Source organism: Aplidium turbinatum, chromosome 7 (genome assembly GCF_918807975.1).
Source record: "Aplidium turbinatum chromosome 7, kaAplTurb1.1, whole genome shotgun sequence".
NCBI lineage: Eukaryota > Metazoa > Chordata > Ascidiacea > Aplousobranchia > Polyclinidae > Aplidium > Aplidium turbinatum.
The window spans coordinates 29,828,746-29,972,924 of NC_137478.1; the positions used below are offsets into that span (position 1 = coordinate 29,828,746).

At 38.5% G+C, this 144,179-nt stretch overlaps 3 protein-coding genes and 1 pseudogene across 4 annotated transcripts; 2 read left to right on the plus strand and 2 right to left on the minus strand.

Moving 5' to 3' along the window:
* Nucleotides 1-835: 835 nt before the first annotated feature.
* On the plus strand, nt 836-1,418 carry LOC145774152 (small ribosomal subunit protein eS17 pseudogene; annotated as a pseudogene).
* Nucleotides 1,419-8,445: 7,027 nt separating this feature from the next.
* LOC145774340 (cilia- and flagella-associated protein 54-like) lies at nt 8,446-52,894 on the minus strand. The gene is made up of 55 exons (XM_082585567.1): nt 52,677-52,894; nt 51,731-51,998; nt 51,102-51,317; nt 50,689-50,832; nt 49,734-49,835; nt 49,379-49,492; nt 48,350-48,545; nt 47,840-47,938; nt 47,162-47,274; nt 46,233-46,412; nt 45,297-45,421; nt 44,855-44,978; nt 44,296-44,431; nt 43,517-43,713; nt 42,800-42,957; nt 41,272-41,448; nt 40,678-40,822; nt 39,648-39,726; nt 38,992-39,191; nt 38,482-38,767; nt 33,956-34,116; nt 33,054-33,176; nt 32,293-32,426; nt 31,642-31,888; nt 30,996-31,234; nt 29,753-29,909; nt 29,263-29,412; nt 28,756-28,915; nt 28,296-28,456; nt 27,669-27,829; nt 26,552-26,794; nt 25,806-26,003; nt 25,243-25,395; nt 24,714-24,845; nt 23,435-23,596; nt 22,739-22,871; nt 22,182-22,314; nt 21,418-21,595; nt 20,518-20,718; nt 19,782-19,995; nt 18,772-18,962; nt 18,164-18,345; nt 17,384-17,526; nt 16,676-16,855; nt 16,372-16,476; nt 15,857-15,985; nt 15,112-15,279; nt 14,606-14,794; nt 13,985-14,119; nt 13,063-13,227; nt 11,636-11,872; nt 11,163-11,365; nt 10,660-10,751; nt 9,620-9,903; nt 8,446-8,912 (listed from the first exon to the last, which is right to left on the minus strand). The coding sequence occupies exons 1-55, from the start codon at nt 52,859-52,861 to the stop codon at nt 8,616-8,618; spliced, it is 9,384 nt and encodes a 3,127-aa protein (XP_082441693.1). The 5' UTR covers nt 52,862-52,894; the 3' UTR covers nt 8,446-8,615.
* Nucleotides 52,895-57,075: 4,181 nt separating this feature from the next.
* Nucleotides 57,076-79,701, minus strand: LOC145774331 (IQ motif and SEC7 domain-containing protein 1-like). The gene is made up of 15 exons (XM_082585556.1): nt 79,498-79,701; nt 77,095-77,204; nt 76,357-76,508; nt 72,885-73,453; nt 71,962-72,198; nt 68,246-68,416; nt 67,381-67,542; nt 65,413-65,527; nt 65,003-65,177; nt 64,090-64,199; nt 63,568-63,723; nt 62,990-63,089; nt 61,771-61,923; nt 60,840-60,950; nt 57,076-60,293 (listed from the first exon to the last, which is right to left on the minus strand). Exons 1-15 carry the CDS (start codon nt 79,680-79,682, stop codon nt 59,980-59,982), a joined length of 2,820 nt encoding a protein of 939 aa, XP_082441682.1. The 5' UTR covers nt 79,683-79,701; the 3' UTR covers nt 57,076-59,979.
* A 29,732-nt stretch (nt 79,702-109,433) lies between these two features.
* LOC145774827 (uncharacterized) lies at nt 109,434-125,916 on the plus strand. Of its 2 annotated transcripts, XM_082586150.1 has the most exons (12): nt 109,434-109,558; nt 114,242-114,327; nt 116,041-116,133; nt 116,571-116,624; nt 117,786-117,903; nt 118,571-118,810; nt 120,268-120,360; nt 121,868-122,038; nt 123,090-123,201; nt 123,743-123,894; nt 124,563-124,732; nt 125,461-125,916. In XM_082586150.1, exons 1-12 carry the CDS (start codon nt 109,504-109,506, stop codon nt 125,695-125,697), a joined length of 1,581 nt encoding a protein of 526 aa, XP_082442276.1. In that variant the 5' UTR covers nt 109,434-109,503; the 3' UTR covers nt 125,698-125,916. The 2 variants fall into 2 exon arrangements, with proteins under 2 accessions (XP_082442276.1, XP_082442277.1); XM_082586151.1 differs by lacking the exon at nt 116,571-116,624.
* Nucleotides 125,917-144,179: the final 18,263 nt, after the last annotated feature.

Below are 144,179 nucleotides of genomic sequence, written 5' to 3' on the forward strand. Positions count from 1 at the left end.
TCTACCTAGTGATCGATTTCGAGTAATGGGTAGTACCAAATTTAAGTCATAAGTAGAGTACACAACCGGAAGCAGACATTGCAGTCGGCTGCAGCGTGGGTCAGGTGTACCTCGGAAGGCGTACACCGATGCATAGCGCTCAAGTCCACTTTCCCGCAATGCAGGATAAAAATAATAAAACAAACAAAACAAACAATGGCGCACTGTATCCAACCCTCAATTCGAGGAAGGAACATAATGATGATGATGAACATATAGGCTACCATGTTTTGACTTACAAATTCCAATTGTGAGAAAATTTGGCCGAACCCTATGAGAAATGCTTTGCAGTTGTGCAAATTCAAAAATCTAAACTCTGCTCTCATGGAATTTAAGTTACGCTTCATGTTAACAAATGTCACTCTCACGTGAAATGCCATGCAAGTTGCAACTGTACCAATTCATAACTTAAATTCTGCTCTCACAGAATTTAGGTCACCACACTGTTTATTTTTGTATATAACTTATCCTGTATATATACTGAAAGTATATCCGTTTTTAAAAACATACTTTCAAAACAGAAAAAAACGACTTCTCGAACAAAAGGCAAACCTCACGATGGGTGCAGATTGCAGAATCTCGCTTTTCTGACACTTTCGATATACGAGACTTGTTTAAATTGTAGGAAATCATACCCTAAATTAATCTTAACTAGAGACTCAAAGTATTTTAACGAGCTAATGCCTACAGCTTCGTCAGTCCGAGGATAAAGATTCAAAACAAAAACAAAACTACCCTTCTTTTATAAGAAATACTTTTTGTTGAAAAATCTTACTTGCCGACAGGTGACGCTGTTTATATCTTTTTCTTATTGGCGAGTTGAAAGTTAGACTTCACTACTTTTTATCAGCATCATGGGTCGAGTGAGAACGAAAACTGTCAAGAAGGCTGCTCGAGTAATAATAGAAAAGTATTATATGAAACTTACTCTTGACTTTCATACCAACAAGAGAGTATGTGAAGAAATTGCAATCATTCCCAGCAAAAAACTGAGAAATCAAATTGCTGGATTTGTCACCCACTTGATGAAGCGTATTCGTGTAGGCCCAGTTCGGGGTATCTCAATTAAACTGCAAGAAGAAGAACGTGAAAGAAGAGACAACTACGTTCCCGATGTATCTGCTTTAGATCAAGATATCATTGAAGTTGATGCAAGCACAAAAGAGATGCTGAAAGTACTGGACTTTGGTAACATTCCTGGCTTACAATTGATGCAGTCAGGAAATAACTTCAGCAACCAGCAGAGAACAGTTGGATATGCCGGCCAACGATAAAAATGCTACATTTGCATTTACTGACAAATAAGCAAACATTGATGATGGACCTTTTTTGTCGCAAGATTGCGTTGACAAATATCAATAAATGTTGACCCAAACCTATAAATGTTGCTTTGTTGTTACCGTAGATCAAGAAGGTTAGAAAGTTGCTTTGAAAGAACTCAAGTAAGCAAAAATAATTTTCAGAGGATGTGATATGAATATCAGGAAATATGTAAGTTGATTAAAATGTTTTTGAAGATAACGATGTGAGCTATACTCTTCCATGGTTTATAGAGAGCACCTAATTATAATGTAACGGTATACAATGTTCTCTCTGAGTACGGTACCGGTAGCTATAAACAGAAAAATGCTTTTTTACATAAATTACAACAAAATTATAAATGATCAATAACTTCAATCATTATAATGTTGAAGATAATTAAAAATAAGTTTTTTATAGCCGCTTCTTTGGCTATTCTCCATAAATGAGCTGGTAGCTGCATTATATACAAACTATACGGTACTTCACAGTTTAATACTGTTGTGACAGAACAATGGGCTTAAGAGTGTGGAGTGCCATCATTAAGTAAAAGTTAAATTGTTTAATGGATTGTTGACAAGGTAGCTCGGTGGTTACGCTCCCAGCTAAAGATCACGCGGCACTGGTTCGGCTCTCGTTTGCGCTTGAGCAACGCATTTCAGGGCTGCTTTCAATTTAGCGGCACCTAGTGAATGGAATAATTCCGTGGCAACAATCGGAAAACTTCACTCTGCCAATCTTGATAACCGACCCTGCGTCAAGAGCCTCTACAAATATGCAAAACTACCAGAAATAACCTAAATCCTTTTAATCTTTTACTGCTGGTGCTCAAAATTTTTTGCATGGATTTAGGTTTATTTCATCTCTGCTATAGCGGTCATAACAGTTCAGCTGTTCGTTCTAAAGACTGAAATTAACATTATCTTAAACAGAAAACTAAAATACAAATACAGGGCCTATAATACATGTCTCCATAAATTGCTGGATTTGTCACCCACTTGATGAAGCGTATTCGTGTAGGCCCAGTTGTAGTTGTATTCGTGTAGGTTCAAGGTACGAACTAGGTTGCACCCGGCCCAGTTCGGGGTATCTCAATTAAACTGCAAGAATTTTCGGCTCTCGTTTGTTGTTCTTGTCTCCATAAATATGTTCATATCTCCATTTGGTCAAAAGTCAACATTCTAAATTTGAGAGGTTTTGAGCTCTCTGATTTTAAATGGTGTCTGAGGTATTTTAAAAGTAAATTTTTATGTGATATAGAAACTTTAAATATTGTACTTGGAGAGGGTTGGAGTGCTATTGGTAAGCTGGTAAAGATAGCTCATCAGTTTGTTAAACAAGATTTTATGATGAGTTTTTAATGCCAATATCCTTACGGTATATTAAACATAGAAGTTAAGTTACTTATGTCATATGGAAAATGCTAAATTGTATCATATCTTAACAAACGGTCACTTGAGATAAAAAGCATGATTGGGCTGCTGCAGTATGGGTGTGTTCCATGTGATAAGATTCCAAACCCAACAGTGAGTGACCATTAAATTGCATAGTACAAGCAAAGTTCTCTCCACAAAGTGAGAGGCGTTAAACCAGTGGTTCCCAACCTTTTTTACATCATGGCCCCCTTTGAAAAATTAATGGCCCCCCTATTTTTTCAACCTTTTGAAAAAATTAGGAAACGTCATTTTAATTAAAAAACTTGTTAATACAGTAACCGGTAAAGACCATTTCATAAAGATTTGGGCAAAATGTAGGCTACTAGTATTTTCATTAAATTTTAATTTATTTCTTTTGTTATAATAGTGTTGGAGTGGACTTAGAAATGAGAAATTAAAAAAAATTATTACTGTATTTTACAAATTTTTCCATGGCCCCCAGGTTGGGAACTCCTGCATTAAACTATACGACAGTTCTAACCAGGCAATTAAGAGGATAATTTGGGCCCTGTACCAACGAGATTCTAGGGCCCTATTGTAAATCAAGACACTTAAGAAAAGTGCGATATATTCAAAGCATATGAAGATAAGCAAAAAAAGTACGGTCACGAACTCATTCAACTAAAGTACGGTAACCTTAGCCAATTTAACATAAGTTTCTCGGCAGCCGATTTGTAGCAAGAATTGACAGCGATAGACACCGTGTTTCGCCCATGAGGCTGGGCTCGTCAGTATCGCACCACTAGTGTTAAACTGTTTTATTTGCATCAACAGCGCACGGGTACAAATAATTGACACGGCGAGAGAGCACAAACAAACATAGCCAGGTCGAAGACTTTAGAAAACCGGCCTGCCACACCCCGCGGCGGCGGGGAGCGGCGTGATTTAGGGGTGACGATGCACCCGGAGGGGTAAGTCCACCAGCTTAGGCCGCGGGGGCCAGGCTGGGGAGTCGAGGTACCTGTGGAGGGAGAGTGTGGATCGAAAACGTTACATGACCCGTCCGCAAATTTAGAATGGCGGAGCGGGCCAGGGAGACAGGCTCTTTCTGCATTGCCCAGAAAGATGGCCTGCGACGGGCCGGGCGACCCGTCGCGTGTGGACGCTGGAACCGGCAGTAATTGACCGCCGGGCGGCGCCCACGTCTCCCTCACGCGACCTCGGCGCAGGTACTTGACTCTTGTACCCGGTCTGCCAGTAGGCAGAGCGGATAAAATTGGGGTCTACCACGAGGAAGAGAGTCAACTATTTAAGGATAATTTGGTTCTCGTGGCAAACAAAATTCAAATAAAAATGTGGAGCAGAGGCTTGATTAATCAATAGAAACAAAAAATATAGGTGGGATTGTAATACATACTCACTGGAGAAGAGTAAGCTTTGATTCGGCGAGCACGGATGTGCACTGGCCAGACGTTGACGCAGGTTCGCCCAGCTGGGTCGGGGAGGCTAACGATTGAAACTAGAGGCACTGATAGGCTACATTACCAGGAAAAAGTAGAAAATTGGGGTGGAAATTTTGAGGCTGCATCGAGTTGATCAGGGGATCGTGTTGATCAATGCGTTGAAAGCTGAGCGAGGTTGATCCGAGCGGGCAAGAACAGCGTTACAAGGCGAAGGCAGCGTAAGATAATTCGAAACAATTGATTGATTAATACATAGAGATATAGTGATGATTGAAGTTACTTAATTGCTGTTAAACCATGTACATTAGACATTTTATTCCTTTCCTTTGTTCATTTTTGAATGCTTGGGTTTGATGAGACTGGGGCGTTATAAAAAAAGATGACACTGGTTTATAGACATAAGTTGATGATATAAGGTGATGAATTTTAAGACAATTGATATAAGGTTATGACGTCTAAACGGTTTGCTGTCTTGCGCGCTCGGATACTTACTGCAACGTTTCTGTTATTGGGGAATAAGTTTCTGATCGCTGAAGTCGTCTTTTCTATGACGTAGCCCCTCCACAAGTGAGCCCGGCGTTCCAAGCTTTCCAGACGCGGAAGGATCCTTTGATTGAGAGGGAAGCCACTTTTCTAGCCACCTCTGCTACCCCACGAGAAGGAACGCCCAAGGCCGTCAGAGCTCGTCGGGGCATAGCTCCCGAGGGAGCCTACGACGAACGGAAGTGACAGGACGTCCCTGCAAGGGCGCTTCCTGTCTTCCTTTATGTTGACACATAACTCGCCGTACTTGTCGTGTTTCCTGTCGGCGGCTTTTCGAAGAGAATCCGCGCCGTTGTCGAACGGACATGTGACGTCACATACGACCGTGACACCGTCAGGGCGTTGCAAGACGATGTCAGGACGCAGATCGGCACCGCCCGCTTCCACGTGCTGTGGAACCGTACTATCTATGGAAAGCCCGGGTTGCCATTCGGCAGGCACGTGCCCCACGATCTCCCTCAATACTGAATTGTGTCGTTCCGTGACGACAGTCATCACGGTAGGGCAGTGATTCAATATGTGGGGGAGAGTCTCTTCCGCTTTCCCACAAGCACGACACATGGCAGGTAGGTAACGGCGGCCATGGCTTGGTTTTGATTTAAGTGGCATTAGATTCAATCTAGCTTTGTACGCAAATACTCGGTCCGCGTGATCCAGGAGCTACGGGCGCCGGGTCCAGGAATTTGAGAAACCGGACAGGCAGTGGGCACTGACCGTCTTGCCTTGGTCAGGTTTGGATTCCCACTGTCTCCTCCACCACAAGTCATTGTGTTGATGGAGGGTCGGCACCACTTTTTTCCTTAAGGGAGGGGTGATTGTGGAGCTCCCCGCGGCCAACTCAAGGCCGCCATCCGGGCGGACCAGCGTACGTTCAGACGACGGGTGGCCGCCGGGACACGGCCCCACAGGCTCTCGCCTGTAGGGCACGGTCTAGAGCGGGCGCCGTCGGGAGGGAGTTCACTGTTTAGATAACTGGCCAGGTGACCAGGCGTGGGATCCGGAGTGCCGAGCCTCAGACAGGCATGACGCCTAAGCTGCCCGAGAGCGACGGCAGAGACAATGTTGTCAGGTGACGTCAGCATCTTGAAAGCATGAGCTACCGAAAGCGTGTCACTTTCGCGACACAAGTTCAGGATGCCCAAACCTCCTAATGCAGGCTTACAGTAGAAGAACGCGCTGCACGCCCACTTGGGAAGACGCCACGCCACCTTCAAACACCGCAATACCAGTCGGTCTGCCACAATGATATTCGACCACCGCTTTACCAGTCAGTTTAACTCTTATCTTTGTGGAAACAAAGAAAGAGCCAATGTAGTCTACCGGTCACATATAAAACAAAATATCTAACATAATGACTCAACGTTTTCCAGGATCCACGTCTTTTAGGCGCCGATCCGATAGGTGCGCACACTGTGGCGTCTGGATATTTAGGTGCGGAGCACTGTGGCGCCCGTTCATTTGGGTGCTATTCCTAGTAAAGTCTGCAGATTGTATCAGCTTGGCAGGTAGGGCAATGCTTTTCACACAAAATGTTATATTGATTCAGAAAAATATGTTGTTTTGTTAATGCGCGTGTGGAGATGAGATGCGAGACAACGCTCTACTACTCTTGATATTAGCACATCTCCACAGGACATTTGCTATGCATCCTGAACACAGGTTGCAGCCAGATGGAACCTTACTTAAATACTTAATCTGTTTTTTTTTCGCAATTACTTCTACTCGGGATGGATTGGTCGTGTGGCGAGTTCGTATGAGACAACGCTCTACTACATGAATACATTTTTATAGGGCATATGAACCCTGGCTACAAGTTGCGAGCATAATGGTGCGACTTTGCTCGTTATTAAACCTAGTCGAGGTTTTGACGGAAAACTAAGTTACTCTTCACTCAAGCCTTCCACCCGCTTGAATATAGACTACGGTATATTTTTTACTGATGTTTAGTGTAGTTATTATTTGACTCACTAAAAGTGAACTCAGTCATGTTCGGAAACTTGAATAATTTATTGATAAAGCTTTCGCCAACGCAAACATGGACTAACAACAAATAAATGCCGAACACGCGCATTAAAATACAATATATTTTTTTGTTCAATGTAACAAGTTTTGCGTGAAAAGCATTGCCGGTTTAAGCAGCTTCACTCACAGAAGCCATGACATATTTTTCTGTTCAATACAACATTTTGTGTGAAAAGCATTGCCCCACCTGCCAAGCTGATACAATCTACCGACTTTACTAGGAATTGCACCTAAATGAACAGGCGCCACAGTGCTCCGCACCTAAATATCCTGACGCCACAGTGTGCGCGCCTAAAAGACTTGCTCCCGTTTTCGACACGTACGTGTGTCCTCATCAGGAATTAAATCTGCAATATACCGTACATAAAATGAAAAATCGTACTAGGCCTACAGCCTAACTATAACGACACTCTGGGCTGAAAAGCACAAACTTTTGTTACAATATTGTCATGTCGTACTATGCTGATTGGTGGAAGCCTGAACCCCATATGGAATCGGAAAGGCGTCATGGAATTTTGAACAAGCTACATTTGAACACAGCTCAGTGGTTACACGTCTGGTTTAAGATCACGCGGCGCTGGTTCGACTCTCAGGGTGTGCGCTTGAGCAACGCGTTTCAGGAGTGCTCTCCATTCAGCGACACCTAGTGAATGTCAGTCAGAAATTTGAGATAGATAACATCCACAAGAAAGAAAAATTGAACTTTTTGGTCCGAAAATGCAAGCACATTCTAAATTCTAGGCCTACTGCTAGACAAAGATAATTAATTAGGCCTCGGCTATAGTTGACAGATCGGTAGGAAACACCAAATTAGTGGCAAACTTTCTTTTCAATGGTTTTCGTTTGTAGGCTATAATGTTTTTAAAACTGCTCTTTTTAAACTCCAGCAATAGTCTGCCGTCATGTGGCAGTCCCATCGCCCTTGGTAGCTCTCGTTCATTGATGAAACCTTGCCCGTTCCCCTTAAAACTCTTACACTGTTATACCACCCACAGGGAAAACAAATACAGTAGAACTCGGTTAATCCGGATTCGATTTGACCGGCGATTCCATCCGGATTAGGCGAAGATCCGGATTAACCGATGACGGTTCTATCAAACCTGACTCATTTGTACTTCCAGCTTCATCCGGATTAGGCGAAGATCCGGATTAACCGAGTTCTACTGTAGCTGCAAACTATTTTTGGTTTGTGCGAATGAAACTTTCGTAAAATAAGAAAGTGCTTACAAAGTTGTTTTAAAAGCACTGGTCTAGCCTATCAGATTACTTTCCCAAATTCATTCCATCTATGCCACATATCAATAATTCAGCGTCGATTGATAAAGTCTATATGGCATGACGCAGTACCCAACCCACGTCCACTACCAACCCAGAGAGCGAGGAACGCTTTATGTGGAGACAGTCCACCCCGTTAGCTCAGTGGTTATGCGCCCGGCTCAAGATCATGTGGCTCTGGTTCGACTCTCGGGGTGTGCGCTTGAACAACGCATTTCAGGACTGCTTTCCATTCAGCGGCACCTAGTGAATGGTATAATTCCCCGGCAACAACACTTCAACAATCGGAAAACTTCACTCTGCCAATCTCGGTAACCGGCCCTGCGTCAAGAGCCTCTACAAGCATGCGAAACTACCAGGAATAACCTATCCAGGCTTTGTCAGTCCGAGAATAAAGATTCAAAAACAAACAAACACTCAGATAATGAAGCAAAACTTTATTCAAAATCACAACATTGTAACCAGGATATAAAACGTCCAACTATTTCAAAACGTGAACCAAAAACACAGTGACGATAGATGATAACTTCAATTAGGCTAAGGTTTACTAAACTTTAAAATACAAATGTTGAAAACGTTAAAGTTGGTGAGATGCAACTTAAGGCTGGCATAGTAGATTAGTTATCCAGTTGTACAAGGCATGAGATTTATCAAAACAACATCCAACTGTAAAGATGTCAACAACGTGTTTGGATGTTGTAAGAGTGATCTCGAAAGGAAGCTGGGTGAGAAGATCATCTTGGGAAGAGATGAGGTTATTGATCTGAGTGATGACATGCTTCCAATCTTCCTCTAGCTGGGTATCAATCGAAAAGATCTTCGTCTTTGTCTTCCTCCTTTGTGTCTGTGACATGTCCTGGTAGTTCTCGGAACGACCGAAGTATTCATCGGTGCGCTGAAAGTGAAACGATCCCGCATCAAGAAGGTTACAAGCTACGAAGACAATCTATCGACAGCATTTCGTGTACATCATACAAATAAAACCAGGTCGAGCCACCCCCCGACTCTTCAGTTCGTTCGGTAAACTAAGGTCAAAGGTCATTTTCGATCAATTGCCGCTCAGGTTTAATACAACTTTTCCATTAAATAGCCTGGTTAATAGTTATAAGCTTATACTGAGTATTGAATAAGCTTGTAACGGCGTTTCAAAACGGTTTGATGATTGGTGGTGGTGGTGTCTAGACTAGAGGAATGTGCAAAGAAACCAAATAAGCATGATTGTGAGATATCTAAAAATGCGGCATAATTTGGCGCAGTTTTGCTGGCGTTCTAATCCCCATATTTTGTTCCTACCCCTCCCTGCATGTGAGACGGCGGGTTATATAACCTTCTCAGGAGGAAGTGAAAAGTTGGAGAAATTTGATTTTCAGAAGATTTCAGACGCTTGCTAACAACCGTACGACTGAAATCTTCTAAAACCAAATCTTCTCATCTATCTTTGCTTCTCCAAGCGACATTAAGCTGTTCCAACATTACCAAGTACTGACAGGTGGTCAAATGTGACTTTAAAAAAAAATTTGGTAAGAAATTAAGGTCACATCTCTAGGGAGCCATGGTCCTGTTAATGATTACAACAGGCCGTGATTATTACATTGGACTAACCTTTTTCAGGTCGATCACTTGCTGAGAAACGTTGTCCAGATCCTGCGAGTTCACCATGACCTTCCCACAGTCCACTGTACCATCCAGCTTTGATAAGGCCCAGAGCAACTGCACAGTAGTGGTCCTATACCATTGCGCGGTGATGTAGGATTTAATTTTAGGTGCTGGAGGACTGGCACAAGTTGCCGCATATGCAGTGTGCCTCTTTAAGTACACATGCAGAGCAGACATGCGCAGATGAAGATCACGACTCTTCAAAGGTGTCCAGACGCAACTTGCTCTAGCTGCAATATAAAGATGATGATTGTTGATGATGGATGCAATTTGAAATCAGGTATCACAGCATAGGTGATGATTGCAACAACAGTTTTACCAGATAAAATTTGAAAAATTATACTGGCCAACACAATCCTTGGTGCAACAAAGATAAGAAGGGTTTTGGGGGTTTTTGAGGGTAGACGAAAATAAAGTCCGTTTTTGCGTATCAAATCTGGATTTTTCACTGCAGCCATCACACTTTAAAGCCAGATTTGATCGGTGAAAACAGGCTTCATTTAAAAACTCAACGACCCAAATTTGTCTTAAAAACAGTAATTTTGTTTATGCACCAGAAAGTTGGTTTCAAATTATTGCCCAGAGTTATCAATGAGCGTGTCTCATAATAATTAATAACTTCAATTCATTGTTCAGGCTCAACATTATGTCCACTGTTGCTGAAGTTGTCATCTTTACAGTTTTACAAAATCCATCGCATCACAAACTGATTCGGTAAAGCAACGCACTCGTAAATATCAAATCTTACAGTCCAGACCATTAAAACAGTCACCGATGCTGCCATAACGACTAACCATAAAAGAGACCAGAGACGTGTCGTGAAAAATGAAAACATCAGTCTGGGAGATTATAGAAGTTGCTATAATATCATAATGACAAAGCAAACTTTTCCTTCCCCGACCACCATTAGTGCAAGTGCTCTGCACGCCAAGCTTAGCATTCCTAGTAAGGAAATTTTTCAAAAAAAAGAAAGTGACGTAACCAACCTTGCGTCACCGATTCGTCGCTCTCACTGACGCTCCTGGGAGGCTCCTCATCGGAAGTTTCATTGGAGATAGAGGTGGATAAACGAGATTTCCTGAATATAGGCTAGTTTGATGAGTCACTATGCTTCTGTCATTGATATATTGTTTGTAATAAGTCTTTTTTGTGCCCGAAAGTGACGTGGTATTGTAAAGCGCATCTACAAAAGTTTATTCCTAACTTTGGAAAACATGGATTCCTTCCACAGTTTTGAAAAGTCGAGTGGAATGCGTTATGTTTGTGGTTCAAGGAAGTTTCAGCAGTTCGATATTACAACCCCTATGTTGTAGTACGCGGGAGGCAGAGTTTACGATACGATGGTTGTGAAAACTAGGCAAGTAGGAGTTGTAAAACAACATCCTGCATCAAAAAATCTTTAACGTAATTGAAAATGCGATCCAGTCAGCATCTTTTCCTGCTTCAGGAGTTAAAAGATGCGGAGAGAATCAGCTTCGTTGGTGCTTACCTTAGGAGGAGCACGTTGTACATTAGCACGTGAATCCAACTGAGACCTGCGGAACTTGCTCTCACCGCTCCCAAGATGTTGTCTTGAGCGAAGTCGTCCGAAGAGGACGCAGAAGGAAGATTAGCGTGGTCGGAGGACAAATCCAATAAAACAAAGTCAGGAAGAGCAATTTTATCATCCGGAGAAAACACGAGTGTGGTTACCTAAAAAACAGAAGCGTTTTCATTTCATTGAAGTGTCCAAGACAAAAAAGTTCCAGTAAAACTACGAGATGCACCAATGCATGCAAATCACCATCCGTCAATCCCATCTCCGGGTCCAGACGTTTGTCTCCACAAGCAGAGATCCGCCAAATTTTGCAGCTTTTTGTCATTGTGCTTGCATTTGAGATTGAGCAAACACAGCGCAATAAAACTCACAAACAAACAAGGAGTTGTGTTTAGTCCAACCTAAGCCTCGAGGCCTAAACCCACCTGCGCGTTGCCAGGTAACAGAGCCCGGTGTTGAAGACCACACGCAGCGTGGTATGCAGAATACAAGGACTGGACCACTCTGTTCTTTCCTTGAGTCAGCTCCAGAGGCTGGGATACAATTCCAACATCCATGGACATGCTCCTTCCTCCAGCGTCATGGAAAGAAAGAGCACCACTTAGGGATGGGGAGGACGCGGAGCGATCAGGATCAAGAGAAAAAATACTGTGTTCAGAGAACTGAAACAGAGAATGTAATTTCAGGAATGTTGCTAAAAATTGAAAGACAAGGTTCACCAGGCATTTCATTCAATAACATAAGTTCTGATCTTCTGGTGTAACTCAGCTAAACTATCACAAAGTGTTTAGATAATAATCCACTGATATTATGACGATGTGTCAATAAAGACAATCAACAATCGGAAACTTCACGTCAAGACTTCACTTCAAGACTTCAACAATCGGAAACTTCACTCTGTAAATCTCGGTGACCGGCCTGCGTCAGTGATTCAAAGCCTCTACAAGTATCATGCGAATCTGCCAGGATTAAGCTCTGCAAGAAGCTTTCCCAGTCCGAAGATAAAGATTCAATCAATCAATCAAAACACGACTGATATCTTGGAGAGGCTAGACTAGGTAATAACTACCAGCCTAAAATACCGAATACCACTTATTTTCACCAGCTATATCTGCACTCTGCAGCCTTGCACCAATGTAAAGCAAATGACAAACTATAAACAGACATGACTGAGCAACAACACAACATTATAACAAACAAAAACACAATAGCAAACGTTGTCTGTTTATATTGTTAAATCTTGTGTTGTCGCTCAGATATGTACGTTTATGGTTAAAAAAGTAACCTCTCTAGTCTCTACCCAAATGATATTATAAATGACTAATTTACGCGCAATCAGTTAAGTTTTCGATATCACCAACCACCAGCTCAACTCGATAGTGGTTAAAGTGTTTGCCTCATAGTCGGTAGGCAATAGGCATGGGTTCGATGCCCTGTCGGGTCATACCAAAGACCTTACAAAAATAGCACTAAATCTTAGGGTTTACGGTATGCTCTCGGCTGTGGTCCTTATGGCTACGCCGATAACAACAGACGTCAGAGAACTCACTTGTAAGATGACTCTCACCTATGATCTGACCTACAGACGGCCTGATTGTTCACACTTCTCCGACTTTTGCTGGCAGTCTGATTGAAACGTTCGAAAAGTGATATTTTCTCACCATCCACGTTTTCACAATCAATGCAACATAAGTGTAAAGGTGAGCCCCATACTTGATCCAAGCATCGGGGGATGAGAAGATAAGGTTTTCATTAAACTAAGCCTTCGGCACTAAGTGTAATTATCAAATTGTGAATGTAAGAAAACACATATTGACGTAAAATTGTAAATGTATCGTCGTAGTAGCGTTACCTTTCGTTCAATGTTGACCAAGTCCACCATGGCCGTCTCTAAGTATGCGTGTCTGGCCATAGAGAGACTGCTCACTTCATGCAGAGACAGGTTGATCGCCTCTTGTAAGCATGACAAGATGGGCTTGATCTGGCCGATCCCAGCAGAGAAGAGAAGTCTTTGAATCTGAGAAAGGAGCAAGGACATCACAAACCTATTCCTCGTTCCTGGAGACTGACCAGTTAGCAAAGTGGCAATTTTTGTATCGTTTCAACGTCGCCAGATGTGGAAACGATGTGAAATGGAAACGTTTGCTAGCTGTGTAGGCAGATACCCAGACAGCAAATATATAGCCTACCCAGACGTTAACATTGATTCAACGTCTGCAGACGTTGCAATGTAAAAAGCGGTTGACTTGATGTCTGGGTATGACTTGCCGTATTGTTTTATCTTCAGCCAATCGTAATACTTGCATGTTTGAACTATGACGGCCTTTATACATAGGCCATGACAACGTAGGCCTACAGCTTAAAATTTGACTGAAGGCCGATCTGTTAGTAGCTGAAGTCGCTCGTATACGTTGATAGTTTGAGTATTATTAGATAAATATAGTCTGTGTACATCTTTTGTGATTTTGAGTTACTTTTGGATTATTGTTACCATTCAAATAACGGAGCACTCAGTACTTGGTTCCGTCGTATAAGACACGCACACCATTTGGTGGACGACACTTCAACGGCCTGTATCAGACGACAAAATCTTCCTCATTTTTTCAAATCACAAGCAAGTACAATATTTGGGATCAATTCTGAAGTATCAACATCACTGATGAGGAGAAAAGTGATAGGAATCCCATAATTACGAAGAAACGTTAATGAAAGGAAGACTCTCAGATGAGGCAAGTGATACTATTGAAACCATGATAGATGAGGAAGAGACAGACCTTTCCGTACTCCAGATGGATCTCTGCCAGCAGTTGTGTGTCAGCGACAGCGCAGGAGGAACTGAGCTTCTGAGCCTGCGAGAGAAGTCTCGCAACAGTTCCATGCTCGGTACCTACACGGTCAAGCGCAAGTTCCTGCAAAACAGACGGAACCTTTTGAAGACATTTGAAACCGTTCTTTATTTTCTTTCGTTTTAAATTTGGTAGCGCACACGAGACAGTGTCATTAATATAATAACAGTTCATTTCACACCAGTTCGGTCCAAAATAACGGCAATGAAAAGTCTCCATGTGCTCTGTAAGGGATCGAAGGCTTCGCATGAATGTGTGTTCTGGTCTTCCTTGATTTCGTTTGCCTTTGATCAGGTTTGAAAATAGGAGATTTTCATTATACACTAAGTTTATTAGATGTTGTATTCTATGTCCCAACCAGAGAAGTTAACGTTTGCTGATTTTTTGAAACAATATATGATCCTAGGAGAAAATCTCACTCTTCCTCAACTGCAGGTCTAGAATTTATTTCACATGCAAAACTTCAAGCATAAAGATCAGAAGAAGCTTTCTCAATTCAATAATAAAGATTCCTACAATGAATCATAACATGGACCATTTGGACCTCACCTGAAACATAATGTGAGCAATGCGCAGCTTGATATGAGCCAGAAGCTGGAGATTTGGGGTGTAGAGATTCAAGAGTTGTTCACCAAGACAGGATAGTTCTGATCCAGCTTGGGAGTGCTCTATGATCTCTCCCTCTTGCATTATCTTGAGGAGAAGCACAGAGTGCGCACTCTTGTACATCTGCATGCTCTGTCAAACAAAAGCGGTTATCCTACAAAATATAAGACTTATACGGCTCAATCGGATTACTTGTGTAGTCGCGGATCTTATTCTTTATAGATGATTGTAGAAACGGAATGAAGTCCACAAATTATGGAAAGAGTTCCCAACATTTTTTCCTTAACTTGCAACTAATATATTCAAAGTTACTTGTCAAATTTGCAACATAATTGTTCTCACAGCTATTATCGCCTGATTCAATGCCATAAGGAAAAGTAAACATCCTGCTATGCAAGGCAAGCTTATGCGACGAAAAGACAGATCGAGCTACGTAAGTTCTTCCTTACTTCAGAAGCTGATTCTCCAGCAAGACATATGTCCGCCATCATGGTTGTGCTTTCCACCAATCCAATGATCGCTCTGCAGGATAGCTCCTCCTGTTCATCCAAAGAAGATGCTGCATCTTCCAGCATGTGCTTGCTTTCACCGCTCGATATCCCATCCAGAATGGCTCCCTGAAGAAGTGAAATAGATGATGACTGATGAAAATATTTTCCGACGCTAAAAAAGAAGTCGGTTCGACAAATGTCAAAACACGTGGCTGTGTCTCAAAAGACAGTGGTTCTCAATCTGGGGATAAATTACCTCCGGGGTTAATATGCAATTCTTTGGGGGGTAACGCGGTACCACAACTACGCTAAAAATATATGTTGTTCTGCATTGTCAGCAATATTGAGGTTATATGCCATAATCGATACGTTTATTCGGGTAACGGCTCGAAAAGGTTGGGAAACACTGCAATAAAACATTTAACTGCGCGCTTAAAAGTGGTCACGTGGCTTGGTTCTCTTGCCAGATATTCACTCCGAGCGACGAGAGGGCCTGTACTTCCATTAAAAGGGAGCCACTGCGACACGTGTCGCAAACATGAAGCAGGCTATCTTGGCAAGACAATTAATGGCGTGCTTAAAGGTGGTACCTTCTTGTTAACTTAATCTAAATCTTAAACAGAGTGATGTTACATAGAAATTTTTCATTCAGGTGCATGAAGTGCTGAGGCAACAAAGTAGCTAACAATTGGTTTAATATTACCTGAATGAGAAACAAGGCTTGCATTTCCACATCATTGCAAGCTTCGGCTTCTGCCAGACCTTCAGCGCAGTAAAGCTGGGCTTGAGAGTGATCAAGGAGCCCAGCCTTGTCAGACAAGCCACTTTCGATCTGGTGAAGAGGATAATTAAAAACATCGCAATAGGCGCTGTAGATTAACATCATTAACTGAGTTTGTGAGCTGTTGTTGCGATCATTTAAATTCATCTTCTATGTAACTTTAACAATTATTTTGGTTAGTTTTTTTTCAGCACACATTTGGGACAACGACTGAAGTTCTCCAGCAATAAGCTTTATACCACACCACGTCAATTAACGGGAAAAATGGTGACAAAACCTTATCTGGTTTAAGACGTGCCTGCATAGTTGTTCGTGTAGTGTTGCATATGTCTGTAGCTAGTGCTGTCTCAAAACGCAATTTATTCCTATTCAAATAAATTAAAGTCAAGAAAATATCATATAACTAAAATGTGTTTCAAAGTCAATTTGCCGATTACCTTTCCCAATCCTTTGACTTGGGTGGCCAGTGCTTGGCATAAGCGCAGCCGGCAATCCAGCCAGAGGCGAGAGTTGAGCCGGGTTCGGTACATTTGCTCGAGGACCTGGGTAGAGAAGTGGTCGGTGAATTGTCAGACAGACACCTTTGATATTGTCACACATACATGATAATTATTTTAGTTATAATGTTACAACGTATTAAAGTGATTCTGATACCGACAGTCGATGAACAACCAGCAGAACTGGGCATTGCCGACAACCGATCACAAACCAAATTACAAAAACATCGAAAGCAAATCTTACCGGGTACGGTTCTGGGAGGGTTTCGAACGTGACAGATCCATCTGTGTCTCGGTGCGCACGCTTTATCCGAAGAGCGGACCTCAGTTTCCTTGACTTGTTCTTGACCTCTTCCTTAAATACGTTCGAGTCTCTCAGAACTTTAAGGGCGGTCATAGCTTTCGAAGCACTGATTGTAGAGAGCTGAAGAGTACGCGTTATAACGAAACTTAAGTGAAGATAGGCCGTACCCAGAGAGTCAATCAATCGTTTTTTACATTGATTCAACGTCTGTAGACGAAATCAATTTTTTTCACACAACAGGTCTACCCAAAACAAAAAAGGGTCAGCCAAACTTTGATCAGAGATAATGTTATTTAAGTACAGAATATTACAAAAACAACGTATGAATTTCTTTGGAAACAACTATCCTCAACTTTCAATAGAAAAAAAATTAAAAATATACAAAACACAAAATGTGAATGATCTTGCGACAAGATGGAATGTACATTCCACATGCAGGATAAGAACAAAAAAATGTGTGAGATAAACATGAACAAACGAACAAGCAAAATTACAAAATAGCAACGTTATTTTAAACTAAATACTGAAAAGTTTGGGTGTTCATCAGGACAATCGTTTCTAGCACTAGTTGCAACGTTCATCTGATGAACGTTGCAACTAGTGTTAGAAACGTTATTTTACTTATTTGTGATGCAACAAAGTCCTCACCTGGCGTTGTTGGTTGATTTCCGAGAGCAGGTACAAACAATTAACGTAGATCCAGACTTCGGACGAGCCCAAGGGTTCGTTTGGCGTCTCAAACGCTCTCGCCATGTTCGATGAAAGGTTCTCAGCTACCGCCAGAAGCATCCCTGCAACCGAGAGGATCTTGACATCAAACTTTCATTGATTTATGCTTTTTAAACGTTGGTACGTGAGCCATCTCGTTGGAAGATGCCAAGGCATTGTTGCATAGTTTAGTTTATTTAATTTTGTAAGCAAAATGCAAGAATCACAACCAACAGGTGGAATAACAACACGAAACAGCAAAGATATAATACAGGAGCAAAAAGATAAGTAGTATCAGGACTGGTGATTATAAGAATTCATGAAAAGCACTTCTATTTAAATTTGGAAATACTATGACACGTTTTTTTGTCTCCTTTTTTATATATGATGCCATATTCTTATTTTATCAAAACATGACGTCATATGGAGCGATGGACTTCTCTTGCAACCCTCTGGGGGAAAATAGAGCCTTTACCCAGATTAAACAGCAAATAGAATGCTAATAGTGCAATGAAAAAATGGGACTCTGGAATGAAAACAGTGATAAAGGTATCATAAGTTAGCCGAACGTCGTCTGTCGCTGTAGGTGATTTTCTCCTCTCCAACACATGTTGCAAAGCAGTGGAACCAGCTTATTGACACAACTGAGGATCATGAAGTGAATTTCAAGAAAAAAGACACAAACTGGAACTAATCTGCCCTATGTTCCTAACAACCTACCTTTTAGCAGCTGAAGCCCCATTGGTCGGTCCCGCTTAGTGAACAACTTGTTGATGTTCTTGGTTGCAGTGGAGGTTGTGGAAAATGTACTGAAAGTTGATCTGGCATCGTCAGCCGCCACGGATGACTGCCTCCGCTTTTTGGAACCAGCAGACTGGTATGGCTGAGGCGTGGACGATTTTCTGCAGAGATGTGAAACAATTGAAACATTAAAAGTGCGAGAAAAAATAGTTTGCTTATTTTTAGCATAATTTATTACATGTTGAGGCAGTTATTCTCAAATTGGCCTGGTTCTACTTGGATATGCTGAATAAAACATAGTTATTATAGTAGTTAAGCTTAATCTTTACTTACGACTTATATAAATAGATTAGATCGTTCACAAAAATGCAGACTTTAGAAATCTAATTTCTAACTGTCATTTTCACTTCAACCTCAGTTGATTTTTTGATAGCAAGGACAGTGCTTACTGCTAAGTTACATACTTTTAGTTTTTTTAAGTACGGTACACAAAAGTATTAAATTGTGTGTTGTTACTTAGATTGATACGGTTTTGGTTTAACACTCATCGTGAGGAAATCGCGGCTCAATAATCATAATATCTTCACCTGTGCGCGAAATGATCTGGGGAGACGAACTGAAGGTCTTGCGTAGTCGGCTTCTGCGGTATGCAACTTATGCAGCCAGCCAATTGTGAGAGCAGGTTGGCTTGACACAGAGTAACCTCACAGGTCAGGTGAGGACCGTAAAGAAACGAAAGTGACCCCGAAAGCCTCTTGCTCGCAAGAACTTCCAGCACCTGGTCAATGAAGTATGATGACGTCAGAGATTTGATAATTTTCATGCAATGTGGATCAGTTCGAAATAGGTTTTGGCGTTATTTCCACGTCAGGGCCAACAGCGTGTTACAAAGCATAAAATAATGCAACAGACATTAATGCCATTTAAATTAATAAAAATCCAACCAAAACGTATACAAAAGGACATATTTTTTACTTTAAATCCTCATGGTCCGATACTGGGACGGATCAGGTGATCGCCAACCCACGAAATAAAAGTCTTGTTTAGATATTGAACCAGATCAGTGGCGTTCAAGTGTGACTTAGGCTACTGTTACAGCACAAACACAAATAAATCTAAAACGCAGGGCAATTAAAATACACACTACACGGCACCGGGAAAAAAATTCTAAGTAGTCGCAATATAAGCGGTGGGATGGCGCAGCGGATAAGGCGTTGGCTTTCCAAACATGCAAACCTGGTTCGACTCCCGGCTAAAGCTGGTTGTTGACAAACGCCGCTCACTTCTACTCAGGGTGTAATAAATTGGGTGGGCGTAGTTGCTGAAGGAAAGGCGGCCGAGAGAAAGAAACTAGCCACCCTACTCTCGTTAGTGCCGAAGGCTTAGTATAATGAGAACCTTATCTTCTCATCCCCCGATACGGAACTAACCATTACCTGGTCGTAATATGGTAAGAATTACGACCAGGTAATGGTTAGTCCCAAACATGACAACTTTAATCTGACTATATCGTCAAGAGTAGAGTTCGAGTTGTTCAGTTTGAACTGTTGGGTAAAGAATAACCGTAAATAAATGTCGATTGATCGTCGTAATATACCTTCAAGTTATCAATATCTTCCATAGACTTTTTTGTATCGAATAGCACGTGGATGGGAAGCGCATCACTTGGACTATACGCAACATCCGATGGATGAGGGAGCTTCATGCCGTACAGCAGATTCAAAGCCTCATCCGAAGCTTCCTTGAACATCCGGAGCTCAGTGAGAGCGGAGAGCTTGAGACATCGGCACTGGACGGATCGTTGTGTGTCTCTGGAGAAAAGAAGTGTCGTTGATTGATTGATTGATTGTTGTGGAACGAAAGAGTTAAACTCATCCCGACGTTGGCCATGACCATCGAACCGTTGTAGAAAGCAAGTACTGTATCAGTAGAAGTGATACATCGTGTTTGAATCGCGTTTTTGTCGGATGCGTGGCCCGAATGGTGAGAATGTCGAAAGGACATCGGTTCGACACCGCTTCAAAGCACTTCAATACTGGGAGCAACTGATTCAAAGACTAATATGTCCCTTCGCTACCTCCTGCTGTGTGTTCTGTTGCATCTGTGATCGCAGTGTTGGCTTTCTGTATGGTGTGGCAGTGGGCGCAAAATAAAATATTATTTTAATTATTAGATCTATTGAAAAAAAGGAAGTTACTGCAACTTAAAATATAAAATACTACACTGTCAATTTAAAAGTAAACAATTTCTTTTCAAAAGGTTATAAAGAGGATCTTCCTCTTCCGGAAATTGTCAGTCTACTCAAGTTCCAAGTATCCACCATCCAACCTTACCTGCATACGAAGGTAGCCAGGTACTGGTAGAAGGTCAAGCATGGGAGGGCCTGCAGACAAAACCTGCAGCTAACCAGGTACTCGCAAAGCCAGTGAAGGGAGGCCACCAAGGTGTGCAAGTCACATCGAAAGCGATCTGAGAAGAGGTCGATCCCGTTCAGGAGGGAGTTGGAATGAATGCTGCCTGGTAAGGAGGGACTCCTGTGAAAGGTAAAATGACGCTTCATCAAGAAATCCTGGCATCTGATGGCTCGGATTCAAAGGTTAGAGTTGTGTTGTTCCACTTATTGTTCCACTTTATTGTTTACACTTTATTGTTTACAGCCGCAGATAGTTTGCACACGACTGGAGTGCTACAAATAGCACGATAAACCAAAATTAAACTAACTTGTTGTGATATTTTCTAAAAATGAAGGAAACTACTTTTTATGCTTTTAGGTTATAATGTTATAACGATAGAGTGTCCCCTATGAGTCGATAGACGTGGGCTCGGCACCCTGTGCGGTCACACCAAAGATCGTGGAAAACGGCACTGAATCTTGTTCCTGCTTGGCACTTAGCATTGAAGTAATAAACTGAGAATAATCACGTGCTCGACTGCACTGAAACTGTCTACTTCGTGACGCCCTTAGAGCAAAGCATATCTGCGATGAGTCATCACCATCATGTTCCTTCCTCTTATTGAGGTTGGATCATCATCATCATAATCCATCGTCGGTTTGTTTCCCACTACAATGTTCATATTGTTCTCGATCATAAGCTGTTCGTACTGCACTTTTCTAATTTAATTTCGTCGTTAGAGATGTTTGTTGTTCAAATCAATCTTGGTCTAGCTTTGTTTCATTTACCGTTTATCTACGATGGATAAAGCGCTATATTGAACCACAATTGCTATCGCACCTTGACTTGATCTGAGCAAGTGACGTCAGCTGTACGGTAGTTGGAACTATCTCATACGTGGCGTAGTCGCAGTCCGCAGTAGGATGCGGCATGGAAGAGCGGAAGATGGCGCGGACCAGAGACACGGCAAGAAGAGCGCAGTCAGTTTTCGTCTCTATGCTAGAAGTGGTGAATTCACCTACATGAAGCAGAACATGTCAAAAACTAAGTCGCATTTTAATGCTTTCCCACGCACTGCTTGCAACACCGTAAATCACGACACAGACAACAAAATCCGTCATTTTTACATTGATTAAACGTCAAGAGACGAGTAAAAATGACGGATTTTGTTGTCTAGGATAAATAAATACTTAATTTGTAAGTTTCTTGCTGCTCGTGAAACATGTCTGTATGCAAAGTGGTTGGAATCTTACAGTAGAATTATTGTAGAATTTTAATGATGTTTATGAATGTAGTTGACGTTCTGCCGTGTGGTGAGAGTCCTGGAATGACAATCGAAAGAGCACAGGTTCGACACAGCTCAAAGGTATGTAGCTGTGCCGTGGCAGGGCATTTAAAAGCGTCAGAAGGTGGACACGAAGATTGACTTCCTTGCCTTTCCGTCCGCTTAGTCTAAATCTTCAACCACCGGGCGCAAGTCTAGATATGGCAAGAATTGCATGTGCTTAAGAATGCGCCGAGTCTGAGTGCTTTCAAGTTTAGGAGTGCGTGCCTAAAAGCAATCCTAAAAAGCAATCCTAATCCAAGTTCGTCATCTCAGATACCTATCTTGCAAGCCAAGGACAATGAGAGTAGAGATCCCCATATTCCTCCAATGGATAGAAGTTCTCCTGGAATGTTATCCTCATCTTTAATCAGGTTCTTCCAATTAGAAAGGCTATCTTTAGTCTTGAATATCTGCATAACAAATGCAACATCACGGATAACATTTCAATGTAACTGTAAACTATGCATATTGTTTATTTGAAGGTAAACTAATTTCAAATACTACCCTGAGACATTATGCACACAAACCAATCTTAGTGCTAACAAATGTGCTTTCTAAATTAGAGACTCCTAGTTCACGCAAACTTGCAATAGAAAAATCCCACGCCAGGGAAAGTTGGCGCTTCATTGCCTCCAACTCTAGACGAGAAAACTGAATGATGATGAGTTTAGGAAAGCTCGGTTACAGAGACTGCTTCCTTTTATATTGTAACCCAACATCCTGGAAGATAGAAAGAGCTCCCCGTAAAGCAAATCAATTTTTTTTTACATTGATTAAACGTCTTCAGACGTTGGATCAATGTATAAAAGATTGATTTATTACTTAGCTCCCAACCTGATCCATTGCGTACATCCACCATTTATGAGCGGTCCTGATGTTGCCCTGGTGGAAGTGGAGGTTGGCTATCTCGTTGGAAGCCTGGCTCACTAGATCGTGCTCTCCGTGAGACATCAGCAGCTCCAAAGTCCTGGAGGATGAAGATTTTGAGAAAACGTCTATGATTTGATAAATTTTTTAGCCGTCATGGATGACATTCAGGGATCTTTATGCATGTATGAAATCTTTTAAAGGAGAAAGGGATCTTGTGAGTTTAATCCTCACAGTTTTGCAACAGTCAATGGCTTGCATTTTATAAATTTTTTGGTTCTGATCGATAAAATGTGAAGGTTCGTCTTGGGACTGAGAAAGCTTCTTAGTGAGCTTGATCCTGGCGGTTTTGCGTACGTGTAGTGGCTTTGAACTACCGACGCTGGCCCGGTCACCTAAATTAAGTTTGACAATCCTTGTGAAGATGTTGAATAGTTTTGTTGCTTATAAACCTTATCGTCGCTGGGTACCGCTGAATGAAAAGCTGTTTTCGAAACTGAAGAACGCACCCTGAAGAACCGATGTTGAGGAGGGGAATGTCTCCTCCAACGTGGCAACATTCGGAGCATCCAGATAAAAACATCCACATCATCACTCGTCTTCCTCAAGTTTTCAACATTACAATTCATGTATTTTATCTAGAAAATATAGTATTTCCTCAACCTGTTGTAAGCCTCCAATACTGTTGAGATTTGCGGAGATGCAAGAATTTCCACAACATCCGTGGAAGTAAAATCGAGTTCAGTGATGTCTGGAGGAGCGGTGGGATGCGGCTCATCTGCTTTGATGGAGAATTCCACGCAGGAACTAGCATTTGATTCAGTCCTTCAAGGAATAAATTACTACGTTATAAGCTATTCCTTGGAGACACTCAATGAAATCACAAAATCAATTCATTTTAGTGGAAACGACTGTTTATGGATGATGTTAATCTTGATGAAAATTCAATTAATCTCGCTTTGAAATAATAACACAACGCTGTGTTTCAAAACTTCACTCAACAAGCAAATATACATTAGGCCTAGCTAAAGAGCTGAAGTAACTTTCTATTTTTCCATTTTTCAAAAACAGTTTGTTTCTCCAACCACAATATTCGTTTACAAGGATGTTTATCAAGATCATTCATTGTGTTCGTATCTCTGAAGGTATACATTGCCACAATGAGCGATACGTCAGTGAAGCACAACAAGTCACAAATATTCTTGCTACTTTTATAATATTTATCCAGCAGTCGATGTGTGGCGGAGTGGTGAAAGTGCTCGAAAGGACCTAGGTTCAACTTCCACCCAGAGCATGCGGCTGTGTCTTGAAAGACACTTAATCACATCCTTGAAAGTGGTCATCAATATTGACTTCCTTACCTTCCCGTCCATTTAATTCAAACAGGTATAAACAGGCCCCTCGAGAGGCTGTTTGGGGGCCCGGTACCTATGACAATCCCTGGCCTTCAAAACAAAAGACCACCAAAAAATTCACAATAATAAATAAATATACTATATATGCGACGTTTTTAACTTCCCAGGTCTCTTGGAAAAGCGTTTGGGCTCATGAAATCATTACTGGTCCAGGTTCAAAGTACCCCCTGGACACATCATGTCAATTCTACTGGGCGTAAGCTCTAACCAACAACCCCTGGCACAGTCCATCAGATATCCGCCTGGATATGACATAGCACAACAAAACAGTTCACTATAACTTCCGATAAACATCAGAACATGACTATTGATTTAATAAAGAAAAAGAAGAATAAGCTATCGGAAAAAATAGAGTGTGGTCAAAGACGAGAACATAAAATGAGAATAACAATTTAGAAAGAGATGAATAAGCAGCAAGGAAAAAAACGTGTACACTTTTTTCTTATAGCTCAGTCATACTTATTTTTGTCTTCTTTGTTAAATCAATGGTCATGTGCTAATGTTTACCATAACTTCCATCAGCTTACTTGGCGCTTGGTTGCCGGGGTCGATTGATGTTGTGCTGGGATGCGAGGTAGACTACAAGCAGTCGTCTTGCGTGTTGCAGGGCACGAGACATATACTGAGACTGTGAGAAGGCGATTCGAAGCCGGTTCATGCTGGGGGGAGTTGCAGTTTTAATAGAAGTGTAGAGAGGTTTTAAAAGCAATTTTGTCCGCTAAAGGATTTTGGAAAACGGTAGAAAACTTTACGAAATTATAATGTACAGCACAAAGCACACAACGGCATAGTGTATTACCATAATGGAATAAAGCAGCATTAATGATGAGTTGTATAATAATAGCAGGAAAACAGGACAACTACAAAACGTAACCAGTCGAATATAACATTTATTTAAAAAGACAAATTGTTTGCCAACAATAGTGAAGGCATTCTTACAGCACAGCGTATCTATCTACGCTTTATTGATGACGAAAGCAAATGCTGCAGTGTCTAGATAAGTTTCCAACCGGAGAACTGAGTTCGATTCTTTGTCTATCACAATCTCTTTCTCACCTGCTCTCGGGATCAAACGGGACACAAGAAAGAGCAAATGCTCTTCTTCCTCCTTCATAAACATCATGGGACTCGGGATCAATAAACCCTCCAACTCCAATCACAGAAGAATCTCCTCTGCTAGACATCTTCATATCATACCGAAGATAATCCCTGAAAATAAAAACATTGATTTCACTGAAATTAACGCCTTTTAAACAAGGTTTTCAATTAAACCTAATATTTTATCAACAAGTTACTTTCATTTATTGAACTTCTTTTAAAAAATAGAAAAAGATTTGTTGTCGTAAAAAAGAAACTTCAGGATAAAGAGAAGAGAGCCAAAAATGTCGGGTTCAAATTCATCATTCTCCAAATAAAAACATTCGAAAAGTCAATTGTTTTCATCTTCAACGCTGATACTGAGTCCTGGTTTTAGTGCTTGCACCTTGGACTCTCCTCTTTTGCGTTGATCAACCAGGTACATCATTCGTTCTTGATTCTAGCAATATTACAAAACTACTTCGCAAAATACAATTTCACAAACAGAATAACAGGTTGACAGAAACTTTAAAGCAATCAACCTGATTTCAATTTTGGTACGACCAAGCTTGTGGGCAGCCTCCACTAGGTGGTGTTGTGGGTGGGCCTCTCCTTCAACACTCTTGACCCTGTCCCTGATCTTGGCCTGGGCATGAGTTACCAGGGGTGCGATGACCTCACAATAGCGGTCGTGGGTCAGCTCGGAGAATCGAAGACAAATATCGACCAGTTTCTCATACCTGCGGGAAGAGGTGAACGGTTATTTCTCATCACAAGAAGACAATCCAAGCCTCTCGCTCAAGAATGACCAGTGGTTAGTGGTCAAAAGGTCGCTGGTTCAACACTCCACCCTTGAAATTTTTTCTTTTCACAAGTTACCATCACAAGTATTCTGAGACTTACCTCTTATTGGAAATAATGTGTAAGCAGCCGAGAAGAGGTGACAAAGAGTTACAAACCATGCGGAGCGGTTCACAACAATTGAGTTACAAGAGGTGTAACATTGGAAGATAGAATGAGGATTAAGATGACAATAAAATGAAAAAACTGTTGTTAATAACTTTGGTAAATATTTTACTACAGAAAATAACACTCAGCAACGACACGGCATTTAAAATAACTGTTTCTTGCTGAATTTCGTCTGCTTATGGTTGAAAAAAGTAACTTCTCTACCTAAATTGTATCCAAAAACAAACTTCAATAAATTAATCTGATTTCAATAAAATTCAATCACGTTATAGCTCTGCTGTTACAACAAAAATAAAATTCACAAAAATCTCCAAACTACCTCTCTTCAAAGTGGAGGATCTGGATGCATTGGAAGATGACCCTCTTGATGAGGAGGATGTTGACAGTCCCAGCATCATCTATGGGATCCTCAAACTTAAGTGAGTGACCGCCTTTTTCATCCTTAATCTCCCCCATGAAGCTCTTGTACAACCAATCACCATCCGGACTCCCATCCTGCATCCGCACAACCATGTCCAGGAGGAGATCGGCTGCCACGGTAATCGGCATCCGAACCAATTCTCTGCACAAATCCAACGGAAATTAACGTTAAAATAATTCATGTCTTAACTCCGTGTATATGGGGTCTATATGGATCACCACCACTGTTTTGCAGTTTTCTTTAAAAACTGAGTCATTTCCTAATTTGTTAAGACAGACGTAAATTGGTAATGCGACAGGGGTGTCATGAATGAGGGTTAAACAAAGACAGGTAACTGTGTTACGAAAGCTAGTGCAAACCGGCAACCGCTACCACCAACTCGCAACATCAGGCTAAAACAGGTCGTTAAATATCTACATTGTGAAGCAACGATCAGTCGATTATGCTGCTAAAAGCAAAACTCAACCCATTGCAAAGACAGGTAAGTTGACTGCAATATAATAGGTGTTGAAGATATAAGGTCGGAATTCCCTCATTTCATTCCAAGGAGCTTTACAAAAGTGACACCAAATGTACTTTTATCCTTGAAAAGATAATAATGACCAGGTTTCCGAGTAAGTGCAACTGATAACTGATAGCAGATATTATTCATGGTGTTAATAAACAAGCTCACAAGTTAATAAACATCCCAGGCATCAAAATTCGTCATGCCGAATATTGCTGCCTGGGTTAATACATGAAAGAGATTGTGAAAGAATTAGACTGCATGTAATTGACCCCATTTAATCAGACCAACCGAGTGTTTAAGCGATATCGACAAGCATGGTTTAAAAAAGTATGTGTTCAAAATAAATGCTGGATAAAATGCAAACGGTATCAAATCATCATTTGTAGATCGCGATTTCGGATATTAAATGCTCGCCAGTGCAATTATAGAACAGTTTAGGGTAAAAAAGGCTAAAAGTGTTATGCGGTTGTAAAAAGTATAACCAATCTAAGTACAAAATTTTCCCACCTTAGTAGCTTCAAGTTGAATGCGGCTTCAGAGCTATCGCAAGCCATCTGCTTGGCAACCATCACACTGGAGTAGAGAGCGCCAGCGATGTTCTGCAGCGTGGTCCAGTACCCCCCTCGGAAGGCCAAGACCATGGCACGGCGGAAGCACAAGAGTGATACCTGACGGGAGAAAAAACTATCAGAAAAAAATAAGAATATCTTCAAATAAGTTCCTAACTCACAACTGCAGTCAGACACATATTATGTAGCGTTGCAATGCAAGACAACCTATTTTCACTTAAGGCAGTCCAATCAATGCTCTAGCGTTGGCTGCGTGGGAAAGTGGTGAGAGCAAACATCTTTCGATCAAAGGACATCAGTTCAACGCTCATCAAAAGCATTGTGATGAAAATGTTAAAAAAGCAGAACAAATCCATCTGTCGGGTCAAGATTTAGTAGCCAATTATAAATTAATGCTGGAGCTATAATTTATTTATATGTCCCAGGTTAATAAAAAATTGAGTTTACATGAAAATAACGTGCTTGACTGCGTGCGCCTTTATGCAACTGCACTGAAACTGTCAGCAGTGAAGAGTAGTCGAATCGAGTCCACCACTTTTAACGGATGACATTACGCTGCACCTACTTTTAAGGGGTGGAGAAATGTTTCGGCGTGAGGGAGAGCTGCCGCGTCACCATCTTGGGAGTGCGACAATGTTGACGCCGTCCTCAATGTCCTGGGGCTCTCGCTTCTCTCCTCAAGCAGGGGCGACCGGGATTTGGTCTCCGCAAGTGTTGATGACGTCACTGTCAATATCAATTATGTTACAATCTTATGTAGTTTTGCAACAGTTGGGTAGTTCTAATTCTAGCATTGATCACGACAGCGTTTTTAGTTGATTTCACTAGTTAATTTTTACGCTTTTTAAGATACTAAAAAGACGTCTTTACGGTGGCAAAGATTTATCAATAAATTATAAGTCAACCGAACTCAGCTGATTTCATTTGCTTGATATCTCTACTTAAGTTTTTATAAAGGCCTATTGTTACAGCCCAGGCGTATTGTTACAAGTCTATTGTTACATAATGTTATTTTTACAGCTCACCCAGCGATGAGGATATTGCAAGGAAAGCTGCCTTATCCAGGGCTTGTTTGTGCGAGTCGTGGTGTTCGACTCGGGATTCGGGTTTATGTTCCGGGACGGGGGAGGATCCGTCGTCCCACCCCACCACCACAGCTCCACTCACCTCATACGACCACCAATCCTGAAAAAGATCGCAAAATTAATGCAACAACAATTAATTGTAACGTCATGCAGACGTAACAATGGTAAGCTGACGACGAAAACAGAGAGGTTTGGCAAAGCTTTGAGATAATTCAGACAAACGCTACAGCTTTGAAAAGATAGCTAAGAGCTGTGTTGTACTTACGCTTGCATAACTATATTTTCATGAGCAAGTCACAAAATATTGATATTCTTATAGCAACCAAGAACCCCACTTCGACATAGACAAATATCTTGAATGTCTTTCACCTTACATCTAACAAAAAGACAACACAAGTAACTAAGCATCGTAACGCTAAAACTTGAGGAAGTCATCAACCATCTCACTTGGTCTAGAAACTCGTAGGTCCCGGACAAAGGAGTCCTGATGCCTCGGAAATGATGTCTATCTCTGATCTTCTCCAGGAAGACTTGATAATGCAGGAGTCCATTGAGGAGGTTGAACTCTGACCTCCACACTATCTCATCCGCTACGATCTGAAATCATGAGAACTATTGTGTCGGTTCAAAAAGTCTCTGTGGTCGGCGGCAGACTGCTTTGTGCTGATGACCTGTTTCTACAACAAATAACTTATGCAGGAGGTTTGGCAAAAAGTTGGCTTTGCTTGACCACAAAAATGTAATAACACAGATGTTTAACTTCATTGTAACGCGATGAAAGTTTACACAAATGCTTTCGGATAAACAAATACAGATTCATAAATTTCTTTTCGTCAAACGTACTCCTACGGCGCTCATGAAAACTGGCAGTATAAAGTGAAAGAGAACATAGATTTGATCCGTGGGTTAATGGTGGTGGTTTTGTACAATGACCTACCTTCCGCATCTTCCTCCTCTTCATGTAATCCTTGTAGCATCTAAGAAGATGAACAGAAAACGTTTGCATCGCTTTTCTTTCAGCTTCCTCCTGCTCTTCATTAAGTCCGACCTCTCCCGTCTTCCTCTTCATCAATGTTAACTTCCTTTGTTTCTCTCTGCACCACATCAGATAGTTGATACAACGTTCGTTTTCATTACAGAAATGAAGCAGCAGTAGGAGCAAAATGGTTGAAGCACCGGGTCAATCTAATCAAAAAATAAAGAGCCAAAAATGTAGATGCTACACTCATGTTCAGCAAACGATTCAAAAACTAAATTGTTTTCGAAACGTTTGCTGAACATGAGTTTGGTATCTACATTTTGAGCTCTTTATTTTTCGATAAGAAGCAATTCATGTCGTAACCAGGAGAGATATAACCATTACCCAGTACCCACAAGCAGAAGCTGCGGATGGTTTTGAGACCGGTTGCGTCATCCCACCTAATGGAGTGGAAGGTCTGCGTGTTATGGATGATGAAATCAAAGACTGGCTGCTCTTTAGCAGCTTTCCAGCTTAGTCCGAGAACATCGTGAATCTGGGGGGTAAAAGGATAAACCCTCGGCCCCCGAAGCTCAAAGGACGAAGAATATCCCATGACGCGCAAGTAACAGCAGAAGAGCGATGATAACCATTAATAATGTTAAGAGGAAACGTTGATGATAAGAAGGAACGTGGTCGTTCAAAAAGAAGATGGAAATACCAGGAGAAAGATGAGGAAGATGAAGCCGGACTGAAGGAAGAAGATACGATGGATAAAATGTGAAAAGTAAAAATAATCACTGCAATGAACGAATTCTCTACCAATTGGTAAAATCATGGCCCAAAACACTTCATGATTACTATGACGCCATGGCAAACGATGAGTGGTTTATGTGACATGGAGTGCTTTAGCTCATGTATACAAGGACAGTGGCTTTTAAACTGTGGTGCGCAGCAAATGTGCGCACAACTATTCCATCCATGCCATTAGAACTATTCGATGTGTTTTTTTGTAATTCTTAATTAGTGTTTCAATCTTGTGCTTAGTTGAACTTTCTTGCCTTTTATTGTATATTTTTGTGTTGTTGAAATTTTCTAGAATGGGTGGTACGCGAAAACTGTACGGAACTTCCGAATGGTACGCGGATAGAACAAATTCGAAAACCACTGGTCTAGAAGAACAATTTAAATCATCAGCTATCTTACGTCACTACCCAAGCACCTTTTCTTGGAGCGGATCGCGTCATGCCTATGTTTCTTCGGTTCGTGAGCGTACTCGGCAATGGCCGCCGCGTACTTCCTCGCTTCCTCCCCCTGCACTGCCACTCCTCCAGGATGCTTAGAGACTACCGCTCGGTTGACAGCAAGCGTATCGTTGCGACGATGAAGGGAGGCTAGCACATCTTGCGACCACTCTATGGCTACTTCAATGTTTTGGAATTTCAGCGCCTTTCGAAGAACCTAAACGCACCAGAATGGAATGCACTGAGTTGCTTAGACCTGATTTAAAATGCGGAATTGTGGATATTAGAAATCAGTTTCGAGCTTCGATCAAGGATCGCTTTGCAAGTTAGTGGCAAACTGTGTAATTTGTCAGTTCGTGCTTGATTTATTAATAAGAATAATTAAACTTTAGAAACAAAATAAAATGTATTAGAAAAATATTAAAAATGATAAAAATAAATTAATAAAATATAGTATCATATAAAAATTATTTTAAAATATATAACATGTACATTGTACATTATACAATAATACAATTTAAACAATAAATGAATCAGAAAAATTAAATTAGAGTTTTCATGTTCGACTATTTTGTTTTTTCTTTTATCCTTTCGATTATAAACGTGGGATCACGAACAACTCACAATGACGAAGAACTCCAGAAATCGTGTCCGGCGCCGGAACTTGGTCAGTTCCCGGAACGCCACTAAAGGCCTCATCTTGGAAAGCCGAGCAACGACCACATTCGGCTCTTCTACTCCTGTTAGCTCTTCATTCGTCTTCATCTCCTTATTGAGGTCCGAGATCCTCTCCTCCAAAGCAGTGAGCTCCTGGTTGCAAGCCGCAATCCGATCCGGATGAATATCATGGTGGTGGCCTATCTTCCGCGATCTTGGAGCAAAAATATATGGTCAGTGACAAATGAGGGGCTCGCCAGGGGAACCACCTAACATGAGCCTAGTAGAGCATTGGTTCAATGCAAAGGTTGTGGACGCAATGTATAAGCAAGGAGAACCAATTTTCCGTGACCTTGATAGAAAAATGTGTGATCAGTGGCAAAACAGCCGGCATTGAGCTTCAGGATCTGCAAGAGGGGTTCGCCAGGAGGAAACCACCCTAAAATGGGCCCGGCAGGGCATGCCCCGTCCACTTTTAACATTTCGTTAGATGAAAATCATTGTGACATGTTTTACGCGGCCTTGCTGGTACAACAATACTTGCAAAGGCTTTGTAGCCAAGCATGTAAAACTTTCTCCTTACAGTCAATATATCTGTTCAACGTTATTACAACGTACTTGCGTTTGGAAGAACTGCTGGAATGATCCATTGACACCTTTCTGCTTATCGTTGGGGGTTCCCCGCGTATCAGCACTTTTCCCGCTTCAATTGCTGCGAGCGCCACATGCGGTTTACCACGAATCTTCGCAAACTGAAAAACAAGAAGAGATATTTTTAGCAAAATATTAAACATGAAAAAGTCCCAATGCCAAAGAAGCCGCCTATCGCTGGAAATTCTTGTGCTACACTCGACTGCTAAACATATTCAAAATTGTTATAGGCAATTGCGTTGTGTTTCTCGGCAGTCGAGTGTAGCAGGAACTCAGCGATAGACACGTGTTTCGCCCATGAGGCTGGGCTCATCAGTATCGCACCACTAGTTCTAAGCCGCTGCTTTTTGCGCCAGGAAAATCGCTCCTTCTCAACTGGCAATTGCATTATTGTTTATTAGATTGTCAATAGGTGGACGTATACGACAGTGTATGTTGTAGAGCGGTCATCTTATCGTTCGCTAGGAAATCTTAAATAATGCCTGATTTCTGTTTAATCACATCACAATGATGTTATTAGAAACTTATGTATAATGATATGAATACTTTGTCGCCTGCCAACATACAAAAGCTTATGATTTTGACACAATTCGACAAATTGTCAGAGCTTGTTTTTCATTTAGAACAAGACCTTTCCTCAGGCCTACAGGGCTTTTCGCCCTGCTTTCGTCTCCAGATAATCAGGAGAGTTAGCCACCGTTCGTCCAATGCGCATTGCCCAAACTTACCATGGATATGTAGTTGGTGAGCACTGCTATCATGTGGTTGAGAGAATCTGTGGCTGCATTTGAACGCTTCATTTTCAAGACGTTCTTTACCTCTTGGAGAGCGGAGTGACACCTGGTAGCCACCTTGGAGGGAAGAAATAACAAAAGTAAACACAAGACACCGTTGCGGACAGATTTCAAACTGTAACCACGAAAAGGGGAACGACAGAAAAAAACAAAAAATACTTTTAACTGTTCTTGAGTGCTGTGAACTAATCCCGTGATATGAATAAATCTATTAAAATTACGGTAAAGATTAATGTCAGGAGCTAAAGTTATAACATTTGAAATGTCAAACGGTTAGACTGCACTTAAAGTAGATATGTTGCACACCAGCGTACATGTATAAATTCATACGTGTTGCTGCATAATGCTCAAACTAAAATTTCAACAGAAAGTTTTTGAGCATCCTTGTTGTTTTCGTTCACGGTACCCAACTCAACAAGAACATAATAACTTATGATGCCATGTTCCATTAAAGCAGGGATTTACAGAAGTACGTTGAATGACGCACATTTCGTTTGGTAGGTAGTCGGACATCCTTACTTTTATGAAGCCCTGCACTGCAGTGACTACTAAAATACTAAAGTGGTCGTTCCATGATAAAACGATTGGAACGCCTGGTCAATCTAACAGAGAAATAAACGTCTCAAAATGTAGATACTAAGCTAATGTTCAGCAAACGTTTCGAAAACTATACTGTCTTCATCTTCAGCGCAATGAATAATCATCATTCAATAGCACTGAAGATGAAGACAGTATATTTTCAAAACGTTTGCTGAATATGAGTTAGTATATACATTTTGAGACCTTTATTTTCTGATTAGATTGACCGTTCTATGCTGCTGGAGGTCTGGTCGTACCTGCATCACTGGGAGAGAGGTTACTTCGGCCTGAATGATGGGGCATATTAACCCATATGTCTGTACCACGGCCTGAAGCACTGATGACGGATCGTTCAGCCAGCCCGCTATCTCCATGGCAACAAGCATGCGTTCGCATTCTTTCAATCGAGCGGTTTGGCCTGAGGAAGTACATCAAGGTATAATCCAGCGATTCGCATTGTTTAACCTAGGTTCTTGTTGGTAAGAGGTAACACCAAATGAACCTGTTCACCAGATATTCCATTCAAAGTAGGGACGTTTTTTTTTCATACAGATACTCAGCATACATGCCTATTAGGATGTTTCATTTTTTCACGATTTTTGAAATCAAAAATGCTTGGGGTCTAATCAGATCGGATTTTGGCCACAAACAACCGATCCAAAATATTTTTTCGATCGGACGACTTTTAGAGGGTGCGCGGCCCCCCCAAAGTTTGAAAATTTGAAGCATGGGAAAATTTGCAGGAAATATGCGATATCTCGATAACGGAAAGTGATAGGAAGACGTGTAAGGTGTCAACTTGTGCGGAATGGCCAACTTCCTATCTGCGTTTAATACATTTTGCTACCCTATCTGCAACGAAAAAAAAGTTAATTGCAAAAAACTGTTTTTTTCATATTTTCGATGTTTCGTTCTACAGAAGCAAAACCCTTGGAACCAGTAACCAGGCGCGGATTTATGGGGGGGGCCCAGGGGGCCCGGGCCCCCCCCCCCCGAAATGTTGTGAGGAATTATTGTTGAAATTCTATGTATCTGCATCAAATCGTTTGATGTACGTCTAAACAGCTGATATTAGTCCCACGGCGGACTTAACTTATCTGGGGGGGAGGTAATTTTTTGTTTGTTACGGTATAATTATGGTTAAAATCATCCATCGATCAGACTCCTTTATTCCGTTATACAACTGTAAATGCATTTTAATAGCAACATTTGTTGGAGCTGACTCAGCTGAAACCAATGCTGAACCAAATGACGTCAGTTGAAACAATCTGAAACCTTGAATGGCTGTTTTATAGTTTTTAGCCTTCATTATAATTTCAATCAATTGCCGTCTATGCTTGCAAACATACAAACATCCAATTGGTCATGGACACTGCATACAGGATTTTAAACCAGATTTCAAGTTTACTTTGCATGCTTAGCAATTATTTTTATTCAAACAAAATGTATTTTTTCAAACATTCACAATTGATGAAATGGCTGTTTCTTTTAATGTCTATTTTATTTTATGGCATATCGTATATGTCGTAGTATAGTGGCGTAGCCAAGGGGAGGGGGGTTACAACCCCCCTTTGGCACGCGTGTGACATCACGATATTGAGAATGGTGCTTTCAGTCTCTATGTCTCTAAAACAAAGTTTTCCTAATTTTAAACGAAACTGCATTAAAAGAGCGAGTTTTGCCAATACTAAACATTCAAATATTTCAGCCAAGAATTAGCAACAAGAAAACATAAAGACTTAGGTTTATTACCGAAAAATCCGAAGAAAACATGATCTTATCCTTTTGCTATGCCACCAGACAGCACCATTTTACAGGAATATTTATACCCACATTTTTGTTGAAAATGCTCTCAGAATGCACCAAACTCAAAGTAATTTTTCAAAAATTTCTGGGGGCTGCCCCCCAGACCCCCCCTCCGCTAGGTGTCGTCTTTGGCGAAGACGCCGACGGGCTTCGCCCGCCGGCCATCAAAACCCCCCTTTTCAAAATTCCTGGCTACGCTACAGTCGTAGTATCATTTTTCACATCTGTTTTATCTTTTTCTTTCTGTTTAATTGATTTTCAAATTTTCTGGCCCCCCCCCGAAAAAAACTCCTAGATCCGCGCCTGCCAGTAACTACAGTGATTACAAGTTATAGAGAGCAACAAACATGTGCTATGGCATAGGGTACAAGTGTGCATCGAATGTTACACAACAATGGACTTCCTTTCACGATTGGCTTAGAATACCGTCATCTCCTATCGCACAGTGTCTCTCACATGTAAACGTTTCAGCATAAGCTACCAACACAGAGTAATTAAACAAAACAGTTGACATTGACGTGGCTGTGCAAATCAAGAGTCATACACCATATTGTGAACGCGAAGAAAATCATAAATTCAACAGTATGTACAATACTTGCGGACTAGAGGTACTCAAACGCAGGAACAGGGAATCAGGGATCCCCCAGTCATGACCAGTGAAAGCAAAACAAATAAGCAACATCATGTAGAACGAAAATTCGGGCATGTTACCCAAGAATAAAAATTACTGCCGGCATGTAACACTTAATGATTATTCTTCAGCATTGCTTAAATGCACCACATGCACCAATAATCGCATTAAAGACAGCTTCACTATTATCAGAAATTTCCTTGAGAAAAGACCTTACTCCGATAACTCTTTCCATAGTTTTGTTCTTTGCTCGATCATGCGTTTGAACCAAAAACACATAACGATCCATACCATTCACATTTCGATCATCATAATGAAGCTGCAGGAAATCAGAAGCAGAGATGTCATCATCACATTTTTCTAAACACAGCTTTCTTGTTATCTCCCTACATCTATACATGGTAGTCGGTGAGGCAGCGATATCGTCACCAGCACATGCAAGCAACTGGTCAGATTGTTGGCGAGTAGAAGTGTTTCGCCGGTCAGCTAACATACAGCTTAAAGAACTTACGGCAATTTTTCGTTTTTTTGTGTACATCTTGCCACCTGTTACTGTTGTCTTGGCGAAATCAGGATCAAGAATTAAGCCTCGTGTCTCATCTTCCGAAGACTCACTGCTGGAAACGGTTATATCAGGTGTAATCATATCTGCAGGTCTTCGCCTTAGCCTCTCCTGTGCTACCAGGCTGGAAGTTTCTGAGCTGGTTGAATAAGAGCAAGATGGTTCATCTTCACTTGGTAACTTTTGCTGGTAAGAACTCTGATGACTCAATCTATTTTTTTACCCTTAAAGTAAAAGATCTGTCGCGAGATGCAGCAATAAACATCTTTCTAGCAGAACTTTGATCTTGCAAAAACTCAACCTCCTCTTCTGGGATACGGTGCATCCATTGACAACTACAAGAAAGTCTGCCGTTGTAAAACTTCACCTGTGATGGAATGGCACATTTACACTTGCAGATATCAAACAGCTCATGGAATATACCTTCTGTCGCTCCCGTCTGTGGCTGTTTTCTTTTCTTGATTGCCTTAAATTTGTTTATGAGCAGTTTTAACCTGGTCTCAACTCGAATGATGCTTATCACCGGAAGGCTGGCACTAACCCAAACATGAACTATATCATTTATCAACTGTCCCTTGACATCAGCAAAACATGGAGGCTTCTTAAAGAACTTGGGATTCGTTTCACTGCATTGCTTGCATAAAAAAATGTAGTGGTGAAGAACGCTTATGTTTGTGGGTAGTACATTCCCTGGCAGCTTTTCAAATTTCTGCAATGTCTCACTGGCGTCAAGTCTTGTTTCTGGCATAATAGCAATTGAACTAACTACTTCTGGGTACAAATAGCCAATACTTAAATCTTAACACCTGCAATGACAATCCATGGTAAATTATACCAGCAGATGGCGAATGACATCGACTCAATCTGCAACGGGAGCTTCTCAAAACAACCCTATACATTATAACTAACAAATCTTCTTACTAACTAACAAACTCGAACAAGAATGTAGTTCTGAAAACTTAAAAAGCACAGTATAATATTCTACAAGTCGTCCACCTGCATTGTTAGATCAAAGTGCATTTAACAAAACTTTTTGTTCGTAAAAATGTCATTTGTCATCACTGCAGTTACTGGAAGGGTTTTGCTTCTGTAGAACTGGGAAGAAAACATCGAAAATATGAAAAAAACAGTTTTTCGCAATTAACTTTTTTTCCGTTGCAGATAGGGTAGTAAAATGTATTAAGCGCAGATAGGAAGTTGGCCATTCCGAACAAGTTGACACCTTGCCCGTCTTCCTATCTCCTTCCGTTACCGAGATATCGCATACTTCCTGCAAATTTTCCCACGCTTCAAATTTTCAAACTTTGGGGGGGTCGCGCACCCTCTAAAAGTCGTCCGATCAAAAAAATATTTTGGATCGGCTGTATGTGGCCAAAATCCGATCTGATTAGACCCCAAGCATTTTCAATTTCAAAACTCGTGAAAAAATGAAACATCCTAATGCCTATTGCCTATATGCCCATTGATTGGTGCGCAATGGACACAAAAAGAAACAGACTTCTATCAAAAAAATAAAAATGCCAACACATAACTGTAACATAACGCAACTAACATAACCGACTTGGCTATGCAGCCGACAAAATGTACCTCAAAGCCATACAAAATACCTATATTTATTAATTACCAGCCTACTCAAACCATTAACTTAAGCTAGCGATTTTGGCTACTAGACGATCAATCTCCAGTCGAACTTGAAGGATACACATTGGCATGGCCTGTGTACAGTATGTATTGTAGGTGGCCATGCTTTCAACAAAACACACAAACAGATTTAGACCACTCACTCTCCAGTAAAGGTCCTTTTTCAGATATCTTGTCACAAAATATTTCCTTGTCATAAACTGCTGTCTCCACGGCAACAAACACCGACGTCAGAGCATGACGCAGCAAAACGGGCGAGCTCTCTCGCGCCACATCGTGATTCAAGTAATACAGAGTGAGAGAAAAATCCTTTCTCGCTGTGCTGGTCCAAGTGTCCACAGGGGGGTCACTAGGTGCCGCTACAAACCGGTCCCAAAGCACGGAACAGGCCCGTTTGGAAACTTTTAAATTTTCCAACTTGTAGCTGACCTATAAATGAAATATTAAACTTTAAAGGCGTGATTAGTAGCCACATTGCCATAACTGACAAAACTGAAACACTTAAGAGTTTATATTTACAAAATTTACATACGACAAACCAATACGAAGAAAGTTAATTTGAAATAAAATTTACCTTTCTCATACAACCATGCTAATCCGTTCATTTGACTTCGGATTTTACTGCAATATTTAGTCAGATGTAGAAAAATCACCTGAGCTAGATGGCCCCAGACAGCCATGATGGAGAGGGGGTGGCTGGCCACTATGGAATGACTTGTCTTTCCAACTGAACCCCCGATCAGCTTCCCGTTGCTAGTGTAGGCGGCCACAGCAAATACGTATCGCTGATTGGGTGAGAGGCCGTCCACACGGAAGATGCAGTCACTCCCTGATGGTACCTCATCTCCAGTGCCTGGAAGGCGACAAGTTTGTAAAAACAACATTAGATGATAAAATAACAACCGAAAAACACATTCTTGTACTGAAAAGTGCTTGCGGAAAAACAAATAAAACACGGGGAAAATATTGTGTTGTAACAAAACTATAAACTCCATCACATTTTATCGATTTTCTGTTGCGTTTTTTAAAAGTGACGTGTTTTGTTCTGAAGTGTAAACTATACACCACCAGTGTGCAAAAAGACTAAGATCACAGGCAGCAAATTCCATCATTTTTACATTGATTCAACGTCTGCAGGCTATATTTGATATCATTATTACGTAATAGAGCGTCACTGTGACGACAACGGCGCACCCGGTGACAGTAAAGACTTTGCGGAACAGCCCTTAACAACCATCGTCGTACTTATTCGTGCACCATACGCAAAATAATGTTTAAAGTCAAACAAAAACAAGACCAGCAAACAAACCTGGTAGGTAATAGTCGTTGAGTCGAACTTTGACGTTAGGCCCTGCCGCCAACCTTCCAAACAACCGATACCAGGCCACCTGAGGAAGAAGTGAAGCTATTTTAATGAGATAAGACTCAACAAGTCCATTATATGGCACTGTGTGACTTACATCCAGTACCGTTGATAGGGGGGTACTAGAGGTACTTTGTACCCGGCCTCCGGGATGATATTAGAGACCCGTTACCTTTTCCAAGGGGCCAGAAAACTTCAAGAAACCGCAACATATGTTTGGATAGTGCGTTTTTCTTGGAAGTGAATGCTTTGGGGCTAGAGGATCCCATTGGTAGAGGGCCCAAATTACCCACTCAATCATGGCCTGCTTGCACCTGCCAGTAGGTTGTTAGGCTCCATGTGGTTAATAAAATGTTGGTCAACTGCGGTGACTGGTGGTGTGGGCGAATGGGCGAGTTGTTCCACCCCCACATTATGTGATTAAGTTTTTGAAGGAAGATAAGCTGCAAAGGTTTCCAAATCACTACATTAGGGCACTTTATTCACCCCTGAACCAAATGTAATACATCTCTTAAAGTTCTGCTCTTTATCTGATGTTGCTATTTGCACACGTGCATTCACACTGCATCACGTGCGATGCAAACAGTTACAGCGCAATGAAAACCTTCCCAAGTTTGGATTGTTTTTCGGCACTTTCCATTCAGTTGGAATTTACAGGAAAACAAACATATTAAGAAAATCCAAGACAAATGTACGACAAGTTCAAATTCGAAATCGCGATACACAACAAGCAAACTTGACATCAATTGGACTTGTCGTACATTTTTCTTGAGTTTATAATTATTAGGCAGTGCATCCTATGGATCCGTAATTGGGCCTCTCTCTTGCATCAGCTTGCTGGGCGCGCAGTTGTTCTCTTGCGTTATATTGCCTTTTTTATTATTTTTGCATATTAAGAAAAACCTGGTAAATATTGCATAAGGAAGAAACTCATTACAAAATGACAATAACATTATACAAATGTGCAACCACTTGCCTTAGCTGAGTCAGGGTTAAAAGGCGCAGGTTTGAAAGTCATGTGGGTATCGGATCTTGAAAGCAATATAGGCGGAAATGGGACGCCAGAATCCCCGTCATTGTTGTAAGGATTATGCGATCTCAACCAACTTTCTTCCAGAAGTCTAAACCAAGAATCGCAATGTAAAAGCACCACTTTTGCACTAATCGCGTGGAAGCTACATCATTATGGTTAGCGAATCGCAACTGCTCGCTATACTAGTGAGTCTTGTGCTGATAGCCGGGAAGAACGCTCCTTTCTTCACATAAAACGACAGATATTGCTTTCTGAGTTTGCATCATTTAAGGTTTTTAAGCGATTATCAAGATATCAATTGAAAATAACAATTTCAGCTTAAAACATCAACTGTGTTTTGTTTCAACGTAAAAACGAAAACCCAAGATCGCCATAAAATAAATCTTTTTTGGTTTTACATTGATTCAACGTCTGCGAAAGTTAAATCAATGAAATAATAATGAGCAATCATGTAGATCACCAATGTAGCCAGATCACCAATGTAGCCAGATCACCAATGTAGCCAGATCACCAATGTAGCCAGATCACCGATCGAACCTTTTTTCTTCATTCTGAGCGTGTTCAATTGACGTCACTGCCTTGTCGAGCAATTTTTCCGCCTTTGGATCTCTGGGTTCCAGAAGATCCGCTTTCTCCATGAGGTATATCGCCCGGGACAAGTGTGTTCCTCCCGCCTTCTCCTTGGCCTTGTCTTTGTTTGAAACAACAGGACCACTAGAAAAGAGTTAAGTCATTAATAAGTTGAGGCATGGTTGAGGCAATGCAAAAGCAACAGAGGGCTGAGATACTGACCTCGTGGTGAGAAGCATTCATAGGAAAAATAAATGATAAAAGAAAGACAAACCAAGCATGACTTGGACCACAAAGATCTCTGAATGGACAAAATTAGATTATGAAAGTGCGACATGAACAGCTTATGATCGTGATCAATGGCGCATTGCATCCAATCCTCAATACGAGGAAGGAACATGATGAATGATGATGATGAAGATTGTTTTTGTTGTTTCATTTTCTGATCCAAGACCATCCCTTGTTGCCTTCCAGACACAAGCCAAATTACTAAAGTTTTCAAAAAAAAATATCAGGACCAAGATCATGGCGGTGCTTCACTGAGAAAAGAAGTAAATCTTTACGTAATCAAACTCATGATCATATGAAAGCCTACATGAAACTATGAGGCGTTTCACAATTTCGAGGTATGGAGTGCGGTTGACATGGCAGGTTTAGCATGGATAGATGGTCAATTATTTTTGTTTGGATGCGAAACGTACATCAAACAAAAACGTACAGTGTGCAACTGTGCATCCAATGAGAGAGTGCGAAAGACCGTAGCCCTAAAAAGGCGTAGGAAGTCGTCGAGGCTGCACTCTCTCATTCAAACAGTTATACGAAAGCAAGTATTGCATTTTCAACTAACAGATTGGCACAATAAAGACGAAGAAGAAGGAAGGATAAACAAAAAAAAATACAAATACGTACGCAAGAAATGCAAAAAAAATGATAATATTATTGTAGATAGTCTGGTAGTGGATGTCGCTTCCATAGCAGTTGATTCTTGAAGTGTTTTTGCAAGTTTTATTTTGCATCCATTGAATATTTAAGAGACCACTTACTCCTAGAAACAACCACTTTCCACACACTCAACAATCTGTTAAGCTAAGCAATATACTGCAGATGAAAACTAATGCATGGCGACAGCAACTTAGGCACCTAGCTGCGGGGGGGGGGGAGCAATTGTACCCTCAAAAATTTATCTTACCCCACAAAAAAATATGTTTTTAATACTATTACAATGTTCAAATGAAATTGTATTACATGTTGAATGACGTTTCATAAATATTTAGCTGCATTCAATAGCTACATTTTTAAACAAACTCTTTATTTCAAACATTAAAATACTTGCCCCCCAAACAGTTGCTTTGGCTCTCCTAACATTTTCTTTCTGGCTACGTCACTGCAACATGCTACGTCACTTTTTCAGATACGTCACTTTTTCATGCACCAAACCGACCCAAACAACACGCTGCAGGTAAAAACTCTTAGTTAGATGACGACAGCAACTTACTGTGACGAATAACCACGTGACATGGTTTGGCTATGGTTCGATGGTTTAGTTGTGTTGCTCTCCATGAGTCGGAGCGACAGTCGATTTTGCACCACCAGCAACTCCACGTGGAGGTCACGCACGAATGCGTCCGATGACGACACATTGATTTCTGATGTCTGAATATTTTCAATTGTTAACATTGTTTTGATGATAGTTAAAATAAAAGGACCTTCTGATGATCCCCCTTTTAGAGTGAAACAGGCTGTAGAGGTTTTACATAGTAGTAACTATATTTGATGTAATTCGCTCTGCTTTGCTTTTTACTTGACATTGAACACTTTTTGTAGTATTAATAGTATTTATTGTTGTGTACGTGTGTTTATATAAGGCTGTAATAATCGAAGTTATGGGTTGCTATCAATCCTTTATGAGGGAGACAGTATAAGAGCAGCGGTTTGAAGGCGCAGCTGCGTACATAATTACTCTGAATCCATTCTCTCAATGCTAAGAGCTAAACGGGAACAAATTTAGTGGCCATTGTATGTATTCTTTACTGTGATCCATGACAGAATTGAAGCCACGTCTACTGACTTAATCAACTGTTTCGTGAAAGATGAAATTGCTATACAGCCAATGTTTGTAGCTTGGATGCCACTGGACAAGTATTGTAGAAAAAAGAAAAAATCTTGATAAAAAACGAGTTTATAAAGTGTTTCACATCCCTCTAGCGGTCACCTTCTCGTTCTTGGCCATCCACGAGATGTCAGCCACGTGCTGACCGTCATTCAGTGTCATGTTTGACCGGCCAATGGATATCGACTGCATCCCATCTTTGAGGACTTGAAGGGCGTATGACAGCTGGTGGCTGGGAGATACTTGAGTCGTTGAATAGACGGAAAGTCTTGACCCCTCCCTCATGTCTTCGAAAGAACCTTTGAAAAATAAGGATTGAAAAAGTTAAACAAAGGTAGCTTGTAAGGACGGTGCTGATAGTATCCAGGTACGATGCTAATAGTGTAAAGAGATTATGGGGATGCTTGATATCATTAACCTAATTAAACCAACAAACCGACAAAACCAATACCAACATACTCCTAATATACACAGCAAAAGACCGACAATCTTGGGAACTTTTCATACAAGAGGCAGCCAATGCTTGGCATCAAATACGGCAATGAAAGAAGAAGGTGATTGATGTCATGGAAGGAAAACATTGCCTTCCCTAAACAATCTATCGAACCTCATTGCAATATTTATGATTTATTTTAAGTTATGATTTGACTAGTACAGGTCATCGCTAGCATAGCGTTTAAGCTCTTTGCTATGACCCAACCTGGAATCGAACTCAGAACCAGCAACACAGGAAGAGCTTTCGTTTTGGATTTTTTTCTTGTACAGAATATCGTTTTGTTTTGACCACATCCAATGGTCAGTACCACAAGGGTCAATTCAAATTAAGCTTCGACTCTGAGTGTAACCTAAATCTAAACGGTCAGTGTCAAAAATATTCTCACCAAAGTTTTCGGACAATGCAGCCGCTTCCAAGGACATGGCGAGCCTTAGGGTGACCTCAATCATGAGAACCGGGTCCACTGCTCCGATGCCGCACCAGACTAGTGCGGAATGGACAACGGTGAGAATGTGCAGCCACTAGAAGATTGAAAAAGTTTTTAAACTTGTAACATATTTTTCTCCGAATGTCAGCTGTTGACAAACGGACATACACCTACAGACGCTTCGTTTATCAGCAAGCAAAGAAAGCACCTTTTGAAATATCACATCCAATTAAAAAAACAGCAATATTTTTGTCGTATCCAGGCTAACGCCAGGTAGTTGACGATTTAGATTAATTGGATGGGAAAGCAAGGAAGCCAATCTTCGTGTCCACCTTCAAGCAAGCTATTATATGTCTTACAAAAGACACAGTTACATGCTCTTAAGAAAGCTCTGACCAGTAGGCTATGCAGCCGACTAAAAATAACACTGAGCCAACGTAATAACCACACAAGTTATCCACACACAATGTAGGCAAACTGTGATGGTCAAACCTTTCGACTCCCAACAAGTTATTACCTTTCCTGGCTCTCCAGACTTTTGCAAAGTGCTGGATATCTCTTTCCTGGCGCCACATGGGAGCCTGCCAAACATGGCTTTGCATCTTTGCCACAACAATAAGCTCGCATCCAAGATCATATCCCTATCAAGTGCACATAAGTAATTAAGTTGTTAAAACTAAAATACTATAATATCTTGTGTACCACCCACAGAGCAAAATTTTCCTTTATACATCGATTCAACGTCTACAAAAGAGGACGGGTTTAGACAGACGGACCACCTAGAAAGTAAGATTCGTTATTTTTACATTGATTCAACAACTGCAGATTCAACATTTGCTCACTGGGAAACTATTCAAGACGTCTTAAAAGAGATTAGGAAAAAATACATAAACTTAAATCCAAAAATCGTGCTGAAAATAGTTTACAAAATTAGCTGAAATCCAGCCATTGGAGCTCACTTGTCAATGAGGACGTCCCCATCCAGAGCTTGAGGAGCGAACAGGGAGGGCTCATTGATGCAATAAAGCACAGTCTCGGCAAGGTTCACCAAGTCGTCGTTGATTAGAACGGAATGAGCGGAAGCCTGGGAGATATACAGATGCATGTTGACAATATTTATTCATCATCATCATTAAGTTCCTTCCTCTCGTCGAGGGTTGGAGGCAATGAAGCGTCAAGTTTCTCTGTTGTGGGATTTTTCTATTTCAGTATTTAAACAACATAACATACAATAAATGTCACTAACTCTTTCAGAAGAGTGCCTACTGCTAAGTCAAAAACCAAACAGGGTAAAGCAAAGCAAGTATAACTGCCTCTCTCTTAAACATCTTAACTCTTTCGTACCCATTTTTCCAAAGCTTTATTTTAAAAAATAAAAAATAAAACAGGCGCTTTTTGGGCAGCTGGTAAGTACATTTGCTTTACATATAACACGGAAGATAATTGAGAACCAAAGATTTCTTGACCTTGTGTTAGCCACACTCAAGACAAAAATACTTCTGTCTTAAAACACACTATCTCACTCTTTGCACCATATTGCAACTTTCAACTTCAAGATTTATAAAATATTTGAAGGCCTGGTCAGCTTGATTCTCGTATCCATACATGGATACTTTATGTTATGCTCAAACCACAAACAACGCTGCATTAAAGAGAATGAAATCGATACCACTTGTTCATTATATTTTAAAACGTTCAGAAATCATTCTGAAAATCACCGTTTCGCAATAAAAAAAATCAAAATTCAGCTTTTCGATCATGCAACCTACTTCAAATCACATGAGGCGGTCTTTGATTAAGAAATAATATAGTCTTGATGAATATCAACAAAATGCAATTTTACGCGAACAAAATATCTTGATAGTTAAGAAAATAGAAATTCCATCCCATCTTACTTGTGTATGAGGGGGGTCATCTTCACCACCAGATGGCATCACAGAGACACTGGTAGCATGGTTGATTTTCTTGAAGGTCTGATTGTGAGCAACCCTCTCCATAACAAGCAGAAGAGCGAGACACAACTCCGTTCCGCTGTGTTCCGTCGTTCCTTCTTTACCTGATCCGTCTCCGGATTTCTGTAAAGATCATTTTTTTCACTTTACAATACTTTATCGCCCACAAACACGTGCCAGTAATGCACAGAGTAAATGATTCATCTACTTCGCCTGGTGACCTACTCGGAAAAGATGGTTGGGAAAGAAAAAGCAAGTAAAAAAATACTACGTCAAATTATGAAGTCTTTAGCATACTTCAAAAAAGGGTTAAATCCACATTAATGTATGGCGCTTGGAAGAATAATGAAGAGAAGCCGATGAATAAGTAATAAGGTTCTAGTCTGGAGTTGATAAGTAATCAGCAAAAAATATTGAAGAACAACGTTCTTTAGTAAAACACTGTTTCAAAAAATTCTAGAACTCCACTATGTTGTGTCTACGAAGATTGTCAAGTATTTCTTTAAACGTGGTGATTGTCTGGAGAAGCAGGACAATTTCAATTCCACTGGGCTAATATTCGTAGTAGCCTCAGTGCTTCTACGTGTATTCAGCTATCCGCCCTCAGCAAAGGAATGTCTGCAGGATCTTAGCCTGGCGTGTACAAGTGGGAGGCTTAACATCAACGGTGGATGTCACACATGGATTTGGCAGTTTTTATGCCATTTTGGTTTTTACCAGCGAATTGTAGCGTGCTTCCCATACACGTCAGAAGACGTTGAATCAATGTAAAAAAGATCTTTTTTGCTTGAAGAACAAACGTGCATTGCAGGGAGGCTACTTTCACCAGAGAAAAGACTGCCAACGTTACAGTATTAACATGCAAAACTTACCTTAATATAGATTAGTGCGCAGTCAAGCAGGGTGTTGAACACTGTCCAATTGTCGTAGCAGAATGCCAGCTTGATGAACCTGACCACACTGCTGATGGTGACGCCATCCATGCCTGGAATGCAGGGCTCGTTTCAAACAAAGATATTTCCACATGGAAATCGTTTGTCTTCAGTTTGTTATTCATGCGATTTCAAATTGCAGTGCATCGAAACGTAAACGAAATGTACGAGAATCTAAGATTAGCCAAAAGCAGGGTAAAAGACAAGTCGTGGGGCTTTGCGCTGTTTTTCACATTGTTTAAAATAAAAACATTTCGAAACAACATCCCGCTTCAACTCAACGCAAAAGTCAGTTATTTTGGTTTGTTTTCGAAGTGCGTGTTTCAGTGAAGGATTTAATGTTGTCCACATATTATGTCGAACACAACTAGGCCTACTAAAATAAACGCCCCCAAAGTCCGTACAGGGATTGCTTATGTGAAAACAGGCCATGTCTTACTCTGGTAAGAAGGCCTTCGTTCTGCGGTGGGTTATCACAGGCTGGCTATAATGATGATATAATCAAACAAAAAAAATATGGCAAACGGCAACAAACAAAATACAGAAGCGTACTGATGAAACCAGCTTGCTAATTTCAATAGATGCATTACTATACCATGCATCTTTTTCTAATCCTACCTTCCGCTGCCATTTCCATGAGGGAGTATTTATGCTGGACACCGGCAAGCACCGAATGGTCAGCCCCACTCGCTATGAAACCCTTAGTCCCACCACCACCTGAATATGCAGGTTACGTTAGGCAATGTTGCAGATTCTATAAACATTGATAGTAGCTGAGCGATTTTAGAAACAAGCAACTTGCTTTGAACAAAGAAAGGCACACAAAAAACTTGTTTTTGTGCAATTTTATACATTACCAATGGAGAAAAAGGTTAAACATGGAGCTTATAGGTACGAAATTACTAACATTGATAAGTTATTGGCATGTATAAGCTACATATAGTGTCTTTTATAATTTTTACTCTTAAGCCTCATCTAATTACAACTAAACAGCATGGAAATCAACTATTTTGTCAAGTCTTTTTGTCATTTCTGCATAAGCATACCTAACAAGCCAATTTATTTGTTCGACAGTAGGTTATCACATGCAATGTAAAAATAAAATTCAAATCAAAAAAGACAACCAGCCTGCAATGATCTCCTTTCCAGCAAAGAAGAGCTCAGTATTGACTTCCATCATGTCCGCATCAGTGGATGCTGGTCCATTATGGAGAGTCCTCCTATGAGATGAAGACAGCGCCTCCAATATCCCAAGGAACTGGGCGGCGCTACCTTCAAACATGTCACTTAAAAGCTTCTCTGTCACGGTGCGCGGCCACGTCACCTGAAAAAGGAATAGCTTAGTTAAAATAATGCCGATTTACCTCGATTCAAAGTATTCCTAATAAACAACGATTAAAAGTGATGCAGACCAAACTAAGCAAGTGTTAATTAGGTGAAAAACAACGTTTTGTTTTATGTTTATGTCAAAGTTTTATAGATGCATGGGCCGTACCATTTTATATGTTAAATAAGTTCCCTTGCATTAATTAACAGCGATTCGGAAACAAAGGCCCAACCCATTCAAAGTATGGCTACCTTAACCAACAAAAACAAGATGAAAAGAAATACTTCAAAAACCAAATTCTCGTCTCAAAAAAATATAAACTCCCTTTTCTAGCAGGAAAACGTCACGATATCAAACAACAAATGAACAAAATCAATTTCAATTCAAATTTGCTTTTTATTGTTGGGGCGAACATGCAGAGAACGACACAGTACACACGAGCTTGATGACAACAAAAAAAAGATGGCAAAATAAAAGATTCGGAAAATGAATGGAAAACGAAATCGGGGCAGACCACCATGGATTTGGACTAATGATATTAAGGACTGGTCAGCACTTAATTACAAAACTGCATCAGAAAAATCTCTTAAAAAAAACATGGCACTTCATTGCCTCCAACCCTCGACGAGAGGAAGGAACGTAATGATGAAGATGATGATAAAGGGTGGAGAAGAGATAGCTTTCAGCTTTGTGTTAGAAAATTAGTTATTCTACAAACACAAGCAAAACCCTTCGGCGTACGCACTGGTGCCCAAACTGTGCTCTCAACTCGGATCAAAGTGTCGTATTTTTGTAATTAACAGTGGACAATAACAATAAAATGAAACCACCTGGCCAGGGTCCTTTAGGTTGTTGCGAACTTTCGGTCTCAGGTAACCTTTTGGTTTTCTCCTTGTTTCATAAACGCTTCTTTTGAAAATCATTGAAGCCATTTTGGTGGTTGCCTGCAATTTGTTGCGTGCGTTATAGCGAGAAAAATCATCCACTCGATACAAATGATCTTTTTATAATAATCAAATACAACTGCATTTTACTTTGGTAACAACTTTAATATTTACGAACATTTTGAAAACATGTCACACCTCTTTGAAAATTCAATTGGCAAACTTTTTTTAACATTAGAAATAGTCCAACGCTATTCAAATGTGATATTACATAATTTTGGCAATATAAGTAAATTTTCACTTGGCGGAATATCTTTGGCGTCTCGGTGTTCGTGGTGCTGCTGCTCAATCGCTCCAATTCACTCAGTTCTTGCAACTTGCTTAATCCTCTTCGTGCAAAGGCCTACATCACGTAAACATGATAACACTGTCTGTCTGATAAATGAGTAATAAAGTGGTTCTGATGAGTAATACAATGGTTCTGATGACTCTTAAACTTGCGTTCAGGCTTCTCGTTGTTGGGAGAATTGTTTAAGGATGCACACAAACGAATAATATCGGTAAATAAAACAAGCAGGTTTGGCAACTAAATAAAATTTATTAGTGGAGCTTTCGCTGTCATAAATACGGCTTCATCGGTACTCTTATTCAAATAGAATATTTCCATTTGTATGATATATAGAATCTTTATATACTTCTTTTCTAATGTTTCTATTTGAATAAGAGTAGCCTACTGACGAAGCTACCTTTACGGCGGCGAAAACTCTACTAATAAATTTAATTTAGTTGCCAAACCTGCTTGTTTTGTTTACTGTTTGATAAAACACTGACTGCCTTGTGAAACGGTAAGAGCAATGCATACCTCCAATGAATATAACACCATTCAAAATACTTTATTATTAAAATTGACAACTAACTCCACGTTTGAAAATCTTCAAAAATCTTTCAACATGGACAAACCAAGATTTTGAAAACTTAATGGACAATCGATCGTTGTGGAGACTCACAGTAGCCGACGCCTTATTCAGGCATGGCCGATGATGATGATGAACTCCAATTAAGATTTCACACTTCAACAATCGCAAACTTCACTTTGCCGATTTCGGTAACCGAGCCTGAGTCAGTGGTTCAAATCCTTTACAAGTGTGTGAAACTAATAGAATGAAGCTTTCATAGAAGCTTTCTCAGTCCGAGGGTAAATATTCCCTCAATCAATGAATAATGCTTTACTTTTACATTCTCTATGCGGTAAATACCTCAGCGTGGTGGCCTGCCTTGCAATCATAATAAGCCAAGCAAACAGCCGAGTACAAAGTCACTCTCCAACCGAGGTATCTCACACCAAGCAGTGGAATCATAGTCTCCATGCACATAGCAGCCCACAACAGAAATTCCACAATCTGAACAAATGAAAAAAAACAAATAATGCACTTACTACACCCACTACACCCAGTGATGTGATGTAGATTCACTGACAATTTATTAGCAGAATATTCACACAGTTATTCATTCCAGGGATTTAATTTTGGAGCATTTCGATTCCACGATTTGGGACTGATCTTGGAGTATTTAATATTAAAATAAATATCTCTACAAATGTAAAATGCACCAATATGTTTTCAAATTATCTGACAAGCTAAAAAGCTGGATGATGGCTCAGTACACTCACCTTGATGGAGTTTCCTCCCACCATAAACACCCTGCATATTTGATAAATAAGTATGGTGCAGTTGTACACCATCCAACATAAGGGTTCGTGCGCCATCAAACATTGCATGAAAGTGCGCATCTCCTTCATTATGGCGAGACACTGCGGTGCAGACTCACTGGCAAGCAGGTTATGGTCATGCTTGAAAATGCAGTTGTATTCACATATATACATTCCCTGAAAACAAATGATTAACTTTAAGATTGCTACAAAAGATAGTACTTTTAGAAAGTGATTTTAAAACTAGGCTACTTCTGTGGCTACCCTACCTCTAGATTACATAAGCTGCAATTTGAGCGAATTTGGGACCTAATGGAAAGGGTAAATTTTTTAATTTTACAGATCAATCGAAGTGTTACAACATATTTATATAAGAGCTCGGCATGCCTTCACAGTTGTTCAAGACCAAAACATATTCAATTTTGTTTTATTATTATCAACCACGATTTTATAATACTTATATATATACTGTACCGTACTAAAATCCTGATAGTAGCAAAATAACAGTACAGTTGCAGCGTATTCATAAACCATAATATTATTTTTACAACATGGAGGAAACGTAACACACTATATTTAAAATGAAATACCAGTATTGCTTTGGACGTGAGAATGTGATCATCCATACTTAGTTGATCATCAAAATATAATTTTCTGAATGAGTGTGCATTCTCTGAGTGCACTGTGGGTAATTCTCCATATCGTGTTATCAAGTATCTCCGATAACACAGACGGCTGGCAACTTCATACACGCCAAGTTCTCTTAAGCACTCTCCAACTTCTACTAGCTTGGTGTAGAATAGATTGACAGGCAAACGGGGTTCGTATTTATTCCAAACATCAAACAGCCAATTAGACCTGAAGAATAAATAAATTTCAAATATTGTAAATAATTCCCAATTGACCTCCAACTGAGAAGGCTTGGACACATTGAGCATAGAACCAGGTGGATCAGTCAAGTCAGGTGCATCAACATCGCAGTACAGCAGGGTTAAGGTAGACCAAAACTTTATTGGGATAAACTCATAATGCGTGACCTTGTAGCCATAAACATGGACCACAAACCCAACGGTCCGTAAGGTGTGGAAAGGAAGATTTCACTCTCAAACAACACCGACAGGCCACACCCTCAACATCAAAATTAATTTATGGTCTGTATAATCAAAATTGGTTGATGATGATGATGTCTCAATACAAAAATAATTATATTTCGTCAAACAATTCATTTACTTTCAAACTTGCACACAAATAAACATTGAAAGAAAAAGACAACTCAAGCAGTCTTGACTTTTGTTGGCTTAAGTTTTCTGTTTCTGATTTACAATGTACAGTGAAATAAACATAAAAAAAACTTCTGGATGTAGTTTGTCCAGTGCAAATAAATTTTTTCTGTCACAATTTTCAAACTTGTATATTGTTATGTGAAAATGCAAAAATGGCACAAACACCAAAATCTTTACATCACTAGCTGACACATTTTCCCTTATCACAAGATAGGCAACTATGCCGGTTTGAGGTAAGCAATAGGCTACTCACCCCCGGGAGCAAGCTTCATCACTCTTAACAGCACCAGAAGCCTTTTTACTAAAATAAGCGATGATTTCTTTGATCTCTTTGCTTGCAGCGATCACTACTGGGTTGCTATCATTGATTTCACCATAATATGAAGCATGTGGGGGACGTATGCTTGTCAGAGCAACGTTAATTAAAGCTGACGCCATATGAATACACTTCGCCTAGTGAAACATTACTGAAAAATTATTTGGCCTAAAAACTTGTAAAGATATGTCAGTCTATTAAGACTTAAATGACCAGCGCTTTCTTGGACTTACCTAACCCATTCCAAATGACCAGTAGGCTAAATTATTTTAGTAAACATGCTCATCTGCATAACATTCCAGTAAACAAATATGGCTTGGAGATAAACTTGATTAATTGTTAATCAGCTGAATTGTAAGAACGTGTAAGTAAACATGAATGTTTGAACAGGATGAAGAGTGCAAGATAAAATATAGACTAGGTTGAAATGTTCTAATTTTGTTTTCAAATATATTTGTAAGATTAAATTTGATGCCAACTTGATGTCAATGCTATAATGGGCTACTCTTTAAATTCCACTTTCTTACTTCAATCAATCAATCATTTTATTTTTTGCCATTAACGTGTCCGAGACGAAAAAGATACTAGGCTACTAACTACAAAAGTCGATGCAGACCTACCAACACTACTTTGAATCACCATGAAATTGTGGCATTTTATGAATTCTGAGTCTTGCAGGTTGAAAGTCACTTTGTTCTGAAACACCTTTCTTTTTTTTAAATAATTGTTGTAAATGTACATTGAGTCATTCCGTACATATGACAGAAAGCTTGAAGCTGCTAGATTATGCAATTGTTCCAGGTACATTTCAATGGAGAGTTTGTAGTCAACAAATTCAAATATGTGATTGTGTCATAATTAAACAACTGGGCAGTAAAAAAACTAAGAATTTTTAGTCAACAAATATAATTGTTTCCTGATATTGTAATAAAACTAGGCGACATTTAAATCAAAAATATTGCATCTAGCAAAATGGAAGTGCAATAACAACATGTTGCTTACAACAATAAAATTTGGCAACACTTTAGTTTACATCATTGAGAAAACATCCCACATATGATTACACAACCCTGAGGCGTAATTGACATTTGTTGAAAAAGAAAAAACAGGTGTTTTAAAGCATGGCCTCTTTAAAGACACAGAATTCCTGATCTAAAAGTTTGATCCAGATCATGCAGTCATGCAGTGGGTATGCATAGGCTATGATTATTGACATCAAATTCTCGCACAATCTAATTTAAAAGCAAATTCATAATAATCTATCCGAATTTCTGTCATATAGCAGAAAACTTAGGTCGAATTGACAAAAATGCAAGAAAGCATGTCATGATGTGAACAAAAATTAGTGTCTTGTTTTGACAGTAATGACAAGAGGCTAATTTTTGGTGAGAAGATTTGTACAATGCTGGAAAAGCCATTCCAAAATACCGTGTGGAGTTGTGTTAGCAAGAAATACACTGATATATTGTACCGTAGCATATTAAATGGAAACTACTGAATCAATGACCTGACATGTCATTTTGCTACTTCCAGCTGTCTGTTGTGTTGCACTAGTAATTTTCAATCCACTGTATAGTTTTACAATAGGAACAAAATAAAATTACTTCTATTATAGACCAAAGTGGTAAACATACATCCTTTGAGCATTTGGAAAATATTCTCATTAATTGACCACGTATTCATTGAGTGAAATTGCTCTACTGAAAAAAGAACACATGGAATTTTGCAGTTATTTGAGTAAAAAAATATAAGCTGGCTTAATCTTTGAAGTGTCGATTATTTTTTATTTGTTTTTTAATTATGGTAGCTTTTCTTCCTGTTGTAAACTACCGGTACACCCATTGGTGGTGCTGGTTCTTTGTCAATTTTAGCTGGGCTATGCTTTCTTCTTAGAATAATTTCATACCGTTTTTATCAAATATAATCCCGCAAACTACGCTGATAATACTCTCTTTCGCACTTCATTTTTTTGTCACAAAATTTCTGTGTACCTAAAAAAACAACAACTAAAACAGCAGGTCCAGGATAAGCTGAAATCAACGACATCTCCACGGTTACCTGCGCTGCTATCCCAGACGTGTGGCTGCACTCTTGTGGCGAGTTTCTTATGTATTTGTCGGGAGAGATTTCAGTTGGTATTTTTAACCAAAAGTTTATCCAAAACAATTTTTTTTTTAATGTTTATTTAAGCTGATTGACCTACAACATTGGAACCATCATATGATCAATGTTTTACGATATAAATTTGCGGCTAAACATTTCAATTTTTTTAAAAGTGCCATATGATGAATGCAACTGCACATTTTAAAGTAAAAATACAAACAAAAAAACGTTGACCCTTTTTTTTAAATAAAGCAAGCTCCAAGTGTTTCTCACTATTCTTTTGCAGCTTTTGTCTCATAACCTAGTAGTATATTGTTGCTTTTGTAAGTAAAGAGAGAAATTTTCTCGCATGTCATCTACTAAAATAGACAATTTGCATTCGTTGTCGAATAAAATAGAGAACTTCTGCAATTTTTTTGGTATGAAAGCTTTAATTTCACATCATTTCTGGGTTCAAGCTTTTGGTTGGCTAGTTAAACAAAATAAAACATTATAAGTATTTTTTAAAACCTTTAATCACTTCCCTATACAAAATAGCCTGAATGATTGCTAAACTGATAGGCCTCGCCCGCAGGTCTAAATTGACTGAGGCCTTCCCAAGAAAAACATCGAAGAAAAATGCCTCCATCTAACTCCACCACTGGCCTCAGCAACAACGAGATTTGGCAATCGCTGACTACGTCCAAGCTAGTAGGCCTAGGCTAATGGTTGCCCTTTTTACATCTTATTCTTTTCAATGTCTATTGACAATATGAAAAAAATCTGTTAGCTGTGTTTTTTCAATGAACATTTCAGAATATGATTTCCAAATTTAAAAACTTTTTAGATTAATCATCTTTGCAGAAAATGGACGAAAACGATGGTAGGCCTATTGATCAGATTTGTCAGTAGAATTTCAAGTTCGGGAAAATTTGACAAAAAAATCCGAAATTCTGAAGCCTACATCTTTGTAAAAGTCAACTTGCCCTTGCCACTTTTTCATCTTGGTCAAGTTGTTCAGCAGGCAATAGCATTTCCCTGAGAGGATTTTAAAAGCTCGAAACTTTTCTGGAGGCCCAAGTAGGCTACAAAGAAACTATCACCTATTTTGGAATTATGGAGGCAGTGCCTGATTAAGGAACACGGAGGCCAAAGGCACAGTTAAGTTTAGGGGGCCCTATTGGCAATCGCTTTCGATGCAGAGCAGCAGTGCTCAACTGAAGCCTAGCAAGAAACTTTCCCATTAGCAAACTTGCTCAACACCATGCAAGCATTAATGATGATGGCGTATGAGCGATCTTTCCAGGCTAGATTGGAGGGCAGGAAACCTTCGGCCACTCAGCAGTCTTGTCGTCCAGGACCCTCAGACCATGCGCACCGTGTGGAGGCCGGTGGTGGATGACATGGTCTGCGGTCTGTTCCGTGGCACCACACTCGCATTCTGATGAAGGAGCCAGGCCCCACTTGTGCATGTACGAACGAAAGCGGCCGACGCCAGTTAAGCCTGACCTGCGCAAGCCTTGCGAGGGACATCCCTGGTGGACGGGGATCGGCGTCGGGTATGAAGTCACGGAGCATGGAGGTGTGACTTTGCCACTCCGTGTTCCACATGTGGTTCGTTCAGTGTGCCGCACTTAAACCAAGTTCTTCTGCGTTCTTAAGTAGTTGTTGTGCGGCAGGCACAAAGGGGCGTCTTGATTTCAGCCGCTGCTTTATAGGTGGTGGTCGCTTGAATGCTGCATGGAGGAGATGGTCGGGGTCCAAAGCGCGGCGAGCGAGATAAATCGTGGCTCCTTTACGGCGTAGCTCAGTGGGCTGTATATAATATTATTTGGTTGGTTTTGAATCATTATCTTCCGACTGACAAAGCCTTGATTGGTTATTCCTGGTAGTTTCGCATACTTGTAAAGGCTCTTGACACAGGGCCGGTCACCGAGATTGGCAGAGTGAAGTTTCCGATTGTTGGAAGTATTGTTGCTGGGGAATTATTCCATTCACTAGGTGCCGCTGAATGAAGAGCAGTCCTGAAATGCGATGCTCAAGCGCACACCCGGAGAGTCGAACCAGCGCCGCATGGTCTTGAGCCTGGCGCATAACCACTGAGCTAACGGGGCGGACATTTCAACACCATCATGAAAAAAAACTTGGTAACAATACAATTAAATCTATTCTACACAAATAAATCGTTACGGTACACAATTTGAAATAGTCACACAAAAATAACAACTTTCACTACCTACGCCTACGGTACCAATGTAACAAATATTGGGGTCCCAAAAACCAGGGGGCCTGAGGCTTGTGCTTCATAGTTAATCGGGCCTTGATCGGAGGTCTCATTGGTAAGCCTAAAATATTTTTTCAACGGCCTTGAGTATAGTCAGTTTAATCAAATAATCATTGAAGAATTTAGCCTAAAAAAACAAATGTAGGCTATGCCATTATGTGGGCAAGTCAGTCCTACTTTGGCTGTAATGCAGATATGAAACAGGCACGAGTGACCAAATATACAATCAGTAACTTAATCTTGCAATTAGCAAAAATCAATCTAAGCGGGGTATTCTTACTTGGGAAGTTTAGTTGGATTAGGGTTTTTCCTACATTGTCTTCTCTTGGTACAGCTTTAACATTTCATATTGCGTTAAATCATAGAGGTTTACCACTTTCAAGTACATTAATAATTATCACATAAATTGAGTCAACACTGTTCTTTTATTACCATCAGCAGTCGCTTGACAATAACAACAAAAACAATTCATCTTAACAATCTGTAACTGAAAAACGATGTTGATGGGAGGCTGAACGCAGGTGATGATATGCCCAGAAAGAAAAATCCGCCATTTCACGTAGATTCAACGTCTGCAGACATTAAATCAATGTAATAATGACGGCTTTAACTTTCCGGGTGATGAGATAATAAAGGTGAGAAATTGGAAACAAAGACAAGTTGCATTCGCTTAAGTGGAATGACCACTAAGAGCCGATACTAAGAGAAATATACCCAACGTCTTTATGTCTGGAGTGCATTGACGTCTTTATGTCTGGAGTGCATTGATAACTTTCTTCGGTGGAGCAATTGTTAAAAACAAACGGAAAGCAGCAATGTTGTAAGCAGTGGGAACACTGGAGTACAACAATGTCATGACATGCCATGACTTTAAACAGCCCTTTCAACATACCCCTGAATAATAATCCAATTGTGATTGTGAACAAAGAGGAGATGAGCTTTCTTAGCAATTCTTCATAACCCCCGTACTGTACTGCTTTCTTTCTTCCGGTGTGACAAAGTTGGTAAAAGATTCTAAGACTTCATCAAGTGGTAAATTAAAAAGTTAGGACTAAAATTGAGGGCCACAACATATTAAGCTAAAGACATTGTTACCGACCAAACGTCATGGAAGTGTATTGATGAATGGCTGCCCTATTCCGGAAGTGACGTCAGCGAACATTAGGCGAAAACAAAGCAAAAAGAGGGCGAAAGACTAGTTGAATATGATGACTCTAGCAAATCGCCTCCCAGACAGCAAAGCAGCCCGTTTTTTACATTGATGTAATGTATCAATGTAATCTATTTGAATTAATGTAAAAAATGGTTGAATAGCTGTCTGGGCTATAGCACAAAAACCGTGGTAGCTTACGTTTAAGCAACATCAATGGTATATCGACGGGGAATGGGTGTAACTTGGAAAGTAACTACAACGTGTTCAGAAACAAAAGCTTTGTAATCAAAAGATAGCTATTCGAAGAAAATCAGTAATTGCAAAAGGACCATGTCATAATTGTCACGGTCCAGTGATTGCACTTGAATAAAAATGGCAAAACACACAAAAATGAATAGATATTTGTATATAGGAACAATAAGAACCGGCCTGACAGCACAGAATGTCTTTGTTCTAAACGTAGTTCGAAACAAACTGATCTATATCACGTTAAACAACAAAAAATCAATGCATTTGATGCGTTGGCTAAGTCGATAATTAACAGAAACAAACAAAGGAAGCCAACACAACAAAAATTTTGAGAGGCAAAAAATCGCGTCGTTAATGACGTAATAATTACATTGAGGGCAAGAACGCCTAGACGAAAACGTAATGACGGAAACGTCATGACGGAAACGTCATGACGCAAAATCCTAAATGACGCGAGAACGTCACGCTAAAAACGACACAAAGAATTCTTCGGCCCAAAAATCTTTAGTCCATGAGATTTCTATGGAAAATACAGTAGTTTGATGGACTGAAATATATGAACAACCCAAATCTCAATTTAGCGAAAATCGAATGTACACATAGCAATTGTCTTTGTTGGCAAAGTCTTCACAACACTTTCGAATTCGGCAACTCACTGTTGTGTAATTGTGATACGGCTACAACTTCAGTCTGCATGCAAGCCGTATAATTAACGCTTTACTAACACCGTGTGGTATTCCAACACTTGTACACCTTTGCACTGACCGAATGTTATATGTGGCCATCTTGGGCATCATACCAACCAAAAAGTAAAAGTTGGCGTTTTTGCATCGTTTCAACGACGTTGAAACGATGTAAAAACGACAAGTTTTGTTGGCCGGCTATGACGTAGCGACCGGAAACAGTAGCTATGACGTCATTCCTTTTCCGTTCCAGAATGAGTCAGTGCGAGCTCTGTGGCTTGGATTATTATTGTTTCTTGGGATTGTGGGAATTTTGAACAAGGAGTCTGGTACTTGGGTCGGTCTCATTAACATTGAGTAATGAGCCTGAGAAAATAGTACGTAAAAAAGAAATTCCATTTCAAAAACTATTTTAGCAAGTTACCCAGACAGTAAATCAGTCATTTTGTACATTGATTCAACGTCTACAAACAATGTAAAAAGCGATTGGTTTACTGTCTGGATAGCAACAATTGTAAGATCCAACGCGGGAAATTCCGCTTTCGTAAAAGCGGATACAATTAGCCCTAGACTTGTCGTCGCTCACAAATCAAGACATTCTAGACGTGCTTCTGATTTGAGGGTTTCTAGTATCACCGCCATGGAGCATCATGGAGTATCAAGAAGCGGAAAATTGCAAGTTCACACCCACTGCTTGAGATGTTGGTGGCTTGAAGAACTATAGGAAATGGTAATTAGCCAAATCCGCAGTTGAGACAACCGTTGAAGAAACATTTAAAATGGCGGATATCACACTTCGTGGGAGGTTACCACGGCAGGTGTTGATCCGTTTTGCACTTGGCCCGGAAGCCGAGTTCCGGGTAATTTTATTGCGCGTTTGAGCACGTTCCGCTTTCCCGAGTTCCCGAAGAATGTTCCGATCACAGGAATCCGCGGAGCGTTCCGGGCTGGTGATTTCAAAGGGTCACCGTTACGCGTGGGTGATTTTTCCGGGTCACTGGTAATTTGACTGACGTCAAAATTGTTATTATTAGTTTCATTGACAACGCTGAGATTGTACATCGACGTCGGTCTCTGGTCGTGCACCATCACACGAGAAAAGCCTACAACAACAACAATAGAAAGAATTAACAAATCCTACCTCGTGCCGTTGCGAGTTCAGAGGAAGAAGTTGAAAATCAATGCGTTCAGCGAGAAATGCAAGTAAGTGGTGTGGTTAAACGATTATACGAAATGATAGCAGTTGCCTGGGGGACCGGTATCAGCAGATTGGTACCAGCACATATTGCTACCGGTATCAATACAATTGCTACCGGCACCAGAAGATATTGCCACCGGTACTAATACAGAATGCTACCGGTACCAACACAGATTGCTACCGGCACCAGCACAGGTTACTACTGGCACCAACACAGATTGCTACCGGTACCAACACAGATTTGTACCAGCACATATTGCTACCGGTAACAATACAGATTGCTACCGGCACCAGCAAATATTGATACCGGTACCAATACAGAATGTTACCGGTACCAACACAGATTGCTACCGGTACCAACACAGATTGCTACCGGTACCAGTACAGGTTACTAGTGGCACCAACACAGATTGCTACCGGTACCAACACAGATTTCTGGTTTAAAACTTACTTGAGTCATTGAGGTTCTGCATCGACGTTGACATTTTCTTCGCATCAATGTTTAAAAAGTTGTTTGTTCTCACTTCGGTTGGCGATGTAGCTTGGGCTTTTTCTAATTCAGCTGAATGAACACGACATGGGTAAGAGTGAGCAACAAAATGAAATCATAGGTACCTGAACTTGTTGTTTCTCTTGTGGCGAACAGAAGCGAAATCGTTTATGATTGATTGGGGGAATATGATGCTAACATTAAGAAAGCTTCTTTCAGAGCCTGGTAGCTTCACATGCTTGTTCAGTTCAGTAGGCCGTAGCCCTAAGAAGGGCCCTGGGCATTTCTTTCTGGAGCTGCGTACCATGCATGAGAGAAATCAAAGGATATAGTCGAAGGGGCGCCACTCCGCAATCGACGGCATGCTTTTAAGTGTCTTGTTAAAGACACAGTCACATGCTCTTGAGCGGTGTCGAAGCGGCGCCCTAACGAACGTCGAACCATGGCTCTCACCACTCGGTTGTGCGACCGGCTATCACAGACTTGTAGAGGCTTTGAACCACTGACATAGGCCCAGTTACCGACATTGACGGAGGGAAATTTCAAGAAAATTAAACTCTTTCATTCACCTATGACTAGTGGTATACAGTAAGCCCTCGACAATCCGACCTACTTTGGTCAATCAACTAATGTCAGTTTAACAAGGCACGTCCATTAGGAATAAAAAAAAGTGGAAATGTATGTGAATAGATCGAGTGAAGTCCTAAATTTTTCCCAGCTGATGCGCATTGATCTATTGCGCAAAACATCAGTGATGAATGAAAACCCTTTATAATTTATATCTGTATCCCCTTACAAGCATTGCGAGAAAAAGTTCAATACAAATTGGAACGAAGTGGTCTACTGTGTTGAGTTGTTTTATTGCAAAACATAAATCAAAAACGCAACCAACCTTCAATGCGCAGGCTCTCCATCTGGTTCACCTCTGCTATGCTTTCCTTGATATCGTTTACAAACTTAACTCTATCGTGCTCATTCGGTGCGTTGAAGGTTATCAAAACTTTGTTATCCATAGCGTTGATCAGACGAATTCCAAACGGATAATCTGGAATGCGATCACATATATGTTGGTTTAACCTCTTTTGACAAGAAACTAATTTAAAACGACGTCTCTGTAGCGGCATAAAAAGTTATGACAAAGAATTCTTGAAGTGCAAAACTTGTTGATGACGTCACGGTCACGCCTGACCGATTTCTGTTTCCGATTTGTTTGTTAAACCGGAAATAAGAGCAGGCAACTGGAGAGGACAAACTTGTGGTGAAATCAATCTAATGTTTCTATGCTTGCATGTCCACAGATGTACATTTATGCACATTTAAATGTACGTACATGTGATAGTTTCTAATGTATATCACTAATTTTCCGCCATCACATTAAACTGTGTTTGGACATGAAGAAATAATTAGCTCACGAAAAAGCAATTATAAATTAAGATAAATATAGCACACAATGAAATATGGCGCTTGTCGTGCATAGCACGGTGAAGTGTGAGACTCCCAAGTGGGAAATTAGATTTTTGATATTGGTTCAACTTTTCTAAACGTTGAATCAATGCAAAAAAATGGCCTGTTGGGCACGCGTCAATAAGCGAAGTGCGTAACAGAGCAAACTATTAAAGGAAAGCAACAAGTTATCGTAAAAATCTTCTTATTTGCACAACATCTGCTGCAAGCAAATTTGATTTCATTCATCGCTTTCAAGTAATTTAACGATCATACTACTGCACTGCAAAAATGTTGGGCATAAGTTGTTCCAGCTATCTGAATAGTTGCAGCTTAACGTGCATTAACCCAGCCAACAAATCAATCCCTTTTTACATTAATTCAACGTGTACAGACGTTAAATCAATGTAAAAAGTAATTAATTCACTGGCTGGGAATACAACGGTGTCGACCACACAGTTTCAGGAACAAAAAGTAACTGTGACTTGTTGCTACTATGCAAACAGCAAAATCCGTCATTTTTACATTGAGCCAACGTCTGCAGACGTTGAGGCTGTTTGCAGACGTTGAATGAATGTAAAAATGACGGATTTTGCTATCTGGCAATGCTTTCTTTACAACACACGGAAACGTAAGATATTTGAACTTGACAATGGTGGGCAACTTACAGGTAGTTTCAAAGGCAAGATATGTCATTCCGTGTAGGGAAAAGGACTGTTTGAAGGTGTATGAGTTACCGGTCTTCTTCTTTTGAAGAATCTTCGTGATCTGCAACGAAACATTAATTAAAATCAGAATATTAGGCAGCAATATGAAAAAAACATGTTGCAAAAGTGCCAGAAAGCGTCACAATCATTGCCACGCACCCAGACAACAAACCAACCACTTTATTATGTTTCACGACGTTGAATCAATGTAAAAATGGTTATTTGTTGTCTGGGTATCTGTGAAGATTTTCTGCATACTTTCTGAAGAAAAACAACCGTAGCTATAACAGCACAACTAGAAGTCGTGGAATCGCTGTAAACCATTCTACACTGCAGAGTATGCGCTTAACTGCACCACCACAATAACATAATATCGCTTTGCAAAGTCCTATAGTGGTCTTGATTGGACATATCAACAAAATGAACTAGATTGGTCTGTGTTTATTATATATCTCTATTGCGCTGACCAAGCTTCGGGCGTGACGAGATACCGAAGATTTCCGGAAAATAACGAAGATTTACAAACAATGCAGGCTCACCAGGACCATGTCGTTGAACAGGAAGACTTCCCGCTGATGCAGTCCCAACTTTTGAGGCTTGGTTGGATCGCTGACTTGGTACAAACGACAGTAACATACCAACCGGCGGTGAGGGACGGACAAAACCGGTTTCTTCCCGACTATACTGCCTTCAACCTGTTTTGGACAAACAATAGTCGATTTCACTTCAATGTGCATAGGTACTACTGCTACCCATTGGGTAGTAGACTGTATGGAAAGCAACATACAATTGTTTTCGCCTCATCAATACCGATTATAATAGCAGCACGTCGTCGACCAGCTGTCACAATCAATTGGTTTCTTTCGTCGAGGAAGCAATAGAAAGTTTCCTTAAAAAAAATGCTCAAGATGCAAGCAGCACGAAGTATGTTACATGAGAAAGAAAAACATTGATGCCGTCCATGAAGTTTGAATCGGTGGCTTAATTTCAAATTAAAATGCTACCAAACCAAAGAAACACACGGATAAACATCAACCAAGACCATCCATCCATGCAATCACCTGCACAACTTGCGTCATGTGGTCACCCATGGTTACAAGTTCCCTTTCCTTGATTCGGTTGTAGATGTTCTTCAGCAGTACCTCGCTCAGGTCCTCACCATTGTCCACACCTGTGGAGGGAGAAACATCCATCGCGTTATTAGTTGGATATATATTGAGCTGGTGTTGTTGAAATACCACTCCAATATGATACATGACCTTAAAATACTTGTGTCAAATAGTTACATAGTATAGGGAGTTTGGGGCTACCCTAATAAATGGAAAAAACAAAAGTTCTGTTACTTTTACATGGACAAGTGGATGGCACTAAACTGTGGAAGAGGAAAGTTTACCCCGTTGCAAGCATGACAGCGCTACCTACCTACACAGACAGAAAATCAACCGTTTGTTTAGACTGATTCAACGTCTGCAAACGTTAAATCAATCTAAAAAAACGGTTGATTTGCAGCCTGGGTAGTTAGTCTAGCAGTGGTGGGTGATAAAGGAGTATGAGACACACAGTGATTGAAGATTGCTTTGTGATATTTTCGTTTTTAAACAGCAATGTTTCCCAATGATTTTTCAGCTCAGAAAACTTTTCTATCACAACAATACACACCACATCAGCAACCCACGAAGCAAAAATGTCACAAAAATCTATTACAATCATACACGAAAGATTTCTTCAATTGAGTATCCGATTAACTTGGAATGCAAGTGAAATGATAATGGGTGATATAATGCAAAGACACAAAACATTGGTTGTTCGGTGCTAGCTCTAATGAACAACAATAAATAAATATCAACAAAATAATATGAATCAACTATGTATCATAACAAGCTTGATACAAGAGGTTGGAAAAACGTAAGTCCTCCCCCTCCTCTCAGAGGAAAACAAACAATACAAAACGGCGTACATCATCAGCAAACCAACCTCTCAAATTTTTAACAAAATCTTCTTCGCTCATCCGTTTCTCATGCTTCATGTTGGGGGAATGGAGGTCAGTGTTGAGCATTATGATGGCGAACGCCAAAACGAAGATGGAATCGGGGTTTTGCAAATTCTCAATCAGCTTGGGGTTGCACGTGCAATATCTTTGAGAAAATGACTGCAAATGTAGCATTGGAATATTATTGAATGGAATTGATCCACACCGTTGGTTGGTGCAATAGTGGCCTTTGCTATGATTAGACTAGACAATTTAAGCTTATAGCCAGATACATTAATATTTTATCATGAGAAACAGTTTGAAAACAAAAACGTTCCCACACAATAAACATGGTTAAAATAAAGCAGAGCTTGCAGTAAAGTATGCCGATTTATCGTCTTAGCATTCAAAGTACCTCAACAAGTCGTTCAACCTTCTGGGCTTCTCCTTGGACTTTTATCTGAGCTTGGAACGACCTGAGAGCCTCGTCTAGTTCTAAGCTGCTGAAGTCCATCAATTCGCATACAGAGCTGGAAATCAATATATAGAGCTGGAAATCAACATAAGCCGGTTGCCATCGATTGGAGTTATCCCTCAGCGACTGGCATTGAGTTCTTAGTAAAGCAAACCGGTCGTTTACCGCGATATTGCAACTCCGGGTCTTAGCGGATGCTAATAATAACACTACTGTTTTAAAGTTAGACACAACAATGCAACGGTAGTTCCGGACCAGGCTGAATTAAGTTCTTCTTATTATTGTAGGTAACCCATTTTTCAATCAAACCACTCATTAAACTCGAAATCACCTATTTTTAGAAATAGAAACCAATGTGACGAACTAAACAAAGTGACAACAAATCAATGGTTACAAACTAAACAATCTGTCGTGAGCGGCTGGTTTTCGGAATAAACTGAAATTGGATAAAATTGCAATAGCAGCAAATGTCTCAATGTTTCATGATGTAGCAGTGAGACCATTATAGTAATTTTAAGGGAAACGTGATGACTGAATATTACGACGTTCGTCATTGATGATATTTTGGACATAATTTAAAAATACCTATACAATACAAAAACAAAGCATTGATCAGCTAAGCTATGCAATTAATACAGCTTCTATAGCTAACTTTAAATAATAATTTTCTCCAGCAACATACGTTATGCGAATAAGAGCACGCATAGGTGGCCAGCCGTGAATCATTGGGCTTCAAAACCGTGCCACAAGAACGTGGTGACGTTCATACAGTTTTATTGACTTAACTAACATCAATCCTATAAATACTTATTACCCATCCATCAAAATCAGCCTTTGTACATTGATTCAACGTCTACAGACGTTGAATCAATGTAAAAAAGGCTGACTTGATGGCTGGATATAAGCGTTGTTGTCAAGCTGCAGGAGTAGGTTAACATTCTGGTTTTAGAACAAAACGCCAACACAATACAAGGAATAAAAAGTTTGGAAGCCGGTAACCACAGGCCAAGCAAAAGCAAACATCATAATTGAGCTGTTTGCAAACAAACATCCAGTTTATCAACAAGCTGGTCTGCTCTTGGTTGATTCAATCATTTGTAACGTCAGAAAACGCAAATCAAAAATTCCCGGAAAATATCATGTGATGTCGAGCAAGTTTAAAATTTGTTTCAATGTAGCATTGTAGATTCTTGTTTTTGTTTTTCTGTAAATGTTATCATTATAAACTTAAATACGTTAAATCTGATTGCGTTACTCGGCTGCGTATCGATGCCTATGGTTCAACAAAACTAAAAAAGAAAATCAATACAAGAAAAAACCGAATAAAACGAGCCAGATTCAAAAACTTATATAATTTATTGATAAAACTTTCACCACCGTTATTCCGTTAAGGCAGCTTCTTCAGGATTTTACCCAAATGCAAGAAAAGCTGACTGAAACCAGCTGTTGAATATAATGAATGAAAAAGAAACTAGTGAAGTAAGACTCCTGCCTTAGTTCAAGGAAGTTGGAGCCGACTGTTTCGTTTGTTAAGATGGTAAAATGGACAATTACGTTTTTGAAATGGCCATAAGTTTCCTTGGATTCAATGGCAGCCTTACCACGCTGTGTATGAAATACCACCTATGCCGTGTCTATGAGCAATATCGAGCGTTGTCAGTAGAAAGAAGTCTTAAAAACTGATAATCTGAACGCCCACAAGCAGCTTGAAAAAGCTTAACACAGTTGATAAGCATTGCCCAGATAGCAAAATTCGTCATTTTTACATTCATTCAACCTCTGCAAACAGTCTTAACGTCTGCAGACGTTGAATCAATGTAAAAGTAACGGGTTTTGTTGTCTGGTTACAAACCAGGCTGGTGATCGAATTGTAAAATTTGGTTTTGGAAGCTGGAAAACAAAACTCACTCTAAAACTTCCTGGTTGAAAACTTTTTGAGTGTTTCCCAAGTATTCTCCAACCATTTGTCGGCTCAGTCCTTTCCGGTTGAGCAGGAAGGCGGCCACAGCAGGCGGAGAGTTCGCAACGAACATGTTGTCAATTAAAAAGCTAAGACCTTTGCTCGGCTTTCTGTAAAAAAAAAATCATATTTCGTGTTTTAGTTCGTTCTATTTCACTGTTCTGTTGGTGATGGCTGACAAAAAGTACTTGCTAATTTTCTAGGGTTGTAAAGCGGGTTAATGCAATGAGAAAATAAAAAAAACGTAAAAAGCTTTAAAAAAATTTCGAAGCGTTTCACTCCCACAATACAACCGCACCAGCTGCCATGAGCATCAGCTTGTGACCAAGATGATTTAACAACCTGTCGTCGTCGCTTGCAAAATCAACTGCAAACGAAGCAAACTAACGTTAGTATTGGTCAGAAAAACGTAACCAAGTACTTTCACAAAGAGCTGATAAAGCACTTATAAAAGTTTATCTGATAATTTAATGCATCAAATGCTTTGGCGTGAGACAAAAAGTAAAGTATAGAATGGCAATGGTGCAGACAGAGAAAGTCAAAAGCACTCAGTCATGCATTGTTTGTGATATGTTGTAAAAATGAGGTTTGACCAGGCAAGGCTGAAGCACCATCACTGACAAGCATCATCCCCACCAACTGCAATAATGGTTGAAGCTGTGAGTGATACGTGACGTGTTGGCACCTCTACTGAAGTACCGATGCAATATTTTAAATGAACAGACAGTCATCACAGAGGCTGCATGTCACATAGTAACATCACGAAATTCCCCAGAAAAGTGAGTCAAAACAACTAAACAACAACAGACTCACTTGTTGAAGAGATTCAGACCGATTCTGTATAGTCGCTTCCGAATGACGTCATTGTTGACGTCATTATTCCAACTACTGCGAACACTGAGAGTACTTTTTCGTTGGTAGCCGCTGTGAGATGGGTCGGCGAGGTTCGATGACATTTCGCTGGTGATGCTCGCCGTGTCCGAGCTGTGGATAATGAATTGATGATACTGAAGAAACGTTTGTCCAAAAACAAGACCACAACGGCCGCACCAGACAATCTCTACATGATGGACATTGATGCAAGGAAATCAGTTTTTTACGTTCGATCAATGGTGGCTGGCCGAGATCGTTTTGGTTTAATTGCTCGGCTTTGAGCTGTCAATCAGAGCGGTGGAAAAGTCTCATTAGATCAGGAATGACAAAGAACTTAGGTCAAGTTGTTGGGGACATCTAATAATCTCAACCTATCCACAACAAATGCATAACAAGAACACAGAGATTTTCGTAACTAGCAGAAATGTAAAAGAATGCATTAGGAATATGTGATGGGATTGAACTTGAAACCAGGGTCTATATGTGAGAAATGGTTAAGGGTAAAACAGAGGGTATTTGTGAAATATCGACTGCGATTGTGGGTACAAACGTTACACTTTTTGCAATCAAACATGACGCACCGTTTGCTTGGCCAAGAATTGCACAAGGGAAGCCCAGGCAGCAAAATGTTCAGTTTCGCTATCTGGGAGGTAACACATGAGGTGATTGCCAATAGCTGTATATTATTCACGCCCAGGCTACACTACAAACCATATCGTCGACTACGCTATTTGAAAGTGTTGCCGCAAATCAAACAATCAATAGTGACCCCAGCCTAATAGAATTTTTTAATTTTATTGAAAATACAACATGTCAATAAACGTGCAACTGAAGTACAATAAGGCGTAATTGGATAAGTCAAATTACTAATGAACGTTGATAGCAAATGCGTGAGTGACATATGGTGCCAAAGCAGGTTACCCAAAGGTCAGTTTACTGAGAACCCATGCTGTAAGCGGTCATGTCATCAAGTGTGCAAAGTTACAAGTGGAGCAAAGTTTCAAATCGATGCCATTTCCGGTAGTGGTTTCTAGTCAGCTTTCTAGTATGTTTTCCTTGGCTTGTTGCACACTGTGCAATGTACATTGACAGTGGAACTGGGTTACCAAAGTAAAAAATTTTCCAATGAAACCCAGTCGGCCTGGGTTTTTGTAGAAAAAAATTGTTTTGTTTTTTTATTGGTATTAAAGCCAATATAAATTAGTTTTATCACGTGCAACTAGTATTACACGTACAATTACATTACAAAGATTACCAATCGTTGTGTTTTTTTTTTTATTGGTTTGAAAGCAAATTGATCATTATTCATGGAGTGTGCATTCATGTAAAAAATCGTGCTGCTAACCAGCTAGTTGCCAAGCCTGTTAAAAGCAGCAAGAACGTTATTAAATGTTGAAAATTATAAAAGTTATAAGAATCTCGAGTAGAATTTGTTGCTCTACTTACACACCACAGTGGCCAATGATGTTACAGTATGTGTAGGTCACTTCACAAAGCATAGCGGAGTGGTGAGAACTTCTGCGCGACGTTCGAAAGGACGTGGGTTCGACACCGCTCAAGAGCACGCGGCTGTGTCTCGGCAAAGACACTTAATGGCAAGCCAAAATAAAGAGAGCAGCTGACTCGAAGACTATATGTCACTTCGCTGCTTCCTGTAGTCTGTTGTATCGCATCTGTGATCGCAGTGTACTGTATATGTTATCGCAATGGGCGCAAATAAAAAAAAAAAAACACTTCGCCTGCGGCAGCGTTTCTCAACCTGGGGGTCGCGACCCTCAAGGGGGTCTCGAAGGTCCTGTCATGGGGGTCGCAAAGAATTCCGGAAAAAAATTTGCAGCAATCACTTTATATACAGTAATGTCATAGCAAGGGACTAATTAGTTGCACTGTTACGAAAGAAAACGCGTAGCTCGGTTGTAGGCCAATTTATCATCGTTTGTTCAAATAGAAGTCAGCCTGTTTAACAGTCTCAAAACGTTAGTTGTCGAAAAACCTTGGTCGGCGAACTGAAGAAAATTGCGGTAAAAGTGAAGAACAAAGTTGTTAAAAAACATTTGTCTAAATCAGATTATAATTATTGTGCAGTTGCGTTTAGTGAGTCAGGAGTAAAAGTATTTCAGTGTTTATAAATATTTCAGACTTTCAGTTCTAAAGCCTACTTACCACGGACAAGAAACGAACATATTTTGAAGAGTATTTAATGTTTGGCATTACTTCGATAGTTAGCACCAGCATTGAGAAGCCACAGTGTGTTTTGTGCAATGTAGTTCTCAGTGCTGAATTTATGAAGCCATCAAAGTTAAAACGGCATTTAGAAACAAAGCATTCCAATCACATCAGCAAGCATTTAGAATTTTTTCAACGCGATGAGGCCGGTTTGAAACGCCAAACATTAAAAGTTGTGACATTCAGCAGTTCTTTGAAATTAAACGCTATTGAAATGTGTTTTTGTGCTAATTTTTATAGCTTATCTATTATATAGAAAAGAGAGCAGGAAGGGGTCGCAGGCTGTATTAAACACCTAAAAGGGGTCGTGAACCACAATAGGTTGAGAAACACTGGCCTACGGTGTAAGTAGGTCCAATCAAGAAGGGTATGTTCAGTTTGATACCATGTTCTTTGTATGAGCCGGTGAACCAATGTGATTTAATGCAAGAACAATAAATTTGACGAACACAACAAAGATGAAGGATTAACCGAAACAAATTGACCTTTAAAAATGCATTTTTTGTTTTTCCGAATTTCCTTGACAGTTGATAACTTTATCATTTAACGACTGATGTGAAAATTTTCGGAATCAATTGTGGATCCCCGAAATGAACTGAAGTGCAAAATAATTGTTAGTTGAATTCGATGCCATTGATTCGCGACCGACTCCATTCGCGACAGACAGAAATCAGGCCAATGCGCTCAAAAAGCAATCATTGGATAGCTAAGAGAAGTAGTAGAAAAAACGAAATACTCAGCCGTATTAAAGAGCTTGCAATAAGCTCTGGATTATGGTGTCCCAATTTTGGCAAAGGCCTAACATGGTGCAATTGGTGCATTGAAAGTTAGAATGTGATCAGTTGTGGTTGTCTTAACCATTGGGTGGAAATGTCTAGCCTATTACCACCCATTGTTGGCGATGGCACCCAGCCTACACAAAAAGGCTACTGCAAAGCAATCGCTGTGAGGTCTTATTAAACACGGATTTTCTTGTACATTTGGTGGACGGAGTATGGTGCATTCGTTGATGGTACGATCGGGTTTTTATCTCAGCGCCACATTCCCAAGAGAATAAGAGCATCCTTGTATCATTTATAACAAATACACTATGTCTGAAAGTGTTCACGAAAATTGGCTTCCTTGCTTTCCCGTCCACTTAATCTACATCTTGTCGGCTACATAGCCGAGTGGTGAGAGCACTGGAACGACGTTCGAAAGGGCGCCAGATCGACACCGCTCAGGAGCACGCGGTTGTGTCTTTGGCAGGACACTTAAAGGCATGCCTGAAGGTGGACATGAAGATTGGCTTCATTGCTTTCCCGTCTACTTAATCTAAATCTTCAACCACCAGGTGTAAGCCTGGATACGACAAAAAAATCTAAATTTTTAATCACCGGGCGTAAGCCTGGATACAACAAACAAAAAATTACACGATTTATTACTTTTACCTTCTCATGCTTTCCATATCAGCTTCGTTGTCAAAACTGGTGAGGCTTAATTCCGACCCCGTCCTGTGCCAGACAGGAGACCGTCGGTTGGTAACGTCGCTGTCGCTATTTCGGGACTGGGCCGAAAACCTTGTGGTGTTTGGCCTCCTTCTCAGTCGAACGGACGGCGTCTCTGCGGGGGTGGCAGTATGCTCGGGGGTCGCGGGAAGCTGGGAGGGGAGTACCACCGTTTCATACCTGAGAAAAATATATGAGTTCTGATTTCTTTTGAACACATTTACTTGTTTACATGCAACTACCAAGGATGCAACTACCAAGGATGCAACTACCATACCACACAAACTAGCAAAACAAATAGGCCTGGCCTTGAAGCGAAACCAAGGCTCCTAAAAGCAATTCATCACGGTACTGACGTCCGAAGACATGCGCAAGCAATAATCGTTGACGTCATGAATCAAGTTTCGGTTAAAACTGTGAGTAACCGAAAAAACTAACCACAGAAAACTTGAACTCCATTTATGTAGTAATGTTTAGGATTGAAATACCATGTTCTTTGTATGTTAATTCACGTAAAGACTACTTCCATACATTGGGATAGCAACTACCGAATTGCTATATAGGCCTATTTTTTTTGTACAGTCACCGCACAATGCCAACGTAGAATGCCGGCTGTTCTACATTTGTTTGCTCTGAGGGATGTAATAACATCCACCCTTTAACATGATTACAATTCCAATGTGCTAGTCAATTGTCAACTCGGTGATGCGGCGTTTGGAATGAAGGATCACATTACCATTTAAAAACACAATGTAAAAAAAAAATTTCTTATGATTAAAGCGTACATTTCATATCACTACCACCACAAAAATATCAACAACCATTTTAAAAATCTTACACCGGTATTTCTTTATATTCATTCTTACCCGTGTCGTTTCTTTCTTGAGGGGGCATATTGTAAAGATGGTGGCGGGGTTCCAGTTAAAATGGAAGCTACCAGCTCTTCTTGGGATGGTGGAGACGGCCCATTGTTTACTAAGCCTTCCGTTGGCGATGCCACAACTTTTGGAGTCACAGTGTCTTCGTCTTGCACTTTATCAGAATCATCACTTATATTCACATCCCCATCTTCAGGAACATCTTTGGTAGAGTTGGTCAGTTGTAAGGATTGAACGGTAGGCATGCTGCCTTCGCTTGTAATTTCATGAGCGGCATCAAATCTCTTTTGATTGCTTTCCTCAAACGAGTGTTCTAGCTCAAGCTCGACAACTTCAACATCGTTCTTTTCAGAATTTTTGTTGCGTTTTATAGTCCCGGTAGGCCCACTCCCTGTGGGGGACGAAGGAAAGGAGAAGTTAGGAATATTGTCAATTGTCAAGCGACGGGTTTTGGAATGTCTGATCTTTTGAAAATTGACTCGCATCCGATAGTTGCGGTATGCTTCCTGGATCACTCGGGCTGCGTGTTCACAGTTTGCAGCTCCCCCATACAATTTCTGATTAAAAAAAAGTAAAATATGTTATATATGTATAACTAAAGTAATGTGATTTAGTGCTTATACATACTAGCATGATGTATAATCGCAGATAACTAGCCTACTTTCTTTTGCTAAGTGCCAAGCAATAATAAGGTTCAGTATCATATCACTTTTGAAAAGTCTTTGGAATGGCCTGACAGGGTATCGAACCCATGTCTACCGATTCAGAAGCAGACATTCTAACGTCTAACTAAGGCACGGGTCGGCAACCTTTAGCATTGAAAGAGCCATTTGATCTCGTCTCCATTAAACTAAAACCTGCTCTGAGCCGCACCACCTTACTGACTGCTTACAGCAAAAACCTAACGCTTACAGGAAAGCCTTTTGTTCGAGTTATTCGGTCGCACTCTGTATAACTGATTTGTAGTTACCATTCCAACAGCTGTCAACTTTTAACACGACTGGGAAACTCAACTAATCGGTTCATAGTCAGATATAAACACACACATATTCTTTTAATAATTTATTTCACGCAGTTAATACGATTTAATGGATTTATGCTCCTGAACTTCATTGTAGAGCGCATCCGCGTGAGACTGAGCGCAGAGATAAAAAAGCCGCATGCGGCTCCGGAGCCGCAGGTTGCCGACTGCTGAACTAAGGTATCAAGACGAAGTACCAACAATGAAGGCAACCAATGCCAGAGTCCAATACTGAAAGAGGTGGTGCGTCAAACGTTTGAGAGACATTAGAAGTGAAAAGCTAGACCGCACGCAGGATACTGGAGGTTATTTCAACTACTGTACTCAACATACACTCGGCTAACCAATATAACTAAAGGAAGTCCATCAGCATGTCATACATCGCGTGCAGCAACCAACCAAAGCAACGATGATTAAACAGCATTGCCCAGTCACATTTTACATGATGCATCATATGAAAAGTGATTGTTACTTTTAAAGTATGCACTTCCACGTTTGTCTTGTATTGACTTCGGTGTAGTTGGTAGCTTCCTCAGTGATTCTCAAATAGACTACCTAAGTACACACTCTACTTACAATTTGAACCTATCAATTTGAAAAAAAATGATGTTAAATTTCTTGACACGATTATACAATCTGATTGAAAGGAATCTAAGCTCACGAGACTTCATATTCATCTCTAAGCAGAAGTAAACCTTGTAACTGTCATGCAAAACAACCGCTTTGCAAACTGTCACATATGCAGCCCTCATTTCAAACCTGACAAAATAGCCCGAAGAAAAAAATGCCAACCTGTACAATTATGTCATTAATCTAGATTTGAAGGCAGTTTTACAACTTAGTCTTTACTGTGTTACTGTTAGCCAGTTTTGCTTTTTAACAACTCGCGTTTCCTTGTATCCACTCACAACAGCTACAAACCACAATGCCGGCTGACAAAAACCAGTCATTTTTACTATTGATTCAACGTCTGCAGTTCCTATAAAATAGCTGGTTTGTTAGGTGTACATAAAAACCACTCTTTGCTTACAAATTAAATTGTACACAGCTAATTCTCCAAGCAACTTTAACAACAAAATTATTTTCATCAGCCCCAGTAGTAAGACTTGCAAAACGCATGTTAAGTGAAACGATTTTACTACTACAGCAGTACAGCAGCTCTGTGCAAAGTTACAAACCGCCTCTTCAAAAGGTGCACCTCTGAAGTAGATCATAACTGACTTATCTACAAAAGAAGCCACTTTTATTTACATAAAAGTGTTACTAAGCACAATAAAACGTATCGCTAGATAGTAAATCAACAACATCATCCTATCCACGTAATCAAGATTAACCGCGTTTCGATAAGTGGAGTGCCAGTGGAGCCCTCCAACCAATACATTCGTTTCTTGCTAATGGGATCTGATTTCTCAAACAAGCCTCTTTGTTATCATTTGCATATGCAAATCAATCTTTTAAAAGAATGCAGCGCCAAGTAAAAGAACTATGGAGCAGGACAGACCGTTCTAATCCTATCCATTGGCGGATTGAAATTCCTTGCAATAAAGCGGTGACTCTTCGGCGAACAATGATCTTAAGTAAATCTGTCAGCGACATTAAATTTAGCACGGAACAAAGCAAAGCCTTTCTAACTAGACCGCACAACGGGTTTTTCGCAAGTGAAACGAAACAAACTATGCATGCTCAATGACGTCACATCTCCAACGCTGCTGTTCATCTAACTAAAACAACAGCAAGGTTTCAAATTTTCTCAGAATTTTTAGTGCAATTAAGTAACGTTAGAATTAGAATAGCGTATAATGGATAAAATGAGGCATCAGCGCACAATCTTACAGTACATTGCTACTTGCTTAAAAATCACTCTCCATGTCACTTTCACACGTAATAACACTCCACTTGCTCACAACTCTACATAGCAAATGAAATCATGTCGCTTGCAAATTACCGCAACCACAAACAAGATGGTCAGCATTAGTTCTATTTTACGATGATTCACTGCCGTTTGTCATTGCAAGAGACGTTGATTGGTACAACAAAACTTGTCAAAATGACGTTGACCTTAAACACGAACAGACCCAGACAGTAAAATCCCTCATTTTTACATTGACTCAACGTCTGCAGACAGGCGCGGATTTATGGGGGGACCCAGGGGGCCCGGGCCCCCCCGAAATTTTGTGAAAAATTGTATGTTTCCGCATCAAATGATTTGATATGCTTCTAAACAGCTGATATTAGTCCCTCGGCATCACAATTGATGAAAATGGTTGTTTTAATGTCTATTTTCTAGCATATCGTATATGTCGTACAGTCGTAGTATCATTGTTCATATCTGTTTAGCTTTTTCTTTCTTTTTAATTGATTTTCAAATTTTCTGGCCCCCCCCCGAAAAAACTCTTAGATTCGCGCCTGTCTGCAGACGTACAATGCTTAGTTGCTTACCCTTATAACTTCAACTTGACGGTCGCGGATATCCGAGCTGAGCTCGTAGTCGTTGCCATGACTGAGCCGGGCGTCTTGCTCCTCCAAGTGCTTGCGGTGAAAGCTGCTCGATCTTTCAACGCTGACAGAGCTCCTTCGATCACGATCTTCGGCTTCCATGCTGTCTACTGGTTAAAACACAAAACAAACGCTTTCACAGGAAGTTTGCAAAGCTAATCTGAAGCCAGCGAGGAAGATGAAGTTGACTGGCAACTCAGCGGAAGCAATGACAGGCAACAAAATGCATTTAAACTGTCATTGAAAAAGAGCTACCGGTGTGTTTACGTGAAGCCTGCTACAACTCAGCTAAGGACGTTAACCAAAGCGTAAAAATTCAGACAGATTAACTGGATAATGTTTCGAACAACGAGAAGATCAGATACGAATTCAAAAACGTAGGTTGCATGGGAATATTGCAAAGCATGGTACTATTTAACATTTGTAAAGGCTCATGGCAATGTGTAATTGTGTGTGCACTGTGCAGCATGCACTTAATTCCTTATATTTTGCAAGTTGCTCCTCTTTTGTGCTTTGCAGCATATGCATATAATTATTAGAACGTAAAAAATACGACATACCTTGCTCTAATTCTAAAAATGCATCCACGAATTTGTTCCGAGTAAACATATAAAATATGTGCAGGTAATAAAACCAGTTCTTAGTACGTTGAATAAACGTCAGCACACTTTAGGTTCTTACCTCTGCCATTGGTGACTTGATGATTACTCAAACCATTCTTCTCCTTGTTTTTTCCCGAAGAACTGCTCTTCTTCCGATGATGCTTTTTGGTGTTAGAACGAACGTCAGATCTGATAAAAAGACAAATTAAATTTCTACAAGCAATTGAATCAATGAAGCAAATTGTTTTTGTAATATTGCTACTTTAAAAGTAGAGCTATATTATACCGTAGTATTAATATGGTTACGAACTTGTTTCTACTGCATATACATTTTGTATCATAATCAACAAAAAAGTAAAATGATCAATGCTGAAAAACCAGCTGCTTAACTTTGCTAGTTAACATCGTAAACTGAAACTAAAAAAGAATATTTGTCATAAATTAAAAACACTTTGGATAGTGAAAGCTGTTCATAAATTTTTATTATTTATTAATACTAGAAGCATTGTTTGAGTATAGAGCTAATGGTCACAAACTTCATGCAATGTTTGCTCATTGCTCAAAGCATAGCAACCTTTGACACATTAATATTGCAAAAAGTAAACAGTTTGTATGACGGACAAATTGAGAGGAAAACATAGAAACTGCACAAAAAACTCAATTCTGATTTGCGTTTTTTGTGTAAATGAAAAAAAAACATGAAAATTAAAGAGAAAAAACCTGCTCCAAAAATCAAAATGAAGCAGATTAAGTTAAAATGCTCATGTGAAACTTCGATTTATGCATCAATTGTGCAAAAACAGTTTTTGAGCAAGTATTATAATTGTGCGTAACTAAATGGTAGCAACAATACCGGTTGAAAAACTTGTTGGACAAAGTCTAGCCCCCCACGGATAATCCAATGCCACCTACTGCTCCACCATCAAGCTAATAGATAGTTATATATATTAGACCTAAACGGTTTAGCTTAATAAATATTTACATACTCCTCAGCATATTTGAAGGCTATGCATTGTGCACAAAGGAAATTACGTCATTTCCACATACAGTATTATACTATTTTCACGATGATATGCGTAAGCTTTTGATGATACAGTGTCACCATGCATGAAGATACATTTAAAATAAATACGATAAACTATTCATACTGCCATCTAATAAAGGTGTAGCTTAACATTTTCCAAGGAAGTGTGGAAATAAATTTACCTATGTAAATATTCACAATTGAGCTACTATTAAACAATTACATAAAGAACTCATAAAGATTTCTTAATTTTTATTTGGTACTTGTAGTGCAATCAGCTAATCCATCTAGCGCCAATGAAAAAGTTGTTAGTTATATAATGTCATATGGGAGACATACCAGTAATAGATGAGATCTAAAAGCATAACTCCAAAATACTGCCTCCACTCATTTAGTTTAATGAGATTGTTTTGCACATTCTGAATTGTTTGCGATACCACGCATCTTTTCAGCCTCTCTTGAGCATGCCACATTTTTTACACCAGACAAAATAACGGTTATGCCGCACATAAAGATTGCTTAACATAAAGAATGTGTTGAAGCGTATGATAGTTAGCTACATATATTGTGAGCTCAATTCAAACATGAAAAATCTACAAAATTGTTTGAGGATGATGATGCCTACGCAACTACTTTTATTAAGAATGGCAAGTATTTCATCTAGAAGCCAAAAGCAACATATTAATGAATATATATTATATTATACATAAGATACAGTAATGATAATACCAAGGTTACCGTACAAAAAAGATTATAATAATTATAACTTTAACAGGTTTGTTTGTAAAAAGGTTGACAGCTAGCAGACAAGAGAAAACTAAATTGCAAAGTGCATAAACTATCCATCACTTAATTTACTCCAAATTAAAACTTCCAAGTCAGCGGTTTTAAATCTTTTCTGCCTTGACCCAGCACAAATTCAAATAAAGGAAATAGACTATATTATACCTCACCAAATGCACTTTTATTTAGTGGTACTTTGTATAGTTATTAGTTATCAACTTTAACTAATTGTTTATTTCTTTGTCAAACCTTTTACATAAAATCTTCTTGCTACAACAAGTATGGCAGTGAAAAAAACTAAACAACAAATGATCTACAAAAACAAAAGATATGATATACAGTATTATATATGGTACATTATACAATGACACAGGCCAAAACAAAACTTTAGAGTCTAAGTGAATCTCTGTGTAGTTGGAGCAAATGCACTACAATCTGGCAATGTGGAGGGGTAACTGGCCCCATTGGTGTGATCAACAATGATCGAACAATTGCTTTGTAACCTTTCTCGACCATCGATCAAAAGACATCTCATTCTTTTTATATTCCTATCAAATTGATATTTGACTTAAAAAAACATACATAAAGTCACCAACTCACCAACCTACCACACATAACTAAGATGTGAATTCAAACTACAGTAAAAGCAAAGAAATAGATTTTGTATGCACTTACACATGATTTTCCAGTTGTTCTACTTTCTCTAATAACAAGTTTTGAGATTTTGTCAATTTTTCTACTTCTTCCTTTAAGTCAGATATTTGTGAAGCTTGCTTCAAAATAGTTGTTTCTTGTTCTTCAATGACACCTTTGAGCTGAGTGAGAAGACTTTGAGCTCGTTTTCTTCCCGTTAATTCCATAGCTAGTTGCAAAGTTACTTTATGCTTGTAAAAAAATCATCATAACCAAGTCTTATAATTTGAACTAATCAGGCTTTTCCTAGCCATGACAAGTGCCTGACACAATAACACATACCTCGCAGGGTTTCAGAAAATCTAATAACAAAATCTCATATTACAACAAAACTTTGAATTGTGTCCTCTGCTGAGAGAAAGAGCCAAGACAATTGATGAAAAGTTCAATATCATTGACCGTTAATTAATAATAAAATTAATACATAGGAGTTGCAACAATTTAAATGAACCACAAGTAAAGCATGTTGCTCCAATGCTCCATAAAACATAGGCTTAACAGTAACTATTATAAACAATGAAAACTAAAAACAACTAATGATCAAACTATTGTATGAAACCGGAATGGCCCGTTTCGGTGAGTCCGATCCCTTAACGGGGGATTTTTTCAATTTTTTTTTTTTAATTATTGGGTACCGTAGCCTAATTATCCGGAATGGCTTGTTACAGTGAGTCCAATTCGGTGAGTCCGATCCCTTAACAGGGGATTTTTTCAATTTTTTTTTAAATTATCGGGTACCGTAGCCTAATTATCATTGCCGTTTTAGGGTTAGGGGTTTGGGGTTAGGAACTCACAGAATCGGACTCACTGAATAGTAGCAGACCCTTATCATTGCCATTTTAGGGTTAGGGGTTAGGAACTCACCGAATCGGACTCACCGAATAGTAGCAGACCCGTATGAAACAACTACAAATACATGTTACTTCACAATCGTATGTTAGTAAGTATATACATAATGAAACCATGTACCAGGCATCATATTGTAAAATTCCTTGTGTTATATTGGTAAATATCAGATTGAAAAGAAAGGAATTTTTATTATATATATATATATATATATATATATATCATAAAGTAGTTATATAACTGGTAACTGGTAAACCTGTGCTAACGGAGCGGACTCCTGGGACAAATGCCCGGTCTAATCTATTGAAGAAGGAACAAATAGATGATGAAACTGGTAAAGGTGGTTCCTTACTTGATATATACTAGTACCGGTACAAAACAACTGTATCTAGGAAGAAATTTCCAAGTTGACATTTGCAACAGTGCTAGCTACAAGCATGTACAAATTACCCAAACAGCTATTAGTATTCACCCATGTTTAAACCATTTAAGGTTTTGTGCGCTGAGACCAGTTATTACACAAGAAGAAAACTAGACAGGGCAGCCAAAGTTTACGCAACTGGTGTTTGTGACGATGTGATGGGGTTATTTGTGCTGCAACACCACACTGACATAAGGCACAGGCCCTGACGCGAATGACTAAATAATGTCAAGAAAGTTGTTAAAACAGTCAACTGATGTTTTTAGACAACTAAGTTTCACCCACTCCTGTCACAGAAGTTCAAAATCAACTTCTTGAGAGTAAAAGTATAAGATATATTTTGGCAACGATATAATTCATGATCATAGGACTTAAAACAATCAATCATCCTGATCTTCAGTGACATTACCCTACTAAGATTACCTGAAACCTCTAAAACATTACACAGGTCATCAAGTTCAACCATCGTATTATAGTACTGGTAGGCTACATTGATTTGTTTAAACATTGTAAATTTGCAAAAAGTTAATGTATTCAAGTTATTTTCATAAGCCACATGTAATATATATTATACAATATTACCTTATAAAAAGAAGAATACTTAACTAACAACAACCGCCTCATGACAAGAGAAAAGTTGTTGAGATCTTTTCAACAAATAAAAGATTCATAACTCATCTCCGAAAAAAAACTGATAAAAAAAATTGCAGAAACTCCAATCAGCGACTTCAGTGCTGCCCAAATCTTTACTCTTCCGGACAAAAATGAAACATTTTACTGAAAACTCCATTCAACGACTTAGATGGCGCTTTACTTTTTATCTCAACCTTTTCAGGAGACAAATTCGAGGACAAGATGTTCATGATATGAATTAGTTCACACCCCACAGCCACTATGTGATCCAATGATAATAATAATATGACTCAATTAGACTCAACATAGATTGATTGTCTTGCCTAGATAAAATGTTGTTACTGTTATTACCATTGTATCATCATCATTAAGTTCCTTCCTCTCGTCGAGGGTTGGAGGCAATGAGACGCCAAGTTTCTCTGTTGTAAGATTCTTCTACTGCAGTTTTGTAGTTGAGTCCTGACCAGTCTTCAATATCATTAGTCCAAATTACCATTGTATATTTCCATGTTATTGCCACCATTCATTATTGTCATTTTAAGGTGGTTTTCCCTGGGTTGGCCTCGGGCTTCTCACGACAATCTTGTTTTTATCAGTAAACGGGACGGACCAGTGCGATCTCGTGCGGACCAGTGCGATCTTGTGCGGACCAGTGCAAATGATGAGTCACTGTTCCGGTTGGGCAGTGCGAAAAAAAGTTAAGGTCAAACCCTGGAATGGATTGTTTTGTTACCTGCTTAAGTGTTTATAAATTGCGTGATATTTTCAGCATGAACATTGAACACTGTAAAAGTATAAATGTTGAGAACAGTGAAGCGCACATATTTTTGTTTGTGACAACGGACATTTTAACATCTTTTTTTTATCAGTTTTTGATTTGAACTCTCATGTATAATATAATCAGTAACTTTACATATCTTGTTGCCGTGACAAAAATATCATGAAGAGTTGTTTGATAATCTTGGCAATTGCCGATTCCGACAGCAAGTGATAAGAAGTCATGCAAAGGAACCAAAATGAAGACAAATTTTGTCTCATGTACCGTATTGTATCTATTATACATATAGGTCAACCTCTACCTTTAGATGCGAAAATCACTTGCGAAAGTTCTTGACCTATATCATCCTTGTGCATATATGGTAAGCCCTAAAAAATAATCAACCCTTACATAAATAATAAACTTTTACAGGCTACAGTACAAACAAAACTATTGTTGGTTGTTTGATTTCAGATGGAAAGGAAATGATGTTTAGTTGTTTACAAAATGACAAGGAAGCAACAAAGAAATAAATTTAAAAGTCACAAGTCTAACCATCACGCATGAAGCATCTCTGCAAATTGATATGAATAGGCTACTATCATAGGATAAAATCCTGACTTTTGCACAAACATACTAGTCAGTAGTTACAAACAATATGTCAAACATTACACCATTGAAAATCTGTTTTAAAAAAGCTTATGAAGTATAGTTAACCTTACGAGAATGAAAAGGAAGCGAAATACAGATTATGAGTTAAATTAGGCTAATTATAAGATGATGAAACTAGAGGTATGATACTTGAGTGAAGTCCATTACACTGGACTACAAAAAAAATTGACGCCACTTATGGTGCTTATGGGTAATTCGACGCAACTTATGGGACTTATGGGTAATTCGACGCAACTTATGGTGCTTATGGGTAATTTGTGGGACCCAAAAAAAATGGTAACTCACTTTAGCTACACACAGAACATAGTAAAAAAAACTTTAAGTATTTGAAATGTGCATGAACAGTTGTTTGGGTGATAAAGTGCATGTTTGTAGTTAGAGTGCCTTATATTTGCTGAAATAACACTGGTTTACACGATTTTTACTGTATGAACTTTGAAAACTGATTTAAGGTAATTTTGGGGTGCTGAATCCGAATCTGAACTCATATTTTCACTATCACATTAGATTTTTCAGATATGATAACAAAAATGCTTTATTTTGCCAAAAGTGGAAGATTTAGCATTGTGTTTACCACCAGCATTCAGCATATGCAGTGCTATAACGAAAGGTTAGTGCTAGACAGGCCAAAACAGCTTAAATATAATAAGGTTACTGGACAAGCATCATCAATTCATCATAGACCTGCTTAAATCTTTGTGGTTTTATGCAAAACATTGACGAGGGAGGGGTCAGTTATACTTTTAGCCTCCCTTTTAGCTTGTTCACTGCCTTGTTAATAATGTTGCTTAGAACACAAATTGATATCAAAATTATGGTTTGTGGATGTATTTCAGCTATTTCTGCACCACATGGCCTGGATTTCTGGATATAGCACAATGTGTGATAAACACAATGTCAAATTTTCCACTTTTGACAAAATAACAATTTGTTGTTATCATATATCACAAACCTGGCGTGATAGAAAAATTTTGAGGTCAGATTCGGATTCAACCAAAATTACTCTAAATCAGTTTTCAAAGTTCATACAGTAAAAATCGTGTAGACCAGTGTTATTTCAGCAAATATAAGGCACTCTAACTACAAACATGCACTTTATCACCCAAACAACTGTTCATGCACATTTCAAATACTTAAAGTTTTTTTTACTATGTTCTGTGTGTAGCTAAAGTGAGTTACCATTTTTTTTGGGTCCCACAAATTACCCATAAGCACCATAAGTACCCATAAGCACCATAAGTTGCGTCGAATTACCCATAAGTCCCATAAGTTGCGTCGAATTACCCATAAGCACCATAAGTGGCGTCAAATTACCCATGCCCCATAAGTCGCGTCGAATTACCCATAAGCCCCATAAGTCGCATCAAATTACCCATAAGCACCATAAGTCGCGTCGAATTACCCATAAGCACCATAATTACCTAGAAGTAACGTCGAATTACCCATAAGCCCGTAGAGTGTAGTCTATAGCCGTCTAGTAAGCTAGTCTGCAGCATAGCCGAGTGGTGAGGAGCACTGGCTTGGCGTTCCAAAATATACAGTAGTCCGACACCGCTCAAGAGCAGGACACTTGAAGGCATGCTTAAAGGTGGACACGAAGATTGGCTTCCTTGCCTTCCCGTCCGCTTATGTGTAATCTGCAGTTTGCTGCAGCAGATGGAGTGTTTTGTCCGATAAAACACTTTAACATAGGACAATTTTCCCTAGTATGAACCAGGTGACTGCAGCATAGTAATCGTTCTCGCACTCAGCCATAGACTTAATTCTTGCTTTGAACTTAATAATTAAAGAGAAAAAGAATAATGGCAAGGGTGGGAATCAAACCAGTGTCACCAAAGTCAATAGCCCTTTGGCTAAACCACTCCGCCACGCAAGCGCTCATGAAATCTTCGCTTAATTTGGTTTATATCAGTAATGTTTTGAGAACGTTCACAATATTATCAGTTTAGTTTGTTTTTATTTCTGACTATCACAACAAAAAACAATATACGACAAACATAGCAGAGGTGTATAAAAGGTAGAAGCGACAAAATGCGGACGTTATAACGTGCACGATACCAAAGCAGGACAATCAGTTTAAAATATGACAATGTCGCAGCACCTTATTTTATGTCTGCTCCGTCTACTGCAGCAACCTGCAGATGACATATACGCTGACATAAAGACGTAAATAATTCCACGTTGCTTATGGGTAATTCGACGTGACTTATGGTGCTTATGTGTAATTCGACGCGACTTACCGTCAACCGGGGCTACTTTGATACCCGGGTAACTTTGATCACTTGGGGCTACTGTACATGATACAACCCTTTGAAATAATGCATCTAAACAGAAATAGCGTAGACCTTTACAGAGAAAATGTAGACCAGTTACAACCTTTGGTTAGACAACACCATGGCTCTTTATCTTTATTTGTTCTAGTAACCAATCGCTGAACAAAAATTTATGATAGCGAATTATTGCAGTGCTATGCCAGTCTAATTTTTGAACTTATCCTTTTTAGAAGTCATAAAAATTTACACCAAACTGAATCCGTGTAAAGCAAATATGCCTGTTCTGTGAGGTCTGTGCATTGTTTGATCAGGCTATTCTAATTCTATTCTTAGCTTGTTTCAGCTTCTGGGGTAAATTAATTGATCGACCAAGCAAATACCCTCCCTGAAGCAAGGAATTTTTTCAGAGTTGCCGCAAACAAAACTTCGGTTCAGTCTATTTTTATTTCTGACCATCACAACGAAAAACAATGCTGCATATGCCAAGCATAGCAGAGGTGTACAAAGAGCTAAAATAACATTTCCTACATCAAAGTACTGCAAAATACCTGCCACACACGAAAGTTCAGTTGAGTTGGGTTAATTTGATTTTATTGGGGGAAATACAATCATCGCATTCACAGTTCGTTCAGTTTTTCTTTCCTTCTGACCATTACAAAACACGGGAAGCAGCTGACTCGATGACTAATATAGTCTTTCGCTGCTTCCTGTCTGTTGTTGAATACATTTGTACCGGTTTTATTTGTACCGTATGATATTTTTCGCAGCAGACAAAATCAAAGGTTCCTCTCTCTCTCTCTCTCATTACACCAAAAACAACATTTATTATGTCAAACATAGCAGTAATCAAAAAAGATGAAAACAATCACAAAAATGTCAGCAAAACATCCAAAAGGTCAAAAAAGTCAGGTGCAGCCCAAGGGTTCTAATTAATAACACTGAAAAATAGGTAGGCTACAATATCGATATTCAAACATAAATAAAAGCAAATGTAAAATCGTAAAATAACAAAACAAAAAGAAGAAACAAAAAGTGAGCAGTTTCAAGATAGGTTATCATAAAAATTCTTTAAAAAACGCTGATATTTAAATTAAAAAATATTATAAGAATTTTTTTATTGTTTTTCTGTTTAATAAATGCGTTGTTTTTCCAATGTGCGCGTAGCCTATAGGCTACGTAGCATAGGCTACAGTAGGCCTATAGTTGCGATTCTTCGATTAGACCAGGCGTCTTTTGCATTGCAGATGAGAGCTGGAAATTTTGACGTCGGGCTTTTTCAGTCGTTCAATGGCTGTTTCTAATTCATTCTTATTTTTGCTCAGATCCAAGACGATCGTGTCATTTTCATTTTTGGTTTAGTTGCTGGTCAAGTCAAGTCAATTTATTTTGTTTTAACAGCGCCATATATTAATAAACAATCAGAGTAAATGTTATTGTCAAAACAATGCATTGTAGGCTACAATAATGCATTGTACAACTGTCTTGTTCATGTCTTGTCATATCATTATTGTCATCGAGCATTTTATTGAAATGAAAGTTCAAAAAATATGAAGATGAAAATTAGCAAAGTAACACAACATCACTGAAACGAGTCGTTGCGGAATATGATATTGCTTGAAGCATTTAACATGCAGACCGACATCACATTTTTTGCATCTTGTAAGTTAGTAGTTTTTGCATGACAATAGGCGGATCGAGTTGCGTGGTAAAATTATGCTAAATACAGCATAACCTTTCTCATTTACTGTAGCCTACCTATGCGACACAGCCTACCTCAATCAAATATTTTTATTCCCCCTAATACAGTGCCTACGTTGTAATTCTTATCTCAACAACTCAGCGTTCTGCCATTGCTTTAATGATGGTGTTCACAAAGAAAACAAAAGAAAATTATCTGAAATTATCAGTAAATTACGATAAATATGTTATTGTTCTTAAACAAACACGTCTAATTTGTCAAGCTTGATGGATTTCACAGTATGCACATTTTTACTACCAATAACGCTTCTTCTCTCGTATTGTCGTTATATGTCAGGGCATCCGTTGGTTAGTCACTGCCTGGTGTCGTCATCGATGGAAATTAGGCCTTCCATACCATGGGGTGGTCTATATAGCCGGCAATCCTTGATAATGTGGGCTGCCGTCTGCATTTCGCCACACTCACAAGCAGCACTCTCTGCCAAGCCCCAACGCAACATGTCTGCACCATAGCGTCCAACACCAGTGAGCAAACGGTTACGACTTGATGAGGCAAGTCTAGAGAGGCCATGTCCCAGCTGGTTTTCGGACGGGGTCTGAATACTTGGCGAAGTGGGGACGTGCTGCTTGACCATTGTTCACACCATGCCGCGTGGCACCACTGTTTGCTAGGGCTTCCACCAAAGGCTGCCAGAAGGTCTTGTGCAGCACGTACAAATGGCTTTCTTGATTTTAGCCGCTGCTTTGGTGGATATCTCAGCGTGGTTGTGTGTAGCGGATGGCCAGGGTTTAGGGCTTTACGGCTCAGGGAAAGAACAGCACGTTAGCGCCGTAGTGCAGCTGGCTCAATGTTTGCAAGGACAGGAAAACAGTCAGTTGGAGTTGGGCGGAGGCAACCTGTGACAGTTCGGAGGCAGTTGTTGATTGGTACATCGACAAGGTCAGTATGGGCACTTCTGCACCAAGTAGCAGCACAGTATTCAGCAGGGGCGTAGACTAAGGCTAAACCACTTGTTCTCAGCACTAAGGGTCTAGCACCCCACCTTGTACCAGCAAGACGTTTCATGAGAGCAGTACGAGCTGTCACTTTTCCGCTTAAGTGTTCTAGGTGTTTGCGATATGTAAAGGACCGATCAAGTCGAACTCCAAGGTATGTGGGTGTGGCTTCGAAAGGAAGTGTTCGGCCGTTATTTTGGATGTTAATTTTCCTGTTTGAGTCTCTATTACGTAGGTGGAAAACAGAAGTCACCGTCTTCGCTTCACTCAACTTGAGGCGCCATTGGTGCAGATAGGAAGATAGAATGTCCATATCCTTAGTCAAGGTGTTCTGCACTGTTTCCCATTTGCGGTGAGAATAAAGAATAGCCAGGTCATCTGCGTATGTGTATTTATTAGAGGAAGTATTTGGAAGGTCATAAATGTAGATGTTGAACAACATTGGGGAGAGAACAGATCCCTGCGGAACTCCATTTCTTAAACGTCTCTGTCGGCTTTTCTTTCCGTCGCTGGTTTTAAGGATGAAGCTGCGGTTGGAGATGAGTTCTACAATAAACTTAACCATGTGTCTATCTGGGATTATCTGCAGCAGTTTGTAAGTAAGACCCCTGTGCCAAACAGTAGTATATGCCGCAGTAAGGTCGAGGAAGACCGCTCCCGACTTCAAGTTGGCCTCAAACCCACCTTCGATGTTTTGTGTCAGCAAGGTTACTTGGTCGACTGTTGATCTTCCTCTCCTAAACCCCGCCTGTTTTTGTGGGAGTTTGGGGTCAATAACGGGTTCCATTCGTCGATGTAAGACGCGCTCCAGTAGTTTGAATGGCACGCACAATAGAGAGATGGGGCGATAGCTCTTTGGGTCAGTTACCGGTTTGTTTGGTTTTGGGACTGCAACAATCAATGCTTTCCGCCAGAGTTTAGGGATCTTTAGGGTTCGCATGCAATGAGAATAAAAATTTCGTAGCCAATTAATCATTTCCTTTCCTAAGTTTTGTATGAATTCGGGGTGAATCAGGTCTGGTCCTGGGGCCTTCCCTGCTTTCAGTAACTTTATGGCTTCATTCATTTCTTCGGTCGAAAAGTCTTCAGTTAGTTCGTTGTTACGCGTGTCATCCTTCCACATTTCTGATGAGGCTTGAGAGTCTGCGTTGAAATTTGCGGTCTATTTGTCGGTGTCGTCCATTTTCCACAACCTGCGATGCAATGGCATTAGGACTGTCTCAATCCATCGCTCCTGACGTTTGGTGTTGAGGTGCTGCATCAGGCTTTCAGACCTTTCTTGGAAGTCTTCAGATGTTTCGTAGTCATTCAGGTCTTCGTACATACTTTGACACCTTTCGTCCCAGCATGGTATGTATTCCTTGCGTTGGCCAAGGGGAATTGCCTGTTTTGCTGCATGGCGAAGCAGATCTGTGAAGGCTGTGTAGGAGGTATTGACATCTGCATTATTGGGTGGGGGTAGGGTATGCTTATGATTAACTGATACCAATAACGCTTATGATTACTGATAAATTTTCAAGCATTTTGCGTTTTTGGGAATTTTTTCAATTATTGCTAACTTTGCTGTAAACAGCCCTTTAAGCAGAAAGCAAAATATAAAGTTTGGAATTTTTTATGGTATTTTGTCCCTTTACAGTATATTATGTTCGATTTTTCGTCATGTTGATGAAAACAGTTTGTGCTGCATGGGATGGGGCAGCGCTAATCAAGAAAAAAAAAATTATTGTTATCGGACATTATCGGCGATAATTTATCGTTTATTGTTATCGCTTAACTTTTTTTGATTTATTGTTTATCGTTATCGCTTTAGGCATTTTTCGTTTATCGATTATTATCGTTATCGCTTAACTGAAAAATGAGTTATCGCGCCCAACACTGCATACACACTATAGTGTGCAGAGGCAGGCACACTACGGTACTTCATTGAATAAAAAGGGTTCGCCACTGACATTGAAAAACAACTGCTGTTGGTTTGAATCTCCATTCTCAGACTGAGTAAGCCGAGGATGAAGATTCAAACCAGCTACCAAGAATTAACCAACGACCAATAAGTGATTGTGTGCTATAGCCTAATAGGCTACAGCTACAGCAAGTTTTCCTGAAATAACGGGAAAAAAACGTAATGATGTGTCTGAGACAAAGAAAACGCTACGTGGTCGGTAGCGTTTTCTTTGTAACCAGTTCTGACCGTATGCTTTGCTTTATCGGGAATAAAAGTTTCACCGTCAATGATTGGATAAGGGCTTTTGGGTGCAAATGAAAGTCTCATAGTCTGATCACTCCTTAGGCCTTAGCCTACCACAACAGCCTAGGCCCCAGAGGTGTCGTCGTTTTACTGGACGGCCCTGATATGAGCGGGTAGCTTAAGCTTTATAGCGTCCGCTACACAGAGCTTCCTTTTGCGAAAAGTTGTAAATGGCAAAAATAGATCAGATTATTTATGGTGATAGCATGGGTACCATAAGTAAACTTTATTCACAAATGTAAAACCACAGCCACCAAAGCTGGTTGGTTCTTCTTTATCTTCGGTCTGAGAACGCCACTAATAGGTTATTCCTGGCATTTTTGCATAGCCTATTTGTAGAAGCTTTGATTCACTTACGCAAAGTTGTTACTAAGACTAGCAGCGAAGTTTCTTATGCGGTACTTAAAATGTTGTTGTCTGTGAATTATTCCATCCACTAGGTGCCACCGAATGCAAAGGAGTCTTAAAAATGCCGCGTTGCGCAAGCGCACACCCCGAGAGTCGTATCAGCGCCACTTGATCTTAAAGTTACTTGAGTTGAGCGGCTGAGGTAGAGCAAAGGTCTTTGGCAGCTCCATATGTAAAAATTTACACATAAACTTTTCATTTTCTTGTTTAATAAGATTTTCATTTCTGATTAGGCTACCTAGCCTAAGTTTACATTAAATTTGTGTTAAAAAATAGTTGTAGCCTACTTGTTGATCTTGGCAAAACAAACAAAATCAAATAAATTTATTCTGATAGACTGCAGTTGAATTGACACACAAGCGTTAAAGTTGAAGTTAAGAAGTCAACCTGGGTCACCAAATGAACGTGTAATTATGTGAAATATTATAAATTTAAATTTCTTTAAACACAATAATAAAATATGGCTTACAAACATTTTGTCAGTGATGTACGCGCATACAAAAAATATTGACGCCGTCAGCGTAAACGCAAACGTTCGAAAAACCATACGCCGTATGCGTCAACGTAACTTGTAAAAAAATTGGCGGCGTCAGCGTCAGCGCATACACTAGCGTAAACTAATTTTGTTTGCTAGGTGCCAAACATTCACACGGTATAAACAACTCGAAACAAACAAGTTTTATTTTGAATTTCCACGAAGAAACACAAGCATCTGAAAGTGTTCATCTGACATTTTGCTGTGTTTTGGTTCCAATAGGTCTTTGCCCATTGAAAACATTCTTTCAACTGCAGCGCTGGAAGGTGTTGGCGTGTTGTAGCGAAAAAAGTACATTAAAAAGTATGCGTTGACGCTATGCGCTAAAAAACCGCGAAAACTTTACGGCGTAGCCTCAAGCGCAAACTATCCAAAAAAATATGGCCGCAAGCGTTAACGTAAACAAAAAGTCTACGCCGCAAGTCTGCGGCGTAGAATTTGCGACGTATACGTACATCTCTGCATTTTGTGGAATACAAAAACTTTTACGTCAATCTCGGGACCTTGGCAAGACATGTTTGTGATTTAGAGCAGGGGTGTGCAACGTACGGCCCGCGGGCCAAATGTGGCCAGCGAAGAAAAATTGTGTGGCCCGCGAAGATGTGGCAATTTTGAATTGTGTGCGGCCCGCGAAACGTGTTTATAATTTAGTTTAGTCTGGTACGTGCGAACAATTCATTATAGAGTGGATTATTGTACATTTTGCACCTTCTGTTAACTATTTTAGAAATCTCCCACCAGCCACCGCTAATCCGATTGTATTTAATTATTTGGAACGTCAGTAGATCAGAGGCACAGAATTGCACAGGAAACAGCTCAAACTATGACACCGTATTCTGACGGCAAGTTTGTGAAGCAGTGTCTTATCGATGTCGCAGAAGAAATGTGCTCTAAAATGAAGAGTGCGTTCGAGAAAATGGTGGACGATAGCGAGGCGTAGGCTATCGATGATCTTGCTTGTGATATTAGTGACACTCTCACTCTCAATAAGGATAAGGTGAAGAACTTTGTTTCATGGAGCTTTGCGATCGATGAAAGTAGGCTACGGACCAGAAGGACACAGCACAGTTGGCCATATTTGAAAAGGAGTGGACAAAGACTTGAACGAAACGGAAGAGCTTCTGTCATTACAGTCAATGAAGGGTACGACAGCTTACTGGTGCTGACATTTTTACTGAATTGATGCTTTTGACAACTTCGAACTGGACTTGTCCAGCTTATGCAGAATCGCAACTGATGGTGCTCGATCCATGTCCGGAACTGGCATTGGATTCATAGGTCTCTTGAAGTCTACCTTGAGGAAGAGAAAAATCGATGATGACATAGCAATTTTTCATTGTATCATTCACCAGCAAAACCTGTGCGCAAAATCCTTGAAGTTCAAACACGTCTTAAGTCCGGTTGTTAAGGCAGTAATTTCATTCGAGCACGAGGGCTCAACCATCGTCAGTTTCAAAAGTTTCTGGATAATCTCAACACGACACATAAAGATCTACTTTACTTTTCCGAGGTGCGTTGGTTAAGCAAGGGCTGCATGTTGCAACGATTTTACGAACTGCGGAAAGAAGTCGTAAATTTTTTGATTTTACCGAAAACATCTCAACCAAGATGACTTTCCACATTTGAAAAAAACATTACTTCAAAAATGGCTCTTTTTGGCTAAACGTATTTGTGCGAACAGATTTTTTCTAAAATGGGCGTCATAAAATATCCCCATCGATCCGTTCTGACAGGCGAACACCTGGAAAATGGACTTCGAATTGCGAGCACTTCCATTAAAGTAAATTTGGAAAAAGTCGTCCGGAAAAGAAACCAGCTGCAAATTTCTCACTGAACTCGTAGTCGGTGTGACAATAAATTTGAATAGCAGTTTTCTTTAGAAATTTATGTGTCTTAACTTATTATTTCTGCAAGGAGATAACCTCTAATAATGCCATAAGATTAACATGAATAACAAAAAAACTACTTTTTTGTGCCTGCAACTACTAGAAAACATATGTTAAATAAACGTGTGGCCCGCGGTTTCACCCAGATAATTATATATGGCCCTCCTGTAATAAAGGTTGCACACCCCTGATTTAGAGCTTTGTTATAACAGATATTCTCAACTGGGGCGTTGTGATAATGGAAGTCTATTCTCCCATTGATGAAGCTTCTTTGAGAGCTTAATTCAGAGCAGTTTTCGTTTGTTTATATGTGCTTTGAACCACTGACTCAGGCCCAATGGTGGATACAAGAAGAGATAGAGCGATTGGGGAGATTTGTGCAATGGTGCGCGCCTTAGACAGAACATTGGTTGAGGGTCTACTTTGATTGGTAAACAGTAAAAATGGTACAGAAAAAATGGCACTGAAATAATGACACAGGAAAAAAGGGCACAAATTGTAAAAAAAGAAAAAATAGCACAATGATATTTCCTTGCTGAATTTTCAATTTAAGGAGATACTTAGGCCTATCACGTAGCCTACTTTAGACTAGGCATCTCCAAAGCGAATAGGCCACTGTGATCGGCACTAGACATGGATTGTGTCATTGTCTTGCGTCCCGCAATGTAGTCTTCACAGAGGTTCTTTATGCGTTGCTGTTGTTCAATGTAGACCTTCTTTTTTTCACAAAATTGCTTTGACCTATCCAGGCGTTCCACGAAAGTGTCTTTGGTTACCAATTGGTAAACGTGGTGCAAGGTTAATTTTTTGTCTGATTAGCCTACTGTAGCCTATAGTAGGCTAATCAGATGCGGCCAAGTCTGCTTCACGTGAGGCTGTAATTCGTTTTCGATTTTATTTTTTAATGCAGGGGTTCCCAACCTTTTTTAAACCTTGGTCCCCTTTGAAAATTTTGAAAAACCAATGGCCCCCCTGTTTTTTTCAACTCTTTGAAAAAATTAGGAAACGTCATTTTAATTAAAAAACTTGTTTATACAGTAACCGGTAGCTATATTACAGTATTAAAGGTATTTTTATTAAATTTTAATTTATTTCTTTTAGTTATATAGTGTTGGAGTGGACTTAGAGATAATAAATTAAAAAAATTATTATTTTTCAAATTTTTCTATGGCTTTCTTGAAAAAGGCTCATGACCCACTAGGGGGCCATAGCCCCCAGATTGGGAACCCCTGTTTTAATGTAATCGAAATATTAAATTTTGTAATATTTTGTTCTGTTTATAAGCCTACGCAAAACTCCTTCTCACGAATTCGTTTCGACTAAAACATTTTTGAGGAGAATTTTGTTTCGACAACAAAAAGTTGGTTTGAAAACGTCCGACCTCAACCATCGACGCCAAAGCCACGTAAATATTATGCGGTAGCCATTATAGTCAGGTAACAAGACTTAGGCTTCAGGCTCCCTGGTCTGTAGCAGCACTTTGGTATTTGCATTGAAACAAAACGTTTTTCGTGATTACCTTCAAGAGGGCCCGATGACGTCACATTGACGTCATGACGCGACTGTTGTCAGTTCCAATTTCTGGGAAATATGCTATAACCTTTGGCAGCCCTTACCAAAAACCTGCTTTTTTGTTACTATTGTTCTGTGGGCGGTAGTGAAATAGAAAACAAGCAATTGAAAAATCATTATAGGTGATGTTTATTTTTGTAAAATGCTATATTTTAATTAATCACCTTTGAGAAATAAGAAATGGCAATTTGAATGATTTTTTCTTAGCAACTGGATACGTTCAGAACTTTCTCTTCAATATCGTTTTTATCAGTAATAATCAATTTTTTTTCTTATGAGATGTCGGTTAATGATTTTTTCGTGTCAGTATCGTCTGGCGGTCAATCCTAGAAATCACAGCTAGCAAACCCGTTTTTTACATTGATTTACTGTCTGCAGACGTTGAACTAACGTAAAAAGAACTGTTATTTTTTGCGGGGATATTGATTAATTTATGTCATATTTAAATGACAACTATGAATCTAACTGCTGGTTACATTAATGGGAAATCTTTTGTTGAATCGTATGTTTAATTGCAACCTATTCCGGAACCTTTAACCTTGCCAAGAGTGAGTTCAAATGAAGAACAAAAGTTGCAAAAAGTGTCTGCTTGTCTTCAAATCAGCTGACAACTTCCGACTGCCAGTAACCAACTATAGGTGGACTGCAAAATCCGTCGTTTTTACATTGATTTAACGACCACAGACGTTAAATCAATGTAAAAATAACGGATTTTGCTGTCTGTGATAAACCGCAGACTAACACTGATCTACAAAAAAAAATTTCTGCTGTTTGGACTTTGACAACTGATTTCAGGTAATTATGGGGTGCTGAATGCGAATCTGAACTCATATTTTTACTATCACATCAATTTTTTGAGATATGATGACAACAATATTTTATTTTGTCAAAAGTGGAAGATTTGGCGTTGCGTTTGCCACCCACATATGCAGTGCTATAACGAAAGGTTAGTGTTAGACAGGCCAAAACAGCCTAAATAAGGATACTGAACAAGCATTGCCATAGGCCTGTTTAAATCTTTGTGGTTTCATGCAAACATTAACGGGGGGAGGGGTCAGTTATACTTTTAGCTTGTTTTTACTACCTTGTTTATGTTGCTTGGAAAACAAATTGATATTAAAATTGTAGTTTGTGGGTGTATATCAGCTACTTATGCACCACATGGCCTGGATTTCTGAATATAGCACAATGTTTATGTGTGATAAATGCATCGTCAATTTTTCCACTTTTGACAAAAGTAACAATCTGTTGATATCACATATCATAAACCTGACGTGATAGGGAAAATCTGAGATTTGGATTCAGCACCCCAAAATTAATCTAAATCAGTTTTCAAAGTTCATGCCGCTAAAATCGTGTAGACCAGAGAATCAAAACTGTGGAAAATAATGCACCATTTTGCTATCATTTTTTTTTTTTGATTCTACGTTGAATCAACATTCTGTAGACGTTAATTCAATGTGAAAAAAGCAGATTTTACCAGCTGGGAGTAGTGAGTTCTTTTCTTATGCTTATGGTTAGTTTCAGATGACACCAAATTATGATAACGAGTTTTTGTCAAAACAGAGCAAAATCTTTCGAGACTTAGAATTACTTATGAAACAGTTTTGTGCTGCATTGTCGGAAACTTCAATATTTGAAAAAATTACTTACTCCTTTTTCTGGAAATTACAAAAATACGATTAGTTTCTTTTGAATCAAACAGACAAAAAGACAGAATTTTGCATTGAAACAAGAACAAGTTATTACAAAAGTTTAACATGTTTTTGTTTTGGGCATCAGTAAAGAACGTTTTAGATTGATTGTCACCTCCGGGTCGTTTGACAATTGTTTTTTAAGTCATCGTTACATTCAGATTCATCTTCACTGTTTTCAAAAGCACAATATTCTGCGAATATGATCCAGAAACTTGAAGGCTAAAATTAAAAGTGGCTTTAAATTTCAACATAACTTTTTAAAAAACTTCTATTCATTTTGTGTTATTTGGAAGCAAATCTTCTCTCATGAGTGCTTTGTTTTTGCCACTTTAGTAGACAAAAAAAATGTTTTTCAAGCAAGATCCATTTTCCCTTGATTGTATTGTCGTGTTAAACATGTTAAAGCTAGGCCTACTGTTTATTGTGCACTACATGTAACCAACGGTCTAAGACGGACCTGAAAGTGTTTGCTTTAATTGACAAATAAAGATATTTAAACGAATAAAAATTATTTGAATATTATATCAGCCGCTAATTTCCCACTATGGTGTACATCTTTATTAAAAATAAGCAGCCTAGTCTACGGTTTCTCAGTCCAACCTTTATTTTTCAAAGAAGAAATATCAACAAAATAACAAGGCATAGGCCTATCGAAATGTTATTATAATAATATATACAAATCATAAGTAAACGGCTAATTTTCAAGATATATTAGGTTGCACTTAGACTAAATTTCAGACTATATCTTAATAAGTTGGACCGGACACGTTTCAATTAAAATAGTATCTGCAATATAATAATAAGAAGAATCTTGAAGGCTTGTCTGCGAAGCGGTCATTTTGGCAAAGACGAAACAATATAATTTATATACTGTTTGATTATAGACAACTATTCCGATCAAGGGAGAAAATATAACGTACAATTGTTAATACCGATTTGCAATATTTTAATTGTTTTCTAATTGTAAAGCCAAGAAGGTGAAAAGACTTTTCAATGGGTAGACTCCTATTCTCCATTCAATGTTCCGTGTAACTCTGCCACGAAAGAATGCACCGATCTGTAGAATTATTCCATCGCGGTTTTTGCTGAAAAGGTGCCATTCTTCAGTCAACTGCAGTAAGGAAGAATATTAAACCTATGATTTTAACATTGCATGACTATATACTATTTTGCTACAGATTTGTTAAAGATAAAATTTCGCTTCAAACTGATTTCTATGAAAATATGATCAAACTGAATTGTCTGATAATAAATTGATTTATGCAATTTGTGGCCTATAATAAATATTTAGAAGCTTTGAAAACAAGATTTAGAAAGAAAATTTCTAATAAACTTATGAATTACAATGTTCATATTTTAGATTCTTTTTGTAAAGATAATTCAAGCACAGACCCTTTTACAACTCTCCGTAGTTCTCCAAGTGAATAGACAGTGTCGGCAGCAGTGGCCGAGTGGTTAGCGCGTTGGGCTCGCAGTAGAAAGCCTGCATGTTCGGCTCCAGCCACCCGCACTTGCTGTTGTTTTTCTGGGCAGGAAACTTTACGATAATTGCTTCTACCCAGTGATCGATTTCGAGTAATGGGTACTAAATTTAAGTCATAAGTAGAGTAGACAACCGGAAACAGACATTGCAGTCGGCTGCAGCGTGGGTCAGGTGTACGTCGGAAGGCGTACAGGATAAAGCAGGCAGGATAAAGATATGAAAAACAAAACAAAAAGACATCATGTTGGGAACGACTTCTGCATCAGACAGTTTTAGAACCTGGTTAGACTTCTGTTGTATGGTAACGACAAGAATATTGCAATAAAGCAACAGAATATTGCAGAGCGGTTTCTGAATGCTCTCATTGAACAAATGAATCAAAGATAAGTTTATTTTGTTGAGTAATGTTTACTTGTTATTGCATTTCTACGTTTTTTGTGCTTCAAACAATACAACCGCGAAAGACCAATCGATTATTAAAGTCAGAATGTGGATATGCTATGTTTCCAACCGCAAAGTCAAAACAAAACGGCTGGTCTTAGCAGACAAAAAAAAAAATAGAGCGGAGACCAATCATTTGAAACTGCGCATTTGTTGGAATGAGGATAGGAATTCCACGAATCATACAACACGATATATGTTGTTAGGTGACGTATGTATGTGATTGAAGCATTTTACGTTCTAAAAGTTACACATTTTAAACATATACCGAAACTCCGAACTGACCTAACCGTCTTTTTGAAAGAAACCCTTATATGAGGTTTGTAATGCCATGCAGCTGAATATCTTAGTCAGCAAGTTTGTGAAAGGTTAAAATAGTAATAGGCGGATGGAGACGAAGAACCGCTCAAGCCGTTATTTGATTGTGGCCATTTTAGGTCACATGCAATTTGACTTCCGTTTACTTGGGGATGAAAACGTTCTTACCTTTTCCATTGTTTGATTGTTCTGATGAGGGATGCACATGCAACTAGACTTCCGTTTACTTCGTGATGAAAACGTTTTTACCTTTCCCATTGTTCGATTGTTTTGATGAGGGATGCACATGCAACTAGACTTCCGTTTACTTCGTGATGAAAACGTTCTTACCTTTTCCATTGTTCGATTGTTGTGATGAGGAATTTTATCCCTCAAATTACTTCATATTTTTGTAAGAAAAGAAAAGGGTGTACCCGAAGTGTACCCACAAAACATGTGTCAGATTGCCCCATGATACCAGAGAAAGATCCACAAAGGATATGATACAAACTCATTGATGTAGATAGATTAGGGACAGTACATTACGAGACGCGCAACTCCGTTGTTCCGCCAACATTAGAAGGGTCAATTGCCAATTTGACATTTTTTTACGCTTTGCTGCTGGCTTGCTTTCAACTAAAATCCTTAAATTACTTTAAAACAAACTTCACTCTTCTTATATAACCCATAAAAAGTACATTATGTTGTAAATTACAAAAAAACGTAACCCTTTTAGTGTCGCGGATAAGCCAAAAGCGGATCTAGTTTTGCATCCCTCTGATCTACAATCCCTAAGGTAGATGCTGTTCTCCATGGTCAATCCGGGGTCAATCCCTTTCTTTAGCTGCTTTTTCTTGCCGCAACAAGGTTGATATGACTCACTACAGTCTTAGAAGAGACGAACAGTGTTTTCAACATCCACTTTATCTGGGTATCGAACCAGCTTCGTTTGTGTGGTTGGAAGCCAAGTTCCTAATCCATTGACCGTTGCAAGTCCAACACTTGATCCTATTAAAAAAAAAGAAAAATATCATTCTTCACCATTGCAAGTTAAAGTATTGCGATTTGCGAGTCTGCATATAAAATGATTGGTGTCATCTTTCCCGTGTAAGTTACGTCCTTTTTTTCCAAATATTAAATGAATCATTAAATTTTTATAGCTTTGATCTTTGAATCAATTTCATAAATCTTTAAATACCAGCTAAAAGTATTTGTAGCCTACTTGATTGATTGAATCTTTATCCTCGGGTTGGGAAAGCTTTTTAAGAGCTTCATCCTGGCAGTTTCACATGGCCTACTTGTAGAGCAGTGGTTCTTAACCTTATTGTCTTGGTGGACCCCTTTTGGTGTCTTCGAAGCGGTCGCGGACCCCTAAAAATTCCAATTTGAAATTTTGATATATCGCGTTTCCTTATGGAGTCATATGTTAGATAAGTTTCAAAGCAACACACTTAAAAGAATTTGCTGAATTTGTAACGCACTTGACGATTGATGAGATTGACGAAATTATGTTATGACTTATGAGCTATAATTATGTTGGCACACAGGATCAAACATCGGTAAGCTATATGCTCATTTGATGTTTTTCTATAACTTTTATCAAAAGTTAATAGAATACTTGCGACTGTTACAAAGAATTTCTCCCTTTTTTCATTTGAAATCAATATTAATTTGAAATCATTTGAAATCAATTCGTTATAATCGCAGTCATTGCAAAACTGTGAGTGGTGATAAACTGCTGACTAACGTTTGCATTTCCAAGTTAATCATTGATCAACAACCTGTTGTCTTAAAAGAATTTAGTTGAACATAGCCAACATAGCCTTATTAAAAGGTTTAAGTAATTTATATGATATTTTCGTTAAGAAACCAAACCTTTGTGCAATGTCCTTTGCAATTTCAAACGACGCACCAGTGCGTTGCGACTTACAGTTTAAGAATCACTGTAGGCTAATACAAAGCACAAACAATTTTTAAATTTCTTAATTTATCCGTCATGTTGAAAACTCGGAAACTTTCGCGGACCTCCGGAAATCGCTTCACGGACCCCTTGGGGTCCGCGGACCTCCGGTTGAGAACCACTGTTGTAGAGGCTTTGAACCACTGACGCAGGCCGGTCACCGAGTTTGACAGCTAGTGAAGTTTCCGATTGTTGAAGTCTTGTTGCTGGGGAATTATTCCATCCATCATATTTCGCTAAATGGAGAGCAGTCCTTAACGTGCGTTGCTCAAGCGCACGCCCCGAGAGTCGAACCAACACCGTTTGATGTTGAAGTTTCTTCATTCACGAAGTCACGCGCTAACCAAGTGAGCTATCGAGACTACGTTGTAATGCGCTATGCCCATAAAGCTACAAAAAGTTAAAGCTGTTTTTCGCCTAAACATAGGAGCAAGGCAACTTTCAAGAAAAGTCAAGCAAAGTGGCTTATGAGGGTAATTGACGATTTGAAGGGAAGGCTATTATTGTAAGGGTTGTATTTGGTCATTAGTTTTACATCGGCCTAAAGGTTTGGCTAAAGGTAACTCAGGAACAAAGGGAAATCGAACCAACAAACCAACGAACGGCTGCATTGGCAAAAATGGTTTATTCTTTATTGATATTGTCCGATTGAAATCATAAAATAAAGGCTGTGGCTATTTTTACACTATAGGATGTAAATGTAGCCTCAATAGCGTTGCCAGATGAGGAATTCTGCCTTAATTTGAGAAAAGTTTAAAGCTGTTGAAAACATCCTAACTCTGGCAACACCTGACTGTAACCATGACAACAAGTGTGTAAAAATAGCCACTTCGTAAAAATAAACGACATCATAACTTCTATTCACTGGTTGCCTTGGTGAAGATAGTAGGACCGCATCAAGCCTTCACTAAAATAAGAAACAAACACGATAGAAGATTTCTCTGTACCAGATATCGTTCAATGAACATGTTAGACAGGTTACCTAATCCGAATCAAATAATTTACAAATCTTTCAAATTCTATTAGATCACTTTTTCCGTTTATTGACCTGCTGGTATATCGTAGACGTAAGTTGTGGTTGGTGCTTTATTGTCGTCTTAAACACGATAACGATAAAAAACGAAACGAAATGCAAATCTATCGAACAGACACATAGTTTCGTATTTGACTGAAAACTCTACATGGCAACCCTCGGATGAACCGCTTTCTTTCTGTTTTGTCATAAATGAACGTTTTATGAAGCGTTTATGAACAAACATACAATCACTTGACCGATCTTATCAATGCTTGCTACCCCGCTATCACAAACCAACCGATCATACTTCAACGAAATACTGACATCAAACAACTTTGGGAAGCCTTCACTTCAAAAAGTACAACGCAGAGCATATTAGTGTGTAAACAAGACTGAAAACGAAAACGTTATTACATTTATACAACGACTAAACGATGCAAATAAGACAGTAAAGGTTTAGTGAAAAAACGCTTAATCTTCTTAATTTAATACAAAACGTAAACAACAGCATGCCTCCTAACCACTTCCACAGAAACACTTTAGAACAGGCAACTTTGTCTAAGCACTCGTGAGGGGATCGCTATGGCCAATGAGAAAAGCTTTTTCCGTTTTATCATTACAGTTGAAATTTGCAGAATATAATAAGCTTATTACCATTAGTGGCTTTGCTAAAAATTAAAGTTTTTGAAAATAAATGTGTATTGAGAAAGAAAGATATTCAGTTTGATAAGCGTCATTATCTTCACGAATTTAAGACTTAGCCAAGTTAATATTTTAAAAATTTGACTCAAAACAAAATCAGGACAATTTCAAATTCAGCTTGGTTGGCTTGGTTAACTACAATTTGACAACTTCTTTATTTTTGAATTGAGAAAGCATTTTTTGAAGCTTAAGTCAGGCAGTCACTTAAAATAGCTTGCCAGCACATTCATGTAGTGACGTACATCTTGCCGTTCAGCTTGTAAGTTAAAGTTTCCGTTTGTGTTTTTTAAATAGGTTGCTGCGATAAGTGATGAGAGTTTTGTCTTCAATCTTCCACTTACAGATTTCTTAGAAATTGAGAAATGATCTAAAACTGCCACAGATTTACCACAGGCAGTTTGACCGAAATTATGGTGAATTATTATATGAAGTCATTGATAGCGAAGCTTTTATTGAGCGAGGTAAGACCTCTGTTAATGGCTAGTGTCTAAATTGTTACGTTCCAACTAAGATATTAGAACAGATGTAGTTGTGAAAAACTGTGTAGATGAAAAATTGTTTAGTTTAATCTTCGTCGCGGCCCAGGTTACTTGAAGCTTTTATCGAAAAGTGGCTTAAGTCACCTGACAATTTCAATTACAAAATACTGTAGGCTACTACACAATTAAAAAAGCTTCTTTGAAGAATAAAGCAAATCCTTGAAAGATCTAAAAGCACATTATTTGAACTTTCATAGGACGGTTCCTACGATTGGTAGCAGGTTAGGTTACATGAAAAACATTTAGCAAACGTTTTTAAATTTTTCGAATTCAATTGTTGACATGGAGTTCATAGACAATTCTTTTTGCTTACATCGAAACGAAGTTATAAATTCAAGTGGCCTTTGCCAAGATCCGAACCATTGTCACCAGATTTGTATTTTGTCTTTCGTGATCCTGCAGCGTAAGATGAGGAAAAGCTAAAGGTCCTCTTCTTGGATAATTACTTCTTGATGGGGAGAGAAGTAACCAGGCTTTTTCTTTCGTTTGAAACAGGATTTTAGGGCAGGTGGTGGAAAGCCAGGCGAGTGTAGCTTCGTCCAGTGCTGCTATGCCATGCATTCGGTTCGACGTCTTGCAAATGGGATATCCTAGAGCAGTTTGTTCTTCTGCGCCGTATTTGCAAGCCGATGAGTACATGAACTGATGGTGCAAGATGCGCAGATCTCAACTGAGCATATTATTTATAATGAGGGAACGTACGTACAAGTAATAAGTAAAGTTGCGCTGCTGGTCTTTTTGTCATTATACGTTTGCTTACACTCTGCCATTGTTCTGTAGACACAAGATTTCCCTTTCGGTTCTTACCTGTTGTGGAGTCTGCAACAGAGGTTGATGTTGAATGTGTCATAAAAAAAAAATTTTTTTTTACGTTAATGTGTAAAAAAAAAAGTTGTAGCATTAGAATCGTCAATGAGTTCAGATCTCCAATTGTTTTAGGTGGCAATTTGGCACATTGCACAGCCTACAAGATGATAATTAGCGAGTCACTTCTCGAACAAAGAAGCTTCAAGATCAAGCGGCGCTGGTTCGACTCTCGGGGCGTGCGCTTGAGCAACGCACGTTAAGGACTGCTCTCCATTCAGCGGCATCTAATGGATGGAATAGGTCCCCGGCAACAAGACTTCAACAATCGGAAACTTCACTCTGTCAATCTCGGTGACCGGCCCTGCGTCAGTGATTCAAGGCCTCTACAAGTATGCGAGACTGCCAGGATGAAGCTCTACAAGAAACTTTCCCAATCCGAGGATAAAGATTCAATCAATCAATTAATTTCCAAAAATAATTTAAAACTACCAAACTGATGATTGATATAATTTGCGTCTGATTTTCTAAACTTCATTTGTTAGAAACAAAAACTAATTTCAGGCAAAAAAACATCGTTTTCGATAAAGCAAACTATCTCATCAATTTTGTCGAGAGAAACGTTCCCTGTTGTGTTTGAGCTTATTGCAGGCCCGATATAGTTTCAGTTTCTATTAAAACATTGTGATTCATGTCTTGTCGTGTCACTGTACTGTAATCTTCTTATATTTAGCATTTTAACCTTATAGTCTATTACCACTTATCTGTAGTGTTACATCGTTGTGGTAAGAATTATTTCCTAAAATCAACATAACTTTTACGATCACTGATGTCTCAAGAAATGTCATGAGATAATTGGGCATCAATTTGTTGTTATACCTTGTTATCTTTGTAACATGCTATACCATGCAGCCCCACTGCAACGTATATCACTGCCTGCAATTTGAACACTCTGATAAGGTTGTCATAAGTAGACTACCATTTTATAGGCCACAAATGAAACATGGCCACACGGGGTATGTACCGAAGCAATCATTTCCAGTGTATGCCTGTCTACTACACCAGTAAGGCATTACCGATGAGCATAGGTTCGGCACCCTGTCGGGTCATACCAAGTGGTTCTGGATTTGAATTGTGCTTGATCTTAGTCAAAGGAAATTCAGAGCTATAGTAATATATTCGGCTGCGTCTCCGTATAGCTACGCTGACAGCGCTGAGAACAACACATATCCACGATAGATCTGCGTTAAACACAAAAACACGTAATTATTATAGTTGTTATTATTATTATTATTGCAGTGATAATAGATTTATATATTATATATTGGTTGGCTTTAAACATGGTGGCCTATATAAGAGGTCTTGACAACGCTCATGCTGCTGTCTGGACTGGAGGCTGATTGTCAGGATTTTGCTGTCTGGCGTTTATCTCCGATAACTTGATATTTTGAAGCAAAACCAAGCAGTACCCGAGTTGCAGACAAGCTGAAGTGTAATGTGGCCTTTCTACTAAGCTTTCTTGTACATAAAGCCCACTTCATCACGCAAAAGAACGCATCTCATAACTGAATGATTTTACAATATTATGAGTTTATGATGGTCTTTGCTATCCTACATACATTAGGGAGCGTTCACAATTGGCGTCAACTGAGAAATGGGGGAGGAGTTACCTAAAAGTTGACAGGTCTACAGTATTGTCCCATTGAAATAGTTGACAATGGGAGTAGGGGGTCAAAATGGCCAAAAAGTGGTTGATGTCGATTGTGAACGCTCCCTTAGGGAATATGAAATCACTTTGTTAATGAAGCATTTATTAAATCATAAACTCTTTGTATAAGTTAATTAAACCTTATCAATGCTGTCAATTTAGTTAAATCGCTATTTGGTGCTGGCAATATCGGCAGTGCCAACGGATCAGTTGAGAATCAGCCAAAAATAACTGCTGTTCACAGCGGTAACACAGAAACATCAATATTCATTAACAAGGCACAATTATCACCAACATAACGTTATTCTTGGATCTAATCTACCTTGCTTGAAAATCAACAAACATGTGACGTTTACCTCATATGCTCCAATGTATACTTCGATCTTTCCAACTCACTCAGTGTATGTGCACTTGCAGCTACAGTATAATTAATGCTTCCTAGTAGGCCTATATTCTTACACTTTGCAGACTTTAACAATCATTTAGACTTCATTTAAATCTAAGCAGTCTTGTTTCTGAAACTCTTCGATCTCATCTGGTTGTTGGGTTCTAACAGATAATCGAGATCGTTTTGTTGGACGAGGTTTAGGTAATGGTTCTGAAAGACAACTGCTGAGTATACAAGGAAATACTGATGGTGGGTCCATTGGACATTCTTTGCCATGCACTGAAGCAAATTTAGCATCACTAGGCCAGTGCTTTCTGCACACAACTGTATGCTTCGTCACAGTCAAATTTGCTCGTGGGATAACTTTAATCCATTTAAGACGTTCCTGCTCATTTTTCGGAAACCTATAGACCAGTGGTTCTCAACCTTTTTGTCATGGTGGACCCCTTTTGGTGTCTTCGAAGCGGTCGCGGACCCCTAAAAATTTCAATTTGAAATTTTGGTATATCGCGTTTCCTTATGGAATCATATGTTACATAAGTTTCAAAGCAACACACTTAAAAAAATTTGCTGAATTCGCAACGCACTTGACGATTGATGAGATTGACGAAATTATGTTTTGACTTATGAGCTATATGTTGGCACACAGGATCAAACATCGGTAAACTATATGCTCATTTGATGTTTTTCTATAACTTTTATCAAAAGTTAATAGAATACTTGCGACTGTTACAAAGAATTTCTCCCTTTTTTCATTTGAAATCAATATTAATTCGTTATAATCTTTGTCATTGCAAAACTGTGAGTGGTGATAGACTGCTGACTAACGTTTGTATTTCTAAATTAATCATTGATCAACAATCTGTTGTCTTAAAAGAATTTAGTTGAACATAGCCAACATAGCCTTATTAAAAGGTTTAAGTAATTTATATGATATTTTAGTTAAGAAATCAAACCTTTGTGCAATGTCCTTTGCAATTTCAAACGACGCACCAGTGCGTTGCGACTTACAGTTTAAGAATCACTGTAGGCTAATACATAAACAAAGCACAAACAATTTTTAAATTTCTTAATTTATCCGTCATGTTAAAAACTCGGAAACTTTCGCGGACCCCCGGAAATCGCTTAAAGGGGTCCGCGGACCCCCGGTTGAAAACCACTGCTATAAACTGATAAGTTTGATAAGCTTGAATCATAGTTTCCTTTACACAGTGGAGCACAGCACTTTAATGGCATGATTAACTTGACACTAACAAGCAGCAACTGTAGCAGTGGTAGGCTCCTGTACTGAAGTTAGCTGAACGGTTATTATGCTGTATTTGTTTTACTGTGGGTTTACAACTAAAGATAAAACCAGTATTGTAGGGTAGGCCAACTACTGACATAGGTTTAGGTAGCAGACAAAATTTTACATAGAGACCGGTTTACCTAGATTTTAGCATACAAGACAGTTATTCAAAACTGAACAATGCAGAAAGGAATACCATACAATACACATACTGTTGCTTCTGTGCATTTTATGGTGTAAACCAACCTATATCATATCTAAAACTCCAAACAAACCAGCTTTTCTACAGTTTTAGTAGGGTGCAACTTGGACCTACCATTATACTTGTGTAAGCTAGTATGTGAAACCTACTTGACTGCACACCAGGCTATTGGGGCAAATTATCACCTACAGAAATGTTTTTACACAACACTAGGACGCAATACTTTGTAAGCGACACTGCTTTTGCTTTGCATAGTACCTTGTACTTGCACTGCTCACAATATTACTGCACTAGCTAAACGTACGATAGCCTCTACTCGCACTGCAGCTCCAGCCGCGATTTAAAATCAGCCGCCAGTCGAAGAAATCTCTCAAGCGTTGACATGACCTTTTACTAGAGGTCACCATGGCTTTAAACAAGACTAGATTCTTGGCCGTGCAAAACCACAGCATATATTAAATATTGTGCCGCCTTATTTCCGGTGGTGAATGCTTCACTTGCTATATAACGACGCTATCCAATTTGTCTAAGTCTCATTTGAGAGCTGCCAGGACAGACAGTTAAATATCTGATTGACAAACCGGTTATAATGAGGCGAAACGTTGAGCCAGATTAACCTAAATCGTCTTAGTATCGAGCTAGTAAGGAAAAACTTGCAAATATTGCAGCTAAAAACATGTAACCAACATATCGAGTAGTAGCCTACAGTCAACAGTCAAGCATAAAGCCTCCAACATTTCAGAACAAAATGAGTTTGAAATATTGTGTTATGTAAAGGTTGATCACTAAAAAACGTTTTCATCCAACTTACAGTATACCAGGGTTAAGTTTGCAGTATCGAGGAAACATTTTAACAGAATTTTTAAAATGTGCTATCAACAATTTAATACTGTTTGTAATCAATTGAAATTCTTTGCGTAAATCTTTTGATTCGATTTCTTTACATTGTTGGTTTTCTATTAATCACAGGATGATAAATTTTGCTAATCTCGCTCGATAAGTTTTCTTAAAACGCTTTTTTTATGTTGTTGACTATACCCTTGACAACGTTATTCCAGCATTGAAAATGATAACCTTTCTCAATCTAAAATGCTTCAGGCAATGTGAAATGGAAACAATAGTTTAGTTTTGTGATAGTTTTTAAACTTTGATGACAATATTCCATTAGCTTTTCAAATTCTTGCATTAGAAATAAATAATTGATTAAATTTTGAACAATATTATAGGCCTACGTGATTGATAGTTTGAAATTCATAAAAACTAAAATCAAAAATCAATCTATTTCCCAGAAATCCAGAAATGGGTTCGATTATGGTTTTTAAAAGCTCTCCCTTTAAAAGCCTAATCTAAAAATCTCAGCTCACATAAAATTCATGGTCGAGCTACTAAGTCATCGCAAAAACGGGTTTAGTCGATTCTTAGAGTGAAGCAAGTATGTAAATAAGCAAACAATCACAAAAACAAAGAAAGTATAAAACAATATGTTGTAGAAATCATTGCTTCTGATCTCTCTTTACCAAGTAACATTCCAATAGTGTTGAGTCAAATACTATTAAATGAGAGGAACTGTTTGTAGCCGAAACATTTTGACGAGCGTTTTCCTTTAAATATGATTTGGGATACTCGTCATAACAATACCTAAAGCAGTAAATCAACTGTTTTTAACATTGATTTAACGTCTGCAGACGTTGAATCAATGCAAACAACGCTTGATTTGCTTCTGGGACAGCACGCAAGACGTGTTGCAGCGACAGAATTGATTGATGTTGTTTGGAAGGCATTTGTTGCCAATCTCCGCAGAGCGAAGGAAACAAATAAAGTCACTGCATAAATAGGTGAAGAATGCTTTTGTTATTTTGCTGAAGTGTCACGCGATGAAATCGAAGACTAAATTGCAAGCCTGAGAAGTAGTAGTGGTAAGCCATAGGTTGAAATGAATTTTTTGTCGGATGTTTTCATTAACTTTACGTGACTTCCTTGCAGATAGTGACTGTCAAATTTCTAACGGGGTTCACTTCAGTTTTACAATAATATTGCCAACGTCATTCTCTCATTGGCGCTTCATCTTGAAAATATTGACAGTGGTGTAATTAGACATCTCTTTTATCAGTTTGTTGTGCTTTTCTCGATTTTTTTCTTAATCATAGAGTTCTGTTACTTTTTTTACCGGATAAAAAGTAGTCCACCAGCCCATTAAGCAGAAAGTGACCAGGTCGATTACAATACAAGCAAAGGATCTGACCGAGAAAACATAGACAGGGATTTGAACACGAATCCTGTAGACCTAGAGCCCAGGACACAAAAACTGCTAGATTCTTATTATTTTTCGCATCAAGTAAACTAGTAAAGGCATGGAGAAGCATGATTCAGAATACAAACAAATAAACGAAATTTAGCTTTTTAATTTGCACAAATTATAGATAACTATCTAATCCTATGTTTACTCAGATGTTAGCGATGTGATAATAGCACTTTATCTTCTAACAAAACTTCAAATTTTATTTTTTTTTCTATTTTCTAAAATGAGATTATTTCAAGTTGCATCCACCATCATGTTCTTGTTATCTGCAACAGAAGGTGAGTACAAGAAGTTGATCGCACTTTTATAAAAATGCGCATGACCTTCATGTCAACATGTACTTTGTGATTGCAAGGGCGAGTTTAACTGATGGGGTTCCAGGGAACTTTTAGATCGGAGGGGGGGCACCGAAAAACTTTACAAGGTAACTTGAAAGTCACCCACACCGTTGCTAATGCCTTTACGCTAAGCTCAGTCGCCATCTTCTGACTAAAAAGTAACCTTAAAAGAAAAATGAATCATTTTGCAGAACTTCAAAGGCCGAGAAAAAATAATAATAACACAAAAAATCACATTTTTCTACGTCAGGGGGCCTTTAACAGGGGGGCCCGTAGCAACTGCACCCTCTGTCCCCTCTAAATTCGGCCTTGTGTGGTTGTAAAACTTTAACTTTCAGTTCGTATGAAGCAACGTTTTTGTGATGAAAGTTTCTTTCGTCTTACATGTTCATGAAATCTTACCTTTCAGTGGTGATATGGTTTATTTTCTAAAAGTAAAAAATTGCAGTAGGAACATTTTGACGAAGATCAAATTCACAATTACTTAAATTGTCATCCCTCAGCGATATTGTAGGCTGCATTACTGCAACTGCATCTATTATGGAATGGCAATAACGTTGTTCTACGTTTTGTACAGAATGCACTTTGTTTTATGTTTTTTGCGTGCATTGGTTTTCTTGTGTTAACTTAATGAAAACTAATGCTTCATATTCTTGTGAATCATTACACATGCTAGGAAACTGTCGTAGCACCAAACTGCAAGTTCTTCGAAGGTTTTACTTTTGTTTTCAAATCTCATCATCATTAAGTTCCTTCCTCTCGTCGAGGATTGGAGGCAATGAGGCGCCAAGTTTCTCTGTTGTGGGATTTTTTCAAATCTGACCAACTTATAATATTTTTCTTGAGAAGAAATATTCCCGAGCTACTAAATAGAATCAACGTAAATCAACAGTTTTTGTCATCTGAAATAAGTTTAAATGACTTGAGTGTTAGGTTTAGTTGAACAAATATTTGAATTGACTTTTTTTCTTGCTTGAAGCAAAGAAAATGACACTTGCATGTTAGCATGTGCAAATTACAGTACATGTATATCTGTTTCGAAATACAGCAAATTGTTGACTGTCCAGCACTATAATGTGTGCTTGTGCTGTGCACGATGCTGCTGTGGTTATATGCAGATTATCATCAGGTAATGCGAATCTTATTTCATTTTGCAAAGAATTTAGAAAGTCTACAGTAATATTTCGCGGACTCCTATGTCTCAACGGTGTCACTGAAGACGTCTAAATGTATTTTAAGCAAACGAGAGCACGGAAGTTGGTAGAAACGCAATGTTAAATCACGATACAAAACTGTATTATTACTTCTTTAAAATTTCAAGATTCGCGCATGGCTCATGAAATATGTATAAAACTTTACAACGGAACAGACGAGTGTCTATTTGCATGGAAAATTCAACTCACCACTTTGTTGAATTCTAAACTGTGAAGGGACTGTTGTTCACTGAGCCAAAGTATCTTTCGAGTGTTTAAAAGTAAAACGAGCAAAGGTTATGTTTCTTTCACTGCCATTTCGTTCAGCTTTGCATACATTGCGCATGTGTACAGTTCTTGGAAATTTTAAGTGTGAATAAAAGACACATAGACCATAGCGAGAAACTCAAGCATCTGCAAATATCCAATCCAAACCAATCTTTGCATACATTGCACGTGCATAAATTTTTTAAAAATAACTTTAATAATATTAATATTAATACAATTAAAAATGTTATAAATAAAAGACAAAGAGACCACGGCAAGAAACTCTTCTTACGCATTTTCAAATGTCTAAATTTCCAAAAACAGTGCTTGGCAACCCTTGAACTTTAGTATCAAAGTTTCCTTGAAGCAAATTCTATTTGTTCATATTTTCGAAAAAGAGCAAGAAATATACAAACTTTTAGTGTTTGCTAAACGAAATCTGATTCTTAACGAACTTCTATACTGCAGTGGTTCCCAACCTTTTTTTGGTTGTTACCCTAATCTACACCCTGAAGTGAGGCAATTACCCCCACAATCAATTTTCAAAAACAAAGGTGTTTATTGCTATGTATTTCACTGAATACAAGATAACAATGCGCGGTAAACATTCAATGCGAAGATTGGGCCTGGACTTCAGCCGCCAGCTTTGTGATCCTGGGCTTTGTGGTAGGCTACTGAGGGCGATTCTTGCGTCGATTTCGACATCCAGGCGATTGCGCTTCTTTGTCTTCATTCCCAAGACAGTTGAAAATCCTTGTTCACAGCGATAAGTTGTTGAAAAAGATGTCGGGATATTTAATGCCCGTGTCGCTACTGTTAGTGCGTCCTGGAGTCTGCCAATCCAGAAGGGTTCCAAGCCTTTTCCCTTGAAATCAAGTTTCAACGCTTCGTTCTTTCGGAGAGTGATAAATTCTTCTTTGGGCGGAAAGTCGTCATCATCCACCTGGCTGTCATCACATGTGAAGGGCTCGATGCACCAAATGGAGACTAGCCGTGTGCATGTCCAATTCGGAAAGTATAGTTGTCCACCTTTTTGGCTAGCTGGCCTAAGTGGTCAGCTATGTCCTCCTTCAACGCCGCTGTCAACTCAAGTCCATTGCCTTCAAGGTACATGTCGATTGTCGAGCGTCTGAAACTGCGCCACTGTGCCTCTTCCAACTCGCTTGCAACTTAACCTTTGCGATAATTGCTGCTACGGCTACATTGGTGTCGATCACAGTTACATTGTTGCCTTGAATTGCCCATTTTCGATTCACCAAAGATATCAGCCAGGTAGCACAGCTGGGAAATCCACTGTTGGTTAGTGAAGTATTCAGCCAAGTCAGGCTTTTCTATCAGAAAAACATGGACAGCCTCACAAAGTTCTACCAGGTGGATTATCACTTTGTCACGAAACAGCCATTATACTTCTGTGTGGTACAGTAATGCTTCAGATCTTTCTCCCATTTTCTTGAAAAGATGACTGGTCAATTCTTTCGCTTTTATAAAATTCACAACTTTTACTGTTTCCAAATCGGGTCTCGTTACCCCCCAAAAATAGGCAAATTACCCCCCGGGGGTAATTTACCCCCAGGTTGGGAACCACTGTTCTATAGTAAACAATTCGTTATTTTATGGCTCCCTCAACATAGAAAAGTTAAAAAGATTAAATGCAAAAGATTGCGTTGTTTTCTATCCATACTTTAAGTTAAAAACAAAATATATTTCTGCCTGCTGCCAGCTAGTCTGCAGACGTTGAATCAATGTAAAAAGCAATCGATTTATTGGCTGGGCAGTGGTCAATTTTAAGCCCGTCTTTGGCTTGTTCAATCACCGATTCATTCAGCTGCAATTGATGGGAATGCTTCCTCAAGCAATTACAGAAATTTTTATTTCTCAACGTTTCATGTAAATGTGTTTTCATGTGAGGCACTTTGAATTGGTTCTTGTAACGAGCACATATTTGGCAAAATCCAAGCATGGAATGCATGACAATAACAGATGAATTTGATGTTTATTAAAAACCTTTTATGGTCTTTGAGGAAGTTTGTCAGTTAGACTTCTGTTTTGTTGCTGTGATTAATGCGCAATCTTTTATTTCCCGTTTCCAATGCCTTCCGCGTCACTCGCATGGTATTACGTCATTATTGTTTCAAAAGCGGATTTTGTGTTTTTGAGAAGTCCTAAAGCGGATTTAAGTATTTTTAGCATCTGTTTTTAGCAGTTTTTTTTCTTGCTATGAAACTGGCCCAATGAGACTATGGCAAAGAATAGGAAAAAGGGGGTTTACCCTCTCTGAGACTGTATTCAGCTTATGCGATGCTTTCTCCTTGTAAATATTGTAGCTTGTCTACTTTTTCTAATTAGAGCAGTTACGACAGCAGTTATCACCAAAAGTTTTTTATTGCCATATAGTGGTCCATTTTGATAGGTTCAATTGGATGACAGGTTTTTATGAAATATTTTTCAATTTACTTGTGATATTTATAATTGTGGCTTATTATTTGTCGCTCTACAACAGCCAAGGTCGCCTTCTGGCGATAGGGTTCATCTTTAGCTTCTTATCAGATTTACGATATCATGACCTTATTATCTTTTCTGCGCTATGCAAGAAAGAACGCAATCGGTAGGCCTATCGTTTTTAAAGTCTTCGGTATGACCCGACCTGGAATCGATCTCAGATCTACCAGCACCATAGCCAAAGGCGCAACCACTCGGCCACTGAACTGTTATTTGCTTATGATGATAATGCTTTTTATGGACCGCTATGAACAATAAAATGAAATCGGTGTATGTATTGTAGAATTGACGTAAGGTAACACAAATAGCTCAGGTTTGTTTCAGCATAGGAAATTCGATGATTAAAGTTATGACGCAACAATTAAGCAGCGTCACTTTTTCTTGCTCCTAAGTCTTTCCCTAGTATAAAAAGTGCGCCCAAATTCGTGTTATTAGGAGGAACTTTGAAACTCTATGGCGTACTTATTGTTGAATGTAGAGGTAAAAAACACTATTGTTGTGTTGACATCACATTGGTGTTCTTTTACCGTGTCAAAAGCATCGTGGCTTTACTTGTTAAAGTTTTTTGTTTGTTTGTTTTTTTAGTTGTAAAATTTATGTTGAATATCTTTTGCTTGAAAGTTGAGCCTTGTCGATTCTGACATTACTCGCATTGTATTTTCAGCTTTGATTTGCTGGCAATGTGAAAACGAGCCCACCAACAAGCGATGTTTGGAGAATGGGAGAGCGAAGAAATGTTCGTATAATGAGGTAAGTATTGTAAAGGGACGTTTACACCAAATCGGTGTGATAGATAGCATAAAGCAAGAAAACTAATTTTGTTATGACCTGCAGTATAGGACTATTATTTCAAAGTAAAATTGAATTCTGGCTAAGAACATCATTACTCTTTTGGTTTAGGCAATCTTTTTTCAAACTATCATATTTGTAATAAGTTCTAAAACCGTAAAATTTAGAAACATTAAAGTAGAACAAGTCGTTGTGTTTGAGGAATAAAAATAAAGAGCTAAATTTCAGGTTCTACGTCACTGCCGGTAAACAACATTTTGAAGCTTTATACCGAAACATTCGATTCTTATAGATCTAAGTCTTGGATATGACTAGTTCTAGCCAATGATTGGTTGATTGATTGAATCTTTATCTTCGGACTGGCAAAGCTTCTTGCAGAGCTTAATCCTGGTAGTTTCGCATACTCATAGAGGCTTTGTATCACTGACGCAGGCCCGGTCGCGAAATTTTTTTTCCCACGAGATTTCTGTATCATTGGTTCTAGTCACTCTAAAAGTAAGATTTTCCGACAAGTGTTTTGAGAGATTGGTTGATTCCGATTGCAAAATAACTATTTGCCAATGATAATAAAATATAAGCTTTCCCTAACCCTACTTTTTTTGAAAAGCTCTTGTGCACTGCAAAAATTAATGTAAAGAAAAAAAAATCTTGACTTCGACGGGTGTCGAACCCTCGTCCTCACGATCACTGGGCAGACGATGGAGCCACTGAACCAACCGTGCCAACGAAACAATGTTGCATTCACAGGGTTTTAATACAAACTTTTACCAAAATATGTAAATGAGACAGAAATCTCGTGGGAAAAAATTTTTCGCGGCCCGTTACCGAGATTGGCAGAGTGAAGTTTTCCGATTGTTGAAGTGTTATTGCCGGGGAATTATTCCATCGATTAGATGCCGCTGAATGAAGAGCAGTCCTTAACGTGCGTTGCTCAAGCGCACACACACCCCGAGAGTAGAACCAGTGCCGCTTGAACTTGAAGCTTCTTTGTTCCAGAAGTCACGCGCTAACCAAGTGAGCTATCGGGGCGAACAATGAAACAACAATCATGCTTTTGCAAGGCATGGTAAACTTCTATGTCCATCATGTGCTGGAAATTATGTTTGGTTGTGGCATTGGTCTTTTCAGTGACAACAAATACTTTTTAAGATGAAACTCCAAAACGTTGTAAGCTAAAATTAAAAGAAAGTAGATTCTTAACTTCAGCTCAGTTTGTTTTATTTTTGATATCGCACCAAAAACCACACATGTCAATATAGCAATGGTAGGGAAAAAGGTAGAAGCGACAAACACAAACGTATAACGATCTTGAAACCTAAATAGGAGAATAGGATTAAGTTAAACAAACTGGTACAATCGCAACCAGGGCCGTTACGAGGATAATTTGGGCTCAGTATCAACCCAGACAGCCACTTTATCTTGTCCAGGAGCGGTACCAATTAAAGTGGTTGTCTGGGAATGAGATCTTCTGGTCCCAAAACAAGATACTTGTAAGAAAAACGCTTTGTACCCAAAAAGACGCCGTGGTTCCTTCAAGTTTTTGAGCCAACTGAAAAGGTTACGAGCCCCTAAAATCACCCCGGGCCTGGGTCCAAAACCACCCCTTGTCAATGCTACTGATAACAATACCTGCTCTTTAATCTGATTTTAATGTCGTCGTTGCTTTTATTTCAGAGAACTTGTCAAAATGAGGTGAGGAGAGGATCTTTTGGTCTCCTCATCACTAAATCCTGCAAACAACCCCAAGCTTGTAAAAGCAATCTTCTGGTGAGATTCTTAATTTACATCAAGAAGTTTTAAATATTTTGGAACCTCTTCTATTCCGCCACTTTCAATCTGCTAAGTTTAGACAAGGGCGTGGCTGGCGTTTTTTTAAGGTGTAAGAAGTTAATCTCATGGCTTTCTTTGCTGCAAAAATCTCGTCTTAGTGTAGAAACTGGATCTTATATATGCCGGTATTTTAAGTCTAGACGTAGCCATCTGGCCCATTGTATTATGTTAGTCCTTTCTACCACTATAAGAAAAGTAGCTAATTAAAAAATCTTGTTATGAAACTATTTGTCTTGAATACAGCCAATATTGTTATGGCAAATACTTGACCATTGTTATTTTCTTGTACTTGTTCTTGGTCGTTGGCTAATTAATTCAGATGTGAGTTTTGTATGCCAAATATGTTCAAAACGTTGGGCCATGATATTTAGCAGGAATCTACTCGACTGGATTTACAACCTTACCATAAAACACAGGGAAACTACATTGTGAGCAATCATAGAGTGCTGTGCTTTGCTGTGAATAGTCTTGGAGTGAAAATCTTTTGATTTATCGCATTGAAGTGTATACAAAATCACAAAATCAAAATTGGAAATAAGTTTAATCCACATGTTGCCTGCCATCTTTTTATAACTTGATTGTGTAACTTCCACATCGAATATATTTTTCATTGTTTTATCATTAGGTTGCTGAAATTATTTTGTACAGCTCTATCACAGATTTGGCTTTCATTGATTAACATTTAAGATGTTTATTTTGACTATTAAAATTAATATTTTTAACCTATTTTGCATGTTGGCAAAAATGAATTTGACTGCAAAAATTATCAAATTTTTATTTCACGCCTGTGTTCCTGATGATCTTATGCCATTCCAACCTGTTCAAGCTATTTTAGACTTTCTGCTTCGTTTTTTAATGATGGTGCTGTAGTGCCCACCTAGTTAAGGTTGTCGTTTTACATCATTTACAAGTTTAAAGACTTTTAAAGCTATATGTAAAGTGACATCTTTTGCTTTCCATGATAAGTTTAAATCAATTTTAACCAACTATGTTCACGTTAATTGAATGATTGGAAGTGTTCTGCTTTATTGTTTTTAAATTTTACAGTTTTAGAACTTATTACAAATATGATAGCCTAGTTTAAAAAAAGATTAAACAAAAAGAGTAATGATATTCTTTTTCTAAATTTTATAACATCTCACAGTTAAATAATTCATTAAAAATCCTTCATGAAATTATTTTAGTTTCCGTAAGCAGAAGTATTGTTAAGCACAAGTATTTGATATCAAAATATAAATAGATGAAAATACTGTCATTTTTTTTAAGCAAACGTAGTTACTACGATTCAAAAACTTTAATAGTTTGTTTTTTGCTGGAAATGGTTCTATTTGAATAAGGACCTTTTGACATATTTTGTTTTTTCGAAGTAAAATCAAAATAAAGGGAATCATGTCAAAACTCATCTTCATAATGCATGTGCAGTACAATTTGTTTATAGTAACACTAGAAGGGGCTTTCGATAAAGTGTCACCATAGCCAAAATGTCACTACAGCCGCATTCTGCTGTAGGATTCTTTGAAAAGACCGAGTTCCGTACAACTAAATTTAACAGAGAAGAACGTGTTCATAATTTTTTGTTTGATTTTCAGAGCTTGAAATTAAAATGGTGGCCAGATGGCATGTATTGCAACACAAAAGTGGCTAACTCGGCTTGTCGATGCTGCTGTTCTACAGACAATTGTAACAAAGGGACAATTGGATGCAGAAGTGAGTTGTAAAAGATTGCATGTCTTGTGGAATGAACTTACAGCACTGTTGCTTTGGCTAAAGCTAAACTTCCTTTCATCGCATGTTGACTGTTTTTGGGCATACCCCAGTTAGAAAACCTTTTTACATTGCTTTAACATCTGCAGACGTTAAAATCAGCGTGAAAATGTTTCTCCAGTCTGCATTTAAAAAAATCAATTCCAACGTCGGCTGATGTTTGAATCCATGCAAAAAAAAGTGATTGCTAACTGGGACATGTCTATGCAGTGAAGAAGTTTCAAACTGCCAAGGACTAATTCACACAGCAGGAATCTCCATTGCTTGCAAGCTGCTGCCATAACCATCACAATAGTTTAACATATTTTGCATGCAAATCTAACCAGTGGGTTTTAATTCTGTAACTTAAGCATGAGACTTTGGCAAGTTCATTACATCATGAGTTCATCATCTTAGCGAGCTGTAGCCTACAAAGGATGGAAGAAATCGGAGCTATTGGCTCTAACTTAGGCCTGTGTACCAGCTACGATTTTAAGCTACAACTTTAATAGGATCTACTATATTAGGTTTACATTGCAAATACATGACATTATTGGGATGATTTTAACAGAAAAATTGTAAAAAAAACTATTTCTTCAAGAACATAAAGTTAAGTTTAACCTCCATTCAGCCCCGAACCCCAAAACTACACCTTCAGTCATCACTACGTCTAAACCAACGTCTAAAGTCAAAACCACCACGACACCCATAGTCACGACAACAATCCCCAGAAACCCAACGCCCCACAAGTCTCGGCCGAGCTGCAGCAACATTGAAACTCCTTTGAATGGAGGAAAGTCGTGCTTTCCTGGAAGAAACAAGCACGACCGCTACGACATTGAAGCTGAATGTGAATTTTCTTGTGCAGAAGGTGAGTCAATGTAGAGTGACGTAGAAATAGGGGTCCAAGAGTACTTTTGCACCCGATCCCGGCATAATTTTAGGGGCCGTAACCTATCCAAGAGCCCGGGAGTTTGATTAAATCCCCTTGTCATCTTTGGATACAAGAGTGCGTCTTGATATCGGGCCAGAAGATGTTATTGGTACCCGGCCAAATTCACCCTCTCGACCGTCTGTGAATGGATGTCCGTACCCAACAGGAAGCTAAAATGACCAGACGTGGATACATAAGGGTGGATTAGGCCACCGGGAATTCTGAAACTTTCCCGTTTGAGAAATTAACTAGGCGGTCAAACGGGTATTGTCGTGAATCAAAGATATAAACCTTGTTCAGAATTTAGGTATAAAAGAAAGCTAGACCTTTGTGTTCTTTAAATAAACCTCGTTTGATAAACGTGGGAAAACTTTGATTTGGCCTATTTCTGAATTGCGGGCTGGTTTCATTTGTTAATATAATCCGCTCCCAGCTTAATCTACCATTATGTGCCAAGGCGTAATTTATATCACACCAAGTTTGAGATTTTCCGGAAACTAGTGTAATTAGAAATGATTTTTAAGCTATATTTTGCAATTTTGTGTTGAATCGGAAAATAACATATAAATTTGCAAAGAGATTTTTTGATCTGCATTCCATAAATGTTGTTAATAAATCTACTTTGCATTTGCTATTAGCTTTTGTCTTTAATTTAATGCTTTCAATTTTCAATTGATTGGTAGTTCCAGTTTTTAAAGTAAATTTATTGCAAATAATTTTTATAACTTCTGCTACTTTAACCTTCATTATTTTTTGTCTAATAATTTTACTTACCTCTATTTCAATACCGTAAGTTGTGCATGATTTTATGATGACTGCATTTTGCTCATGGTGAACGCTGTAACTTCAATGCAATGTCAGGACCCCATGTATGGCAAGTTCATTCACGGCTCACATATTATTTTACAATTTTTAAACAATTTTAGTGCAACGTTACACGCTACTCTTAAAATTATGTTATTTCTGGAAAAAAATGCCGGAGTGCTTTGGCAGATAAGTAGCCTAGATAACTTATCATAAAACGCAATGCTTGTCTATTAATACCGCATGATTTTTGATTTAGTTTGAATCTTCCATCATGGTAAACAATGTTAATACTTAACAGTACTGGCGTAACAAGAGACTTGGTAAGGCTATGTCAGTGAGTAGGATAATAGTGGGCCCAGGTTACATTTGTAATGAATTCCATTCATAGTTTTTGGCATCATCAGCTGCTCATAAACAAGGTCAAAACTGAAAGCACTGACTAATTGAGTCAATTATTATTATTATTATTTATTTGCGTCAGACAAAGCTGTCCATATCCAAAATAATTAAAAATTGTTTTTTAATAAGATATGTTAACTTGTAAATTCATAAGTAGGTTAAAATTAAATTTATAAATCTTGTTTCAGGACTTTATCTTGAAGGCTCCCCTACTAGTTCGTGTACTCGTGTTGGAAATTCTGAATTTGCAAAATTTGACCAACCAACCCCAATTTGCCGTCGTGAGTTAAATTTCGTTATTGTAGCGTAACATGTTTATTGGAAGAAATTTGAAAGTTAGCAATATATTAGCAAATTAGGCTGTAAGCAAAAAAATCAGTGACTGATTTTGTTTGCTTATTATGTTTATTGTTTTGGTTTTATCCTAAATGAAAGATCCTTGTATAACTTTTTATCTTTAATAACAAGGGTGGGCAACCTACGGCCCGCGAGCATGTTCTGAGCGGCCCGATACAACATTCAAAACTGCCTCATGTACCCGGCCTGTGAGCGCTTTTTCTGGTCGGCTAGATGATTTAATTTATGCTGCATTCACAATTTGCTGCCCTTTGTGTTAGTTTATGTTTCAGCTGTGCCGCTATTATTACGTAGGCCTAATTTGTGAAAAATTTCAAGTTCAAGTTGTCCTTAGATCCGAGACGACAAAATGCATTTGTACCCGACAACAAAAATTCTTTGACTTGGTTAAATACGCATAGGCTACCGTACGCTCGATACGAGAGTAGGTTTCATATTCGACAAATACATATTCAAAATCTTCAAGCGAAGTTCGCCTACTCTTGTGCCATTGAATGAGCGTTATTGTGGCACTCCTCCAAAGTATCACTATACTTGATTTGGTCAACGCGTATAAAAAGGTTGCACAGCGCACACCCCTGCTCAATAAAATCGAGGAGCCAGAACAGAGGAGAGATAGCAGCATATTTTTAATTGCTTAATCTTTAGTAGCTATTTTGTTTATTATTACCGGTGTAGCAAAACAAAAATCTTAATGAAATCCTTTACCAATAACCTGTAAATCCAACCAATTCCGACAATAATTCTAAACAGCTTTTAAGCCACAAGCCTTTCCATAAGAAGGATATGAGTGAATTTTGAAGAATTTTAGTGTTCTCATTCGCTCATAATTGCACTGCGTATTCTAAGAAATATTAGTTTTCGAATATAACTGAAAAATAGTTGATGTGTTGCACAGAGATTTCAAAAAACAGTTTTTTTGTTTATTTCTGTGCTACAGAGTTGCTTACCCTATTGTTTTTACTTTTTTAACAACGTTAATCTACGAATGAGAGAAAACTGTTGAAAATCGTTTAAGCGCTAAAGGTTCAACTGTTAGAGTGGTGGTACGTTAACTACCTTGCGGTCAAATGAAGTCGTGATTTAAATGAAGCCTAGTTGAGTGACTAGGCTGAAAGAATGAGATTTCAATCACTGGGGTGGTCGAAATGAGCTTTATTTCGAGAGATAAATTACCAGCAAAGCATTATACCTGATAAAACAGAGGCTGAGAACATGTATAACATTGTTTTAGACATAGCAATGTGATAACAAAACTTTTCGACATATTTTGAAACAAAATAAAATAAGAAAATTTATGCTAATTTTTTTTCTTCTGATTTTCTAAATTCAAAATGCAAAAAAAAGAGAATTTTGCCGCAAAACGAAATTTTGTTTCAAACAGCTTTACCACCCATATGCAAGCTGTAAATACATTTTTGCCATTTTCAGGTTGTGAAAGATTGCGGCCAATCAAAAATGGGGAGCTATCCTGCTCCAATGGACTAGATCAAGTTTGCTTTTTTGAATGCGACAACGGCTACTCCCTCTATCCTCCAAACGTTGAATCCTCACGATGCTTGAACAATACGGAATGGTCAAACCCATCTCCTTGTTGTCTCCGTAAGCTATTTTAAAAGTTTTTTTGCTTTTATTGAATTTGCTTTTCTGGAGGAAGCTTGTCAAAACAGGATATATTTTTACTTCTGGTGCGGAATAAATCAGTTCAATCATAAACAGCTAAAAATCGATTTCGATCAGCTCGCAGCTAGATCTGGGTTACTCAACTAATCTTAACAAAGGTCCAGTTTGACAAGTTGAATATTTTTAGCGGTCCGATGAATAAGTTATTTCACACCCAACCACGAAAGTTAAACTATCTGGGAGTGATTATTGGGGAGTCTAGGAGTCGAAGCCCCTCAGCAACTAGGATAATCACAGTAAAAGTTGCTTCCTCTCAGTAGAAATCTAAAGAAGTCCTGAAACGTGGCAATGAAGTTATTCTTCCAAAAGCTCAAGATCCACCAGCAACACCCAGAAGGTCCGGATTCGGGCCGCGGTCCGCCAGTTGAGTAGCCCTGAGCTAGATCATCTTCAGTTAAGCAGCTAGATCATATTCTGAACTGTAGATGATGTATAGCTGCTAGCTGATCGAAATCGATTTTTAGCTGTTTATGATTGAACTGACTTGTGTAGAAATAAAATTATTTGTAGTACAAGACATGTAACCAAGTCGTTCATATCAAGCATTGTTGTGGGTTTCACCTGTCAGAAGATATTTCATTTTCTTGAAGCAATTAATAGGTTTCAATTTAAGACAAAAGTCCAAAAATGTTGAATTTGTTTTAAGAGACACAATTTACTCTAAAAATATTGGACATCGACTTATTGCTGTTTTCTGGGCTTGTGCTCATAGAAAGTGTTGCGAGTTGCAACCGAGCTGAATTGATTTAGGCTACTTATTATCTTAATTCGGTGTCAAGCACTTTATAACATTCACGTTTTGTCGCTTCTACTTTTCCTAACTCTCTGCTACATTTGACATGTCTTGTTTTGATTGTGATGATTAGACATAAAAAAAAAAATGAATTGAATTTTGTCTCAAATTCTTGTTCATCCTTACTGATGTCCCTTTAACTCATTGATTCCCATCAAACATGTTCCCAATTTCCAGGTAATTGTCCTCCTAACGCTTACATGGATATGATCGTCCTTTTGGATGCTTCTCCGAACACTGGAGAAAAAAATTTCCAACTAATGAAAGATTTTACGGCGAATATAATCCGGTGAGATTTTGCTTTGTGAAGAATTGCTAATTAACCTTGTGTAACTCATGAAAGCGTTTTGGTCAGCTAAACACAAAGTACGAAGTGCTTATTAAAATAACTTACACATTAATAAAATGGAAAAGGTTTGACTCATTTCCACTGTATTTGCTTTCATATGTTTTGTTAAAAACCTTCAAAGGTCTTTTCATTGATCGTCAGAATGCAAGTTACGTTGATATTATATACGGTAATGCTAATGTAACGTAAGAATAGTTTTCGGTAAGTTGGTCTATATTTTAGCTGACGATGACTATTATTTAAAATAATACGCATTTGCATCAAAGTAGTTACCAATGAGCTCATTTTGCTTACAATTACCACAGGTTACAATTACCCAGTGACGTCACTCTCAGCAGTGATATAGGCCTTTCATTGTCGTGTATAAGTACAGTAGAGTAAATTATTTTGTTGCTTCGACTTGTACATCAAGTATTTTCTCTTTGATCGCTTCTTCTCTTCCGAATTAAATCCAAATAAGTTTGTATACTATGGTTATCAGGGAATTCAACATTGGTCTAGGAGCAACAAGATTTTCTGTTGTTGCTTTCAACCAAGACGTGGACAGGGACTCACAGATCCTTCTGCGGGACTTCCCTAAAGACAAGAAGGGTCTGTTGGCTGCAGTACAAAACATTCCCTACAGTGGAAAAGGTGAGTCGGTCAATGATAAATCGCCGACTGTCATAGTGATAGGTCTGCGACTTCACCAACAATGCAAACTCCAAAGCAAGCTCTCTTAAACCAACCGATTTTACTTAAAATTCCTTTATTAACTGAAAACTGATGAATAAAATGTGTCTAGAAAATAAAAATTGCTTTTTTCTGTAATGTTTGCGTCGTATATTCAACCAAGGACCCAATATTTTTCTTGCTTGACGAAGTGTTGGCATACTTCACTGATATACTTCACTGCCTCGTAGCTGCAATTTATACTGCCAGGGCGCAGCCTGCAGCGCCAATTGAACAAGATTAACGAAGTGCTGCAGTGTGACTAACGATCTCCTAGCTTTTCAATTTATTGACTCTGATATCAAACAGCTAGGCATTTGGAATTACTTAGTATGTATATCTATGTTGGGTTACAAAGGCTGATTGAAACAGTTTGTGGGCCGAAGCAAAACACCTCAAAATATTTCTGTTAAGACCAGGTTAATTCAGTTTTATGTGTTTATCACGCAAACTTTTCGAAGTGGATCTGCTAGCCTACAGTTACAGAAGAAATGTAGCAAAACAAATATAACGAGAAATTGAACAACGTGACAGATAGGTGCACAATAAAAACTTATCTCAAAGGTTAATGAGGGTCGTGTTTCATATAGGGCGACGAGACACAGGTCTGGCACTAGAATATGCTCAAAATGTCCTTATGAGGACAAGCAGCGGAGACAGACGTGCCCCGAATGTCGTTCTGGTCGTAACGGACGGGGAGGCTTATGATGATGAGACTGTCTACATCAATTCGATGTCGTTAAGACTAGAAGGAGTCTTTGTAAGTAAACCAAGAGGTCTAATAAAACTACTATATGAGTTGGTCTTGGAAACAATTTATAGCCTATATAAATAATTCTATCAGCAACTAAACGCAATAGGTAATGCTAATTAACAACCTAGCTACAGTTTGTCTGAAAAGACTATGTGGCCAACTTTCAACAAAAATAATCTGTGTCTGGAAGATACGGATTACTTATTAAATTTATGTTTAAGCTTAAATTGACTCTTCATTCATTACGAGTGAAAAAGACAAAACCCTCTGACAATAAGCTATGTAAATTTTGCCTCAAATAATGTTATGAAAGCTTTTGTTTCCGCATTTGTTTTTAAACAAATCTTGTTGAGGTTGAATGGATAGCAACGCACACATGGATCTTAACAAAAGCGGCTTTTTTATTTATCTTTTTTTTGTAACATTTTCTTTCATTTCCCTTTTTATCTTAAATTTTTCTAAAGTGTTGCGACCGTGCTAAATCCTTCAACTTAATAACTTACTTCGGTCAAGCACGTTTTAACGTTCGCGTTTTATCGCTACTACCTTTTTCTCGACCTTTGCTATGTTGACGTGTATTGTTTCTGCTGTGATGGTCAGAAATAAAAACAACTGAACTGAATTAGAAGACGCTTTAACCATCCATGCCTTAACACTTCGAAGAATTTATGGGTTAATATTTTAACTCATTTCATTAACTAATTTTTATTTCTTATCATCAACTTATCTTGCAGACGTTTGCCGTTGGAATTATGCCTGTGCCTCCTCATCGCCTTAACTTTGAACAACTGGAACTAATAGGAGGATCAACAGAAAACATTTTCATCGCTGAGGAAAGTTTTAAAGATCTTAATCCACGTCTAGTGAGAAGAATAGGCGATAAAGTCTGTTCCCTACGAACTTGTGAGCGTGAAAAAGCTTTAGAAAATCTTTTTAAAACATTACAGCAAGAAAATCTGTCGCCAAAGTAAACAAAGCTGAAATTTGAAAGATGTTATTCAGCGATGCATGTACGTCAAGGTAGATGTATAGCAGATCTAGGCGGATAGAGATCTGTAACTTGTTCTATTCTAAAATGATGCATATTTGCTTCATGCTGTGAAATGGTAGCTATATCACTAGAGAATAAATGTTATTTATTTTTTTCAATGTTGTGTGCTCACACAAAATAAAAACTTGTTGTTCATACATGTGTGAGGTGGCACTTGCACAAATGTAAGAAAAGAATATAGAGATTACAAGCTACAGAAAACTGTGAAAAGACTGTTCAGCGTTAGGTGAGTAAAAAGTGAAAAGCTTCTTTTAAACAGGATTTTACAAGTTGTGAATCTTGCGCGTCGTCTTGCGGTAAAGTATTAATATGAATCAAACATCACTTGTCATTGTGAAAAACAAAATACGCCCAAGTCACAGCCTTCAGGGTTAGTCGGTTAAGCTCAAAATTTGTGACTCCAAGACGACTTTCGACCGATATAGTTTTATGCATAGCTTACCAACAATGGATCTATTCAACATTGAAAACAACTACGTTTTCGGATTAAAAAGGGTGACAGATGTGACAACCAGTGTAATGAACTGCATTTGCATAGCCTATAAACTGGACCATAGCCTACTCATTGTAGACAAATCGCTGCAAAGTAAGGTGAAAGTGTAGCTGTAAAGTTTGATACGATACCAGAATAGGTACAGAAATAATACTGCATGGTATCTTCAAATTGCATACAAAAAAAAATGCTGCATTTTGTGAAAGAAACAGGCTAGGCCTGTCTTGATTCCAACAACTAGGCTAATTACTTGTTTCCAACGATTACACCAGCACATTACAGCGGCTAAACGTATTTCTACTCGTTTTTTTCAATGTTGAATAAAATTTAATAGCATAGAAGCACACCAACTTTATGCAAAAGCTGAATGTTGATAAATACAATTATAACCCGACAAAATGCCAACATTTTCAACAACACCTGATTGGCCTGGTTAAGATAAAGTGATTTAGCTTATGTCAGGCAGCAGACGTGGCCATTACGGGCATTCGAATTTTGTTGTTGGAGTTGGTTATTTTTGTTACTTATAAAACAACTTTCTTGAGAAACAAGAAAGCGGGCAGTTACAAAGATCTTTTGCAAGAGTTGCTCTCCAGCTTTGAAGCTCTTGGTTGTAATATGAGCATTAAGCTTCACTACGGTATTTATAGTGTAAATAATTATTAGACACTATGCTCCATTGTTTTCTACATATTATCCCCATCCATAATTTGTTGACAAATATAGTTATTAGTATCGAAACCCTTGACAGCCTGTTTCACCTGAAGGAGGATCATCAGAAGGTTCTTATTCAAATAGATTCTATTTTGAATACATTTGGCAGCATTTCAACAATTTCACCTTTCATAGAATTAAAAACAAAATCTTTCTGGACATTGGTCAATACTCATCTATTGAGCAAAACAGATTTGTAAGTTTTTAATCGCAAAGTGTCGCTAGCGAGCCAAGTTACTTTCATTGAGAGTGTCTTCCCCACCTCTTACATCGATTCAACGTACAAACCATCTCATGAATTGTGCTGTCCCAGTGAGAAAATTAGCTCTTTTTTTACGTTGGATCACAGCATGAAAAAGGACTAATTTGTTGAGAGGGTGTTTTATTGAGAAATGTCTTGGAATATCAAATCGGATTAAAAATCCAAGCACTAATTTAATGCATTGCTTGTCTGGTGCAGTGCTCCCTGGTTTGTACCTCGGACCCCGATGTACCAGAATTTTCAAAAATTTCACTAATTATTGTGCTTACTTTTTGTTGATTCAGTGTGTTTGGAGGAGAACTGTTGAAAGTTTGCAACGTCATGCTTTCCATTACAACACTTCTGTGGCTGGATTCCTTTTATATTTAATACAATAAGTCTTGTTGTAATTTAACTCTTAGGTTTCTTGACTGAGTTACCTGGTGACTTGTCTATAGTTAAAGAGGATAAGTTAAAGAGGAACGTTTGATATTGTAAGAGTTGCTTTGCCTTTGGTTGACTTTTTGAGTGTGACTTGTTGGCTTTCATGTTTTTTAAGGAAAGTTAGGAAGTTACCTTTTTTGGATATTTTCGATGTTCCTAATTCTCTACCTGTCCTTTTTGGTGCATTGTCATTCACTGAAATAGTAGATTTTTTATTTTATAATTCATTCTAATGTATCTATTTTTATCGTGATCATCTTAACCATCCTTTCCAACAGTGGGTTTAGGCGTGCCCCATTGATCAATATCATTGTTATTCTTTATTCAATTATTTCATAATAATCTTTGTAAGAAGATGCAGAAAACAAATATAGTTGGCAAGAACGAAACAGGCTAAAAATATGGATGTTCAAGTGAGTAGGCTTTTTTATTAGGCCTGTTTGAAATTGTTCCTAAAGCAGATGCTAATTTTAATGCACTGTTTACATCGTGCCATTGTATTTCAAAGCAAACAATGGTGGTTCTACAAAAGCTTTTATTTTCTAATTTTGTTGAAAAGAAACCGCCAGCCAAATTGATTGAAAACCGACTCGCCGTGTTACTCTGTGTACATAACTGTGGAATATTTGCCTAAAGTCTAAAAATGACCACTCTCTTTTTTAAGTCAACAAAATCAATCAATTTTTACATCAATTCAACGTCTTCATACGTTAAATTGATGTACAAAATGATTTAATTCTTTGGCTGAGTTGGACATGTTTGCTTAGGTTGGCGACAGGGTCAGCATACGTCAACGAAAACAGAAACTGAAATGCGCACCCGACCTGGCTCTTCTCAAAGGGCATCAACCTGCACCCGTTTGACCGGATGAGTCAGCTGAGCACAATTGGGAACCAGCCGACTAACACTAGATACACATTTTTATATCAATTCAACGTTCGGCGACGTTTCATTTTTAAAAAATGGACAAGTGATGTTGTTATGGCAAAGTTGCAATTCGTATTTAAATTATCCAGAAGATGGCGCAAAAAAGCTGTTTCCCAAGAGAAATCAGCCTTTTTACATTGATTCAACGTCTGCAGACGTTCATTCATTGTAAAACAAAACTTGTCGGCTAGAAAATTATAAGCGTGAGACTGTGTTACAATCTTGCAAAGACAAAACTAAAACCCATCAAAGTTGTGATGCTTCGGCAATTGTTTCAACCTTTGACAGAAAATCGAAAGGATTGCCAAACGGAGATATATAAGATTAACACTTGATAAAAACAATTACGTTTTTGCAACGTCACCTGCAATCGGTTTGACTGGCGAAAAGTGGGCCAACTTCAGAGTACTGAAGCCTCATTTTATTTCAGTCATCACAGGAACTCAATGTTTTTTGGTCTTTTTTAAAGACATGTTTCACTTATCAGCAAAGAAGACCAACCATTTTGTTTTTTGTTGTAAGCAGGTTGGAGGCAAAGACTAAATATAAGCACCAGCTAAAACCACCAGCACGTCAATGAAAGGAAAAAAGGAGGAAAAACCTTGAAGAATTTAAATCGTGTTTGAATAGTAGTTTGGGAAGTAACCCAGACAGCAAATTAATTGTTTTTTTATATTGATTCAACGTCTGCAGACATTGAATTAATGTAAAAAAACGGCTGATTTTCAGTTTGGGAAGGCATATGTCAGTCCTACATACAGCCTTAATTCTCAGATAATGCATTAACTTCACTGCTCATCCACACTCCATCTTGAGAAGTGAAATACAGACACACCCACCAAGAGATTCTTCACGTGCGTCTTTGACAACCCTGACCCAAGTTTTAACCCAGCTTATTTCAAAAAAGTGAACAAACGGCTGCCCGACTTTTGAGAAGTGAACTATACCACTGCCCGATTTTTGCTCCACCAAGGGCAGTTGGCCTGTCAATACTGGACGACTTCACAATCAAGTGACTGCTCGAAGGATGTCCGGATATCTGACCCCGTCGACGTGTGGTCTAAAAACAACTTTTCATTAGAAAGAAGAAAAAACAAGTGTAGAGCATCTCCATCGTCACATGCAGATCTAAAATTAATATCTGAAGTCTGTCATTCATTCAGACGGCAACTCAAAAACATTACAAACCTATGCGTAGCAATAACTAAATTTTGTGACAAATATAATATTGTTTTGAGATATTGTATAAGAGAAAATCCTTAAAAGTAAAATGAATTACGCCACAAATTTCAAATCACTCTTCCTTCAAAAATAGTGAGGTAAACAAATGAGACACATTTGGATGACTTTAATGAGTGGAGAGGAGATAAAGGCGGAGGAATAACATATTGACAAAATAATATTTGCGATACAACGTCATTTCAACTTTTTACAACGACGGTTAAAAAGAACAAAACAAGTTATAGCCTTCCACAAAGTAGGATTTTGCTTAAAAACCTCTAGAAACCCTGGCAGCAAATCAGTCGTTTTGCACATTGAATCAACGCCTGCAGACGTTGATTCAATGTGGAAAGCGACTGATTTGTTGTCTGGGAATTTGTTTACCGAGCTCGCAAAGTGTTTTCTTGTTAAAATCACTTGAATGTTTGGTAACGTTGAAATGATGTAAAAAAAAAGATTTTTGTGTTTCAAGTAATAATTACCAAGATATCTTTTCAATTCAGGGCAGAGCTCACATCACACCAGATTGAATTAAGAATTGAGTCACTTCGATAAGTCTCTTTTGACTAAGCCATAATAACTTTACAGAACTCATGTTTGACCAACAGCATGCTTGGCTGTTATTTTATAAAATGACCACAACAAGTAGTCACTCTGGTGATGCAATGATCGAAACAAATGAAGGAAAATCTCCGAAGTAATCTGCTTCAGAAAATATCTTTAATGATAAATCTCTGTGAAAAATATTCTTAGTGATAAACCCTTTACAAAACGTACGCAGGGTGCATGACCAGACTACAAATCAGTCCGTTTTTTACATCAATTCAACGTCTGCAAACTTTGAATCAATGTAAAAAACGACTGACATGATGGTTGGGGCGCGTTTTGCTGCGAATGTGAATTGTGACGGAAGAATTAACGAAAACTCAGTGATCTATTTCACCTCCATACCTGTTGCAAAAGCAAGCAACCTCAAAATACTATAAAAGAGGCTCCAAAATTGCAAACTGATGCAATCTTTTACCAATCGAGACGCGTCCGAATGAAAAGACAGAGGTTACGGTACCCCAGGCAGAAAATCAGCTTTTTTTTTACATTGCTTCAATGCAAAATGCAAAAAAAAAACGGATGACTTTCTGGCTAGGTTCCCATTGCTTCATGCGGAGGTCAAACAAGTACATTCAGATTTTCCAACCACAAAAACGTTAAGAGTTGAAAAATTACCACAAAGCGTAGCAAATCACAAATCGACCGGCTAGACTTCTTTAATCTCATTTACAAGATTTTCTTTTGAAAGAATTTTTCGTAATTTTTAATGCTGCCCGTGGTACGTGCTCTGTGCGTCTTGGCTATTAGATCATAATCGCATCATTTGAACGTAATACCAACGTCAGAAATGAGTAAATTTAGAAAAAGATCTGCTGATTACTCGTTCCAAAGCAGGTGCTTCACCTTAGACGGCTTCGAAATATTTACTTAAACAATAAATTGAAGATTAAACAGAAGCAGAGCCTCACAAAGGGTCAGTTAGGGTTGCCGAACTTACAATAATATTGTTGTTTTTGCGTCAGAAGCGATTTTGGGATATTTCGTCCCAGGAATAAGCGATGTTTGGTAAAGTCGTTAGTTTGGTCATAAAATGACTGATACTCTGATGGTATTTAATCTGTTTACAAATCAATGTTATTTCAAGCTGTTTTGATGACTCTAATGCGTTTTTAAACTGCTGATGTTTTCCGCAAGACACGATCAATACGTCATTATTTCTTAATTTGCCACCAAACAAAACCTGGACACTCGAACAAAGTACGTCCAAAGTCTATGGAGATGGACATTGGACCATGCCAGGACAGTTTAGTGGAAGACACCTTGGGTCCAGTACAAATAGGAAGCACCCGGTACCAAAGAGAGGTACCTTGCATCGAGGATCTAAAATGCGACACCTCTAAAAACAAAACATTGCTTCAAGGAAAGGGAAATTTCATAAGTTTCTAAACGAAAAAGTGAATTCTCTATCAAAAAGAATGCTTTGTTTCTAAAAAATAAACCTATATTATGGAATGGATGCGAACATATGACAGCACAGCGGAACTCCAAACAATACGCGGTGTTCTCTTCTGGTTTCCAAACTCCTGAAATCATATCGGGTCTAGGTTCACAATTACCCCCTTGTCAACGCCACTGGCAACACTTATCTAGCGAACAACATTGTCTAACACAGAGGTTCCCAAACTGGGGTACATGTACCCCCAAGGGTACATTTCGACTTTTCAAGGGGTACATTAGATTAAGTATAAGGATATTCTTTCCATAACTGAACCTGCTATTCATGCATTGTTGTTGTTTCCATCAACATGGTTGTGTGAGTCAACATTTTCAATGCTGCTTGGAATCAAATCAAAAAACAGATTACAGCTCAAAACACCTGAACATGATCTTCGTTGTGCTGTTGCTAATGTTTCACCTCGTATTAATAAGCTTGTTGCTAAAAAGCAGGCTCATCCATCACATTAGCTAGGATTGCTGGGCTTATTCAGCCGATATATTGTTTGTTTGATTGATTGTAGTGTTTGTTTAACCTTGGAATACATTGTTATGAATAACTTTGTGTGCTTTGATTGGTACAAAATACCTTGTATGCAGTCTTCTAATGCAGCTCTACTGTTAATTTGTTGCAATATCTAAACTTTCTAAAGTCAAAAATATGAGAAAATTTTGGGGGTACACAAGCGAATCTATAAACTGACCAAAGGGTACCGATGAACAGAAAGTTTGGGAACCCCTGGTCTAACACATTGAACGGCTGGAAACTGATAGCAACTCAGACAGCAAAAATTGTCATTTTTACATTGATTTAACGTCTGCAGACGTGATTTGCTGTCTGGGCATGTTCTTTAGGTATTTATATAATTTTTATAATGTATTTTGTGTCAGTAGTCAGCAGATTGATCAAGACCAATCAGATCACTTTCTAGTGCCCTCACTTTTAGTAGCTTTGGGTTCGATTCCTGGTCGAGTTATGCATGGACTTCTAAATAGTAGTATCTGGACTGGAAACTAAGTGGGCAACATGAGGCCAAACAGTTGGTACAACAGTTGGCCAACAGTGGGCCAACAGGGTTAGTTACTTGGCTGTTGGCCAACTGTTGGCCAACTGTTGTACCAACTGTTTGGCCTCATGTTGCCCACTGAGTTTCCAGTCCAGATACTACTATTTAGAAGTCCATGAGTTATGTCAAAGATCTCACAAATGGTGTTAGTTGTGATCTTTCTTGGGCAATGCAGCAAAGAAAATTGACGTCATAATGAGGTCTTGTTGTTTGCATGACAGAAAAACAAAAAAAGACATGCCAACAAAAGTTTGTTATTTTGTAAAGAGACAAAAATTTAAACCACCATATTATTTTCTTAATAACTAGGGACACGCCATGAGGCACACTGCTCATTCTACGTTTCAGCACCATTTTTCAGGGGGGGTATAAAAGAGTTTCCAATTACTATTGGGGTGAATAGGGGCTCAAAAACTCAAGATTAAAAGCAAGAAAAAGTGAACTGATAAGAAATTTTTAATTCTAGATAAGTCTATCAAATAAAAGCGGTTCTGGAAAGTTTCTATAGAAATTGCTGATAGCTGTCACAGAATTGATTTGTGATTGTACAAATGTTTGTTCTTGGTTTAATAACACTGAAAGTGAAGCTTATGTTCTTATGGCTTTGACGGGAACTCATGAAAGCGACGCCAGCAAAAGTTAGATGGAAACTGCCCACACAGCACAATCCGTCATTTTTACATTGATTCAACGTATGCAGACGTTGGCGGATTTTGCTGTCTGGGTTTTGAAATCCCAATTTTTCCAACTTTATGTTAAACCGTAGATACAATTCTTGAAGCAAAATGTAATGAGTTTGAAAATGTGACAAAAAAGAGCACAAAGTTGTCAGGAGGAAACTCGTGTTAAATACTTCAACAAGCACTGTTGACACATGGTTCACTCAAAAGTCCAAAAACATTGTTTTGCAGATTGACCCCAAAACCACGGCACACAAAGTGTACCGACTTTGAATCGATGACAAAGAGGAATGACTTGTTAGCCGGAAAACAGTTTCAGCTCTCAAATCACATTTGAATTTTTAAAATTTTTAGTCTCATTTTCTGCAAACAACCAAACACACCAAGCTCTTCGTGCTTTATTGTTCAAGCGTGGTTATTTAAAAATGAAAGTGGCGTATTATTTTCAACTATACTCAAAGTGTTTTCCAAGAAATTTTCGCAAATTTTGAATTGACTTTGTTGCAATCAATTGGAAACGTATTTCAATAAACAATTCTACACACTATCAACTTCTACTCTCGATTCCAGTTTGTTTGTGTTTGTAAAGTTTGCCAATGGCAATGACCATTGCGGTACATAATAAAGTTATTGAAGCAAATAATAACTTAAATTTAGAAAACGTTAACCACAAAAGATTTAGATTATGAGTATTGAGTAATGCTATTCGCACAAGTCTTTCCATCGAGGTGTGACGTACTCATATGACGGTATGTTTTCAAGAATGGCGTAAGTTGTGACTTTGTCGATTAAAAATCAATCACAATAGAATTGAGAGGTTTGTTTTCAATATTTTTGTGGATCATGGCGAGCTTCAGGATCTGCCATCGATAACTTACCTGGGTAAAAACATTAGCTGCAGTGGTTTTTGAATTTAAATTTCTCGATAAAATAGCCTATCATTATGCAGGGGTGTAGCCAGCACAAAATTTCGGGGGGAGGGGGCAAATAATTATTTTTGCACATGTGAGTTAGGCAGGCAATGAGTTACGAACTGACAAGCAATGTCTGAAAAAAAAAATCTTAAAATTGCGCATTCTGAGAGTACTTTCAGCCTAAATCAAAAGTGAAATTTTGTTAAATGATGCTGTAATGATGTGTAAAATTTTATTTAAAACATTTCGGAGCGGCAATTGCCCCCTCTGTGCCCCCTCCTGACCACGCTCCTGATCATATGCAATGTAACTATTTACATCGGAATTCAGACGCAAATGTATTATACAAAAAAAGACAACAAAAACAAAACAAAAAAACAAGATAGGCCTATGTGATATATATTGTATAAGCCATCATCTTTCACTTTAAATCCTTGATTCTTCAACATCAAACTTTTTGTGACTTTGTTTTTGTCGTATCCAGGCACACAACTGACTTTTGAGGATTTAAATATGAAGTGGTTGGCAAGGAAGCCAATCTTTGTCTCTATCTTCAAGCACGCTTTCTGCCAGTGCCCTGCTTTCAAGTGATCAGTTTTGGCAGATGACTGGCCGCATAACTAGACGTCCGTGGCCGGGCCGGGAATAAACGTGGCTCAAGTGGGTTCACTCTTGTGACGTAATTTTGGATAAGAATGAAAGAGCCTCTAGTTTCCACATGCAATTTATAATGGTAGCCTACGATCGGACTCCTGGGCCTCTAACAAACACTAGCCCTGCTGCCAACCTTTCGTGGTGAAAAGTTAGTCGATTCAACGTCGTGCGAAGACGTTTAATTAATGTAATAAAGACTGAAATGTCGGCTAGAAAAAGCTGATTTTTGATTACCAAATATTTGCAAATGTTCTATTTTTTAAAATGGTTTAAGCATTCAGTGGCACATTTGTCGAAAACCATGACACATCATGAACAAAACTATTAACCTCAGATCTAAAAGTAGATTTTCAATCATTTAGATTCTGCACAGTGTCGGTTGCTGCAACTTTTAATGCGATTACGCGTACGAAGGTTGACATTGTACAAGAACACACCTATTTTAAAGACGGCTTAATTTGGACCATGACAATCCATTCACTCAGCCATCTGATTAAATCTTACTAACTCTATTTAAAGTTCTTGGTCTTTTTAATTTTAGATTTGTGGTTAAACTCCTTTACTTTCTAGTTCCACTGTTTGAGTGCTTGTCAACATAACGACGTAAAAATAAATAAAAGATGCTTAATTCTGTCTGGAGACAAATACTGATGAGTTTAAAAGAGTTCCAAGAAATATATGCGGATGCTGTTGACACAGCTACTGATACTTATCCTTACTTTTGTATGAAGATAAACTAAGCTATGCATTTGCAAAAACTATTAGTTGCAATGTACATCGGTGTTTGTCGACCTGTCCTAGAGTCTAACCCATAGCAACCACCAACTTAAAGCAATAACCAAAACAACCAAATTATGCTATTTTTTACAAAATATTCAATTTTGTATTTGTTATTTCATATCATCATCAAGATATAGTGACTGGGAAAGCTTGTGAGCTGTCATGCATGAGAACAAGATTGTTTGATTGTTCTCAATCTTGTTCTCTTGTTTGATTGATTGTTGATTGGGTTTAAATAATTGAAAACAATTGTTTGAAAACAATTTAAAACAATTGTTTGCCAATTGGGTTTAAATAAAAACAAAGAATATTTTAAAAATAATTTTAATCTTTTCAATTGAAACTTTTCTAAACAAAACATAACAAATGAAAAATGATGCTTCTGCAGCCGCAAATCATTGGGGATATTTGGGAATCATCAGGTTGTACAGTATTGAAAGTAAAATATTAGCAAAAGTTTTAACAAATTGAAAGCACGGAGAAGACCTTGGATAGTTTCTTTGAAAGATAAAATCGTTTTAGTTTAAATAGTTCTTTTACAACCATTGCAAATACGAGTGTGTTTGTTAGAACAGTTAGGCTAAGTATTCCTAATTAGCATCAATCTTTTCAAGCGGAGAACTTTCTTTCAATAGCAAGTACAACAATGTACAGTAATGAAATGTCAGTTTTCATTCATACAAAAAAGTGTTGATTTTTTCGAGTTTTGATGAGCCAAGTGTCAAAGCTTCAGTACAAACATTGCAAGTACACCCCGCACCCCCCGTTTTATGTTGACAACATTTCAACACCAACATCACTTCAATGCTCAGCCAGAAAAAGCAGCAAAAGTGCTTTTTACATTGGTTAACGTCGCTGAAGGTTATCTAGCTCGGAATAAGCTGATGTATTTTCTAGCAACAGTTGCAACGTGCATCTGATGAACGAAAAAATAAAAACAGAAATATACAAGTTGTTTTGTTGCTTCCCGGGGTTTTGCGCATCCATGACAATGCACAATTGCACATCCTCAGAGAGAATAACTCAAAACACAATTTGCCAAATTATACATTAAAGTGCGCTTGAAGATAAGAGAAAAAGTGAAACATACAATATTTTACATAGTGACCAAGAAATGTGAGAACGTATTTAGTTCTACTATCAATATACAATGTATTCCATGATGGCATATATTTGCACATCCCTGATCTTAACCCAACAAAAACAAGAAAATTTAAATTCCAAAAACAACAGTTTGTCAAAGATAGCAAGTTTCTGCAAAACGTTATTGTTTTCCGAAAGAAAAGAAATATTTTCTGACTGGAGATTCCCAGGAATCAAAAAAGTTCTTCTTTTGACTGGAGAATGTGTTTGTGTGTTTCCCATTTATTCATCAGTTAACCCGATAAGCCTGGAGTGGCTCAACCAGTCAAAAATAGCCAATTTTACCGATTTTTATAGCAAACCTTTTGACTCTGTTATGCGTCACCCATGACTACCATCTTGGCGATATAATAAACAAACAAACGATTGTTGTTCGCGGTTTTATTAGCTGTAATCAAAATGATTCACATCTGACTATTTTTCGTCGAGTTGATACTAGGTGCTTATTACTGGGAAAATGGTGTTGCCCTGTTTGAATGTGCCAAAGCAAAGCTCAGCTGGTTACCAGTGAATTTATTTGTTGCTTTTTCATTTGAAAACGTTGCATCAATCAACAAAATGTGAGAAATCTCGTTTGTCGGGAGAACGTAGTAAATAATCTGACGTCATGGGCGTCCCTTTATCAAAGAGTCATCGTCACGTGACGTGATCACGTGACCCACAGCTTGTACAGAGGACAAACACAAATAAATAGTCACGGAAAAGAGCTGGATAGTTTTTCTTTTTACATTGATTCACGTCTTGCGACGTTAACATGAGAGCTGTTTTTATCATTTGGGTATCAAGAACCTCATGACATCACTGGCTTGACTGTTGGGAGTATTATGAATTACTCAGAAAGAAGAATTGTACTTGAGGAGAGTAGGCGCTGCCACAACGAGCACTAGCCAGCCGAACTACGAAGCCAACGAACTACGAAATCTAAAATTAAACTTTCAGAACAAAAACGAGAGACTTCTCCCTGGTCTCCGAAGGAAATGCAGAGCACTCACTTGCACAGATCGCTCTTACCATGTCGGTGCAGCTTCCATGTAAACAATAAGACTTACAAGCTTACCGAACAGAAGCATGCATCTTTGACACAAACATTTGCATAACTTTCACAAGCTTGCGTCTCACCAGATTGAGTTAAGGATATGAACCATCATAGTCAGAATAACATCCACATTCCATCACTTAACTACCGATTTTCTTATTGTGCTTCCATGTGTTTTCGCATTGTTGCAAGAGGATGCAAGGGCATCATGTGGAAAACGTTAGCACATAAACACGACTTTTGAAACATTATTGGATCCACTATATATAGCAAAAGAGTAAATTTTGTCAGAAAATCTTGGGCTATTTTCTTCGGTTCTCTTGAAAAAGTTTTCTCTGCCTATAAAACGTTGAATGGTAGTTTAATTAATTATTTCTGAAAGTTCCTTGGTTTCATATTATCTGAATTTTCTCTTGATAATATTTTCCATCACAACATGGATCGTCATGACAGTTACCACGAATACAGAAATGAGGTACAGCCTGCTTAAGGTAAAACTATGATTGCTTTTGCCTTTAAGCTTTTACATGTTACTTTGTATCTTTTGTTTGGTTGTCAGCATAAAACTTAAAATCATGTGTCAATCATCTGGTTAGATTTTATGTTTTCTTCAAACAAGTAAAATAATATCGAATGAGGGCGCCATTGAGCAACAAACGGTTTCAAGGACAATCATGCAGGCAATCAAAATGTTGACCAATATCAAAACCAGGTAAAAAACCAAAAGAATTGATCACATGAAAAAGCATTGATATAATCCTTTTGAAAAATTAATATGCCATGTCAATTCATGGGGTTGAAACGGACATCATCTCTCATCTGAAGAAAACTGCATTTACAGTAGGTAGTATTTTTGATTGTAACATTTTCTTTTATTCCCCTTTCTATCTTATATTTTTCTGAAGGTGTTGCGACCGTGCCAAATTCTTTCAACTTAATAACTTACTTCGGTCACAAGCACGTTTTAACGTTCGCGTTTTGTCGCTTCTACCTTTTTCTCGACCTTTTGCTATGTTAACATGTATTGTTTCTGCTGTGATGGTCAGAAATAAAAACAACTGAACTGTATCACATAAAGATAAAGAATGAAAGAGCAATCAGATTTGCATGAAAAATGATGCCTTAGTGAATTAAATTTATTGAAATATGTCTAAACAATATCAAAAAAATGTGTACAGTAGTAGCTCTATGTGTGGTTTTTAAAAAATATATTGGAAAAACTTATATTTATTTTTATCCTACAAAAAAATAACTTTCATTGAAAAACACAAGAAAATGTGAATCTGGAAGCCTCCAATATCTTCATTCAGTGAATAAATGCAAATGAAAAAAGTATATTCTAATTGGCCAGTGATCCGTGAAGATTGGCAAGATATTAAAAAAACGATTACAGAGCTAGTTGCAGTCCAAGCCGTAATCTTCATCCATTTTGTTACGTGTAGGCGTTGAAATTCAACCTGACTTTATCTCAAAATTCAGACAGCAAAATCTGTCATTTGTATATAGATTCAACGTATGCAGACGTTGAATCTATGTATAAATGACGGATTTTGCTGTGTGGGAATTTGCCTTACTGGTCTTATCTTCAGGCTGCATCAGATGAGTTTAGAAAATCGGGAGAAAAGACCACAGAAGAAGATTGTCACCGCGATAGTTATGGTTAAGGTAAAAAGATTTAAGCCTAAAGTTGAAAAGTGTCCACCAAAGATCTAATCTAAAAAGTTTATTCTTTTTTTGTCGTATTCTTTATTGTCGTGTAATTTAACATTTTTAAATACTATTTAAGTTTTGATGAAAAGATTTGAAACTTAGGATACTAATGGGATAAGTATCTCAAATCAAGGCCAGAGTATTCAAAGCCGAGTCAAAATTAAATTAAAATCGAAATGAATCTCCATTAGCGCAAAATCTTCTTGCCATAGCCATCATTTTTGAAATACTTCAATAATTATTCCGATAGCAACAAACTAAAAGTTGACTTCTTTTCTGGTTTGTCGATGCTACGAGAATTATAAATTATACAAAGATCCTTCAACAACCGAACGATTGGAGATTGAACGAACGATATTTCTGGTCTTGAAACCAATTGATACTTTTGCTTCATCTGGAGCTGAATGCATTCAAAAGTTGCTGAATATATTTTACCTTCTCAGACAGCAAAATCCTTTATTTTACATTGATAACATTTGAACGTCTGCAAACATTGAATCAATGTAAAAAAGACATATTTTTCTGTTGGGGTTGTTGACTGATACGTCAACCATTTGCGCGTCTTAACGGTTAAAGTGTCTTTCTCTGAATCGATATACTCGAGTTTGATACCCTGCCGAGTCATATCAAAGACTTTATCAAAAGTAGAACTAAATCTTATGCAATCAGCAAAGAAATTAATTTAGAGTACTAAGGTTTGGCTGCGCTGGCACTGTCTGCCTTGTAAGGCTGAGAGTAACGCATATCTGCGATGGCTACAGTTACACCATTTATGGAAACACTTTATTATGGTCAAAGTGAATTTCTTGTATTGTATTATTCCATACAGCAAATCAACCGTTTTTTTATATTGATTCAACGTCGTTGAATCAATGTAAAAAAAAAACGGTTGATTTGCTGTCTGGGATGAGCCAATTCAACATTTAGAAGAAAACAGTCTGCTTTTGTATTTACATAACTTTTATGAACAATTTCATTTTTTGAGCGACAAACTCTGCTTATTGGTTCTTGCGAGAACTATTTGATTGTAGCTTGAAAACATCATTTCAGGGTTTCCAAATAAAAAAAACCGAAAGTCCAAAGGTTGATGATAATTTCAGTGCTCTTTAAAGCAACGTCATTCACTGCTCTTCAAATTGATAAGAAAAATTGTAATTAATCTTTGTTCTTGAAAATTTCGTCTTAGCTCAACAGACAATGGTAGAAAAATAGCAAATCGTAAATTAATCGATGTTAGATATTGGTCAGCAAGTAAACTAACCTTTGTTTGTTTAACAGAAATAAATGTTGAAACGACGTCAAAATAGAATATTTTACAACTTGATATCTATTTGTAAAACAGAGTTGCAAAGGTCATTGCCAATTACAGTCTGATCTCATCCCAACTGGTTAATTTGATTCTTTTTGTGTTGATTTAACCTTTGAATATGTTGAATCGATGTCAAAAGATTTAATTTTATTGATCGGGTTGGGCCAAAAACAACGAGCTTTGGACTTGGGCCATCTTGGCTTTGTGGAACATATGATCATTTTTTATGTTGAATCGATGTATTGAATGCATTGGTTGACTTTTATTACGCTCAAACACGAAACGTTTTTAAACTATTCAGACCAAGACAGCAAATCAACCATTTTTTTACATTGATTCAACGTCTGCAGAAGTTGAATCAATGTAAAAAAAGGATAAGTTGCTCTCTGGGCAGTGTTGCGCAAAAATAAGAATGAAATTAAAATTTATTTTGAGAATTGAAAAGAAGCAAATAATAAAACGATAATGTCTGGGGCTTTTTATCAAATTAAGCAAACACAGAAAACAAACACACTTCTACGATTTATTTAGTCTCTAAACAATCCTCCATTATTTACCCCTCAAATGGCCATAGACAAAAATATTTTTGTTCTGCCGTGTAGCGAGCGTTGTGTTTTTTTGTTGCGCCGTGTTGAATTTTCATATTTTACAAAGTGATTTAGCATAATTTCTCGAATACAGAGAGAGACTGTTCACCAGGCATTTGATAATTAAAGTAACTTGCGTTTCTCGAAAATTACAATCAGCATTTAACACGTTGTAAGAATTTAGAATTGGAATCAATTGTTAAAACTATCTGGGCAATGTGGAAACACATTAAAACAACGTATATTTATCCACAATAAACATTTGACTTTGTGTTGAAATAATTGCTGAAGTGAAATGAAGCAAAATAAACAATCTTCTTAAAAAACATCACCGACATCTCATTCGCATTGCAGCAATTAACGAGGCATTATATTCATGGTCTTCTAAGTTGTATTTAATGCAATAGCTTGAATTTACTGCCTTCAAATTCACACATAAACTCTAGTAGCGTTGAGGGGTCCACGAGGTACTTTGCGACCTGGACCCTGGATATGACTTAAGGGGCCCGTAACCTTTTCAGGGGGCCCAGAAGCTTGAAACAACCCCTGCGCAATCTTCGGATAAAGTTCGTTTTCTTAAGAGTTTCTTGATGCGGGACCAGAGGATATCACTGGTACCGAGCCCAAATTATCTTCAACGGCCCTGCAAACCTCAAACGAAATTAATGTCATACAAATTTGTCAATCAATATATCTATGTCTATACTTTTTACACATAATGGTTATGGTTTTCACTAACTTCTAATTCTTAAACCATAACACTTGTGACGCAATACTCATGCGTTTAGTGCATCTTTGACGTCATAATAGTAATAATATATAAAGTAGACACAATAAAATCGTCATCTACTTCTACAGTCTACACAACTTATTTTATCTTAAAACTTTTTTGAAAAGTTGTTATTCTTAAAAATTCCTTTCACTTTATCACTCTAAAGTCTAAACAATCTTTCAATCGAAGAAACACGGCAACGCAGATTATCATGCAGGGAACAACATCTGGTTCTTATCAAAAGATGCGGGTAATGTAAAATGTAAGCATTTAACATATTTTAAAATAGAGGCTAAGGATGAGTTGACTTCATTTGCAGACAATAGAATTGGGTAAAACTAAGAAATTTTGTTACCGCTTGATTCGTTTAAAAATAACTTGGATTGTTTTGCTTCTAAAGAAAAAAACAGAAATGGTCTGATCCGTTCTTTTATTCCTGACGGCATAGAAGCAGGTTTTCAAAATGGTTTTAAACGACATAAAACATATGTTAAAACAACACGAAATTAACATTGTGCAATAACATGTTTGCGCCTGAAAGCGTACTTGTAAACATACCTCTGGAAACACTGCAGCTCATTCCATACAAGACAAGTGATTCATCATTGACGTAATGGTAAGACAGCAGCTTTCCAACAACAGACAGTAATCCCCCAGACAGTAAATCATTCAATTTTTACCTTGATTCCAAGTCTGCAGACGTTGTATCAATGTACAAAATGACTGATTTGCTGTCTGGGCCAGCAAAATGTCCCAGTACCCCAGACATGATGTAAAATTTAAGAAGGAAAAAATGTTTTCTAAACTCTTTTTTATGGAAAAGCTTTCACTTCTTTTCATTGTGTATTCTACACGTCTTCTATGTAAGGGCTTCTCAATCATGTTTATGGGCGACCCAATTTCAAAAAAAAAATTTTTTATACAACTCCTTAGTGAGCAGTTTTACAATGCAAACTACCAACTGTAAGACCGTTTTAATCTGTTTGGCGGTCCTAACAATACGATTTTCCACCCCGTTTTAGGCTACGACTCAAAGGTTGAAAAGCCCTGTTTTACACGAAGCTAACTTTCAAACCACTAGTTTTACAACTAATCGCTTGAAAAAAAAAATTTACACTCTCACACAAGACGATAATTTGAAGACAGCATGGTTGGTTGGTTTTTGGATCTTTATCCTCGGACTGACAAAGCCTTGATAGGTCATACCCATGGCTTACTATATTACAGGCCTTCCAGACGCGCAGTGCCACCTAAAAACTGGAGGCGAGTGTTTTAAAACCACATTTAACGTGTAATTGGTACAGACCAATCATTTTACCGTTTTGCAACCATTTTTACATTTCTGACTGTCGAACCTACTACTTCTACACAGAATATATGTTGCTAGATATTGAAACAACATAAAACAACTGATTTTGCTATAGGTTGTGTAATGCTTAGAAAGCATGCAAAATTGCGATTTAACCAAATGTCAACAAAAGAAACTTAAAGTTTATCAACATGAAAATGTATGCATTACACTCAATTCAACAATATTCATAAACAAATATGCAGTTATATGCTGTGAGCTTTGAGTTTTCAATTGAGTTTTACATTACCAATTAATAAATTGTCACTTCTGGCAATATACGAAAGTCACATGCTAGCACAGTGATTCTCAACCTTTT

Excerpts from the sequence above, each read along its gene's own strand:
- LOC145774340 (XM_082585567.1), bottom strand. The coding sequence starts at position 52,861 with ATGGCGTCAGCTTTAATTAACGTTGCTCTGACAAGCATACGTCCCCCA. Across the intron at positions 43,714-44,295 it reads TGCATTGTCCGAAAACTTTG|GTTCTTTCGAAGACATGAGG; the intron begins GTGAGAATATTT and ends TATTTTTCAAAG. Across the intron at positions 28,916-29,262 it reads CCTACGAGTTTCTAGACCAA|GATTGGTGGTCGTATGAGGT; the intron begins GTGAGATGGTTG and ends GATCTTTTTCAG.
- LOC145774331 (XM_082585556.1), bottom strand. The coding sequence starts at position 79,682 with ATGGAATTAACGGGAAGAAAACGAGCTCAAAGTCTTCTCACTCAGCTC. Across the intron at positions 73,454-76,356 it reads GTCAAGTTGAAGTTATAAGG|AAATTGTATGGGGGAGCTGC; the intron begins GTAAGCAACTAA and ends TTTTTTAATCAG. Across the intron at positions 67,543-68,245 it reads GGTCTGAATCTCTTCAACAA|AAAGCCGAGCAAAGGTCTTA; the intron begins GTGAGTCTGTTG and ends TTTTTTTTACAG.
- LOC145774827 (XM_082586150.1), top strand. The coding sequence starts at position 109,504 with ATGAGATTATTTCAAGTTGCATCCACCATCATGTTCTTGTTATCTGCA. Across the intron at positions 109,559-114,241 it reads CTTGTTATCTGCAACAGAAG|CTTTGATTTGCTGGCAATGT; the intron begins GTGAGTACAAGA and ends TTGTATTTTCAG. Across the intron at positions 123,202-123,742 it reads TTTACGGCGAATATAATCCG|GGAATTCAACATTGGTCTAG; the intron begins GTGAGATTTTGC and ends TATGGTTATCAG.